Below are 139,488 nucleotides of genomic sequence, written 5' to 3'. Positions count from 1 at the left end.
AGACCCGGTCGGTTTGGGTGGTTCCTAGTTCAGTTGGTCCTAAATGCTCACCCCTAATAAATAGCTGCACAATGATAGTCTTGGTGCCGGTTTGGGCGGTTTCTAGTTTGATTGGTCCGATATGCTCACCCCTAATATATAGTCGCACAATGATAGTCTTGTGGGTTCCTATAGGAGAGGACAAGGAGCCGCCGGTGGGTTTCTTTCGTGCGTGAGAGCGTGAGGGTTCCTCAAGAGTTGCGCTGCACGATGGCTCTCCTTCCTTTGGTTCCAAACACGTGGATTTTATGCCATGAGTTTTAAGTTATCAAAATGGATTGTTTATTTGTAAACACTTGGGATTTTGATTTAATTTAGGTATAAAAAATACTCGAGCGTATGAATAATTGTAACTTGAATTTTCTGATTATTAGTAAATTATTTGCTACCAACTTTCTCCATAGATGTAGATATTAATATTGGATTGAATCATGTAAATTTTGGCATCCCTTATTATTCGTCGTTTGTTTTGTCTAGTAATTTTCATGTTGACATAAATTACAATAGTTACCACCAAAGTGATTGGCCTATGGGGAAAGGGTTATCTGTCTTCCAATAGATCCTAAGTTTGATTAGGTCATAAACAAATCTCGAAATAACTTGTACTATGTTGTCTAGCTGTTGCATGATTCATGTGGAGAGACTTCTAGCTATTATTATCTTGGTAGGACTATAGTAACGAGCTCACTTACCTCAAATCTTTATATCACAAGTAATGTAAAGTAGTTATGGCTTAAACCGAATTTTCTATAATGAAAGAGAGACGATTATGGTAATACCCAAAGGGGTGCAAACTCAAAGGGGAAAGTTTGTAACGGCCCCAAAATTCCTAAAAGCCCAGCGACAAAGGGCATCTCAACAGAGGTACAAGCTCCAAGGGACCCAACAAAAGAGCAGTAAAGATGGCAATATAACTGCTTGATGGGCTGGGTGAAACGATCTTGATTGAGGGAGGGAGGCAGGCAGGCAGGAGGAGAGGGAGGAGCGTTGGCTGAAGCAGAGAAGAGGCAGAGAGCATAACATCGAAGAGGAGAAGAGGCAGTCTAGCTTTCATGGTGAAACTTCATCGGAATTAGCTGAAATTTTAGTGTGTTGTTTGTGAAATCAAAATCTACAAATTGATCGGTTTCGTTAGTAAACTCCATCTCTAAATTGTCTCTCATCTTATTTGGCGGTGATTAGAGTCTTTCTTGCTTCTTTGTGTTAATCTACTTTTGTGGTGTGATGATGATATATAATTATTTTGCTGATGTGAACAGCCCTAGTTGTGTGAATATTTGCGCATATTTGCTAGCATGTAAAGATTTTATCCCTTTTTTTTTTTTAATAAATTCTTTTATTGTGAGAAAATACGAGTGATATTTTAAATAATGGACAATTATTTTGAATTTATGTTTAGAAGGTAAGACATGGGAACAGATCCAGTTTCAAGTTCCAATGGAAATCTTATTTCCTGATTCCATTTTTTTTTAGAACTTGTACTCTAGAGTTCAATTTTCGATTCCCGGTTTCTAGGTGGGAACCAAACTGGGCCGAGAACCGAGAATCAAGAATCGGAGAACCAGGCCGGGAAGCAGACATGAAAAAGGCTTGGTGTATGAATGTTTGCTCTAATTCCAATACCCTTAATGCATGTATCTCTTTCTAGACGCAAGGAGGTGAAAGTAAAATGCTCACCCCGTGGCTCATCTCACTTTGGGTCCAACTTGTAATCTAAAAGAATAAAAACAGTTACGATCAAGTTCAGCTTTTCATGACTGAAAACAAAGATTTTAAATATTTTGACTTTCGATTCATATCCGGATGCAATATTCCAATTGAACAACTTCAGCTTGTGTGAAATCTTCATCGTCGTCTATAGATTACAACACTTTGTCTCCTCTTCCTAGATTCTCCAACATCATTGAAAGAAGGTACATGGGGAGAAGATGATTAGACAGGAGAGCCTATGCAAGGTCTTACATTATCTTCAGGGAAGATTACTGCAAAAAGCACGCAACATAACCTCCAAAGAAAGATGAATAATTTTGGTCTCAACTCACTCGTATGTTCCACCCGTTTCTCTGCTCCCACGTTAACCCAATATGCCCTGCTCCGTGACTACTGTCCACCAACCGAGTTTCAGCGCTTTACCCAAGTGGTCTTCTTCGTCAAAGATCAAACCTTTGAGGCGGAATCCCACTTTGGCGTTCGATTTCCGCCGCTTGAGATCGATCGGCCATGGTGGGTCTGGCGCGAGCGTCCTCGCTCGTGGGAAAGGTGGAGTCTTGAGTCGGGGGCACATGGCCGAGACCGTGAGCTGCTTCTTTTGGGAGCGGCAGCGGCAGCAGCGAAGATATTAGGATTCTTGAACAGGAAGGTTTTATTGATGGGTCAGCTGGTTTCGCGGCTGGCAGTTTGGAATCCACTCTTAATCGTCTGGTTGGTGCCCTTCTCCGTTTGGTCGTTCTTGTTTCGAAAGTATGCTGATTTCGTTGCCTTTTCTTGCAAAAATTACAGTTTGCGATAGCGTGTCCTGTGTGTTAGGTATATAGGAACGAGGCTTTTGATCATTACAGTTTCTGGGTTCTTCTTTTAAGCCAAGCTAATTGCACTAGTTATGCCTCAAGTTCCACAAACTTGAAAGGTAGTTCACCAATAATAAATGTCGCTGCTAAATCTTTTCGACTAGCATCTTGATCAAATTTCCAAGGACCAGTTGAAATAGTGCGAGGGCAAGGTGGCGGTGGCGGTAAATGGGACGGAGGTGACGGCGGTGAACGTGGTGGAGGTTTTCGCCTAGGTGGTTAATCTTGTGCTTCCCTGTTTCGTGTCTCTGTTTGCTTGAAATTTTCTGGTGATTGTACTGCCTTATTGGAGTTGAATTGTCAGGGAAAGCTCTCATCAATCAAAGCCCGATTAAAGTTGGAAATGAAAATACAGTGTAGAAGAGCAAAGCTCTCCACATGCTTTGCAATGCGTTGGACGGCTATTTTCTTTTTCGTAAAAGAACAGCTTCTTATAGCATGATTGGCTCATCTACTCAGAAAAGCTCAGAATGCCATAGGCAGTTGTATACCTATCGCCCGTGTGTTAACTTCCAAGAAAATCTTTGCTGATGATTGCAGAGCAAGTGTCGTTGCTGGCGTTTTTTGTGCCATCATTTTATTGAGGCATGATGCTGAATCTCGGTGGGCTCCCATGGGTTCGGATGTAAATAGCATGCTTTCAGTCGTACTCAAACGAATATTGAATCAAGAAAGGCCAGTGTCCACTGTTCTTTATTTTAGCCCACGTCGCCTGTATAGCTCCCACATGGCATTGGAACATAAGACTCCACGAAAACGGTGAACCCAGTAACGGAATGAACTGTACGCTAATTTGGTTCGGGCATATTAACGGTCACATGGGGAGCAACGAGTTGGGGAGCAAATATTGACCTGTTCCAAGCTCGACCGCACACCCAAACTCAAAAGTACTCAACAAGCGACATTCGGATTCAACAAAACCAACTCATTCAGGTCAAGAACAACAGAAATGGAGTCGACTCTCACGTCGCTCAAAACAGGAAAGATCAAGCAGGGCAAAGAGGTTCATGGAATTAGCCTCCACCATGGGGGTCCCTACCCGGCCCGGAGCCTATGGCTAGAGGGCGAGCCCTAGACGAATCAGGCTACAGTCGGCCGCCTAAGTGCCTCCGAGCCAAGATCCTCGGGGTAAGGGCGAGCTCTCTCTCTCTCTCTCTCTTACTCTTGGCTCCCTCTCCAGCCTATCTTCTTCTCTCTTTCACTCCTTCAGCAAACGTCCAGCCATCTCAAACGCTTCATCTAATTTAAGTATGCAGCTGTAGAGCTCCCAGACATCACTTTGACTCTCTGATTAATGCATCTCCTGGCCTCATAATCGAATGGATATATTTCCTTTGACCCGCAGAACAATGATGGGACCCCTCCTCCCAGATTGGTGACCCATCTGCGCTCCTTTGCAAACTTCGCTTGGAGGGAGGAACATCGAAGTAGAGCTTGCCGCACAGAATTCAACGCGTCCGGACACCATCGGCATTGCTCACCGGCGGAGAGGATGACGAAGCCGCGGGATTAGCTGAAGGCAGCGTTGACATTTCTGCGCAAGCAAGAGAGAGAAAAAGTTTGGGTCTCCAAATGAGTACTCCCCTTTCCCACGTTCTTCTTCTCTCCTCTTTCACTCCTTTCTTCTCTCCAGCGAAACACCCCCAGCCAACCTCCCTCTTTAGCTCCTCCAGCTGGCTAAGGAATTGCTAGGATAAGCAATTCCTAGTTCCATACAAATTTCACTTAAAACTTGAAACATTAGTTCCTCATTTTTTGACAAAACTTACTCTACATATCTTGAAAACTAAAACCTACCACCTTACATATTTCAAGATTTATCTAAATTCCACTCATATAATTAATTGAATGATTTTAGTGAATTATAAGTAGTATTTGCTCACTGATCATAACTTATTTATATACACAAAAAATATGAAATATTAATAAAATAAAAGTTTCAGTTATAAAATGAAAGTTTAGACTAACGGTTCCAGATTATATACTCATTATCGAACGCTATAAAATACCGTAAAATCGCGCAAAGAAATAAATAAATTAATAAAACACAAAAACTTATTATAAATTTCATTAACCTAAAACTTGAAACTTATCCATCAAAAAATTAAATTTTCTAATTTTTGGAGCCTAAAATCTATGCTGCATACTTTTCCAACGATTCAGTTTTTTATTCTTTCCGTGGGCCTTGCTTTCTTTTCCATAAGCCAACTCACCTACTCCAGAAGGTCTGGGTACGCTCGCGTCACTTGCTGGTGCCTCCTCACCCTCGCTCACGGGCGGACGCCTCTTTTGCTCGGTCGCCCACGTTCACTGTTGTCGCTCCCCTCTTTTAGAGACGCGAGTCTGTGCTAGGGGAAGAGAAGAGAACGAGGGTTGGCCCTGTTTTCTTTTCTTTCTTGGGCCTAAACATGGGTTTTGAAAAAAAAAAAGTAAAAAGAAAAATAGAGATTAGGCCTAAAGAGGATGTTAGGAGCTGGGCCAATAGAGGAGGGGCTAGAGGGCCGAAAATTTTGTTAAAAGAATGGGCTAGAAAAACTGGTCCACTCAATTTTTGTTACTACTTTTTTTGCTTTTTATCTTTTTATAATTTTTTATATTTTTACAAAATAAACGGATATTTAAATATCGAAAAAAATTCGGGTATCAACGATTACTGTCCATTTTTCTTAATTTATGGCAACATTAACACATCAAGAGGAACCCACCCCTCTGTGGACACATTGGTTTGGGTGTTCCCTCCTCTACCGGTTGGGGGGAGGTTCAAGTCACCGCTGTCGCATTTGCGCGACTTAAGTGCGGTGCCGTGAGAAGTGGGTCCCAACACTAGCGTCGCTCTAGGTTTACGTCGCCGGCTGTCGGCTATACGGCGGTTCCCGAGTCATTAAAAAAAAAAAAACATCAAGAGTATATTGTCGTACTACCAAATTGAAGGAATGGCTTCCAATGGAGAGGATGCCTAGATTATATATCTCCAATGTTGAATTAACAAGTTGGATGATGTTTGCACCCAAATATGTCCAATTTTTAGTTATTATCTATATGTGATGACCGTTCAGAAACAACAAAAGTGGATTTGACAATCTCATATGCTCAAAAGTAGCAATGAAAAGGGAAAAGCGTAGAGAATATACTATCAGGGCATGTTTGGTCATCCATGGAAGAAGCCAATTAAATGAATTGAAGATTGATCGATATTATATGTTGTCGATGACTCTCGTGTGCGTGTTGGCACATATTGACAAGTGACAAATGATCGTGAATTATTTTAACAAAGTTGTCAGTGAGCATGTTAACTAAGGAGCATGGTGATTGATTAAAAGGATTGCGTCAAAGCTCTGGCACGTACACCTGCTAGTGGAGATAGGTTGCAAGAGCACATGTAAACCTAGAGAATAGTCCGACCATTGGAGAAGTGGATGACTATTTCAAAGGAGCTTCGAATGGAGATAGGTTACAAGAGCACGTGTAAACCTAGAGAACAATAGTCCGACCATTGGAGAAGTGAATAACTATTTCAAAGGAGCTTCGAAGAAGACTTGCCGACGTGTATTGAGTACTACTTCAAAGGAGCTCCAAAGAAAACTTGCTAACATGGGAACATAAGAGTAAAATTTTGGAAGAAACCGCTCCCAAATAGTTATAATAGAATGCCCATAAATTCCAAATTCTCAAACAGACACCCTTGACAATCAAAATGTATTATTTGATTATTTTTACTTTCCTGCACTTTATTTTTTCTTAGTTATAGCTTTCCAATTCTCATCTCGCTTAAATTTCGATGCATATCTTTATCCCAATGCTTCATCGTCGATTCAATTCCAACATGCATCTCTATCATGAGTGTCACACCATCAACTAAATTCCAGCACTATATCTTTGCATATTATCAAGCTTCATCGTCGATTAAATTCCAACATAGCTCGTACGCATGTATTGCTATGGAAGTGATTGTATTTTCAAGCCTTGTTGTTAATTAAATTCCAACACAGTTTGTATGTACATTTTGGTTCGAAGTTCAAAGTAAAGGTTTATAGTTCTTTCTTATTTGCCTACATATTTCGTGTCCGGAGTTGCCACATAACCCATTTCCTCTCATTTAAAGCTAAAGAACAACTTTCGTAAAAGATATTTCATCATAAATTAAATTCCAGCCAAACAAATGGCGTGCCTGGTGGGACCATTGTGGTTGATATGAGGAGATATGATTGTGAGAACAATAAATCAACTTGATCACGACAACGCTCGCAGTGACAACTCATCATCACAACATGATAATAATAAGGCAAGAAAGTCATCGATTGCACTATGGATGGCAGAGCAAGAACAAAGTGGAGATGTCGGTATCTCAAGACAACTCATTGATGAGCAGAGAAGACAGTTAGAGCCAAGTCTATAATGTTGGCTACCATGCAATGGTTATTGAAGAAGCACAAGAATGAATTAATTAACCGCATGATAAAATATCTCATTAACGTGATCAAGTCAATTATCGTCAATACCTTCCATGAAGTGATGAACAGGACAGGAACATCAAGTCATTTAATTCGAGTGCAGGCAAGTCCTAATAATCTTGCATTTTTTAAGGTTATGCCTATTCAATTCGCTTAATTTTGGCCATCCGTAGAGGAAGCCACTTGAATGGATTAAAGATTGGTCGATATTACATATTGTTGATGATTCGGGTGTAAATGCTGACACACCGTAGAGGAAGCCACTTGAATGGATTAAAGATTGGTCGATATTACATATTATTGATGATTCGGGTGTAAATGCTGACACATATGAACAAGTGGCAAATGATTGCGAATTATTTTAACAAAGTTGTCGATGAGCATGTTAACTAAGGAGCAAGGTGATTGATTAAAAGGATTGCATCAAGGCTCTGGCGTGTACACCTACTAGTGGAGATCATGGAGAACCGTTACGATGGGAAGTGAACGTGGAAAATTGAGGCTAGTGTACTGCATCAAGGCTTAACCTGAAGAACGGTTACAAGAGCACGTGTAAACTTGGAGAATAGTCAAACCATTGGAGAAGTGGAGGACTATTTCAAAAGAGCTTCGAAGAAGACTCGCCGATGTGGGTTGAGGACTATTTCAAAGGAGTTTTGACGAAGACTTGCCGACATGGGACATGAGACCAAAATTTCAAAAGAAATTGCTCCCAAAAAGCTATGATAGAATGCTCATATACCAAGTTTCATCAACTAAAAGGGGACATAATCAACAATCAAAATGTAATATTTTATTATATTTACTTTCCTGCACTTTATTTTTCCTTAGTTGTAACTTTTCAATTCTTGTCATCGATTAAATTTCAATGTGTATCTTTATCCCGATACTTGATTATTGATTCAATTTTTGCGTGCATCTCTATTATGGGTGTCGCGCCGTTGATTAAATTCCGATGTTATATCTATGTACATTTTCAAGCTTTGTCGTCGATTAAATTCAGACATAATTCGTGCACATGTGTTGCTGTCGAGGCTTGTTGTTGATTAAGTTCCAGCACAATTTGTATATACAATTTGATTTGAAGTTCAAAGTAAATATTTATACTTATTTCTTGTTTTCCTGAATATTTCCTATATAAAGTTGTCATAAAACCCGTTTCCTCTCGTCAAAAGCTGAATAATGACTTTTAAAAAAGAGTTTTGGTGGTAGATTAAATTCCGGATAAACAGGTGGTATGTTATTTTGCCGTCAAATCGCTTGTACCAATTCGCCATGACTCAACTTCCTCCTCCTCCAAGGCCAGGGGTGATGATTCAATGTAGCCCATCAATGTCCACTCAGAGGGCGAGGCCGAGAAAGCAAGCCACGTCTTTAAGTCCCGGATTCAATGAATTTGAACACTTCGCACACGAACTTCACGGTACCCGTCCTTAAATCAATTTGAATACTTCGCACGTGAACTTCGTGGTGTTCAAACGGGACAGACCAAATAGACCCGTCATCCCAGCACAACGACTAGCCCCCAACAGAGCAAATCACAATTTTCATGGGCTCCCCCAACTATTTATGAGCAAAGACAAGGAGGGCAGCCGGTCACTGATCAAACATTTATGAGGATGATAGAAAAGGACGTGGCATTATATGCCGTCTCTGCTCCCCCAGCTATTACTATTCAATCTCTCCCCTCTCTCTCAACCCCCTCATCAAAGCAATCGTACATATACTAGGATATTTGTCCAATAGCAGTGGATGAAAAGACGCGGAGCACTTCCCTAATCAATCGTACATGTACTTGGGTGTCTGTTCAATAGCAGTGGATGAAAGGACGTGGAGATAGACATGGGGGTCGGTGACCGGTAGGGTAGAGCATAAGTTCAAGGCAAAATCAAAAACCGAATCGAAGCTGTAGGAATCAGTCCAATTTCAGGTTCTCGTAGTTATCGACCTGATTGCTGATTTTAAAATAAAGTTAAATTGATATGTGCAATTCTTCCTATCCATGACGCTTATTTCCCAATATGCCTTAATAGATCATTTCCTTTCAAACTCATCTTAAGATATGCATACAACATATCTTATTTTACACTTGGTAATATGACAATATTAATTTCCATCTAGGGTTAGATGCGTTCCATATATTTATATTAGCAAAGATTTTCAAATCATTGAACAACTTGCAAAAAAATATCATACACAATTTTTAGCTCATGTCATTATTTGATTCTTAAAATAAGTGCAGGATACTCATGAACTCATAGGCTCTAGGTTAAAGCAATTAAGGTGAAATTTCGTGTTAACAAAGAAAGGAGAATACGTATCATGCGTAATTTGTCAGTGAAAGTGTAAAAACAAGCCAATCAAGGCTCACATTTAGGCCATAATTAGTAACTGCCAATTATTGACTATTTCTACTATTTCTTTCTCACAAACAAAAAAGAATATAAATTCATTTGGTGATATCAGCTAATTTTTCTATTTTTGAGAACAGATTGATGGTTAGACAATTTATATGGAATAGAAATAAAAAATATAAAAAGTTACTTTTTTGGTTTCCAAAAACAATTTCTAAAACCAAGAAATTTTCTTTTCTTTCTTTTTTTTTTCTTCTTCCATCACTGGTTGGTCATTAACCAAAAATTTGAAGATCATATCAAATGCATTCCTTCTCTTTTTCTATTTTGAGAATAGAAATTTTGTCAAATTACCAAATGCATTCAAATGCTCAAAAACTTTCTGGAAATAAAATAATTACTAAATGCATCCTTAGTGATTTTCCTTCATCCTTGTAAGGTGATTATAACTTTATTTTCTTTTATTTGATTATAAAAAGAATGGGAACATGTCACTAATGCTAGTGACCCCCTTTGGGTATTACCGTAATCGTCTCTCTTTCATTATAGAAAATTTGGTTTAAGTCATAACTACTTTACATCACCTGTGATATAAAGATTTTAGGTAATTGAGCTCGTTACTATAGTCCTACCAAGATAATAATAGCTAGAAGTCTCTCCACATGAATCATGCGACAGCTTGACAACATAGTACAAGTTATTTCGAGATTTGTTTATGACCTAATCAAACTTAGGATCTCTTGGAAGACAGATAACCCTTTCCCCATTAAGCCAATCACTTTGGTGGTAACTATTGTAATTTATGTCAACGTGAAAATTACTAGACAAAACAAACAACGAATAATAAGGGATGCCAAAATTTACATGATTCAATTCAATATTAATATCTACATCTATGGAGAGAGTTGGCAGCAAATAATTTACTAATAATCAGAAAATTCAAGTTACAATCATTCATACGCTCGAGTATTTCTTATACCTAAATTAAATCCAAATCCCAAGTGTTTACAAATAAACAATCCATTTTGATAACTTAAAACTCATGGAATAAAATCCACGTGTTTGGAACCAAAGGAAGGAGAGCCATTGTGCAGCGCAACTCTTGAGGAACCCTCACGCTCTCACGCACGAAAGAAATCCATCGGCGGCTCCTTGTCCTCTTCTATAGGAACCTACAAGACTATCATTGCGCGACTATATATTAGGGGTGAGCATATCAGACCAATCAAACTAGAAACCGCCCAAACCGGCGACAAGACTATCGTTGTGCAACTATATATTAGGGGTGAGCATTTAGGACCGACCGAACTAGGAACCGCCCAAACCAACCGGGTCTGGGCGGTTTATGAGAGTGTCGGTACAGTTCTGAATTCCATAAAAATAAAACAAGTGATTTTTGGTCCGATTCTCGATGTTTGGGGGAACTCGACCAGTTATATTGTTTTTTTTTTTCTCAAAAATAGCGACAAGTTTAGTAATTATTTGGGGGAAAGATTTACCTTGTCAATTATGTGCCATTTTCAAGAGAAAGATTTACCTTCAAAATGTTGAAATTTGGAGGCAAAATTGCAAGTGATCGATTGCATCCGATCCGGTCCCCTATCCCAGAAATTGGGAACTAATTCTCCCAGTTTGATCGACCCCAAGTCCAATTCCCGATTCCTAGGTGGGATCGAACCAAACTGGAAATTAGTCATCCCTTCTACATATAGAGAGAGTAAACCTAAGGTTCTCCTTCTTTGTTTTCTTTTTTTTCCTCTTCACTCGGTGCTCCCTTGAGCCCATTCTTTGTCTTGTAATGGCTTTCTCTTAATTAAGAGAAGTAACCCGTGCATATCTTGTGCTGAAACTTGAACATTTATCCAGTGGGTTGAGTTCCGTAAATGGTTCAAATGCAAGAGATACTTTAGTAGTAACTTTGTTTATATAGACCAATCATAGATACACAATCCTTCTATTATTTATTAAACCCTTTAGTTTTTTCATAGGATGCACGTTTTGAATTTTGAAAGTGCCTCAACAATTTTTTTTTTGTATTTTTTTTTAACCTAATTTTAAGAGCATTGATTTATAAAACTCATGAAAAATAGAAACATCTTTTAAGTTCAACCTCGCGCATGGCAATATGGCATGTATCTAGGCTTGTACTGTGTATGGAGAAGCACAACCTTACCCAAGTATCACATGTATTTTGTCTTTGTCTATCCTTTATTTGAAAGTAATAAGAATTCCTGTCCAGGTGATTGAGAGATCCCCACCAAGTGGACATGTTCGTGCAAACTCATGCCCATGCATGTTGAGAAAATATTGAGTGTAACTAAAGTAGCCACCTCAACAATGCATAAGTCCATTCTACGTGTCGCTCACGGGCCCACTTTTCAAGAAACCTGAATCCCCTCTCTCTCCCTTTCATTTCTCTCTCTCTTCTTCACCGTTTCTTTGTCCTTTGTTTTTCTTTTTTTTTCTTTCTCGCTCATTGGCCTGTGGCCAGCGACCAGCCACAAATGAGGGCCGGCAAGGGTGTCGTGGCCCTCGCCTGTACCAACCCTCACCTATGGCCGGCGAGGGTCGGTTTCATCAAATTTGGCGAGGGCTCAACCCTCGTGACCAAGGCAAGGGTTGCACTCCAAATTAGACGAAAGCAATGACGGCCACGAATGAGGGTTAGCATGCTCAGGATTATTTTGTCCATGGCTGGTCACTACAATCGAGCGGCATCCATGGCCTTAGAAGGCAAAAAAACACACAAAAAAGAAAAGAAAAGAAAGCAACGATGAAGAAGAGAGAGACAAGGTGTCTGAAAACAGAGAAGTGAAAGCAGAGAGAGAGAGAGAATGGGCCCACAAGAATTTTAAATGTTTCTGACTTGTGGGCCCAGGTACTATATGTGTCGCAAGATAAATGGACTAATATTTTGCTGAGTTGGTTACAATTTAGATATTCAATATTTTCTCCATGCATGTTTCACACTCGAATTGGGCTCAAGTTATAGTGAATGCGACGCATCGAAACAAAGCACTTCAAAACTCTCTATAAATAGAAGAGCCTCAAACCCATTCAAATGCAAGCCAAATAGACTCTAAGAGAGAGAGAGAGAGAGAGAGAGAGAGATAGATGGAATTCACACGACAATTCCCCATGAAAGGAGGAATGGGAGAAACAAGTTATGCTAACAACTCATTACTTCAGGTAAACCTCTCATTGTTCTATTGTGGGCACATATTTGTCTTAATGAAAATGGAATGACACCAAAAAATACTTTCAAGAATTTATTTTTCAGGAGAATGACACTACTTTTCCTCATTCTTAAAAATTGATTAAACCATTAAGGTTTGCTCTAGTGGCTACCTTTAGGGGAGATGGGAAGTTTGAATCATCACTTTCTCAGAGGAATTAAGTAAGGATGATTAGTTTCAAAGTATGAATTTCAACTCCCACGTCCTACAAAGGGACAAGACAAAGTCCAAATGAGTTGAAAATTAGAGTAGGACTAACAAAAAAAAAAAAAAGATTTATGACTATACACCCTTTTGTGATAATACAATACAATATGATTGTTCATTTTGTAACAAACTAGGTTCTTTTTGTTTACCAAGATTTGAAATTCTATATGGGAAAGACACCATTTTACCATGCCCTATTAGACCATATCACTTATCGATCAAAAATTTAAATGATGTCCCTAATTTGTAGACAAATTTTTTAATTAACAAAGTATCTCTTGAAGAATGTACACTTGAGAGTATATAAAGAATTAGATCTTGTAAAACCATCGCAACATGGGACAAATGATGTTTGATTTGGATAGAATGCACGAGAAAAAAATACCAAAATATTCAAAACCTATTACATTTAATCATTTCAAACATAAACTTTCAATTTGACCAATTTAGTCATAAAACTTTTGATGATTTGCCAATTTAATCATTCAAACCAAATTTAATTGAGACATGAACACCAACTGTCCTATGTGGTACAACTAACCCTTATGTTGATAGCTTTTTATAAAAAAATTCTTCTCTTTTTTTCTTTTTTCTTTTCTTTTTTTTTGGTAAAATTCTTCTCTTTTTTCTTTTTCATTTCTAAGCCTGGCAAATGCCACAACCACTTTCAAGGTCGATGAGAGCTTCACGGCTCACGCTAGGTCTAGGTGAGGACCGCAACCTTGACCCACGCCTAGTGGCCAATGAAGGTCATCAACCCTTACCTAGGGTCGGTGAGGGATGACCGGTTAACTAACTTCATATAAAAAAAAAATAAAAACTACAAAAAAAAAATTTAGAAATTTTTATAAAAATTATAAAAATTGCCCACGTAAATGTGGACTGTTTTATGACACTATCGATGCCTACCTCAGTAATTTTCTGACCAAAATGGGTTGAAATGAGTAAATTGGCAAATCATCTAAAGTTTTGGACTAAATGAGTTAAATTAAATGGTTTTTAACTAAATTGGCACAAATTCAATTAATTTAGGATTTTTTGGCAATTTTCCTGAATGCACAGAGTTTGCAATCTTCAATCGTTCTATATTAACTACTCATTTATTTTAATCGAGAAGATATGTTCAAACAGTGTAGGGTAAACATGACAATTGTGATTTATTTCTCCGCAGATGAAAAACTAAGATATAAACCTTTTCTCTTTGTATTGAGTCAATGCTCTCTTTTCCTTTTCATAGAGAAAGGTGATATCGATGACAAAGCCTATAACAGAGGCAGCCATCACAGCTTTCTTCTCCACTATCGCTGCTACCATCCCGGCAAGCCTCACCATCGCAGACTTGGGCTGTTCCTGCGGCGCCAACAGTCTCTTCGCTGTGTCTGAGATCATAAGCATCATGATTGATCTCTGCAATGCGAAGAAGCACGAGCTACCGGAGTTCAAGTGTTCTTGAATGATCTCCCGGGAATGACTTCAACACCCTCTTCAGCAGCTTCTTGCCGAGATTCCAAGAGAAGCTAAGTGAGCAAATGAAGAGCAAGTATGGAGCATCAGCGGCGTTGGCATGCTTCTTCAATGGCGTTCCTGGTTCGTTCTACGGGAGATTGTTCGCTCAGGAGAGTCTGCACTTCATTCATTCTTCGTACAGCCTTCATTGGCTGTCTCAGGTAAATTTTTTTGGCCCATAGTTTCATTTGCTAATAAACTCATTCATACTCTCTCTCTCTCTCTCTCTCTCTCTCTCTCTCTCTCTCTCTCTCTCTCTCTCTCTCTCTCTCTCTCTCTCTCTCTCTCTCTCTCTCTCAGGTTCTCTAGGTTCCAAGAGGGCTAGAGGAAAACAAAGGCAACATATCCATGTCAAGATCAAGCCCTCCGAGTGTGCTCAGGGCATATTATGAGCAATTCCAAAGGGACTTCTCAACTTTCTTGGGTGTCGTGGGCAAGAGTTGGTAATGGGAGGGCGTATGGTTTTGACCCTCCACGGTCGAAGAAGCGACGATCCTTCAAGCGAAGAGTATCGGGGACTTTGGGAGCTCTTAGCTATTGATCTCAATGAGATGGTCACCGAAGTAAGCAAATTAAAAAGATCAAAGCAGTACTTGAATAGTTGCCGACACTTTAGTATTGAGTTGTTTTTCTTATTACCTGTAGTAAAAATTGTATCATACTTCCGTTGACCCTGGTGAATTTTCTTAGTCCTCTAGGAGTATCTTTTGATTTCGCACTCCGAGACCAATCATAACCATAATTAGATAACAAAAAACAATGAGAGTAATGGTGGTTACGGTTAATGATTATTCCTGATTTTACTGTAGCTAAAGCACCTGTTAAATGAGCTCTAGCAATAGTTTTCGCATGAATTCTTTGAAAGAAAGCAATAGTGCAGTTTGGATACCCTACATATTTAATCCGATTTCTCTTCCTTATGAATGTATTCGACAAAATCAGAGTACGCAAGTAAAAATTATTAGGTATTTCAATTAAGTGCACACTCGTTCCCTATTAGGCATGGTGTAAAAAATGGAATGCACATTTACATACTAGGAAACAACAAATATCAGCAATATGCAATAGTTGCACAGCCAATTACATAAACATGTACCTACGGCTTTTCTTATTTTGGGTCAAAGTAACTATCACTTTTATTAGGATATTAGACTGACAACTTATTGCAATTGTTTCTTATTTTCGGTAGAAAGATCCAACATACTAAGTTTGTGCTGACGTAGGGACTCATAGAAGAAGAGAAACTCCACTCCTTCAACGTCCCTTATTACACACCCTCACCAAAAGAAGTACGCCAGGAGGTGAAAAGCAAGGGTCATTCTCAATCGATTGCTTGGAGGTGTTTGAAGTGAATCATGATGTAATTGAGACCGATTTCGACCCTAATGTTGTCTTAAAGGAAGCGGTAGACAAAATAGTTGGGTGCCTAAGAGCTATAGCCGAGCCCTTGCTCATTCATCACTTTGGTGAAGAGATCATTAATGAGGTTTTCAAGAGGTTTAGGGCTAAACTTGGCAACCGTTTTTCCAAGGAAAAGATTCCACTGGTCAGCATCATCATTTTGCTGAAGAAAATTACCTAAATATATCACAAAATCTCACAAATAAATTCATTACAGATGTATGTACTTCTGTAGTGAAGTTGAAATAAGAGTGTCATAAGTGTGTTTAATATAGCTTTGAAAGTGTGGCCGTTTATGTATTACTTCTAATGTCGTATCTCGATTAAAGAAAATGCAAGAGACTTGCGCGTTTGCTTTTTTGGGGGGTCAAAAGAGACTTGCAAGTCGAAGGGCTTGACATTTGGGATTTTCTTTCAAGGATTTTTCTTTCGTATATTCCCTATAATGCGTCGGTCCAATTGAGCGAATTTGGTGTTTTGTTGATTTATTTATGTCAGGAAAATAAGACAGAAAAGCTAAATGAAGTAAAATATTCATCCAGAGATGTCTGAATGAATAAACACGAATTCCTCAAAACCGAAATTAGAAACTCAACTGGAAGAGCTTCACAATAACGTCAACGAAACATAGGAAAGGTTTTAGTCCAATATAATATAGAGTGGTTATACCATCAAATTAGTTTAAAAAGAAAACTAATTTAAAGGGACATACATTGTTAATCATTGTGATTTGAAATTACAATTCGCATTCACAAAATCAATTGAAAGGAAAAGGACTTAAAAGAATATCTGTTACACAAGTGAGAAATCTAAACATGCCAAAATAATGAAGCCATCTACATTCTAAGAAATTGGAGGTATGAATAAATTGAAAGAAGGAAGTTGCTATGACAATACAAAACACCATGCAGAGGGCTATTCAACAATCGCACCCAGAATCTAACATTTCATAACGCAGAGGTGGAACTTACGTATATCCAAAGTCTCTCAAGGAACGGTCAAATCTAGTCTTTTCTTCTTCCTGCTCTTTTACTTTACCCCAAATATATGAAAACAATGGAAACATAGACATCAATTTTTTAATAAGAAACAATTAATACAAAAATCTCTTGCTATTGAAGTTCTTAATAATTTGAGAATAAAATTTAACAAAAATTAACATAGGGTAAAGCACACATGTCAAATGTAACCAGTCGCTATTGGTCATTTAACCAAAGCACACATGAGTCTCGAGGTCTTTAAGAGTCTCTCAAAAAACCAATTTCCTTATTATAAATTGTCCTGAATATATGTAGTTTGTTATATATAATTTCGGCAAGATATCGTGACGTACATATAAAATTTAAGTAAAGAGATTCCTTTTTGTCATAAATGAGTACAAAAACGTCATAAAACAAACAAAAAAAAAGAACTTAGTCACCTAAAGCGAGTATAATTTACAATCTTTGTTGAGTTAGAACATGAAAACACTTTGCATATTTTTCCCTTTGAGCTTCCATTACCCCCAAATTTGCAACCTTCTCTTTACATGTGTTGTCATGGTCTCCAACATGCCTTTTCATTCCAACATATAGAAACATTTTAGGATGGCTTCTGGACTATCCATGCCACATACAGGGTCACATCGTGATTCAGTTTAGTCATGGCCAAATAACTGTGACAATAACTATTGTGCGATGGTAGTTTCCTCACATTTATTTGAATTCATATAACCATTATTGCACATGATTTATATTTAAATAGCATTTCTTTCTTTGGCTGAAACAAAAATCTCGTTCAAAGTAAGCAACAAGAGTTGGATTGCAAGGGGCATCAATCGAAGAGGCGTGGGTGATATCAACTTGACATAAACTCCTAATTATCAAAGGCAAACTCAAAGGGGAAAGTTTGTAACGGTCCCAAAATTTCTAAAAGCCCAGCGACAAAGGGCATCTCAACAGAGGTACAAGCTCCAAGGGACCCAAAAAAAGAGCAGTAAAGATGGCAATATAACTGCTTGATGGGCTGGGTGAAACGATCTTGATTGAGGGAGGGAGGCAGGCAGGCAGGGGAGAGGGAGGAGCGTTGGCTGAAGCAGAGAAGAGGCAGAGAGCATAACATCGAAGAGGAGAAGAGGCAGTCTAGCTTTCATGGTGAAACTTCATCGGAATTAGCTGAAATTTTAGTGTGTTGTTTGTGAAATCAAAATCTACAAATTGATCAGTTTCGTTAGTAAACTCCATCTCTAAATTGTCTCTCATCTTATTTGGCGGTGATTAGAGTCTTTCTTGCTTCTTTGTGTTAATCTACTTTTGTGGTGTGATGATGATATATAATTATTTTGCTGATGTGAACAGCCCTAGTTGTGTGAATATATGCGCATATTTGCTAGCATGTAAAGATTTTATCCTTTTTTTTAATAAATTCTTTTATTGTGAGAAAATACGAGTGATATTTTAAATATTAGACAATTATTTTGAATATACATTTAGAAGGTAAGATATGGGAACAAGTTTAGTTTCAAGTTCTTATGGAAATCTTATTTCCCGATTCCATATATTTTGGAACCTATACTATAGAGTTCAATTCTTGATTCCCGATTCCCGATTCCCGATTCCCGATTCCTAGGTGGGAACCAAACTGGATCGAGAACCGAGAATCGAGAATTGGAGAACCAGACTAGGAAGCAAACATGAAAAAGGCTTGGTCTATGAATGTTTGCTCTAATTCAAATACCTTTAATGCATGTATCTCTTTCCAAACGAAAGGAGGTGAAAGTAAAATGCTCGGCTCATCACACTTTGGGTCTAACTTGCAAGTTAAAAGAGTAAAAACAGTTACGATCAAATTCTGCTTTACATGACTGAAAACAAAGATTTTAAATATTTCAACTTTCGATTCATATCCATATGCAATATTCCAATCGAACAACTTGTGTGAAATCTTCATCGTCGTCTATAGATTACAACACTTTGTCTCCCTCTTCCTAGATTCTCCAACATCATTGAAAGAAGGTACATGGGGAGAAGATGATCAGACAGGAGAGCCTATGCAAGGTCTTCCATTATCTTCAGGGAAGATTATTGCAAAAAGCATGCGACATAATCTCCAAAGAAAGATGAATATATATGGAGAGGTCTTTTAATAACTATTAGTATTATGTAGTTAACTATGTTTGTTGTTTCTTTTGATTTTAGTTGATTAGAATTTGGAGGGATTCTTTGTGAATAATTGAAGATTGAAGTTCTATAATTTAGATTTTATGCTACGTGTTTTGAACTTTTTATCCTTTATATCATTTTACGTGTCCATTTTTTATGAATTGTTACTATTGACAAATGGGGATCTTTATTATTGCGTTCACTTTCATTCAGCTTAACTAAAAATGGAACAAAAAAGGAAAGGAAAGGAAGAAAAAATTGAAACAAGAAAAGAAGAAGAAATTGACCAATTTCCACCCTCGAACCGATTGACAGGTTTGAGGCATTGCATGGTAAGTTTTAAAGCATGTAAGATAAGTTTCAAAAACTGGGAAATTGATTCTGACAGTGTAGGTTCTGAATCAACCGTTCATTTCGTAATATTTTATTACGTGATAAAATAGGGATGGTATTGAACCATAGGCAATTTGGAGCCGAATTGATGAATGACTTTCATTTTCTTCTTCACCCCACGACAAAAACACAAAAGAACCAAAAAGGACACCTCGATCCCTCTTTGAAAACGGCGTTTAGGTTTTGCATCGCATTCAAGATTCTTCACTTGGAATTTCCCTCTCGGAAGCCAATCGCCGAAAGGCATTAATCCGCTCTCTTCAAGAAGGATATATATATATATATAAAAAAAAATAGAGAAAATTCCGCCACAAAGAAAGAAATATTCGGATTCCGACGTGTTGATTAATTTTGGCCTCAATTCTCATACTCGTATGTTCCCCACGTTTCTCTGCTCCCACGTTGACCCAAGATGCCCTGTTCCGTGACTACTGTCCGCCACCCGAGTTTCAGCGCTTTACCCAAGTGGTCTTCTTCGTCAAAGATCAAACCTTTGAGGCGGAATCCCACTTTGGCGTTCGATTTCCGCCGCTTGAGATCGATCGGCCATGGTGGGTCTGGCGCGAGCGTGCTCGCTCGTGGGAAAGGTGGAGTCTTGAGTCGGGGGCCCATGGCCGAGACCGTGAGAGCTGCTTCTTTTGGGAGCGGCAGCGGCAGCGGCGGCGGCAGCGGCGAAGATATTAGGATTCTTGAACAGGAAGGTTTTATTGATGGGTCGGCCGGTTTCGCGGCTGGCGGTTTGGAATCGACTCTTAATCGTCTGGTTGGTGCCCTTCTCCGTTTGGTCGTTCTTGTTTCGAAAGTATAATGATTTCGTTGCCTTTTCTTGCAAAAATTACAGTTTGCGATAGCGTGTCCTGTGTGTTAGGTATATAGGAACGAGGCTTTTGATCGTTGCAGTTTCTGGGTTCTTCTTTTAAGCCAAGCTGGTCGCACTAGTTAGGTGGTTAATCTTGTGCTTCCCTGTTTCGTGTCTCTGTTTGCCTGAAATTCTCTGGTGATTGTACTGCCTTCTTGGAGTTGAATTGTTAGGCCAAGCACTCACCAATCGAAGCCTGATTAAAATTGGAAAAGAAAATATAGCACTATTGACTCATCTACTCAAAGAAGCTCAGAATGCCATGGGCAGTTGTATACTTATTGCCCCTGTGTGTTAACTTCCAAGAAAATCTCTACTGTTGATTGCAGAGCAAGTGGCTCGTTGCTGGTGTTTTTGGTGCCATCATTTTATTGAGGCATGATGGTGAGTCTCTGTGGGCTGCGTTGGGTTCGGTTGTTAATAGCATGCTCTCGGTCGTACTCAAACAAATATTGAATCAAGAAAGGCCAGTGTCCACCCTGAGATCTGACCCTGGGATGCCATCTTCACATGCTATGTCTATCTTCTTCACAGTTGTGTTTGCCATTATATCAGGTTAAGTCTCACTCTTTTACTTTTGGCATCAGTTTTTAAGAGAAATAGTCTATGATTCGCTTGGATCCATCATTGCACTATCTTAGAGTGAGAAACTTAGGATAACTTTTGCTTCTTCATGGAAGTCTTGTGCTTTAATCAGCTACCATTGTGATGGAGGGTTGTGAAACTTGATGATTGTAGAAACATGTTCTCTGTTGGATGCAGCATCGGCTTATGCAAATTCAACTATTTGTTTTTCCTAGAATAGAATCTGTCAACTGGGTCTGAATAGCAGGTCAATGATTGGAACTTTGTTTTCTGCAGGATGATTAGATTAAGACTTTTGCTGACAAATGTCGTTCATTTGTTACACTGACGACTACTCTACTCTTTCCTGTAATGGTCCTTGTTTCACCCGTCTACATTTTCACAATGGCTTTCAATGGCCTATTTACAGTTTCTTATTCATAAATCTTTGCAGTTTGGACTGATAACTTTTGAAATTCTGTCTTAGAGTTTAACCGTATCTCTTCTCTGGGTGGGTGGGTGGGTGTGTATGTGTGTGTGAGAGCGAGAGAGAGTCAAAATTAGTCATAGCCTCAGAACCTCAGTTCTGCGAACTTCTAGCTTTCTAACATTTATCACTGGCTGCCGTAATTTTGAGATTCTGATGCTGCCTTTCCTGTATTCTCATGCAGTATGCGAATGGTTTGGAGTTAACGAGATTACTCTGATTATCAGTGGGCTTATTTTGGCATTTGGTTTATATCTGGTAAGTATTCCTGTGTTTTTGCTTTTGTCCGGTGTAGTCATATCTGCAGGCTCAAGAGGTTAAAATGGAAATTTGGTGAAATCTATATATGCCGAAACTCTGAGAATTTGTATTCTTGCACATGCATATGATAGTGTCCATTTTTTTTAATCTATTCACCCAAATATTTATTATTATAGCGTTTGAAAGTTCTGGTCCATTTCGAATGGAGTTTCTCATGCAGAAGGATGGAAACAAATTGCTAGTGTTATGCTGATGTGTGAAGTAGTTCCAAGTTCTTATGTAGTCGATGTATATTAGGATTATCCTCAACTAGCCCGTGGCTTTATTTGGTACACTTCAGTTAGAAGTGTGCCGTAATTAGTAGTAAATCTCATGCATCTAGTACTGTTACAAAATTTTGCAACACTGCAAGTCTGATTGAGTTTCCTGGAATTGCATGATAACGCTAGAGTTTCAAAGAAATGTACCCGTCAGCTGTATAACTAGTTCATTTTTATCTGTGAAATCACAAAGAAGCAGATTTTTCAGTTTTGGAATCTTTCTCTTGCATCAGATTCATATCCAGTGGAATAGAAGTCTAACACTGACTCGTGAACTGAAGAGTCTAAGGATTCTTAACCACAAACCGTGCCTGCTATCTTTTACCTAATTGAAACAATTCTGCCTTGAAGGGCTTTCTTTTCTACTAAATTTAAAATGAAAATGTTGCGGGTTTCTGATATTTGGACTGTAACTTGTTTTGGCAGTCATGGTTACGGGTCTCGCAGCAATTGCATACAATCAGTCAGGTGGTCGTGGGCGCCTTCTTGGGGTTGGCTTTTTCCGCATTGTGGTTTTGGTCTTGGAGTGCTTTCATGCTGAGAGCTTTTGAATCGTTTTTGTGGGTTAGAATCGTGGTTATTCTGTGCGCATCTTGCTTCTGCCTCGGGTTCCTTTTGTACGTAATTCGGTACTGGCTTCGTGATGAAAGATGAACTTCAAACTATGGTTCTAACGAGATGATGACATCGATTCATTCCATAGCTGCCACTCTCCCGACGGAGTCCGCACAATGTCAGGAAAATTCGTTGGAAACATTCATTCTTTTGGCCTTAATGGTTGAATGCACCAAATGCAACTTTTACCGACTACGTTTTGACTTGTGATCAATCTATAACTTTCGTAGACTCCTATGAGTAGTGTTATTCTGTGCTATGCTCGTGGCGAAGTACATGCGCCTCCACCTAGCTAAATAGTAGTGTCGAGACATGTTCAACACTGGGTAGAACGGCACTTAGGTTCGGCAAGGACGAGCTTAAATCAGTCTTTGAAAAGGGCAAAGGCACGTAATGCCAATCCTACACTTCCTAACTACTTTAGCTTATTAGATTCTCATTAGAAACACTTATAAGTACCCGTTTGATTAAAATATTATAGAGCAAATGAGGGCTACCGGGTCAATCTGATCAGAAAGGGGGGAAATTGGAGCAATTCTAGTTGGCCAAACAATAGAACATACTTTTGGAATAACCATTCCATCCTGCGAACCAACCAAAGGAATGTGTATTCTGTTGATTATTTCTGCTCTGTTTGATTTCGTGAAATAGCTATTCTATTTCTTCCTTATTACGTTCCCTGAGCCAAAAGCCATGTGAGAACTCAATACGATTTCAACAGTTCATAGGACGTAAGAGCTTCTTGAAACAATCGCCGGAACACCTTGATCAAGCCACTCTAGCACATGATCCTTCCACAAGTTTCTCTAGAATCGCAGCAATAAGTGGTAAGAATCCATACTATTGTCCTGTGCTGAAACTTCCCTTCAAAAGCCACATTTGGAACACAACGGTCACCTGTCCCGGGCATCACAGAAAGCACATTAACTGCGTGTGATCTCTTAAAAACACCACACCCTTCATCAGCCTCCTCCAGATGGTGCATTGCAATGGCTTTCCTGTATTATTTGTTGGACGATGCATCAATAAAGTTCAAAAAATCATATTCACGGAGTAGAGCACCCTTCCCTTTTGCAACTTTGTTAAGTTTGTAAGAAGGGGTTCACTATTTGGCTTCATTACTTTGCCCAGTAGCCAGAGAATGGCTAGTAGTGGAGGATCTTTGTCCTGTTGGGAGGTACGACCACACCAACACTGCAGTACCGAGTGAAATAACACCTGCTATAGAACGCCAAATCCATCTCTGCCTTCCTTTCCTTCTTTGCTTGAGTCGCCGAGCCATCTCTACAAAACGCACAAGGGAACAAGACATATCAGCTCAATTGCCTTATCTGACTTGCTTCTCACCAGTATTCACCAACTGCTTTCCAGCATTTAGCGACTGTTTGCCAACATTGACGTGTTGCGTCCATTACACAAATAAAAGAACAATCTCCTGCTGTTTTGCCTTATCATTGAATCATAATGAAAACATTTGATAGTTCCGTGTAATAGTCAATCTGGTGCTGCAAGTCATGGCGGTATCAAAGAAAAACATGATGTTCATCTCGACCATCGTTAGAAAGTTGATTCTCCGAAAGATTCAAGATGATCGAGGCAGTGGAAGTAACATGAACAGCAAAATCAAGGAACATGATGTGCCTATTCGCCAATCATGTATTCCCATTTCAGTGAGTTACATTGAAGCAATATTAGGGATTTTGCAATTGACGACATGTAAGTTTCTTCCTATAGGTTGATGGTCTCCGCAAAGTGAACAACATAGAATGGCCAACCCATCATGTTCACTCACCATTCGTATCACCCATGTGTCTTTGCTTACGTGTCCAACATCACCTAGTAAATGCCTTGATATTGGAAGTTCGGACGTTCTAGTAATAACCTCAACACACAAGCAGAAGAGTTGGAAACATTTTATCAAGGCAGGATGCAGTATGTACAGATGCTAATTAATTCAAAAACAGAAGGAACATCTAAAAGTTAAGCAAAGTTATTGCATGATAGCAAAATGCATCCGTAAGCATATCATTAACATCACATGTAACAGATGAAAACCAGATCCCTGATTCTTCTAAAGATACGGATCACAAATAATAAATGAATAAAGGCATAAAAGTGGAAGGAATCTCACCAAAAGCTTCCTGGTTCCTCTGGGACATCTCATGATTCACAGTCTCGTAATAATTGAGCCGCTCCAACAATCGGACAATCTCAAAGTTCTTTTCCTTGACCTGAGCTTCCACCTCCAACTCCACTTCTGCCTTTGCAATGCCCCTCCCAATAGCATTTGATACAAAACGAGCAAGAAAAACTCGTTGCGACAACTCTTCAAAAGAATCGACGTCCAACTGTTCACATGCCATGTCTGGACATGCATGCAGTGTCAGTCCCATGGACGATAGCACATGCTTGATCCTTTGCCACTGGCTTTGCAAATTGGCCAAAGCTCCCTCTGTTTGCTTGCGCTTGTCTATTTCCATCAATAAACTCAACCTAATCCCACGTAATTCCTCCTCAAGATCACGACGAGAACACAGCATTCCACCCTCAGATGACAACTCTAAAGAAGAAAGAGAAAATGGGCTAATTTACCGTGCGATCAAATAACAGCAAATTTTGAGGATAAACATGTTTCTAATCATATGCACTGGTTTCTTGCCACACGCACAATATACAATTCTAATAGAGAAAAGAACATTTTTTCATGTTATCATAAATCAAAATGGACACATCTTACGCAAAAATTCTCGAACAATATACACAAAAGAAGCGAGAACTTAAAACCTGAAAGAAATCATAAAAAGACGAACGAGAGCTAAAGTACCTTCCCAAGCATCAAAAAACTCCACCGCAGGAGTTTCAGACTTCAAAGAATATTCTGTTGTGCCATTTTCCTCTGCATCAGTGTTACCTGTAGGACAAAAGGAATCCCAAGGATGGCAAAGATTGTCACTGTTCCCCTCAATTTCAGTAGCCAGTGCAACAGGCTTAGCGGAAACATTTTCCTCCACAATTTGGCAGCCCAAACTACCAGTTCCAGCGTCCAAAACCCTGTTCTTGAAGTCCTTGCAGCTTGCGACTTCACTTTCATCAACCCCAGTCACATGCCTATCTGCAATTTGTTTATAAAATTTTGATGCGACAGCCGCATCATCTTCACTAGCAAGACAAGTAGTTCCTTCATCTTTCATGTTGCCATTGGACTTCTCTTCGTCCCGGACCTTGTGGTGAGATGAAGCACTGTCCAGTGAGAAACTCTTCTGGAGTCTTGGCCCCCGCCGCTTGTGATTGATGATGTAAGGGGAAGAAGAAGGAAGCGAGGAAGGCGAGTCAGGAAGAGGAGTCACCTCAGGAGTGGCATACAGCGACGGCACCAGCCGAGGCAGCTGAATGTTCCTTTCGATGGCCGGTGCACTGTTACATCTCGCTAGCTTCGACTCCAAAACTATGTTGGGCTTTGGTGGCTTGGCATTAGGAGCAGGCCTCGAAGTGTCGGCTGCCTCATCGATCGGTTTAAAAGCCCCAGGTTCCAATAGTCTGTCCAAAGCTATTGATGTGAACGTCGGCATGCCTCTGCATAACCGAGCCGTCAAAAGAAAAGGGTCAACATCAATACACATGTCAAGAACATTAACACACCAAATTTAATGGAATCTTGCTTTAAGGACGCCGAGAAAGCTGAGGAAAATGCAGGAACACATTGCCTTCCGTTTCAGCCTTCTTTACAGTTCGAAAAATTAAAAAGTCTCAACTTGCTCGCTCGCTTCTACTCTCAGCTCGTCTAAAATTCGAAACTCTAAAGCGATAACGAACGAAAAAGGTCAATCCGGAGGGCTCAACCCAGCAACGGCGCCTTCAATTATATTCACCAAGCGGCTGGCTTTCAAACCAAGAACGAGAACATGACCTCCTATCTAATGCCATTGATTCTGAGTACAGAACTACGACAGTAGCAGTGCTTTTCGCCGCTCATTCCAATTCCGTCTACGCCTAAGACAAGGTGGCGAGCTTGAAAACCAAGGAGCAACCGAACCCTCCGCCCAAAATCGGCGGCACCGACGACGAAAAAAAAAAAAAAAAAAGAGCAAAAGAAATGGCACAGAACAACTCGCCGCAACAGACATATAACCACCCGCGTCTCATCTCACTTCGCCGCCGCCGCCGCCGCCGCGCACTACCGGCGGCGGTCTCGCCGCGGCGCGCAGCTCGAATGCAATAAAGAAAGAAAGAAAGACGTTCAAGACTAACGAGAAATCGGCACGGCTCGTTCTTACCCCGAAGCTCGCCTCCCCCGAAGAACCACCCTAGGCGAAGAGGCGAGAGGTCCGGACCGGCGAGATCTCAAACCAGCCCCGACGACGGCGACGGCGGCGGCGGCGTCACCCTCGTCGATGGGAACCGAACCCGACGCGCGACCTTCTCTCTCTCTCTCTCTCTACGCCATTGCTGTTGCTGTCCGCGCGAATATTTTTCGAAATGCGCGATTTCTCAGCCACCGCTCTTTGTTAGCATTCCCTCCTAATCCTCTCTGCGGCCGCGGCAATGACGATGCTGCCCTCGGCTGGCTGGGCCCGGCGCGGGAGAGAGGGAGGAGAGAGTGGACATTTCGGTGCGGCGGGACGGGCGGCGAAACGACGTCGGGGTGTTAAAGAAGCTGACTTGAAGAAGACTGTATCTGTGGCAATGCATGTGAAACGAAGAGGCATTTGAAGATAATTCAAGACTGACTTGAAGAGAGAGTCTGCTCATCACACGTGTTTGCAGAGCTGGAAGACTTAAAACAAAAGTAAATACACGTGTCATAATTCATTAGAGCAGTTAGTCTGTTTTTTATGTAAAACCGAAGTTGTTAAACCGGTGTTGAGTCGGTTCATTCGTTTTCATATCTTCCTCTTCATTATAAAAACTATAGAAGAGAGAATAGAAGGAAGGTGTGGAGAAAAAAAAAGCGAAGCTCTCAGTTGAATGTATGAGTTTTGGTTCTCGTTGATTCAAGAAGAAAAGAAATCCTTCCTCTTCATCTTGTGTTCTCTGTTCTTTGTTCTTCGTCCTCTGTTCTCTGTTCTTTGTTTTCTCTGTTCTTCGTTTCTTCACATGGTATCAGAGCTTTCCTGAGAGCTCCGGATTTCTCTGCTATACTGTTCGAAATCCTGTAAAAGTTCGTGTGATCCAGGAAGATAGTAAGAAGATCAAGAACAGAATCTGATTTTGTTTGAAGAGTAGTCGAGAAATCGTATTTTCAAGAGTTTCGGAAATACGGAATGGCAGCAAGGATACGAAGTATCCATTTCCAATTCATGTCAATATAGCAAACTTTGTTACAATAAAACTAGCTGAAGATAATTTTCTGCTTTGGCAAGCGCAATTTCATAGGTTTTCTGCGCAGTCGGGATCTTTTTGGATTCATCAATGGCGAAACGCCACCACCAGCTCAAATGATGCAGATTGAGATTGAAGGAAGTGAAACAGAAGTGGTGAATCCTGATCATACAGATTGGATGAAGACCGATCAGCTAATTTCATCTTGGATAAGTGGAGCAAGATTCGAGAACATCTTAAGCTTGATCATTGGGCTAGAGACATCATATGAGGTATGGCGAGACTCTTCTTAATCGGTTTACAAGAGTCGGTAGCAAAAGAATTCGAACTTAGGGAAAATTGCAAGCATGTCGAAAAGAGATAGATCGTTGAATGTGTATCTTCGAGAGTTTAAGTCTATTTGTGATCAACTTAATGCCATTGGGAAACTGTTGATGAGATAACCAAGATGTTTGGTGTTCTCGAGGGATTAGGTTCGAATATGAAAGCTTCAGAACAACAATGTATTGCTTAAAACCTCAACCAGATTATGATGAGGTTATATCTCAGCTCGAAAGGTTTGAAACCAGGCTACAGACATATTCTGTGAATCAATATAATCCTAATCTAGCCTACTATGGCCAAAGAAAGTCACTGGAATTGTGCAAAACTCTAACTTCAGAAATCAAAGAGGAAATAGTCGAGGTGGATATGGTTATGGCGGGGACGTGCGGTGAGTATTAGAAATCATGGTAATGACTATGTTGAAACAGGAAGAAATCAACACTACGGGATGAATAACCCGAATCTAAATCAAGAAGATCAGGTTAACAAGTTGTCACACAACTGGTCTAACTATGGACAAGGGTTCAGACCATATGTAAATTCTTCCCAAAAGTATCAAGCCACTAAGTCTTATCCACCACAAAGTGTAGCATCTGGTCAGAATATGCAGAATGTGAAAACAGCAAGTAATAGTCCATTAGAATGCCAAATCTGTAAAAGGCCAGGTCATACAAAGACGATCTTTGGTATCGCTTTGATAATTCATATCAAGCGGATGAAATACCAACTGCACTAGCAGCAATGCATATTGAAGACTCACATGGCACCGAATGGTATCCGGATACAGAGCCTCAGCTCATATCACTGCAGACCCTGGTATGCTTCAATACTGTTCTTTATATAATGGTACTGATACTGTTATGATAGGAGACGGTTCCTGTTTATCAATCTCCTGTGTTGGTGATGGCTTATTGCATACTACAACTAGCTCATTACCACTAAATGATGTTTTGCTAGTACCAGAAATAAAGAAAAATCTACTGTCTGTTTCAAAGTTAACAGATGATTATCCCTGTGCTTTTATTTTTGACAAACATGGGGTATATCTGAAGGACAACTGCAACAATACAACAGTGAGGCTAGGAAGCAAAGTCAAGGGACTATATCAAGTTGATCCTAAAGTCAAAGAAGTTTTCTTCACTCAAATTCAAAAAGAAGTAGGAGAAGACTTATGGCATCAAAGGCTGGCACATACCAGTTTAAAAACAGTGAAGTATCTGCACAGTCAGCACCTAATTCAGTGTAGTTCAAGAACTCAAGGCCTATGTAGTAGTTGCCAGATTGCTAAGAGTTCAGCCTTACCCTTTCCTATGTCGACTATACATCTAATACTCCTCTAGAAAAGATACATTGTGATGTTTGGGGACCCTCACCAATTCAATCCTTTCAAAAATTTCGATATTATGTCATTTTTGTGGATGATTTCTCTCGATACGATTGGCTGTATCCAATGAAACAGTCGAATTCTATGACATCTTTATCTGTTTCAAAAGCAAGTCGAGAATCGTTTGATCATAAGATAAAAATCTTTCGGTGTGATGGAGGAGGTGAGTTCACCAGCAACAAAGTTCAAAATTATCTACAACAATGTGGAATTAAACAACACATTTCTGTCCCTATACACCAGAACAGAATGGTCTATCTGAAAGAAAACATCGACATGTGGTGGAGCTAGGACTAGCAATGCTATATCATGCCAAAGTACCCTTAAAATTCTGGGTAGATGCTTTCATTACAGCAAATTATATCATTAATCTGCTTCCTGCTTCAAAGCTCCATATGGATTCACCCTACAGAAAATTGTATCAACAAAAACCAAGCTATACACATTTAAGGGTCTTTGGATGTGCTTGTTATCCCCTGTCTCGAGACCATATGCACAGCATAAGCTTGATCCAAGGTCTCTTATATGTATTTTTTTGGGATATAGTGAAAAACATAAAGGGTATCGATGTCTTCTACCCACTAATGGACATATCTATGTAAGTCGTCATGTGGTGTTTGATGAATCAGTTTTTCCCTTCACCAGTCGACTACCAACTGAGTATCATCAAGGTACAAACTTGTACAAACAAAGTGGATAAATGGAGTAACATTTCTAGACTCTATAACTACAAAGCACAAGTTCGAGTCTATGTCCAATGAACGGATGGGGTATTTGCAAGATACTGGATTAATACAGAACTCTCACATTCATGCATCACAAATGCATATTGAGGAACCAATAGGTTCTATGCCAACATTGCCAGAGGTTGATACTGATCAAGTACAAAGTAGTTCTCCAGAAAATATACACTCTACTGAATTACTACAAGTGCATACTGAGGAACAAATGTGTTCTATGCCAACATTGACAGAGATTAATACTGATCAACCACAAAGCAGTTCTTCAGACAATACACAAGGTATTATGTCTATTCATCCTATGCAAACCAGATTAAAATCCGGAATAGTCAAACCTAATCCTAAATATGCATGCTTGGCCGAGTATAAAGTTCCTCTTGAACCAAAAACAGTCAAATCTGCACTTTGGCAGACAGAGGATGGTATCAAGCAATGCAAGATGAAATGGATGCCTTATACACAAACCAGACATGGGAATTAGTACCTCAAACTGATCACATGAATGTTATCGGGTGCAAGTGGGTGTTTAAGACTAAACTTACTGCAGATGGTAAGCTTGATAGACTTAAAGCAAGATTAGTAGCTAAGGGGTTTCATCAAGAAGAAGGTATTGATTTTACGAGACCTTCAGCCCCTGTCATTAAACATGCTACTATTCGAATTATTCTTTACGTAGCGTGACAAAGCATTGGTCAATCCATCAGCTTGATGTTAAGAATGCCTTCTGCATGGCACTTTAAATGAAACTGTGTATATGCAGCAGCCACCGGGCTTTATACACCCTCAGAAGCCTCATCATGTATGTCTGCTTAAGAAATCCTTGTATGGTCTTCGTCAAGCACCTCGAGCATGGTTTGATAAATTCAGTATCTTTCTTCTTGAAAATGGGTTTTCTTGCAGCACCACGGATCCTTCATTATTTGTTTTTCACCATGGCTCAGACACCATACTTGTTATTGCTCTATGTAGATGATATTGTGCTCACCGGAAGTTCACCTCACTTACTTTCCAACTTAATTCATCTACTAAGCCTTCAATTTCATATGAAGGATCTTGGTCTTCTGCATTATTTTTTGGGAATTGAGGTTAAACAAACCACACAAGATTTATTTCTTTCTCAGACCAAATATGCTCTTGATTTACTTACTCGAGCTAATATGAAAGATTGCAGACCTGTTTCTACTCCTCTTTCATTACGGCCTGCAGCCATCATAACTGATGATATCTTATTACAACATCCCCTTGAGTATCGAAGTCTTGTGGGTGGACTTCAGTATCTCACTATAACTCGTCCAGATATTGCTTATGCCACTAATCTTCTCTGTCAAAAGATGCAGCAGCCTACATTAGGTGATTTTCACAAGCTCAAAAGAGTTCTTCGATACGTGAAAGGCACTTCATTACTCTTGGACTAACCATTCATTCCAATAGCTTCATGCATCCGTATGGTTTTGCTGATGCGGATTGGGCGGGATGTAGTACTACCAGGCGATCTACTACTGGTTTTTGTACATATCTTGGCTCTAATCTAATTTCTTGGTCAGCAAAACGGCAATCTACTGTCTCTCGTTCATCGACAGAAGCTGAATATCGTGCCTTAGCCTCAGCAACAGCTGATCTTACATGGGTTAGTTTTGTTCTTCGAGACATCGGCATTGGCTTATCCGCTCCAACATCTCTCTTACGTGACAACAAGTCAGCTATTGCTCTCTCACTTAACCCTGTTCTACATGCTCGCACAAAGCATATTGAAGTAGATTTTCATTTTGTCCGTGAAAAGGTTGCTTCTGGATCCTTGATTGTTTCTTATATTCCCAGTGCTCGTCAACTTGCAGATATTTTTACAAAATCATTACCTCGCTACCTACATTTTAGTCTTCGAACCAAATTGGGCTTGGGATATTTACCCCTCCCAATTTGCGGGGGATGTTAAAGAAGCTGACTTGAAGAAGACTGTATCTCGTGGCAATGCATGTGAAACGAAGAGGCATTTGAAGATAATTCAAGACTCGACTTGAAGAGAGAGTCTGCTCATCACACGTGTTTGCGAGAGCTGGAAGACTTAAAACAAAAGTAAATACACGTGTCATAATTCATTAGAGCAGTTAGTCTGTTTTATGTAAAACCGAAGTTGTTAAACCAGTGTTGAGTCGGTTGATTCGTTTCTTCATATCTTCCTCTTCATTATAAAACTACAGAAGAGAGAATAGAAAGAAGGTGTGGAGAAAAGCGAAGCTCTCAGTTGAATGTATGAGTTTTGGTTCTCGTTGATTCAAGAAGAAAAGAAATCCTTCCTCTTCATCTTGTGTTCTCTGTTCTTTGTTCTTCGTCCTCTGTTCTCTGTTCTTTGTTTTCTCTGTTCTTCGTTTCTTCACAGGGGGAGGAGTAGGGGAGATTCCTGGTACGAAGCGGTTTCCAAAACGGCACGGCGTCGCGCGGAGATTCTGCTGGGCTTCGACACTTTCGGTCAAAAAAGGAGGAGAGAGATTCTCGCATCGAGAATCGGCAGATTCGGCACGGGCGGAGGTGGTGACGTGGCGTCTCCAAAATCTCCTTTTGCACGGGAGTTGATACCTCGAATAACCTTACATTATATAACTGTAATAAATTTATTTCAAATGAATTCTTTTACCACGAAAAATTCTGAACTTATACATTTATGACAAATTTATCATCTTTTGTTTCTATTATTTTTTTTTCTTCACATTATTAAGTTAGGTGATATGTGCAATTGACGGGTGTATAAGTTTGGAATTTTACCCTCCATTTGTCGTAAATATACTAGCTTGTTATTTTTCTTAGTATTAATTAAATTTAGAGTTTTTGGTTTTTTGTATTTCTCACAAGTGTATTAGTTTTTTGTTTTTTATGATCAAAAAATTAAGTTGAGGTAAATTTATCACAAGTTATATAAATTTAAAGTATTTTGTGGTATTTTCACAATCTTTTGTTGACCAAAGCTTTAATGCATGTAATACAAGCAATGCAATTTATGACATAATCAACCGCTTCATTCTCTTAAAAAAAAAAACCAACCTTAGATTCAATCTTAAAATGTCTAGAACTTTTTTCAATCCAAAAAAATATTCACAAATTTTCACTATAATTCCAAATTTGCGACTACATCCAAAAATCGTCACTAGTTTCTTCAAAATTATCAAAGTCATTAACAAATAGTAGGGGTGTGCAATCGGACCAGGTATACACGATTCCGGACCGGCCCACCCGAAAAATAAGGTCGGGAACCAGTTCTCGTTGAAATCGGTCCGGGAACCGATTCCCAAAATTCGGAACTAGTTCCGTTCCGAGAACAGGTTCCAAGTGATTACTTACCCAGAAACCCGTTCTTGGATTAGTTTTGGAGCCGGTTCCCGAATCGATTTTGTAAGTAGAGGTCCAAAACCATTTTTTCCCCCAATTTCTATTTTTACTCATGCAATTACACGACGTTTTTCCTCTTAGCTCTCTCAAACACGCACAACATTCTTCCTATGTCATTCCTCTTCCTCACTTGCTTCCCTCTCTCACCAGCATTGGCTCGCCTAATTTCTCTTTTGTAGGAGGAGTTATGTTTGCATAAATAAGTAGCTTCATGTAGTAGTTGTAGGAATAAAACTAATATTAGACCCATGTTTGCTGCTAATTCTTTACCTTATGATTTTATTTATTATAATTAACCTTGTGAATCCTTAATTCATGTATTTATTTATTTATTACAAGTGCTTAATGTTTCAAAACAAATTAGAATGATTATGTTATTTTCTTGTGTATTAATATAAAATTCGAAATTATATAGGATATCGGGAGATTGCAAAACAGGTTCCAGTGGAAACAAAATTGACCCTAAAACCGAATTGGAAAAACAAGGTGAGTTTGGTACAGGATCCAATACAAACAGGGTCGGATATAAGATCCAGAAAAGAGGAACCCGACGTTATACCCGACCCTGTTATAACCCTGTACCCAACCCATCCGACCCGATCACCCCTAACAAATAGAGGTTCATTATCAGAATCTACATCTTCGTATAAATTAATGACAATCTTTTGCTCTTGATAATTTAAAAAAAAAAATTATGGCGATTCTTTTTTGAACTTTGTATTACCATAAACTATATCCACTGACACAAATACCTTTTTTTTTTATTACCAAAAACTCTAAACTTGTTTATTGTGACAAAAATGCCACAACTTTTTATATATTGTCTATTTCAATTTCATCCAAAGTGTATTTGTCACATTGATATAAATTCGGAATTTTTTTATAACAAAAAAAAAGTTTCAGGTATTTATATCACATTTAACAAGTTTTAGAGTTTTTGTGATTCAGAATATCCGTGATTCCATGTCATAATGGACATAGTTTGAGTTTTTATTTTTATTTTTCCTTTTTGTGTATTAACCCTTGATTTGAACCACCAAGATTATGCACAAGTACAGAATCAGTACTAGTTGAAACTGATGTCGTCAACCTAAAACACCACCCTTCATCCTACTTTGAAATTCCACTGTGGAATCCAGTAGTAGTGAACCAGGGAAAAGGAGCGTTAAAACATGAAATGAAATTCTCAGCACAGGAGCGCTATCCGGTGTAAATAGGTTCATTTCCTGAATCCCAAATGCAAAAGTAGAAAGGAGAAGCAAACGTCAAGTTCCTGCGAATTTCACTGACGAACAGTATAGCCCGAATCAATTAGCTTCGACCCACAAGTGTTTGAATTGAAGGTTCATCCTCATACCGCATCCGGATAAGATTCCTTCAACCGGTGAACAAAGGAATTAGCAAGCACATGTGCACGCGTGCGATCGGAGCACTGCACATACATCAGTGACGCAGTTCAGCACAGAAATGAACTCGGAATCATTGCCTTCCTCATGGTGGTTTAGCAGTGACCCAGCTACTTCCCGATCCTTTGACAAGCCCTTTCTTCTTCATTTCATTCCTCATAGCATCTACATAGTCCCACATACCGAAATCGGCATAAAAGTTTGAAACCAGGACGTAATTACCCGGTTTAATGGGCTCCAATTCCAGCAGTTGCTTCGCAGCACGCTCCCCCCTGGAGAAATCTCGATTGAGACTACAAGCATTCAGCAATGCTGCCCAGACAGCAGCATTAGGTCTGCACTTACCCTCAACCGTTTCGTGAAACACACGCCAAGCATCTTCTATTCGACCTGCCCGGCCCAAACCATCGATGAAACAAGCATAATGCTCTGGACCGGCGTTTAAACCATACTTATCCCTAGCCAGGTCGATGCTTGCCCTACCTTGATCCACCAGTCCTGAGTGACCACATGCTGATAAAACAGCAAGAAGGGTCACGTTATTTGGTGAGACTTCACTTCGGAGCTCACCCATCTTGTTGAAAAGCAAGAAAGCATCAAGCCCATTGCCATTTATTCCATATGCATCGATCATGGTTGTCCAAGAAACCACATCCTTTCTCAGAATGCTACCGAACAACATCTTGGCATGACCAACTTTCCCGCACTTGGCATACATGTCCAACAAGACATTGCACAGCTGAGTGTCGGAGGTGAACCCAAAACGTATTGCCACGCAATGTATCTGCTTCCCAATCCCCAAATCTGAGTTCTCAGAGCAAGCTGCAAGAGCACTTGTAAGGGCAATAACATTCGGTTTCATCGAAGACATTATTGAGAAGGCCTCTTTATACTTCAGATTCCTAACACAAGCGGAAATCATTGCATTCCGCATCACACTCTCACTGCAATCGACACGATCATAAAGTTTCAAGGCTTCCTCAATGCGCCCAACACTGGAGTAAAAATCTATCAAGGCTGTGGACAAGACCACCAAGTCCCGCCCCATAACTACCACCATACCATGAACCTGCTTCCCCTGAGAATACGCCTCGAGCAGCGCACAAGCTTTAAGCATCGAACACAAGGTAAACTCGCTGATCTCCACATTTTCCTTCCTCATATCTTCGAAAACATGGAGTGCATCCTTCGCGAGGCCGTGACGCAGAAAACTCGAAAGCAGAGCATTCCAACTGACAACATCCTTAAATTCCATTTCTCCAAACACCTTTACTGACTCGCTCAAGCAACCATACTTGGAATAGACGTCCACGAGGGCGGTTTTGCTTATGGTTCCGGAATCTGTACCCGTCTTGATCATCAAGCCATGAACTAGCCGGCCACGTTGCGGGTGCGGAAGCGCCGAGCAGGCGCTCAAGACAGGCGTGAAAGTATACACGTCGAGGTCGGTCCGAGACGAACGCAACCGAAGAAACAGGTCCCATGCGCCAGCAGCGTCGCCGCAGCGAACCCGCGAAGCGAGGAGGGAATTAACCGACCGGAGGTCCCTGTGGGGAATTTCGTCGAACGGGTGACGGGCGTGGAGCTCGCGCGTCGGGACGGCCCGAGCAGGCGAGGCTTTGAGAATGCCGAGGATGGGTTTGGCGGGTAGGCGGGTAAGGCAACGGCCGATGGGTCGGGACATCAACGACGGGAGCGGTCTTAAAGATCAGCGAGCGGGACTTCTCATGTTCTTTCACTGAGGTTTCAAAGACGGGCTGTTTCAAATGAAGCTTTGTCAAGAAATGAAAAGGGCTCTTCCCAAAGGAATGGAGGAATGTAAGCTTATGTACGTTATTTAATAAACCCGTTTTTCAATATGTTCCGGATAAAAAAAAAATTATAGATATTAATATTTTGTTCCCGTTATTTTATAAATGTTTGTCATTATCTTACAGTAATTTACGTGATTAAACTAATTTGGTTGGTATTAAAAAGAGGGAACAGGTCACCTTAAAAATCTTCTACACCTGTTATTATCTTCCGATTTCAAGAATTGTCTCCATTGATCGAATGGCCGAGTAAGCATCTTTCTGCATCATGCATTTTCCTTATTCGTAAGATGCTTTTTTTAAAGTAAAAGATTAGGGTTAACACGACCGGAAGTCTTATGACAAAATTGGGGCGAAATATAAATTTTACAGCGCAACGAATCTACCTAGATTTTAGTGCAAAATGGGGGTAAAATTATGGATTTTAACGGATTTTCCAATCTTAGTTCGTTTTCTTTGATTTCCCAAAACAATGTTATATAGGAGACCCTTTTGTTCCGAATTTTCACGTCGAAATCCTATCACATGCGAATCATGGAAATTGTGTTGCCATGTGTGTCACATCAATAACTTAACAAGATTTGGGATAGAAGCTAAAGGGCTTTTTTCTTTCTTTTTTATGTCAATAATAGACCCTAAAGGGTTTTTTTGAAGTAAAAGTCACAAAAAAACCCCAAACTATTTCTACTGTGACATATTTACTCAAAAAAAAAAAAAAATTTGTGACACAAAAAATCCAAAACTCATATCCGTATGGTACATTTATCCCAAACTTACACAATGTGACACATTTACCCCCAAACCTATTTTTTATAACACCAAAAATCCCAAACTTTTTTTCATGGTATCAAAAAAGCCCTAGATTTATATTTGTGTGACACATTTAAATTTAGAGTAAATGTGTAATACAGGTAAAAGTTTAGAGTTTTTAGTGTTGTTGAAAAAAGTTTGGAGTAAATATATCACAATAAACAAAGTTTGGGATTTTTCGTATTACAAAAATAATTCAAGGTAGATATGTCACTTTGGGATTTTTGTAGCTTTTTTCCTTATTTTTTTGGACCTAAATATTCTAAAGGGTTGACTCATCAAGAATGTGTCAATTTGGGATTTAGTTTAGGGTAAACATGACGTGTGTATCAATTTTGGATATTTTGTGACATGAAATTAATTTGATGTAAATGTGGAAAAAGTGTACCAATCTAAGATTTTTTTGAAACATGGAAATTAGATCGGAATAAATATAGCATAGATATATCAATTCAAGATTTTCTTGGTGATATTAATCCTAAAAAATTACAAGAATAAGGGAAAAATCCATTAAAAAAACCAAAGTATAATTAGCATAACACATTTATCCAAAAAAAATTGTGACATCAAAAATCCTAAATTTATACTTGTGTGATACATTTATCCTTTACCAGAAATTTTGTCAATAAGCACTGTTAAATATCAACTTATATAGACATAAGAAAGCAAACGGAGTTGACAAGGAGCACAAAAAAAAAAATCACATTTTTATTGAAAAATCATCTGATAAAATATTGATGAAGGATAAATATATAACGTAGATACAAGTTTGGGGATTTTTATGTCATAAGAAAAAGTTTAAAATAAACATATTGTAGAATGTTAAAAAAAGTTCAAGATAAATAGAAATAGTGGGCACCTTTGAAATTTTTGGTTGTTTTTTTAATCTAAAACTAAAAATTACGCAAAAAGAACAAAAACATAATAATTAAGAGTGGGGCACATCGTCGCGTGACCTCGTCCAAATTATTAATTGTGATGGACCATTCTTCGAGGAGTAGAGACGATCGCCTTTCATTTTCATTTCGATCTTGAATGGATTGATGTCGCCTTTTGCCCTCAAAATGTGAGTACTTCTAGTAGACAAAGCGAAAACGACACGATCCAAAGGTCTTCGAATGAAGAATCGTGACTATTCTAAGTACACAAATGATAACCATTTTATTATATAAATTAAATTTTGGTTATAAATTATTATTTTTTATTCCCTAGACGAGTTTCTAAATAAAAATATGCACTTAATAACTATACAAAATTTCTATTCTTGAAATAGAAATTTGTTTGATAACAATACAAAATTTCTCTCTTTCAAGTGACAACCGGTGTCTGATGTTCGGGGGCTAGCGTCCCGCAGCTAACGTCCGACATCCAACAACAGGTAATGAGCGATGAAGAGAATGAACGGTGAAAGAATTTTAATTTCTTATTTTTGTTCCAAAAATAGAAAAATTTTAAATTTTAACTTATGATTTATGTTCCAAACTTAATTCTGATAAAAGATTATTTCGAAAATAGAAAAATGAAATTGCGTCACTAAATGAATTTCTATTTCAAATATGTTCCCGAGAACTAAAAAATAAATAAACAGAATAATTATCATGCACACTCTAAAATACTCCTAAGACGAGCGATATTATAAATGTACACTCTTGTAATAAATGCGATTAATTGGGTAGATAAGAAAATGCAATCTATATTATTAAATTGAGGAGAAATCTGTGACTTCGAGCCTGTACTTGTATAAATATGAGCTATAAGTAAGGTGACTAGGGAAGAGACTACAAGGTGACTTGGCAAGATATTGAGGTGACTTGGCAAGAAATTCCTAAAGCCTCCTAAACCCACATGGGCAAGAGAATTAACCCAAGGTAAAAGAACACTAGATCAACCTATGACACGAGTCGGACAAAAAACATACCTCACTTTGCTGCTGAACATAAAATTCAGGGCACGTCCCATTTCCACCTCCAACATGTCATAATTGTCAAAAGGAAAAGATCGATCACCTTTTTAACTTTTCGGGTTCAAAGATCACCAGCCGTGATCGGTATGGGCTTGATACTGAAAAGCCATCAAAAAAGTACATCGACTTCGACGGAAAATTGACTTGAAATAAATTCCTAGCGTGTCTAAGAAAAGCACTCATAACATTTCCTCTCGTTCAGCATGCTTAGCAAGTTGGAAAATCCTCTGCCAACTAATCATACCACTTACCAAATTTCTACTTCATTCACATCCCAGCACACAACACAGGGGAGAAGGAAAGAGAATAAAGGAGCGCCATTTGACATATACATGCTCTGATGCTCATGAAAGGATGAGCTGCGCATTGCTCCAAAAATGAGGGAAGATGGGATGATACTAATTTCCCGGTCTCTCCGACAATGGATATCGGACTATCCGAAATTGTTTCTGCAGCACAAAGAGAGCGACCAACCTTTCTTCCATCTGTACAAGTGTTAAACCTAGCTTGAAGACTTGGAAAAAAGACTACTTGAAGACTACTCTTACATCCGAGTATCGCTAAGTATAGGCCGTTCTTTTCCGCAGCGCCCACGAGCTACGGGGATGGATATAATTACATCGAGATAGCGGACTGTGAAATCATGGGCTATCGCTCCTCTGAGTTGAATTTGTTCCATGCCTCCTGAAGATTGATGGACAAGGGAAGAAACACATGAGAAAAAGTGAATAAGACCACTGAATCAGGTACTCTGAAAGTACAAAAGCACACCAGAATGACTCATTGTTTAGGAGTGGCTATGCGCGCGGGCAAGTTGAAAGCCAAAGGCACAGGTCAGAATATTGGAGCACACACCTTGAGAAGATCAAAGACCTTTTCGCAGATGTACTTCTGCTGAATATTTGCACCTCGTTGTTGTAATTTGTCGGGATGAATGCAGAGGGTGGCCTTCCTGTAAGCTCTCTTGACAGCAGCAGAGGTTATCACTTCCGTCAGTGGAACAGGTTGCCATCCACTATCAGGCCCTAGGATCTGGCAACCAAGGAAGTCCACTTTAAGAAATACTCGTGAACCAGTAATTTATCAGGAACACACGATGTCCAAGGCACAGATTCAAGTTACTTCGCAAAGACATCTCTATTAAAAGAAGACCTAGAAATTCTAAAGTGGCTTCATTAGTTTAATTTTGCTGTTGGGTGAATAAACTTAGAAGATTACAATTTCAATCTTCTTCCAACACTACAGGAAAACCAGGCTAGGTTTCTTGTATAAAACAGATAAAGTGCAAAAGCATACATATTGCAACGTCGAGAGCAATGCACGTAGGTTCCCTTCTTTACCACTTGACCACCTTTTGACATCCGCATCAAGAGTTTCAGCCAATCTCTGCCATTGTAACATAAACAAGAGAATGAATGAACCAAAATCTATAAGGCAGCTGAAAGATCCACAATATCACTGTTATCGAGGAAACACTCACATTTCTCTCTGCTTGCTCTCTTTGAGCAAGTAGATCGCGCATATTCTTTTCTGCAAGAGCCTTAGCCTGAGGGCACCACAAAGGTAGATCAGTCACCAGAATGTTTCAAAAACCATTTTAAAGCAATGGAAGAGGAGAAATCATACCGCTCGTTCGGCTGTCCGTCGATGTCTCTCTAACCTTGCTCTACACCTTTGAGCCGATTCACCTTCCACTCCTTCAGATCTCTCAGCATTATGAGAACCTTAGGTACAGGCAAAAACGAAACATTAAAATCGAGAATGATTAGGAGATCGTAACAGAATAAAGACATGCAGTTTGGGTTCCAGCAAACACGCAGTGTAAAAAAACTAATCTAGCAACCATGCTGCTCACCACTATATCCAGAGGAGTATGCATATCTTGAATTGCTGGAAGAGCCTGCAGTTTGGTTTTGTGTGTCCCTCAGATCCTGCAAGAAAATATCATTCAAGCAACTATCAGACAAAATGCAAGCCAATGTAGACACAAATCCACTAAATCAAAATATGTTCATACTAAGAGAGAAGTAGGAAACATTTCCACCCACCAATGATTGTGAACTTTCTTTCATTCCATTATATCTTGAAGTGGAGAATCTATCAGAAGTGGCCTTCTCAGCCATCGCCCTTTCAGCAGCACGCTCTCGAGCCTCTGCTGTGGCTCTCTCCACAGCAGCTCGTTCCGCCCGAAGCCTCGCCTCTGAAGATGACTTCTCCCGGGCCTCAGCACACGCCTTCTCCAATCTTTCACGTGCCTCCATTATTGCTCTTTGCCTAGCTTCAGAAGTTGCTCTCTCCAAAGCAGCCCTTCCTGCCCTCTGAGTTTCAGATAATACCCTTTCGCGGGCTTCAAGGGTTGCTCTATCCACTGCCATCCTATCCTTTTCTCGTTCCCTTTCTCTTTCCCTCTCCTCTTCCAGCTTTCTAAGGCGCTCCTTCTCGATTTCTTGTTCTTTACTCAACCCATCAGCATCTTTCGATTCTGCTATCGTCGCTCTATTTACAATCTTCTCTATTCCAACCCCACTCTGGAGAGCATTGTGCTGCTTTCCTGTTTTCTGAGGGTTTAATAGATCTGGCTGACATGTCTGTGTCTTCTTTCCAATATCAAATCCCTCTTTCATGACTTGAGTTGATGTAAACTTATCCTTCTTTTCATTTTGATGCAACGGTATCCGGTTTTGCTTGATATTATCTTTCCCGTCTCCCTTTTCATGGCCAGATTTTCCCTCGTTATATGAAGTACTGCAACTGGCGTGGGAGACTCTTCCACTAGCCTCAACATCCATCTGCCCAACCCCAGCAAGAGCAGCACTAATCTTCTTATCTCTGTTGTCCAAAGGCCGCGACTCTCTGATGTTGTCCATTTTACATACATCCTCTCTATTTTTCAACTTGGCTTGGGCCACACCAGAAAACCTACCACCCTCATCAGTCATCCTTGTAATTTCAACTGCTGATGCTTTCTTTTCACTTCCAGATTCATTCCTAGGTAATTTATTGCCCTGAGTAGAGACCTCTGTAGTTGTTGATGTTTCCAAGTTTTCATCACATTCCCCAGGCACACTATCTGACTGGATATTCTCATTACTATTTTGCCGGCACGCCTGATCCTTCTGAGCTGGCTTATAATCTTCTGTCAGGCTACTAAATTCTCCTATATCACTTACTTCGTGGAGCCTGTCATTTATCACTTCAAACTCAATATTATCTTTGAATGCATTATCCATTTCCTCCAGTTCGGATCCCTTATCAAATGCCACCTTGATCTCTTCGTTCTTCTGGACATCCATCAAAACTTCGTGATTTTCTGCAAACCAAGAAACCTCTTCAACACATTTCTCGTTGCCTTCATTTGCTTGAGATTTATCAACCACTTTTTCAGCTGCTTCTCTTCCACAAGCCGGCTTTAGCATCTTCCCACTGTCTTCCTGTTGCCAACCTTCTGCCAGTTTTTTCTTGTCTCCATCACTTTCATGAGCTTCTTTTAGTTTCTTCTCTCTTTCTTCCACTTCCAGAGCTTCTCCATGCATCTTCTCCTTCTCTTCCTTCTCAAGAGCCTCCCTGAACTTCCTCTCAATTTCTTCCTGCTCACGAGCCTCTCTTAGTCTCCTGTCCTTCTCTTCCTTCTCAAGAATTTCCTTTTGCCTCCTCTCCTTTTCATTCTCTTCAAGTTCACGAGCCTCTTTTAGTCTCCTCTCCTTCTCTTCCTTCTCAAGAATTTCCTTTCGCCTCCTCTCGTTCTCTTCCCGTTCATGAGCCTCTCTTAGTCTCCTCTCCTTCTCTTCCTTCTTGAGAATTTCTTTTCGCCTCCTCTCATTCTCTTCCCATTCATGAGCCTCTCTTTGTCTCCTCTCCTTCTCTTCCTTCTCAAGAAGTTCCTTTTGCCGCCTCTCATTCTCTTCCCGTTCATGAGCCTCCCTTAGTCTCCTCTCCTTCTCTTCCTTCTCAAGAATTTCCTTCTGCCTTCTCTCATTCTCTTCCTGTTCATGAGCCTCTCTTAGTCTCCTGTTCTTCTCTTCCTGTTTGTCAGCCTCCCTCAGTCGTCTCTCGCTCTCTTCTTTTTCTCGAGCTTCTTTTAGCTTTTCTTTGTCTTTCAGCTCCTGGAGCTTTTTCAATTTCTTTTCCTCCTCTTCTTGCTTAGACACTTCTCGTAGTCTCCTTGTCTTTTCTTTGTCTTCAGCAGTCTCTTCCTTCTTTTGACTGCTTTCTTTCCACTTGAGATCTCCCTCCAGATTCTTCTCCACATTTTCATTCCCCAATGTCATCCTTCTGCCATGCTGTATTTTCTCTTGCCCGATAACTATTCCAGGTCTTCTCTCCTCCCAGTCAGAAAGCTGCTCTCTTATCTTGTAGCTCTCCTTTAATTCTTCCTCAGATTCAAAGCTTGGGCTCACCTTTTTCAGATTCTTCCCATCTTGCCCATGCTGCACAACCTTTCTAATGTCAAAGTCATTCACTTCACCCAGAACTTTGCCCATGCTCTCATGTTTCTTCATATATTGAGCATTCTCACGCCTACTACAAGTTTCAATCTGATGCGAAGCCATGTTATGCTTTTTTTCAATCCCTTCACTCTGAACAAATCCTTCAACGACTTTATCTTTCCTTTCAGGGTCTTCTTGCCTATGGACCTGCTTAGATGCTGAGGGATTTTCCTTGTTTCCTATCCTTCGGCCACTGTCATCGAACTCCTTTCCCCTATGTGCTTCTCTGACCAATTTCATCTTCCGACTGCTTTCCTGGGTCTCAAAAGCTTCAACACCCGCCTTTTTCCCAATTTGTCCATTGCCATGATCATTAGCATACTCAAGAACTCTTACCCTGTATGTATGTTCATGAGCCTCTCCAGATCTATCAATTCCCATCATTTCTGAAAGCAGTGTTGCGTCTTTCCATTCAGCAGCTTCGTCAGAGTAGCCAAACGTCTGAGAGGAAGATAATTCTTTCCCTCGTCTTTTGGAAATATTTTCATCTGCATTACCCTGTTTTGGCTCCATCACGTTCCGTGCTACGAAGTTTTTCATTTCGCTGCTATCTCTCTGATTGGTGGCTTGCATTCTCTCAACCTTCCGACCGTCCACTTCATCAGCCACCTTACCTCTTACTTTACCCACTATATCTTTAGAGTCTTTATGAGAACCCAGTTTTGTACGGTGCACACCCTCCTTCTTCCTTTCCATCGAGTCTCTGGCGCTTCTCAGTTTGGTTTGAGCTTTGTCCATCGCTTCTTTCATCGCAGCAGCAGAAGCTACTGCTGCAGATGAACTGGCATCTATCTCTACATCAAAGAAACGAGGAGAACCATCACCTTCACTCCCTTCAGGAGACATCTCCTTCCAGCTTGAAGCCAATCCACTGGCATCTCCAGCCATGAAATCAAATGCCGGCGGCGGTCTCGAGGGTGGTGGCAGATGGGAAGGTTCAGTCCTGAGGCTGATCTCCGAAAGCGTCACAAATGTCTTATTGGGGCAAGAATTCATTCTTCCATATTCCCTTTGAGGTCTCATATCATTTTGATATGTTTCTTGGAATTTGGCAGAGTTAGAGGGGTGTGATACAGTCTTTCTAAGATGTTTGCCTTTTCCCTTCATCCTTTCCCTGCACAAATTAACATCTGGGTTGTCGTCACAAGTTTGCCACGAGGATGGATCTGAATACTCTTGACGTGGAATAGCAGATCTTTGATCCACTAAATATGAGAAACCGGGAACAGCATGCATCTGATTTGCATGTCTAATCCCATTTGAAGTTTCTGAAATGCTTCTGATGTTGGCTTTATGGTACGACATGTTGTACTCTATATCGGCATCAACTGAATTATAAGAATCCCCATTTGAGAAGTATTGATTACTTCCAGAATGGTCTGACTCATCAGACAGATAATCTGATGCCGATGAGGTCCTGTGAACAAAGATGCTCTACAGTTAAAAGAAGCCCCGCTTCGCTTCAATCGGTGAATAATGCAGTTAGCCAAGATATATACAGCAAATAGCTTAATTCACAGTCTGCATGAAGAGCAGCACTCTAGAATTCAGAGTTTTTGCACACGATGATAAGGAAAAATGAGAGAACCAGCTATAAAAATAAGTCACCGCACTTAGACAACAAACAGAAGGTTTCCCGAACTGAAAACACACAAATTTCGCCAAAAATGAAATCTTTGCCTTGACAGAAAAGTTCACTGTAATGCAGCTAAACCTGCGAAATTACCTTGGACAAATCAAATTCATGTGACTTGCACTCGCAAGAATGATTTGTCTCATCCACCAAACCCCACAAAACTAACCCCCAAAAAATCCCCTTAAAGAGAAAAAATGCTCTGCTTCGACATCTACACTTCACCTGGAAGCCCCATGTACCGTACCCACAAAGCAAAATCTCACCATCCCCAAGTAACTAAACTAGAAAATGACCAAGCGGCTCTCATAATACTCATTCAGCAAGCTGAAAAAACAAAAACAACCGATAAGGAAAAGAATAAAGAAGTTGATACATTTTTCAGCAAGCAACAACCCAAGAACTCATAACTAAATTAACTCACCAACTACAAAAAAGGCCATTTAAATAGAGCAGAATAACCAGACAGCTAAAGACAATCACAGTCAGCATTCCCCACTCTCAAAGCTAAGATAAACTAACCCAAGAAAAGAAGAAACTCAAAAGAAGAAAAGAAAGGAAAACCCAGAAACCATTTAGAACCGAAGAATACAGAAATGCAACAACAGCCACTACACGTACCAAGCTTCGTCACTGGAACCGCAGCCCCCGCCATTGGCCCGCCCGGCCAAGACCTCCCACCCGTCGGCGAACTCCAGCCCCCCCGCCCCGCCGAACACTTCGGCGTAGTCGAACCCGGGGCTCCGCACGTCGACGAAGCCCGCGTCGGCGGCGCCGGCGCCGGGGGCGAGATCCAGCACCGGGATCGCCGAGGCCCGCGGCGCGTGAAACCCGCCGAATATCTCGCCGTAGTCCTCCGCGCGCGGGGAGAGGGCGGGGACGCCGCCGTACCGGGGCGGCCCGCCGAAGACGTCGTCGTAGATGGTGCGGGGCGCCGCCTTCTTGGGGAGCTTCCCCGGGTGGAGGGAATGCGGGAGGTTCTCCATTGGAGGCTCCTGCTCTAGGGTTCGCGGGAGCGCTCCTCGGCGAGGATGGTGGGCGCTTTCGAGCGCTCGATTGTCGCAAAGACGGAAGCTTTTTCTTGCTCAGTTGCAGAGACCACAGAGCAGAGGAAGAGAGAGAAAGAGGGAGAGAGGATGGAAAAGAAAATATGGAGAAAAAAGGGGGGGAGAAAGCGAATTATTTTGTGAATTGGGAGGGTGAAATGACGCAAGTGGGTCTGGGGGAGCTTTTTGTACTGCCTGGGCGAGGGTGACTATGATTGTGGGGTCGGATTTTTACTATTTTATGAATAATAATGCATGATTTTGTTTGTTCGGTTCTTGGAGCAGAAATTCAAGTGCCAATTTACTTACTGGTTTGCCCTTTTCCTTGGGTTGTATTTACGGAAGTTTTGTTGATTGGTGGGCAAGAAAATTCCCGGTCGATATCACTATATCGCATTCAAGTTCGATGATATCGCTCAATCGCATTCAAATTCGACGCATGCGACTTTTAAGAAAGTCGATCGACCACGGAACTCATCGATAGATACTGTTAGAATATTTAAATTATAAATTACACTTTAATTCAACAGCTTAAGTTTTTGAAATAGAAGACATTGATTTCATAAAATCTCATAAAGTATCAGAGCTGGATGTTCAATTCTGACCAAACTCCATTTACCTCTCCGATTAAATTTCCACACTTAGTATTAGACAAAAGACTAGATTAAGTATGAAGGAAAGTGTTAGAATATCTAAATATTTATAAAGTTGATAATGATCTCACAAAATCTCATGATAAATGTTTGGGGATTGAAATCACAAAAGATAAGAGATAAAGATTGTTGGCATACATATAAATAATAATTCGGTACAATGAAATGGTATCTCTCTTTCCGTCCATGTCATAATTTTTATTTATTTATTTTTCTTGAGTTCTTCTTCATGACAAAGGAGTATTGGGGACGGGATAAGATGCCAATTTGTGCACAAAACGAGAAACTTAAGATCGAGAACATTATAGCGAAGATACCGGAGCACGAGAGAAGTCAAGATTGAGATTGAATATTGTTGAGAAAAGGTAGGTATTACCCCAATCAAAAATGAATTGGACATAAAAGAAAGTCGCGTGAGAGATGATCCGGTCATATTAATCACGGACCGCCGAAGCTCAAGTGAGGAGATGTGAGCCCAAAAAAAAACAAACCCGTTAGTCTAAAGGGATGATGAAAGGCTCCGAGTCAAAAATGCATAAGAAAACAATCGGGAAAGATGCAAAACATTCAGAGTCTACCGATGCTTCCCTTAAGGACCGGGGGCAACGATGTCATGGGATTCATACATCCGGCTATACATTACTTAGAATAAGCCCAATTTGGCTATCCCCGCGGCCGCTGCCGTCGTAGTCTCCTTTCTTTATTTGTATATTTTAGGACAACCAGCTTTTCAAATAGTCTCAATTATTTCGACAACTCCCTTTCAGTCCAATGCTGGGTTTCCAAGAGCAACCTCATACAAAAAACACTTGTAGCAGAAGCTGCGTGGACGCGAATCATTGATGCCTGTAGAGGTAGCTTGCAACTTAACCAAACTAGCCCTTTAATTTAATGCCAAAAAAACAAAAAACAAAAAACCAGCAATACATAACCATTCTCCAACGCGAATTATGATGATTTTGTTCCTCTTGCTATTCAAAGACAGATATACTTCACCATCAAAATAAGACCTTGGACATTTACATGTGGCGAATCTAATTGTTTTGTTTGCTTTTTCCTTGTCCTTTCCGAAATTGCGATTGACAAGAAAATAGAATCGGGCCATGCATTTTGGAAACTTAGGTGCCATCCACGTTGGGCAAAATTAGCTGCCAAACCGGCCTAATAATCGATGATAAGGACTTCTGTTTTTGCGCAAAGAGAAATAATGCAAAGTCCTTGTCGCTATTTGGCGACTTTTTTTTGGATGTATTAAGGGGACTAACACGATGGAAATTCGGCCTTTATTCTGTTATCCAATTACATAATCATGCTAGATGAAATAATTATTATCTAAGATCCTCGTGATAATTTATTGCAAACCAATTCTTGTCTCATAAAACACCTCAAATCCATGCCCTTAGACACTTTTATCTCGAACTAACTTTTGTCTTACGAAAGATCCCAAACCAATACTCCTAAAGCCAAATCGAGTCTCTATTAGTAGAGCTGGCGGTTTGAGAATTTTCACAAGACGAAATGAGTTTGAGATATATGCGTCACGAGAGTACTATCTGGGATTTTAAGTGAAATGAAAATTTGGATTCGAGAAAATGTGTCATGAAAGTATCAATTTGAGATTTTTATACTATTATCCTTTTTCTCTAAGAGAAATTTAATTAACTCAAACTTTTTTTTCTTTTGTTTATTTGTGCATGCTATTTAGTTGTAGCTTAGACTGCATTTGTCTAATACTTTTTTGACAATCTAAAAGCAAGGTTATATTCAGATTCAAGTTGAATTTGAAACAATCTTGTGATGTACTTTTAGTTGTCTCTAGACAAAGGGGTGTGGACATACTATTTAAATCATCCTAATCTTTATAGCCAATCATTATACTACTTTAGTTTTTAAATTAAAGTTGCATTTCACATGATTAATTCAACATAAAGAAATTAAGGTAGTGCTAGCGTGTGCTATTGAGCACTCTTTTTTTTCTGAACAAATCTTTAATAAACCCATATCTCCCATCAATAATTCTATAGGTGTTTATTCTATTCATTCATTTAAAATCGATCAGTATAATAAAAAAACTTTATATAGGAGCCTATTGAAATCCATGATGGTGTGCCAGTAAGATCTCTTATCCAACTCACGAGAAAAAAAAAGAAAAGAAAATAAATAAATAATAGCTAAGACAGAAGAGACTAGTATTGAGTAGTAGGACCATGCTAAACGTGAATATTTATACAAAAGGAAGCTTCCACACATTCAGAAGATTTATGTTGCAACTGCTAACATAGAAACAAAATTCATGTGTGGTCCTAATTCATTATTAGCCCTGTAAGTCTCTGTCTATGTATTGTCAATTACAAGTTTTCGGGCTATGAGTCTACATCCATGTAATAGTTTTCCATTCTTAGCTCTCTTTTTGATGAGTTTCATTACATAAGTCATTGATCTTTTCCAATATAAATAATTAATCTGATGATCAATTCAATATTTCCCCGTGGAAATAAGGGGATAGCACGCGAGATCGGTTAAAAAAATTCCTTTTCATCCCTGTACTTTCAGCCTTTTCTAATCAATTTTATATATTTTTAATTTATGTAATCAAGTCTTTATAATCATACAAATTCTATAATAAAGTTTCTTCGATACCAAATGCAACAAAATTCAGCTAATGTGGACATTGGACGATGTAAAAGTATGATTCAAACAAAATTGGCATTTCATGAATAAAATTTAACCAATGTGAATAAAGTCGGAGTGTGATGTCGATAAAAATTAGCTAATTCAAACACTCATATCGGGAAAATTTTATCCATGTCTCACTATGATGTCGGCGTATGATCATGTTGGCATGATTTGTTCAGGTTTGGTATAAGAGGGATTTAATGAGGAAAGCTTATGAAAATTGAAGGATTTCATTAGACAAATAAAAAGAGCAATGACTTGATTAAATGTAAAATATATATTTATTGGGATGAAAAGTAAAATCTTAAAATAAAAAAAAAAAGAACAAAAAGCCTAAACATAGTTCACCGCCAAACATTCATCATGAGAAGAAGCCATGCTTTGTCCACAACTTGGAAACTTCGTTAAAAAGGAAAGCGAGAGAGCTTGTGTTTCCATCCTATCATGGCAAGAGCCTTGTTAAAAAGTGCTCTAAGGACACTTATTAAACAATCAATCAAGGAAAATCCATAATTCTCATTACACCGATTACTCTCGTATTACGTACGATCAAATCTTTGAAGATCGAAATAAACAAGCTTAATCAGCGTCTCGTGACAGACTTTAACGGTACTCTTTATTCTATTTCCGCACTCTATCCTTCTTCATTTTTCTTTGATCTTGGAAGCTTTGTGTGTCCCATCATTACCTTCTCTCTCTCTTTCTCATCCATGGAGAACAAGAGCCTCGTTTTAAGCTTATTCATTTGCTTGTGTCCGATAGAGAGAGAGAGAGAGAGAGAGAGAATTTGCGTCTTCTTTTTCACTCACTTGGACGTCCGTCTCTACGTAAAAAGCAATCGTTCCTGCCCTTTATGACCTTACCAGTTTCGGTTCTTTCCTCTCCGTATGTTATTCCGAGATCCAAAAAGCAAGAAATCGCAAGGAAAAAGACAAAGTCCAATTTCCGACACATTTTCTCGCGTGTTTTTTTTTTTTTTTTTTTGTTCTTTTGCTAAAGTTCGGAACAACTGCGAATTCGCATAATGGAAAAAGCAAAGGAAAAATGCTGCTTGGTCCTGCAAATTTGTCCGAAACTCATGAGAAGAAAAGGAAAAAGGCAGGAGGGGGTGGGGGATGGGGGGTGAAATAATTGAATAATCCAGGCGGGCCCCGCGATTGCAATACAAAGAGGTGGGCTCCTGTGGGCTCCTGTGGGGCCCCCCTACCCCCGTGCTGGTCACTTTTTGTGTTTTGGGTCACATCTCTGCTGGGCTCAAGCTGTCATCAATTTCTGGAATTATAAGTCTTTTATTTCCTGATTTTCATGCTCTCCATGTCGTGCACCCACATTTTGAAATAATAATAATAATAATAACATTTTTTTATTATTGTTATTAAAAAATTGTACCCGATCGTCAGCTGTTTGGACTGGTTTTCATTGGATATGTCTAACCAATCCGGTTCTTAATGTCCTTTTCCAATTGATTTTGGCGGGTTCAACTCGTTTGACCAAATACCGAATAGTAAATCCCATTAAATCTTCGAATACCATTTTAAAGTATTACGTGTTAGAAAAATGAGTGATTGCTTTTTAATGATGTGACTACGAGTCGTAAGATGGAAACCGACGCTGTAAAATCACATTTTGAAATGTTTCAACCCCATTCTGTGGATGCAAGTTGAGTTCAACATCAACTATTTATTGAGTTTATTCGAGGGGTTTTAGGGAAAGATTTCTTTTAGTGAGCTTTGTGCAATTTCAGTTTCGACTTATTAGTTGACACAACCATCAATCAAAACCTTTGATTTTCTCGACGGGAATTCGATCTTTTCCGGAGTCGATATTTTTCACTGGCTTTGTAAGTATCTAGTCATTTTAGTACAATGTATGGAAAATTATGCCATCAAATTTTCAATATCTCATTTTGCAAATAATTTACCTAAAAATTAACTTTCAGACTTTTGTCATACCTTCATATAAGGCGTGGAAGTCGAAACCCACACTTGAAATTAAATCATCCACACCCAACTCCCCCATGAAAATGTGGGGATTCAAACTCTTCACCTCTCCCATTCAATGTTGGAAGGGTGGCTACCGGGGCAAACTTCAGTAGTTATTAAAGTCATGAATTTATTAAATTTATGTCAGTTTAGTAATGAATCTTTCAATTGCGCTAACTATTTCTAAACATTTTTCATATTTTGTTAATTGAATCAATTCAATTAATTTTGATAGAAAATCAATAATGTGAATATTAATCGTTCCTTCATGGTCTCATTAACGTTCACGTTAATAATTTCTGGTTAAATTGGTCAAACTGATTTGATTTGGCAAAATGTGAAAAGTTTTAAGACTAAATCGACACAATTAAAATGTTTAACACTAAATGGGTATGTAAAATAAGTTTAGTATTTTTTTTTTTTTTTTGGTAATATTTTTGAAATTCCTCGGAACGACTTGTTGAAGTTAGTGGTGCACACCAATCGCGAAATGGTACGAAGAAGGGATCTTTCTTGTTGTCAATGATGAACCCTAATTTCTGCATTGACATTTCTTGGCCGGCATACATAGTGGGGAGCACATCATGTGTGAGCAGACTTTCTCATCTATTTTTGCTCTCCGTTTGAAGGTGGGACTGCATTAAAACTATACAGATTCGGACAGCACATGCAAATTACGTACTTAAGGCGACCATGATTCCTGTTAATGCCGAGTCCTTTCTCTTCTTAAGTGATGCTTCCACCTATGATGAAAAATATATGTAAAAAAAAAGCAAAATTGAAAGATAACATTAAAAAAACTTCAAAATTGGGCTGACATAATGGAATTATTATATATATTTATGGATATATATACATATATTTCTTTTGGGCCAGAGGTCAAATATTCATGATGAAATTCCAGATTGGTTCTGGCCGGGAGAGCATTTTTTTTTCCCTTATATTATGGCGGGGTTTCTTTTGAATTTTATTTTATCTCATTTGGCATTCAGTTTCGGCATGGATAGCGCTGAATGGACAGAAGTTCCCGTTTTACTTTGAAACTGACAAACGTGCAAAGGCCTTCCGTGTACGTAGGAAATTGAAGTTCCAAAGACTAGAAAAATGACCCTTTCATGAAATATTGAAAAAAAAAAATTCATAAGTTTTATTGAAGTTGTGTCCATTTCTCAAAGTTCCTCTTCAAATTTGACTTTGTTTTAATTTGTCCCATGAACTGGATTGTTGTAATTCAATAACTTTTGAAGTGGCGTCTGTTCTCGAAATTTCTCATTGGCTTGACTTTATTGTAAAATACATTGCCAACTTGATCACTTCGGCCCAATAACTCCTTAACTCATAGCCGTTAAAAAATAATAGCCCATCAATAAACATTGCTCATTATGTCCATGTTTTACCAAAAACACATTTCGCCAATCCTACACACGCTCACATAAACCGTTAAAAGCCCCATATGTGCCCCAAGTCCAAAGATTCAAAAGAAACGATTAGGAGATTGAAAATTTAAGGAAAAAAGCAAATTATTAGTCATTAAATTTTGGCCTAATATGCAATGTCATCTTTGAATATTTAGTTTGTTCAATGTGGTCCACAAAATAATTTTAAATGTTCAATTTAATCCTTAAATTTTCAATTTGTTCATTCCAAACCTCACAAAGTCAAGTCAGTCTATCAATATTATTCATAAGTTTTCATATTAATCTCTTGCTCAATTTTAGAATATTTTTCATTTGAATCCATTTCCTAAATCAACAAATAATATATTATCTTTTTATTACCATTCTTTTTTGTTGTTCCATTTAATATATCTTAAGTTATGATCTCTATAAAAATAAAGTAGAACCTCCTTTAGAGTTCTACGGGATCGATATTCCCGCTATTTAAGAATAAGTGTTTTGATAAGTACATCTAGAAACGCTAGTGATTTATCCATAAATTATCATATTAATATAAATCTAAATTTTCTAGATAGATAAACATTATAAGCTCTTGTCTTTTGTGTTTTCTTAATTAAATTTAGTTAAATCTATAAAGTAGGAAACCAATATAGCAAAATTATCGCCCTGATACAACTTCAAATGTGGTTCTATTTTTTTTTTCAATTATAGAGATCATAAGCTATAATATACGTCAATAGAACTATCGTCATATTTATAAAGACAAAAATTTAAAATGTAATAAAAAGATATAATGTATTTTGTTCATTTAGGAAATGCTTTGAAAAAAAATATTATGGATAATGACGTAATTATAGGCCTGATTTGACTTTATTATGAAAATTTGAGAGATTAGATTGAACAAATGAAAGTTGAGGAATGAGATTGAACTTTTATGAATAGTTACCGGATCATATTAAACGTATTAAAAATTTATAAATAACATTGTATATTTGGTCAAAATTCGAGAATTATTAGTGTTATTTTCCCAAAAATTGAATATGCAAAATAACAATGCATATGAAAAGAGAGCTCTAGTGAGAACATCGTGGACTCAGCGCCCTCTTGCATGCTAGATGTATGGGGTAAGGTCCATTGAGAGTTTTTTAAATTTCAAGCTAGGTTCTTAGGCTACGACGATTTTTGGACCGAAATGCCTTTAGGAAAGGCGTAAAATGTGCATGGAACGAGCACATGTTCATCGACCGACCATTATTTACAACGGCAACGGGCTCAAGGTGTCATTGGATCAAAAGCTAGTCACGGACTTAAAGATAGAAGCAACACTTCGAGGGTTTTATTGTCAGGACAAAACAAGAAAGGGGTTCATTGAATCGAAGTGATCAAGTTCACAGGGTTTCCGAACCAAAATTTAGTCTGGGAGAACTTTGATAAATTAGACCCCATTTCAAAGGCCTTTTTTCAAATTTTCCTTGAAATATTTGAATTTTCGAATAATGAAAAGCGTTTAATCATAAAAATATACAAACCAAAAGAACTGTATGTGTGAAAAGATGAAATATTTCAAAATTTGAATTTGTTTTAGAAAGGACGATGTAGATTAGGATACTTAGGGCTCTGTTTGTTTGTGTTCTTTTTTTATTCTATAGAACACAATTTCTATTCTTTTGTTCCGTAGAATAAAAAAAGAATAAAACGCATTTGTTTACACTTTTGTTCCCGGGAACAGAAATAAGAAAAACTTGTTTCTTGTTCCCGAGAACACTTCCAAGAAACAATTTTTCTCTAACCTATTTTTTCCTTCTCTTTCTTTTCTTCTTCTTTTTTTCTTTGCCAATCGCTGGCCTCGAAAAAGGAAAAAGGAAAACGAAAAAAGAAATAAAAGAGAAATAAAATAAAAATATTAAAGAATTAAAAGAAACAAAAAAATTATACAAATTTATCAAACGTATTTTTGTTTCTTTTCTATTTTAGGAATATAAATTATACAAGTTTACCAAACGCGTTCTTCTGTTCAAAAAATTTTCATCGAAACAAAAATAGTTTTTTTTTATTTATGTTCCCTGGAACAATTTTTGAACAAAAACGTTACCAAACACACTCTTAGACTATAAATTCGAAATGTGTTAGAAACATCTAGAACTAATAACCTTTGTGCTTGCCCATGGATACAATACTTGTGCAATACGTAATTGAGGATGTTTGCGGTGGAAAAGAAAGATCAAGATCCCTCGAAAGTAGTGACTGATGATTTCTTTTGGCTATATATAATGTTGTTAGAGATAGATTTCTTGTATTTGCCCTTGGATATAAAAGCGAAAAGATCGAGGTCCCCTTAATAGTAGGGATTTGTCTTTGCTTTATATGACAATTAACTTATATTATTGTTGTGCATATTCGCGTATTTGTTCTTAAGTATGGACTGCTTCGAAATCAAATCGTGACTGTGCCATTATTTACAGCACGGTGTCCTAGAAATGTCTGTGCTTTTCCGACCAAGATTCAAACCTGCATTACATTGATAATTTCTCACGCGATTATCCAATCTTATTGCTCCATGGTCCTCCTTTTCCCTTTGGTTTGGTTTCGATTTGAAGAACCCGTTGAGTAAGATCACTTCAGATTCTATATGAGCATCAGGAATCATGGCCTGAATTTTAAGACTTGTTTGGTAATGTGCCAAATAATATAAGATTCTATTTTCTTATTCTCGAAACATAAAAAGAACAAAATCCATTTAGTAATTTTTTTTTATTTTTGGAATAAATTTTGAATGAAATCAAGAAGTAGAAAAATGTTATTTCTTTGTCCAGTGAATAACTCCTAAATTAAGGCAAACCATTTTCTTTTCTTTCCTTTTCTCCTCTTTATCCTCATTGCCGACCACCTAGTGAGACTCACCTCACCAGATTTGGGCGAGAGCCTCACCTAACCATTGATGAGACTCTAGTGAGCTCGTTAGACCTCGCCTTGGCTTGGTGAGACTCCAATGAGGTCACTAGACTTCACCCAGCCGGTCATCGGTGGCTAGAGGAGAAGAAGAGGGAAAGAAAAAGAAAAAGAGAAAAATATAATAAAATCATTAAAAAAAATTAAAAAAATAATTCACAAAAGAGTTTGGAGTCTTATCAAATACATTTTTATATTAAAAATAGAAATTTGTTCATGGAACATAATAAAGAAAAATAATTTCTAAGTAAAAATTGTTTTCGGGAACAAAATAGTTACTAAAGACGTGTTTGGTAACGTTTTTGTTCAAAAAATTATTCAAGGAACAGAAATAAAAAAAAAAAAAATGTTTACGTTCCGGGAACAATTTTTTGACTAGAAACACGCGTTTGGTAAACTTGTTCCTAGAACAATTCTTTTTTATTTCTTTTAATTTTTTAATATTTTTATTTTATTTTCTTTTTTTCCTTTCTTTTTCTTTTTTTTTTTTTTTTTCTTCTTTTGGCGGGTCGCCGGCCTCCGGTGACCAGCCAACGGGGCCAACAGCCTCGCCCGGCCATGGCGAGGCTCGCCGGCCCCTAACGAGGCCGAGCCTAGCCGTGGTTGGGCGAGGCTCGGCCTCAACTTGGCCGGGCGAGCTCGGGCTCACCTAGATCCGGCGACGCTCGGCCTCGCCGGCGGGTGAGGCCTCGCCTCGCCTTGGCTAGGCGAGCTTGGCCTCGCCCGGATCTGCGAGGCCGGCGTTGCCCGGCCCCGGCAAGGCTCGGCCTCGCCAGGGGCCGCGACACTCCAACGAGGTCGCCCCTCGGCAGGCGTCACCGACCCTCGGCAATGGGTCGCCGGCCATGGCCGAGGCCGGCGGCCGGCAAAAGAAAAAAAAAGAAAAAGAAAAGAAAAAGAAAAAGAGAAAAATGTTAAAAAATTTTGTTTTGAAATAACAATTTTTTTTTTTTTGTTGTTTGTTTTTGTTAGGAAAAAAGAAAAAATAATTTTGGAGTAAAAATTGTTCTATTTTTTGGGAAAAACAAATTTTAGTTTACTAAACAAAAGCCCTAAACAAGCCCTTAGGTGGGATTTAGCTTGACCCGTCAAGATTGGTCCTTGGAACCGATTCAAAGACAATTTTGTACATATACCGTATCTCCAGAAACTTTACAAAACTGTACCGATCTTGTTCCAGATATAAACTTTCATACCGGCGTCAAGAGATGAAATGGAGCAGCATAGAGCCCGTTCCTAAAAGCCCAAACTCATCACTGGCGAGTATAAGTTCCAATGCCATCAAAGTACATGCAGTTTCTTGCTTCTGTTAATAGTAAAGAAAGCCACCCGAGGTCACGGAACTAAGGTAGAACAACAGGGAAGCACACGATTTCATTGGTTTTCTCATTATTTCAGAGAAGTATAATCATCTGTCATGCGAACTTAGCTCCTTCCAAACTAAACCTTACACGAACGTATGCATGAGTCTAGATGTGCAAGGCAGGGACAAGTGCCTAAATGCACCATATTGAAGTTCCAGAGCTAACTCTACAGCATGTAGTTTCAGCAGAAGGTCTCGGAGAAAGGGGAAGGAAATAGAAAGCTCCTTGAAGAGTTGAACCCGGACCACCGCGATCATGCATGCTGACATCTGCTGGAACTTTTCCTGTATATGCTCATGAACTTGGCCACGAATTCTGCGTGATGTCGCAAGTGATACCAGTAAGCAACAAAATGCATATTGGGACCGCAGCTTATAGCAAATATTCTAAGGGATCCCTAAGACTTTCAACTTAGAAAGAACATAAATTAAATATGTATAAGGCAGCACTGCTACTAGGGATGCAAGCAGGGCAAGTATAATAGGGTACCCGACTGGCCCAAACCCTAATGCTATGCAGATTGAGAGAGGGTTTGGAAAGCGGGACGGGTTTGGACCACCTTGTTAAAACTCTCTAGATTACGTAGTTATAAATTTTTTGAGAACTAAAAACCAAATTTAGTATACGATCAGATATTTTAACAACCACCATCAGTTCAATCCCAGCTTCTAATTATTGTTAGACCATAGATTTTTAATGATAGTTAATTTTAAATGCTTAATCTTATATTTTGCACTTTGTAGAATTCTGATTGGAGATTTACAATTCATGGGTTTCGAATAAATAGTTTCATATGCCAAACATGAGTTTGTTTATAATTAATATAAGATTATTGTTTTTACGAAAAACTGCAGCGGATTGCACTGACCCGACAAAAACCCTATTACTGTAGTGAGGCAGGTTTGGGATATCATATCAAAACCTGTAACGGATTTGGGGGAATGATAAAAGTTAACGGGAAGGGTTTGGGCCACATTAGCCTTTTCAAACCCGTCCCTGTTCAATCCCTAATACCTTACTTGTGGCGAAGGTGCAAAATGAAAGCTTAGTTGGCTTGAGAAATGGATTTTGGCTTTATCTAAAGCATTTTGGTCTGCCAAAATCTCACAGGTGAATAGGGTTAAAGCAGAGAACAGTGCAACAATGCTTTGAAGAGAGTCAATATCGAGTAGCAGATCACTAGGCACAGTAGCAACAGTGCTCGGCGCCGTATGGCTCAAGAAAATCAGGATCAAACTCAATCGTTGGAGTCCTTGGAACTCCGCAGTAACGTTCAGAACAAGCTAAGCATATTCCAAGAGAATAGACAGACTCAGTGTTTAAGTGCATTTTGATGTCACGTTCTTCTTATGCATTCCATTTACTCAGTGGCATAGGAAATCGTTTCTTTCTATTACCTTCTAACTTCAGTAAAGCAGTCGTCCCAGTTGGCAGTCTTTTATCCTGTAGAACAATAGGCAAAGGCGTCTCTTCAATGCTAACAAATAGCAAACGACAAAACTTGATGGAAATAACTTACGTAATAAGCATGCCAATAGTAGAGGTCCCTCTTAAAACCAGTCTCTACCGCCTTCAAAAACTGCTCTGCAAGCTTCTGCACAATCAAAATAAACACTGAATTAGGACCTCCGACTATAAATATGCCATTGCATCAAAGGTATCGAATGCATTACCAGGAGTATCAGTTTGGGATGCACGAAATCCACCAGAAGTTTCTGAATCGTTCCCCTTACAAAGAATAATCTGCTTAAACCATGATGAACAAGATCATTTGGTTTTTTTAATCCACTATACGCAGAAATATCACAAAGTCCATTACAATTTCATCGGCCAAGAAAATTGGAAGACTTCCAAGAAATGTTGAGAGCGCCTCATGTCGTTCTCTATGAGGCTGACATGAATTACATCATCCTAGGCTTACTTCCATTAGAGCTTTGTCAGATGCAGACTGCTTAACTAACGACCACACTGCTTGCGGCATGCTATCTATCTGATCTTCAGATCTTTTCCAGTCTCATTTATGTCCAAAAAAGTCATAAAGCGTAAATTTTATGGGAAGTTATCTTTCATGGAAAAGCATAATTTTGAGATCTACAAACAAACAAGAAGCAAGGGAGCGGAAAGAAACATCATATTCTAAAATAGTCCCTTCAAAGCAGAAGCATGATCGATTCTTCTAAAATCAACCAACCACAATTGCTTCCTCCTAACAATATCAATTAGAGAAGTCCCATGGACATTCAACTTATCATATTAATCCATATTTCTAGTCCCTATCTATGTTTTAGAGAACTGATTTATTCCTAAAATGTCAATTCCAACTGAAATTCAAACAAACATATGAGGCTGTGTCACATTTGAATTTCTGTGTATTATATTTTGATTCGTGTCACTGCCAGGTTGAGTTTTGCGAGCCCTGGAGTCTCATGACTTACGCAAGAAATACATACCTCTTTTGAGTTGGGTCAGCCAGAATTTCAGCAGCAAGTTCCACTAGTACCTCTTCCCATCCCCATGGAATTGGTTGGTTCTCTACGAATGGGTAGCTGTACAGGAAAATTTCCATGTGAGAGATTGTAAGTATTCAGTAAGACCAAGCAAGTGCTTTTGATGGTATGGTGTTCACTTGTGATCTTTGCAGGCTTCAAGAGCCATAATAGCTTTTCTGAGGTTCTGTTTCGATTTGGTGGCTATCTTGGCAGCAAAGTTCATTGGTAATTCAAAGTCTTCCTTCCTTGCTATTTGGATGAGAATTTCCATAATCTGGGAAAAGAGAGATGGCATGAGCAGAGACGAAAAAAGTGACGAGCTCTGGTTATAAAATTTGGAGTCCACTGAATATAATTTGGCTACCTAATGATGATAAACCTCATCGTACTATTAACGCAGAGGAAGGGAAAAGCAGAAACACTAGACTAGCCCAGCATATAGTAATAATCACCTTTAGGATCACTGTACATGCTGTCCAACAGTATTTAAAAATATACATACTTTCCCTTTGGCCAAACCAAGAAAATAATATAAAATGATGACCTGGCTAATTCTGACATTGTTCCTACATAAGTTAAACTTGTGCCTGGTTATCAAATGGAAACCAAAGATGTCTCCACAAACTATAAACTTGCGTGTATCTATTAAATCTGTGTAATTTGTATCTGTTAGTCCAAGGGCTGGCTAGGCCTAACTGTGAAGTAACGTAAGAGATGATAAATGAATCTGGATGTATAAACAGGCCTATGGATACATGCCGAAAAAAATAAAGATATGCCATTTTAATGTTATGCACAAGCTGTGCAGATCCACACATTCCAGTTTAAATCATAAGTAGCAGCGACAACAAAAGCAACAAATAAGCTAATTTTCAATTGAATCGATCATCTATATTGTTTTTAGGTATGCATGTCAAATAAGCAACCGATGTATAATTACCTCATGAGTGGTTGGAGCATCAACCGTGATGACTTTGCAGCGGTTTTTCACCGATTGAAGAATAGTTCCATCATCCTCACAGCAAAGTATAAGTTTACAAGAATCCGAATAGCAGTCAATTATCCACTTGATCAAGTGCTGGACATTTTCTGCTGCCTTGTCAATCTCATAGAGTACTATTACTGAAGTTAACAAGATAAAAACTCATAAAAATATACACAAGGATTATAATGCAGAGAGAATTTATTCGTTCTAAGAGATGATGAACCTTTATAATCTGCCTTGAAACCTGCACGACTGACTTCAGGGATGACTGCATGATCGCCACTAATTTCCTTAACTAAAGCCATTAATGCAAATCTGGAATTGGCTTCTTTATGTACATTCAGCTCCACATGATGAGGGCTGGATGCCAGCGGAATAATTACTTGCGTTGGCCTTTTCTCCTATGTATGGAAAGCAAAGCAATATGCATGAACCAAGAATGTCACGATTAGTTCAAAAAGAACAGGAGAATCAATCAGCCACAAGAATGATCTGCTTTGGAGTATCAGCGTCATTTTTGGGAAAAATGATTGTCCAAAGCACCAGTTGAAACATCATAAATTAGGAGAAACCAAAACAAAAGGAAAAAGAAAGGAGGAATGTCGCTTGAATTTTGGAAAAGCACAAGAGACACCATCATTGTGAGAATTTTTCACATCTGGAAATACGTAGCTCTAATTCCATAGGATCTTTATATACCTGGACATGGAAGGATCGTAACTCATGAGTTACCTACAGGGAGGGAAAATAAGGCACCAGTCAGCTACGGATCCGTTAACATATAAAATTGCAAAACAGATACAAATTATTAGCAAAGACGTACATTCCAAGATTGGTCACCATAGATTTCACTTAAAAGGGCCATTGTTAATGCCCTTTTCCCAGATCCAGAAGGACCCTTCAACAAAATATGGGGGCAAACATCATTTGACACCTGCAGATCCCACAGAATTTGAATTCAGATATAGTCTCAATAGATCATGCATCCAGGTAATATTGAGAGAACAATGCTAAGAGCGCCTAAATATAATGTTATTACTACTATTTATAGAAAAGGAATAAACATAGATCAATCCAAATGTGAAAATCTAGTGCATAGGGTACTCTCTACTTGTAACACAATGAAAGTAATTGATCAACTAGCACACAGATAAACAGTGGAAAGGAAGGTCATAAGATTCAATTAAGCAGCGACACTTACTAATTTCTTAAGAAGTTGTGCTTCCTGTTTGTGGCAACTGAATCCATCAAGAGAACGAGGTTGATACTTATCAGCCCAAAACTGCCTCAGGTTTTCAACCACAAATGCCTTCTCAATGAAGGAGGCTTCATCAAAGGCTCTAGTAGCTTCGGGTGATTTGGAGGATCTACAAGACCCTTTCCTCATACAGGCAAACCATGCTTCTGTTTGGCCCTTCCTGCGGTTGGCTGTAAATTTCTTGATACTATCAGTCGTTCCAGCACTAAAGTCACTTATCTTTCTACTCACAATGCTATTTCTGTTGATGCTTTGTCTACTTATGTTGGAATTTGAATTTGGGATCGACCTTGATGCACTCAAACTAGATGCATTCCCTTGTGTATTATGGTCAGAGCCACCATTTGATCTCATCCGTTGATCAGAAATGTCCCTCTGTGGAGCAGTTTTGGGTATTGGAACAAAACGTGTTTCCTGCCCATCATTTCTCGGGAAGACATTCTTCTGAAATGCCAAAGCTGTGTGGTCGTGAGAAAAGAAAATATCGCCAGGTGATATGGAATCTGTGCTTTCAAAATTAGTAGCAGTGTTCACGGGACCTCTATAGAGCTTTAAATTTGCTACCATTTCATTTATCTCGCCAACAGAAGGTTTTCTCAAGGGAGACACTTCCCGCTGTTTCTGAGTTACATTTCTTTCCAGTGGTGACAGGGTCCGCTCTCCCTTTGGGTTGTTATGCTGTTCCCTGTCCCTTGCTCTCTGCCTCGGTGCAGTAACAGATCGATGACTGTAGTTTGATTTCAAACTTACTCTACTCAGTTCAAGGAACTGCTGATGGCTTTCCCTATCGTCCCTTGACCGTGTCCTACGATTTAGCTTCCTGTTTGAGCTTGTAATCTCATTTTCATCAGTCGCATTTTCTTCTCTTCCCAGCTTATAAGGTGAAATATGCCTCAGGTGCTCAGGTTTTGATAAAGGACCGACATTTCTGCATGCATCCGATCCATCTAACGGAGAAAGAGCATTTCCATTATCTCTTCTCGGCTTGTACAGTGACTTGCTGCTGTGCCTCCGCCGAACCGAAGCGGCTTCAGTTTCTTTTTTAGGAGAAGACCCACCAAAGGAAGGTTGCCTCCTGCTCAGTTTCAGGGGGGTAACGTTCCTGGGCCGGCTCAAATCGACTTTCGGACCTCCAAACTCCAAATCGTCGTCATCCTGTCTCTGCTCCCGCTGCGGATTTTCGTGCCACTCCGTCTCTGTATCGGACGGCTCATAACCGCTCTTCAGCAGATAAGGCCTGCTATATTTGGGAGGATTCTCCATTCTCAGGAGAAAAAAAGATCAGGAATTCGTGAACCCACCCGAGGCATTAACAGAAAGGTTTAACAGGCATAAGAGAAAGACCCAGAATCCCAATGAGAATGATCTTGTTGTATATAGCAAGACTGAGAATCTAGAACAGTACGATCGTGGACTATATAGCCGATCTTTGGAAAGAACGGCGCGATCGGCATAAGCAACAAGCGGCATAGGAGCATATATCCGGTGGGGAAATGGTTAAAGGGGAGAATCCGATGGTTCCAAAGACGAACGCATCGGTGAAGACGAAGCGAGCAGGCTGGAGACGTGGAAGGCCGCATAACAGCTCGTTAACAGCCATAAAGCTCGAATCTTTTTTCCTGCAATTTCTATGTCCTGCGTTGCGGATCTCTCTGTCCGGTGTCGAGGAGCGTGTCTTTTACTGCTTCTTGCCACTTTGTTGTGCGCGGGACTTGCCGATGCAACGACATTAACCGACGTTTGCAATTTCAACTTCTGCGCATCTACGAAAGATTCCCTTCTGCACACGTGCATCTGCTGTGTCTTGACGGGACATTCTACTTTTGCACTAGTGTTTGCGACATTCCCACGCTTGAATTTCTGCTGCTCATTAATGACGTCATAAGAAGTGGAAAAACTTACTTTGTTCAAAATGCAATTTGAAAAAATGTGTACAAATGGCTTGATAGTGATCAAGAAGGTATATCCATTTAAAATCCTTTTTTTTTGGGCCGTTGAATACAAGACTGTATGAATCTCGACTAAGCGAATTGGTTCATCGTTTGCTCAATGATTGAGTAAGCAGTCACATCATGGTTCGGAATAAAATATTCATGTCACGAAGTCCTGAATCTTGACATGTTACAGAAGCTGAAATCGTCGAAATTTTTTGATGAATTCTTTGGTCCTCTCTTCTCCCCCGATTTTGTGAATAGTTAACATCTAAATCTTTATCCATATTTCATTGGAGCAAAATTAATCTAAGCTTAATATTCATTTTTCAGTCTTTGCTCATAGGAAATCCCAACACCCTCTTTTAAAAAATATGACACTAACTACAAAACACCTGCTTTGAATGCGTTTATATTTCTTTTACAGAAAACTAACGTTTGAAAAATCTTTTTTCATTAATGATTGCTTGTATCACTCACAAAGTTGAACTATCATGAAATATTTTCATTATAAATTGTTGTTGATTATGAAAGTATTTTTCATTTACTACTTTTCTTCTTCTTAAAAATACGGATAGTCATTTTTCAGAATACTTAGCAATCGGCGAATGCCGTTTTGCAGCTTAAAAGGCAACTTCAGGGTAAATGAGAACAAGAGCAAAGAGCAAAGGGACCATCAACAGAATCAAGACAAGTATCTGTCACAAAAGACCAACACAACACACACACACACACACACAGAGCACCATATCACATCAAATCAGAAGCAACAAAGTTGATATTTTCCTTTATCACAGAGGCCTTATCCACATTGGCAGGAATTAGAGCCACAGAAACTGTCATCCCAAATTTCATCAATTGACTCCTTCACTGGCTTGTCTTCTTCGAAGCAAAAATATTCAGAGCCCAGCCATGGCTATTCCTTTGCAACCACTGTCTCTTCTTGAGGTCTGTTCAAACATGGACGAACTAAAGCAGATTCATGCAAGTATGCTCAAAACAGGCCTTGTTTCAGAACCCATCCCTTTAAGCAGACTTATTGCTTTCTGCAGCTCACCGAGTTCTGGTGATATCAAATATGCACGAATGTTGTTTAACAAGACTAGCAGTCGAAATACCTTCATGTGGAATGCAATGATCAGAGGATACTCCAAAAGCACAGAACCAGGGCAAGCGCTTCTTCTGTACACCGAGATGATTAGTAATTCAGTCCCCCACAATACTCACACCTTACCTTTCCTACTCAAAGCCTGTTCTAAGTTGCCATCCTCAAAAGGGACAATGCAAATCCATGCGCGAGTTGTGAAAATGGGATTTGGCTTGGATGTCTTCGTCATCAACACCCTGCTCCATGCATATGCTGTGTTTGGCAGAATGGAAATTGCACGCCTCCTCTTTGACCAGGCTCCTAGACGAGACAAAGTGTCATGGAATACAATGATCGATGGATATGCTAAGTGTGGTGAAGTAGAGGTAGCTTTCAAACTGTTCAAAGAAATGCCGGAGAGAAATGTAATCTCGTGGACGACGATGATATCTAGCTTCGTGAAAGTGGGAATGAACAAGGAGGCCTTAAACCTGTTTCAGGATATGCTGATTGCAGGTGTTAAACCAGACAATGTAGCTCTGGTAAGTTCACTTTCAGCATGTGCACATCTTGGAGCAGTGGATCAGGGCAGATGGATTCACACATATATAGACAGAAACCATATACAAATAGACCCAGAACTAGATTGTGCACTGATCGACATGTACGGCAAGTGCGGTCACATGGAAGAAGCTATACGAGTTTTCACTAAATCAAAGAAGAAATGTGTCTCCACATGGACAGCAGCAATTTCTGGTTTTGCAATTCATGGACAGGCAAGAGAAGCACTGGATTTCTATATGCAAATGCAGAAAGAAAGGATCAAGCCAAATTCGATCACTCTCACTGCAATTTTGACTGCATGTAGCCACTCAGGACTAGTTGATGAAGGAAAATCAATCTTCAAGAGCATAACGTCAGTTCACAACTTGAACCCAACAATTGAGCATTATGGTTGCTTGGTTGACCTTCTTGGCCGAGCAGGGTTGCTGAAGGAAGCCAAAGAGGTGATTGAGACAATGCCTATCGAGCCAAATGCTGCCATTTGGGGAGCACTGCTCAATGTCTGCAAAAAGCACGCGAATGTCAAGTTATGCAAAGTAATTGGGAAGAAACTGATGGAAGTAGACCCTGGACATGGTGGCCGATATATTCATGCGGCGAGTATTTTTGCAGCATCAGGAGAATGGGATGAAGCAGTGAGAATAAGAAGAATGATGAAAGAAAAAGGAATTAAAAAATTTCCAGGGTGCAGCAGCATTACCATAAATGGGTCCGTTCACGACTTTTTTGCTGGCGACTGTAAACACCCGCAACTTAAGGAGATTCATCAAATGTGGCATCAGATAGTGGAGAGACTCGAACTAGAAGGATATAGACCTGAAGTTGGGAATTCGCTCCTTGATCTTGATGATGAGGAAAAAGAGGTGGCCATTCATCAGCACAGTGAGAGGCTGGCAATTGCATTCGGGTTAATCAGCACCAAACCAGGGACGACCATTCGAGTCTTTAAAAACCTTCGTATTTGTGAGGACTGCCATGTAGTAACAAAGATGATCTCCAAGATTTACTCTAGGGAGATAGTCATGCGGGATAGAACTCGTTTTCATCTGTTCAGAGATGGAATATGTACCTGTGGGGACTTCTGGTGAATAAATGCAGATGCATATAAGCACAAGAAATTAAAAATCGCAGCATAGTCTCCTTGCAGAGGAAATTAAGGAGTACATTATTACAACACAAAAATACAATTGGCTAGAATAGCGAAACCAAAAATACAAAAACGAGATTTCCACTAGCTCAATAGACTTTCGTGTGTTCAAGGTTTCTTTTGCTGATTACTCAAAGGGAAATTTAAAAAAAAAAAAAAAAAAAAAAAAATTAAGTACGAGGACAGTTTCTTCATAGCTCTTCAGGCAACGCTAAGTATCTGCTTGGCCACCCAAGACTGCTTAGGCTCTAGCTGGACATTTCCAATCTGCCGCAAAATCAAGAGGAAAATAGTCAGTAGGTAAAATGGCTGACCCACCCCATAAAGTGTTTCTTAAAATTTCTGAACACGATTCAGTCAACACTTGCCTGCATATTTATTGTTGAAATTAACGGACCCTTTACCAGTATGATAAATAGACAACCTGAATTTAACAAGTCACAATAAACTATTTAAGCATCTTCTGTACCTTGGCATTTTCAACGCAAACAAAGTCTCTGTAGCATGCTTCCATCTGTAGATATGGGTTCCACAAGACTGCATCCGACCAACTATAGAGACAAGGACCAAAAGTAAACTATAAGGAAGAAGGAAATTTTCCAAATCCCAACAAATCATCTTAGGCTGTTTTCCACACACACTTACTTCGTATTCTGGATGGATATAGTATCTCCCAAGCCATTATCCAGAATCACCTCACTGGGAGCATTGAGATAAATGCAATCTACAAACCCAGGGAATGTGACAATGTCCCTGATATTATATGGCATTATTAGAAACAGTATAATTTCTAGCAAGAGATCCAATGCATAAGCAATGAGCTTGATGGACATGCTGATGTATCTGGAGAACGTAACATCACTGTGATGCATTTTGATAGAGTGAGGGAAACATGAGAGTGGCCAAGGCAACATGTGAGCCACAGTCACTTCGAAGAAAAATGGATATTTCTAGGCAGAATTCAACACTGGTGATGCAGAAAATAAATTACAGCATAGTCATAGTCAAACTGACTTTACATATGCATGCTAGATATACGGTTTAGTTCTTCTCCTTCCGTCTAATTATCTGATGTCATAAGTGCTGTGTAGATACACAAAAAACAGAGAAATTGCCAAGTTTACCATCAGGGCTTCAATTTCTTTCTTTCACTTTCAGCTTTACAGAGAATAAAATTATGTCACAGGAACAATGATGCGAGAGAGAGAGAGAGAGAGAGATTACCTTTCTTCCTTCCCCTCTAGTGGGTTTTTTGGATCAGGATCTTTGTTCAATGTCTTACAACCCTTCAAACCTTTCACAGAGGCAGCTGTTACAGAAGCCTAATTGATAGGATAACAAGATCAGATATGTTGAATTTCACAATTCTTGCAAGTAACAACTATCAAATGACACTTTAATAATGATCATCTGCTCAACAGTCTGAAATGTACTCAAGTATTAGGCTCATCTGAGGCAGAATCACATCAAAGTTTGCTGCTAGAATCCAGTGCTCAATATTTGTGCTCATCCTATAGAAATCCACAAATAGATACATTGTCTTTACATTTCATACATCCACCTCGATCCCAACCCTCCCATGGTCTGCTGATCCGTAAGTTTTAAATTACAGCCTGATTTAAGTACATTTTCCTGGGTATATATGTCCTAAGATCATCTACTGAGCACTATGTCGCACAACTTACACGGAAGTATGTATGCAGGGCGGTATTGAATGAAAATGGTTTTGTGTCTGTATTTGTGATGATTAACTCGGTGGAAAGGCTCTTCTCTCTTAAGATGATCTGCAAAAGAGAGAATTTAGTTCCAACAGCTAACATGTGCAACAAAACTTTTAATCACACAAGAACAATGAAATTTTGATTTGGGGTTGAGGGAAATTTAAAACTTGAAACCCAAAAATGAGTCAATGAGCTTTATTTAACCAGAGGTTCCTGCATCATGTGAGTAAGGGTAGCATGACAGAAGCTCAGAATCCTGCGCTTGGGGAATAAGTCACACCTTGTACAAAGCTTGAAAGCTGAAATCCCACATGGAACGGCTGTAAGGGCCATCCTTCAATTCTAGGGTTACAATTGGATTTCCATCCTCACTTTGGGATTCAGCAACGGACCAATCCATATTCCTTGCAAATCCATGCTACAACATGCGCAGCCAACAAAGAATGGATTAAAAATCATAAGTAATTAACCAATTGCTAGCTTCAGAAAGATTTCTCCATCACTGCCATAACAGAGATAGGAGCAATCATGATCCAGTATTAACTGGATAAAAATGTGCAACATTACTAGTCATGGTCAAGCTCAAGTTTTAATCAATAGTGACAAAAGCTTGGTAAACTGTGGGTGGATGGCTCTTGCTCAAAAGTTGAGTTCATTACTACAAGCACATGGTAGTTGTGAAGTATCATGAATCTAAATGGAAAACCTCATAAAGACGCTCAGAAAAATGGCAAGGCATACCTGCTGCATTGGACCCGGTCCAAACTGTGGGAAACAATGTGGGGCGCCTCCACTGTCCCAGAAAATATAAGTCAGTGCAGGCGAAACTGCGAGTTTTCAAGGTAAAGACACGAGCAAAATTATGCCACTAGGCAGTGATCACACGAAGCACACTTTGGAGCTATGCAAATCAACCTAGATAGAATTTATGATCCTTGGACTCTGTAAAGTTGGGCTATTAAATGAAATTTCTGTGATTTCTTTACTTTTGTTTGAGATGTCATCTTTCATAAAGTTTTGACATCAGTGCCACAGCATGCTGTCTTTTGCTGGTGCATGGATTAGACGCATGAGTTGCCCATTTCATCATTGGATGACTATTGGTTTACCGAACATGAGTGGCCTCAAGTTATGGAACCAAATGGGAAGTGTGATACCTTGGGATAGTTAAAAAGATGGGCACAAATTAAGGTCGATGGATTTACTTTCTCATACCAGCATCACGTTCTGTGCTGTAAAATTGTTCTTACATGCTTCAAAGTACTGCAAAATTTAGTCAAACCAACTGCCGAAACTCAAATTCAGTAAGCAACATGCAAACATTTTTGTCAAATTATAAGAATGCATTCAAGGAGAACAAGATGGAGAAGTTCACCTTATTGGTTTCTTCTTGTTAAATACAGCATCTGGTCGAACAAATAGGAGATCCTTGTCTTTGGCAACTTTCCAGGATGTGATGCAACCTCCATAGAGATATATCTCTGCCTCACTGAGAAGGTAGAACTAAGTGAATGAAGAAGCTCAAACATGCTCATCATAAGTTTGACCATGATAAAATCTAGAGTATAAGAGTCAACTTAATAGTGAAATCCTCTCAAAAGTGCACATCCACATATTGCATTCAGTGTTAATCCTGTTGCCAACCCACAATTCTGACTCTTGAAGCAGAGGTGCCATACAACAGCATAAGGGGCTGCACTTGAGACCCCAACTCGAGTCTGAGTAAAACAAATTGATTGAAGACCAACATAGAGCTGTGATATAACTGCGGCTTAAAACCACTTGGAAATCATTTGCAATTTGCACCAATTAAAAACTTGTACTCTGGCTGACCAACTAAAGGATACTTCAACAGTTAAACAAGAGGCATTTTGCTCCGAACGTATAAAAGCCTGAGGAACGTGAAGCGAAAATACTGAATTCACACTGCGCCATTCAAACCAGGTTGAAATAGAAGATCGGGCAAGGAAAGCGCCCAGCCAGTATACATTGCACAGTTGCTTTCTTTGCGCTCACCAGAAATTCTCACTTCCCCATTTCTCCACGGGGTCAACTTCCCAGATTCGCGTGATCCAAAGATACAACGCGAAGCCAACTCAAACTTCCACGGAATCAATCACAATTCACAACAAGACATTTCAAAGTGGGGAATGCACTACGTCACGAGACCGCAATCCAAATTTCTCCGACATGCACATCGCAAAAGATCTCCTTTTTCGGATGATCTGCACTCTGCGACGCGAAACTCCTAGACGCCCATAACAAGCACGCCGTTGCGCAAGCTCAAGACGACCATGAGCCATCGAACGCGGCACAAAACAACGTCGCCATCGCCGAAGAACACGACATGAAGTCCGCCAGCGCAGGGACCTCAAAAACCTCCACAGCCTCAACCGCACAGTTTCAGATCCATTTCGCAATATTGCCGCCAAAAAAAAAAAAAAAAAACCGAAGAGCACGACAAAATGCAGCGACGATAGAAGGCGACAACTCACCTGCCGTGAGCGGAGGTGAGCACCAGCTTCGGCAGCTTCCCTCGCCTTCCGTCACGCTCACTCCCGCCGCCGCCGCCGCCGCCGCAGCCCCTTCTCCGCGCTCGCGAACGCCATCCCGACGCGACACCGCCGTCCGTACCTGCACCGCCTCCGCGACAGCCGTCGATCTCAGCCACACAACAACAAAACCGGAAATTCGCGACGCGATTCCAATGCCGATTGCGGACAACGAATCGCAGAGAGAGAGAGAGAGAGAGACCGACCGGGGGAATCGGCGAGAGCTGGGGAAGGTAGCAGTGGCGAGCGAAGAGGTCGTGGAAGAAACGGTCGCCATGAGCGAGTGGCCTTGGAATTAGAGTTGGGGAGAGTCAAAATTCGTTCATATAACGGAAGGCCAGTGGACTGATCGGACGGACGGCGCCCGGTCCCCGCATCGATAGAAAAGAATCTCCGCCGTCGATTCCTTGTGGCTCTGTGCGCGGCATATTTCGCATATTCCTTCTCTCTTTCCGGAACTTGAACAGTTCCTTGAAAGGCTCGAGGCAGAAAATACAGGGTAGGATTTTCTAATGTTCTTTTTTTGGTGAAAGGATTTTCTAATGTTCTTTTTTTTTTTTTGGTCAGAAGTAATAATGGATTTTCTAATGTTACTTCCCGTATAAGGAAGAAAAAGTCTAGCCAGGGATTGGGAAACGTATAAGGAAGAAAAAATCTTGCCAGGGATTGGGAAAAGGGCATGCAGATACCAGCACAGTAAAATAAGAAGCACATCTAGGCTCCAACATTGGTCAAACTACCGCTGGAGGCACTATAAAGTCTGTTGAGGCACGTATGACAAAAATTTTATTTCTTTATTTTTCTATTTTCGAGAATAAATTTGAAATGAAAATTTATTTAGTAATGCAATTTTATTTTTCTATTTTTGAAATGGAATTTATTTAAAAAATAAATTTGGTATAAAAATTTGAAACCAAAATTTTTAGCTTCCTATTTCTAAAATAAAAGTGAGAAATGAAAACTATTTTCATCATTTGCTCTCGTTAGCGCCCATCGCTCAGCCGCCACTTGTGAAACGCCGGACGTTAGCCACTAGTTGTCGGACACTTGTCGCCGGACGCCCGCCACCCACCGGACACCCATCACCCGCCGGATGTTAACAACCGCTCTTTCTTGAAATAGAAATTTTATTCTGTCATAAAAGAATTTCTGTTTTAAAAATAAAAATTTTAGTCATTATCGAATGAGTTTGAATCAAATGCGTTTTTTTTTTTTATCATAAACTTGTTCAAAAATAAAAATTAAGAAATCAATTTCTGAGCTTATGTCCCTGCTAGATTGATCTATGCCATGTACAGTGTCTATCAACTGACCTGTCGACCTGGTACCCTGTTTAATAGACAACGTGCGAAGTGGAATGATCAGACGAACGATGTCCGATCCGCGCATCGGTAGGAAACTCTCCGCCGTAGTTTTCTTGCGGCTTTGTGCCCAGAATATTTCTCATATTCCGCATATTCCCTTTTCGCTCTCACTCTCTTGTATCAGTATATGTACTGGAGTCACGTGTAAAAATATTAAACAATTGCTGGGGGAGCTTTTTATTCAATTTCGATATCAAACAATTTCGGTTTTACAAGTTCTGGTCTGCCACCATTTCTTCCTCAGAACGAATAAACAATTCCCGCAGCTTCTTGGCAGGGAAGTAACGAAAACGAAAGCACGAGAACCACGATTCAGAATGAATGGAAAAAAAAAAGAACAGTAAAAAAAAGAGGTTTCTTTCTTTGCTTTTTAGCATGGCGGGAGATCGGCGGGTGGCGGCAGAACGGTCTGATCGGGTCCTGGCCCGTCCTCCACTAAGAACGCAGTCTTCAGTCCCCATCCGGTGTGGAGCTCCAGATGACAGTGCATGAACCAGACCCCTGGAAAGAAAAGGGAAGATGCAGATGAACGAACGTGTTGCGTGAGGATTTTCCAAGCCGAGATGTGAGATTTCCGTGTTCCGGAAGTTGGGTGTGAGGAGCTTACCTGGGTTGTTTGCTTGGAAGCGGATGGCGGTCCAGCCGCCGGTCGGGACGCCCACCGTGTTCCGCTCCATCGGGTCGACCAGGTTGTAGTTGGCGGGGTCCTTGGTCGGGTCGAAGTTCCCGACGCCGGTCCCGACCACGAAGAAGTTGTAGCCGTGGAGGTGGAAGGGGTGGGACTCGACGGTCAGGAGGTTGGTGTCCTGGATGACGAGCTCGACGGTGGAGTTGAAGGCGATCTTGCTGACCCGGGTGCCCTGCGAGGTCTTGAGGTTGGCCGTGAGCGGGGCGCCGGTGTAGTTGAACGGGGTCGGGGGCTTGTCGGGGAAGTCGGCGGTGAACACGCCCTTCGTGTTGAAGTAGTGGGCTTGGAGCAGCCCGACCTGGGGCATCGTGAAGGAGATGTTGTTCAGGGAGGCGAGGAAGCGCGTCCCGTTAAGGCAGGTCGCGCACGGGTTCTTGCCTAGCCCGACCGTGTAGAACAGGTTGCGGCTGACATTCAGAGGGACGTTGGCCGGGAACTGCGGCGAGTTCAGGCTCCTGAGCTTCTGACTGTAGCTCAGGGCGAAGGCGGTGTCGTTCGGGGCGGGCAATTCGGCGAGGGCGGGCATGACCGTGTTCGGAATACCTTTGTATTGCAGTATCGCGGTGGCGGTCTTGTTGTCCACCGGGACTGGCGCATCTATGAACGACCTTGCCGCCATGAAGTACCTGCCCGGCACTCTGTTGGCTTGGACCAGCACGTTGGTGGTCTGGCCAGGGGCGATGAGGATGGAGTCCGTGCTGAACGGCTTCGCGTAGACCGCGTCCACCTCGACCACCGTCATGTTGTGGCCCGCAATTGCGAAGAAGAGCTCGTCATTGAGGGCAGCATTGATGATCCTCAGGAGATAGGTCTTCCCTGGCTCGACCTCCATCGCAAATGTATCTAACAACAGGAATTCCTAAGTGAGCTATTACCCGAAACCCGGCTCTAACAGCTCGAGAAATCGACTTTTTCGAGATTTGAAATTAGAGGAATTGCTTACGCTTCTCGGAACATGGGAAGAGGGGCCCTGGTTTTCCGTTGATCGTGTGAGCATCCGACATGTTTGGCGGCAAGCCCATTTGGTTTCCTTGCTTCTCAATGGCTTCAACATCTGCGTTCCACCATTCTCCTGCAACATATGAGAATCGAATTGAGAAAACTACCGAGGTCTCATTAACTAGGACACTTTCAAGTTCTCAAAAATCTCGGATGCACGGCGTGTGTATCTCTAAACCCACCGAGCAGAATGATTTGCTCGCTGTGTGGCTGTGGGAACGGGAACGGCGTGCCTTGCGGTGGCATAATCACGATCGCGCCATGCACGGTGGCCCTCAACCATAGAATATGCGCGTGCCACCACAGCGTCCCCCTCTGTCCCGTCACGTTGAAGTCGTAGGTGTAGCTGTTCCCAGTTTGAATAGGGCACTGCGTTATGTAGGCCGGTCCGTCGGCCCAGCCGTTGCGATACTGCTTTAATCCGTGCCTACAGAATTCACCGAGAGTGAGAACTAATGAATATATAGCAGCTTTGGATATTGCCAATTTGTACTGATATGGTGTCTTCTGGATTGGAATTTACCAGTGAATTGACATGTTGTATTGTGCATGATTAGTGACATTAATAAGGACTCGGTCCCCTTCCCTGGCATATATGGTCGGGCCTGGATACATGCCATTCACTGTCACGATTGGCTTGGCGTGGCACAATCTGCTCACGTTCTTCACTTGAATCTGCAACATTTTAGCCAAAAAATGACAGCATCATGCACCATGTGCAGATCCGAAATATACCATAAACGTGAACTAAGATGATGGAAGACTCACGTCAAATTGGTACTTCTTTATGGCAGCTTCGGACGAAGTGAAACACACAAAGAACCCGAACAGCAGGAGGGTTATTCTCAAAAACGAGTTCTCGCCACGGACCGACATCGTTTCCGTTGATCCGGATGCAGTCTTTTTTTTTTTTTTTTTTTGTCTTGTTCTTCCCTTGTGGAATGTGTCTGTTGAATGAGAATGAGACAAGAGAGCCGGAGCTTCCCAAGTATAAATATACACGGACGATGTGAGGTCAAAGCTTAGAAGCTATGTGTATGTTAATAAAAAGAAAAGACGAGAGGTGTTAAGTTAGCATGATTAGGTAGGAGCTGAACAGTGAAGATAAGGAGACGCCAAAGCTTGGAAGCAAAACATTGATGGCGATTTCTTTTAATCCATTTCGAACTGACGTAGAGGCGGAGCTTTCTGGACCGGGATCGAAGATTTGCTGAAACACAAGGCTTCCTTGGTTTAACGTTGTATCTTGGCCAACACAGTATGTGAATGTGTCTGATGAGGAAAACCTTTGTTTATGTTCTGTGAGAGTTACACCATGCCAACCATACCCCAGAAATCCACAGGAGCTAAAGCTTTACCTTAAAGGAAAGGCCATGGCCATTAGATAGTCTCAGTCTCAAGGATTCTTATTCGGCATTCCAGCATTGATCAAGCAAAATGCTTTATGCGGATGCTGATGCTGATGGTTTAGTGCATGATTGGTCGGATGTCTCTCTCGATGGAGTGCTTTTTCTTCCCTCTCTCTTCCTCTCCGGTGGATACCGAAGTGAATCCGCAGCAGCATCAGGATCTACCCATTGGTTTCGGTAAGAAGTAAGGAGAAAACAAGAGATGGCTGAGAAGCACAAGAAGCAATTACTTCTAAGGGTATTGTTTATTTTTTTTTTTTTAGTGGATGTCCTGAATTTCTGGCCATTTTTTGCTTGATTGGCAAGGGCCTCCATCTTCCCCGTTTCTTTCTCCACAATATTATGTGGAAAAATATTGGCATTGCTTCCGGGCAAACATTTGAAGTATGTAAAATGAATCTTCAACTACGGTTGGAGTACACTACCAACATTAGATTGGGAGCTTGAAAAGGGAGTAAGGTATCTACAACATTTCCAGAAAAAAAGACAAGAAGACAAGAATCAATATTCAATATACCATGTGTCTATTGTGAAAAGCAACCGATTATGTAATAACTTCTCGCTTTTAAAAAAAAAAAAAATGAAAATAACTTGATAAATCATTGTGACAATATAAGAGAGACTAATTTCAGGGGAAATCATGTAAGAAATTTGTACCCCATCAAGGTAAGGAACCATGGCATATATATCCCCTGAACTTTGTGGATAGTGCATCATTTATTACTTTTTTTCCATTAGCATGTCCAATAAACATGATATTCAAGGGGTAAAAGTATATTTTGTCTAAGGATATGTCTCTTTTACCCTCAATTGCCATAAAAATGAAAAAAGAAGAAGAAGAAGGGAGTAGACTAAATTAATTATAATAATACTGACAGAAAAATAAATATTAATAATAAAATTAACCAACAAAAATTTGTTAAAATGTAATAAATATAACTACTTTAATATGACTAAATAAGGTACTCTAAGAAGAAGAGAAAACACAAATTAAATTTAAAAAAAAAAAAGGAAAAAGTCTCAATAAAAAATGATAAAATTACAAAAATCATTTAAGGATTACTTAAGGTAAAAAAATGATTGATTCATAAATATATTTAAAAGTTATAAAAGAAAATAATGTTGTCAATTGATAAAAAGGAAAGATTAACCAAAGCCTAAGGTGATATTTATAAATCCTTTGTTGATCAATAATATTTTTGCATCAATTAAGCCATTAAATATGCGTAATGAGTATCCAATTTTTTCAATTTAACCTTTTTCATTATGGGGGACTTTGTTTTTCCTTTATAATTAGTTTTTTTTTTTAACCTTTTCTAGAAATATATTATATGTTCTGTTAATATATTCATCAAATTTCGATAAGTTCATAGTTCTAGTATCATTACTGACCTTTATTTCTCTTGTAGTATTTTATTTAGTTTATTTTTCTCCATTTTTGTTTTTTTTACACAAATCAATGATAAAATAGAGATTTTATTTTTAAAGAAGATGAAAGTATACTTTTATTTCTTGAAAGTCACGTGCATTATACATGCTAACAATAGATATAACATAGAGTTACGAATTGTAATAAAATGAAAACTGAGAGAGTTTTGTGTAATTTTCTTTTTAATTGAATCTTGGTTTAACAAAAAATAAGCAAAACGCTAGAAGGAGGGCTTGAACCTCCGACCTTGTGGTTAACAGCCACACGCTCTAGCCAACTGAGCTATTCCAGCTTCTTATGGCTCCCACAGGTAAATTAAATATTTTCTTATCTAAATTTTCAATTGTAACAAAATGAAAGTTGAGAGGGTTTTGCATAATTTTCTTTTTAATTAAATCTTGGTTTTAACAAAAAAAAATAAGGAAAACGCTAGAAGGAGGGCTTGAACCTCCGACCTTGTGGTTAACAGCCACACGCTCTAACCAACTGAGCTATTCCAGCTTCTTGACGCTTGTACTATCAGATTTTCTTTATTCGTGTAAAGGTGAGTCAGGGCCCAAAATATCCGCAAACCTTCATCCGGATCTTGCAAAAGATTTACAATCGTAGGCTAAATTCCACAGCTCTGACACGTGGCATTCATAGATCTTGGATACATCAAACTACTATGACTCCATCCATAGAGAAGTATGCAAGACATATAATCATCCAATAAAAACAAGTTTTTGGGCATTCATGACGTTGACACTTAAAAGTTGATGCGATTAGGCTTGCAATTCGACCTTATACTTAAATTGTACCAACTTTTAGGGAAATCTGGAAATTCCTTAGATAAGATCCTAGTACAATAAACAAAACCCAAAAAGCTAGGTGAAATGAAATCAAATTCCTTGACATAAAATTAGACTTGAATGCGTCCATTGAGCAAAAACTCACTACCTCCATGATTCTATCGCTGCTTCTTTTAAAACTTCATGGAGTTGTGGTACGTTAATGGCACATAGAAAATGTGCTTGGCCATTGATTAAGTAGTAATTATGGAAGTGAGTTTACATGAACGGAGCATTTTAATCCCACCTTTAATGAAAATGGGTTTTTGGTACAATGATTAACGGAGTTAATCCTATATCAAATTGAGCTTGAAAAACTGAAATTGTCAACAAAATTGTTGGAGAAACTACCAAAAAAAAATCCCTAACTTATTATATCGATATCATTTCAATTTTAAACATTTTAATTAGACTGATTTAGCCCTAAACGTTTTGACAATTTGTTAATGTAGTCATTCCAACTAATTTTGGTTAGCAATCGCCAACATGGACACTAACCATTCAATGTGACATGGCTCTTTTGCAATTTTTAAAAAATTTCTGGAATTTTTTATTGGTGTTTTCCTTTTCTTTTCCCTCCCTAGTATTCTCAAAACCCTGTTTCCCTGTATTTTCCCTAGACACATTGAATTTCTCCTCCAGCTTCTTCGCCGGAGCCACCAATCCACAACGCTATTTGAAAAAAATGTCAGCCCTAAATCTCTAAACCGATCTTTGAATCATTCAATGATCCAACGTCCAAAACTGCCGTCTCAATTGCAAGACGCAAGATTGAAATTACCTCTTCAACTACTCAACAACGACCCGAGAAAACACGAAAACGAAGGGGCGCATCTAGTCGTAGGATTCTCGAAAGGACATTTTCTACGTTCTCGAAGATACTTCCAGGACGATGGGGACAAAAAGTAGCAGAAATATACAAACGCGCCATCGATTTTCCAGAAGAGAATCTTCGTCCGATGTTTCCAGCATGAATTGAAAAAATGCTGAAAGCGCTTTAATTTTGGCTAAAGTTGATAGCATTTTCCACCACCTTGGGCTTCGCAGAAATTTCCCATGCGTTCCCGTGCTAAGATGGGAGTCAAAAAGAGCGAGCGCCCGCAGCCAGGAGCAAAAGCAGTATGAAAGAGAGAAGAAGGATGGAAGAGAAGGAATCCCTGGTCAAAACGAGCGTTCTTGCACGACATCATCCCCCCATGGAAACCCAACCACCGTGTCCTTTTTTGACTCCTCTATCGACTGCCAACCGATCCATCTTGACATCTCAACCCACAACACAAGATGGTCTATGAATTTGAAGGCCATCAAGAGAATGATATCACAACTCCTTCGCTGCTACAGTGCTCCATAAATTCCGACGGTCTCGGAGGATGGAAAGACGCCGGGCGAGACGGCGGAAATGATGTGATAGCTAGGATTTGTACATGTAAAACATCAGCAGATCCCGTTATCCGTCAACTTGAATCGTTACTCTCAATTAAGAGGACCGCCGAGTTGGCGAGCAGGGAGTCCATTCAAGCTACAGACAAGGAGCCCCTCCCAATTGATAATGAACATGGAAAAAAGAAACTGCACATTTCTACCCATCATACAGCCCTACACAGTACCCGTCAAAGATTTGATCTAGCCTAAGCTGCCTAACAAAAATTTCCCAGCTGAGCGGATCCAAGTCTAGCAATGAGACAATTTACAGAAGTTGCTCTATTCTAGTTTTAAGGAAGAAGAACCTTATTTCGCCGAGAATACGTAACGTTCTTCACCACTGTCAGATAAGTAAGCCGTTGTGAGGTCACGGAATAACCTAATTACGAATTGCATTTCTTCTTCCGTTGCGTGGCAGAGACGGGCTTTTTAGAAAATATCGCGAGCTTCCGTCCAAAGAATCCAGACTTCCTGGAAGATGGTTTCGTCTCCGGGCAGTGATAACCGGGGTCTTCGTGTGTAGGAGGATCCGGATCTGAGAAATCACAACTATCAATGTCATTCACATCCCGTAAGAGCCGGAGTAATTCTATAGCACATATTTTCGATCTCTCGGTGCCATTGATGGATAAGCTCACAACGGCTGGGATGACCGCATAACCCTCATCCAGTACCAACTGACAATACTGTACGCGTTGAGAGCACAACGAAAGGAGGATAGCCACAGCATGCTCTTGCTCTTCGTTGCTCCCATTCTCGAGTAGTTCGGCGATAGAGGTGATGCAATCGTGGGTCTCGATGATGGAGATCCTTGCATCCTCAATGTCGCACAAGTTCCTGATGATAGCAAGAGCGTATTTCGCCAATTCACTATCCTTCAGAAAATGGACCAACTTTGGGATGCAGGGTGCAACATATGGACGGAGATCAGTACTCAAGCAGAGGTTGTAAAGGATTTTAAGGGCGGACACGTGGAGGTCTCTGATCTCGCAGTCGAGGGTCTCCAAAATATAAGGAATAGCTCCGGAATTCGCAACTTTCAGTCTACACTCCTGCTGAGTAGACAGAATCTCCACAATGGCGATGGCTTGTTCAGCTACTTCCGAATCGAGAAAGGTAGCCAACATGGAAAATCCGTCTTGATGGACATGCAATACTTCGTATCTGCATGAAGCAACACCCTCGTTAATTTCAGTACATTTAGTTGAAAGAAGGGTGAAAGTAACAACCATGGAAAGTATCTTCTATAAGAAAACCAGCCATAACTAGTAACCGCACTACAAACCTGCTCTTTTTCAAATACGTAAGTAATAACTGCAACGCGGTCTTCTGAGCTTTTACATCACCTAGATCACGTGATTCCCCCAGAAATCTTAAGAGCGGTTCGAGGAAATTCTCAGTTGATCCCGAATGAAGAGACCGGTGATTGGATTCCAAATTGCTTTTGAAATCTTCAACCACCTTGCACTGAGACTGCCATGGGAGTTCGGTCAGTTTAGAAAAGATATCAAAATATTCTTCATCCTCGTCAAAACTTCCGTACGAATGGTCTTGCTTCAAGTCTTTGGTATGCAGGGTCCCAGGATTAAATGCATTTGCAAATCTCTGAAGTGGAGATTCAGAGTTATTGCTGCTCTCCAGGGACCCAAGCGAGACATTACTGAAGTCCACTTGAAGACGTAGGTCATTCAGTGAACTGCCTAGGCTAGCAATCGATGTACTAGAATTTTCCCACGGATGCACCGTTTTTTGCTGTATGATAGGGTCAGGTATTTCTAGTCCGTGTCTTGTACACCACTGTGATATCAGTTCCTTTAAGACAGTATTTGGGGTCCAGAACTGGTTGGATAGTTTCTTCTTTGTTTTCGGACAGTAAGTATTACCCTCATCAAACCACTTCTGGATCCACATTCTTTCAAATGTCTGTCCAGAAGCAATCACGACTGGTTCATACATCAATCTCGAAGAGAGGGGGCACTTGAATTCTTCAGGGACTATTGTGTCAACAGAAACATCAACTTGAGCCTCATGGTGCCCTGGTAAAGGAGCCTCAGCCACTTCAGCAGTTTCTGTATATACTGAATTATGCGGGGAATTAGCTGTCAAATATGTTCCTTCATTCTCCAGGTAGACACTCTGCGTTTGCCCGCTTGCAATAGAATTCCCATACTTCTTCAGAATAGATGAAAGATAAAGTAGAATCTTCTTCTTTGTATCACTTTCACCAACCTTGTCAAGTAACTTCTTGATTGATCTTCTTTCCACCAATATCGACTTTCGAGAAGTAATAAAAAGCTTTGATGCTGCAAATTGAAGAGCTTTTAGTTCCGAATTTTCGGTTGAACCCGATTCTGAAGAACCCTGCCGAATCAAGTCATGCACCGCCTTTCCTGCGTCCTCTTCAGATGGTTCCAGGATAAATGTCGCACTTCTCAGGTCATCTAGTAACTTGGTTATCTGAACAAAGATCAGTTGCTTACTACCACTAAATTATTATGATCTGCAACATTTGTTCACCAGAGAGCAACCGTAGCATATACTAAGTTTATTAAGCTTATAGCTATGGTGTGACAACTAACCTCTATAGCCAACACTACCGGAACCATATTTTGAAGTTGGCCTAAACTCTGCTCCAACATGTTCCTTGACCTTTCACATCTTGCGACTATTGCATCCCCAGTTAATGCCTGAAACGATTAAAGTTGGATCATTATGGAAGGAGGAAAAGCATGATCAGCAGAAGATAACCAGCTTGAGAAAACCTTATTTTGTTCTGTTGATTTACATTATAAATACTTTTAACCTCCTTTCTTTCTCAGTACATTGTAATTTAAAACAACAGAGTGCACAAAATTAACTACTGACAAGGAAGTACCAAAATCAAACAAATGAATCATTGGAGATTGCAACATGATCAGAGTATCCAAACTAATTCCTTCAAGTTGCACACTTACTCGACTAACTTAACACACCAGAATCATGATACTACACATAACATATAATGCACCATTGCAGAAAAATGAGGATTGAGGTAGTAGCAAGAAGTGATCCTTTGCCCGGTGGCTCTTATAATTCTAAGCAAAATGGCGATATCTAGCTTCTTCATTAGATACCTACCAGGTAGAGCTTACTAGACTCGCTGCAATGCTGGAGAATTAGGCGGGCTTTCTCAATTGCACGGTGTAACAAGCATAGTGCCTGTATTCCAGCCGAGCATCGAGGTCGAGCTGCCTCGATCGCTGGCAGTATACTTGAAACTTTGTCAACTAATTTCATGAACTCTGCACACAATGCATGGTGAACCTGCATTTATAGGTTGCAGTAAATTGATATGTTTCAATCCCAGCTATAAGTACTTGATATTTATTCGTTGCCTTCATCCAGATAAATCTACCACATACTTGCCTATTACCATTGATGAAATTAATCCAAAAGAGAGACCGTGTAATTCTGAAAGCAATCTCTACCTTAAAAGATGAAGGATATGATGTCTCCACAACTTCACCAACATCACTTCCCATCCGGCACAAAGTCTGTCCTGAATCTGCCATTCCAGAGGCACAAAAAGAACCACATACTATCAGTTCTTGCACTAACTTAAATTCACAAACTTCGATTACAGCAACTAGAAAGTCTCCTTAAACTGATAATCATAGGAATAGTAAAAAACATATACTTAGATTTCTCCTAAAGAAAATGAGATGGTAGCTAGTCTGCCTCCTATGAACAGCATGAGGAACGATCATAAATTTACCCAGAACCAGAGACAAATTCTGCAACTAAACTTTCAGCATGAATAACCCTATTTGAAAATGGAAACTATTAAGTCCGGAAAATATTAGGTCCTCAAAATCAATTCACCGCACGATATGAAATAGACTCCAGCTTGACCTTGTGAGCACCTTGTGAGCAACAAATTAATCAGTTCCAATAGAAGCTACAATCCTACAAGAAGATACTCCAAGGTAACGCTGAATTTGATCTGAGAACACCAGAAAATCTTGGAGAACCGAAAAACAAGTTGAAATTAGAGCAGAACTCACCAGGTGAGTATAGCAACAGAAGTGACCAAGAAGACTCTTCTCCCTGCTTAAGCAATAGAGCCCCCTCAAATTCTCTCTGCTGCTTTTCCAGAATATCAGAAAAACTATTGAGGCACCACTTAAACCCAGCAACCAATTTTTCCACTTAAAATTCCCAACCACTACCTACACACACAAATTAGGCAGACCCAAGGAAATTTAGCTCCACCTCCCTTGGAAAAACCCAACTTCCCGATAGAATTCAAACCCCCTCAAAACTATCTTTCTCTTGGTCCTTACACCGAATAGGAAAGTGGACAGCCAACAACAGCACAAGAGAAACCTCTTAAAGAACCCATAATCAGAGCACCGCGATCTTCTAGCCCATAAAAACACTTCCAATTATACCCACTTCTTCAGTGATGAATCAAAACCTCAGGGAAGTTCGGCTGATGATGGACAGAAAACGCCCAGAAATGCCCAGAATCTTGAAAAGCAAAAACAAAAAAAAAAAATCTCCTCTCGAGAACCACACAACAAGAGAGCACAGATACACCTGTCAACTTGACTCTTAAACAGCACAAGCTTTTCGGCCTTCTTTTGCGGTATCTTTATCCCCAAGGGAACATAATTCGCTACGTGATGCCGTATGTCTACAAAAGATAAGCAAGCAGCTCGTGCCCTGTACGACAACCAAGTTATTGCAACTTGCAGGCACAGAGGGAGAGAGAGAGAGAGAGAAGCAAAATGATATTATTCGCTTTCATATAAACAACAAGAGAGAGACGCAAAATGATATTATTCGCGTTTATATAAAAAACGAGAGAGAGACCCACCAAAAAACGAAGGCTTTGTCTTTATAAAAAAAAAGAAAGATTTCGTAAAAGTAAATGAAATCCAACCGTCACTGCAATTGGGTTTTCTTGCTCGTCCACAAGAGAAAATAAATTCAGAGAGAGAGAGATGATGGTGATGATGATGGGGTCCCGCCATCATTTCGCTTTCAAGCGATGGCACAGGCGGGGGCAAAGGTCAGGCTAGCGTCACAGACAGGTGATGGCCGCGATTCCTGTGGACGTCTCGATCGGAAGGAGGGAAGGGAAAGCACGCATTTTTCGCCATTTCGTACAGTGGGTTTTGCCCCGCTGACTACGAGGGTTGACCTTTCAACGCGCAGGCTCTGTTGATCGCCATTGCAGACAAAGGGTATGCCTGGAAGATTCTCCTTCTTCACCTTCTTCCCTCCTTCTGGCAAAGAAGATGAGAGGGAGGGAGGCAACTGAGAGACAGCAGTACAGGCAGAGCCCGCTAAAGTCCAAGTCCGAATTTTTACTACAAAAAGAGACGCAATTATTTCATAGCTTCCAATCCAGAATGACACAAAAGTTACAACATAATCAGTCGCGTCCTCTCAAGTCTTAATCACGATTCCAGTGATGTCAAAAGGCGTCCGGTCCTACGAGGAAAAACCAATGAATCCGAGTCCCACGTAGAAAACAGTCTGGTCGGGCTAAAGAAACTCGGTTTCAGACCTCTAGAACGCGGTCGCTAGATGATAACTTTAAAATCGACCATCTGTCTCGAGAGAAAAACTCGGTTTCAGGCCAAGTAATAAATTCAAATAAGAATTCCACGCGGGTCGCAACTCGTAGTATGTCGAAATCCTTCTCGCGACAGCTTCCTAAGTGCCCTTTCCCAAGATGTGCAAATGTACAATCCGGGGTGGTGCCGTGGAGTTGACCAGAAATTGGAACGCCATGCTTTTCCGCTAATATTTTCTCTAGACTAATAAGGGTTTTTTGTTTTGACGTTCTTGGATGTGATTGGAGAGTATCCAAATGTAATCAAATGTAAAAGTCTCATCGCTTCTCTTGGTTGGTGTGGAATTCTTCAAAACGTAAAGAGAGAGACTCAGTAAGATCATGATGAACCATCATGGTGGTCTTTGATTATTTATGCAGTCGGTCCTTATTTCTTACTCTACCTAGCTTTATGATGAAGAGATATTTTAAGTCTACCTGAACCTATTCATATACCTAATTTGGGGGAAACAACAAATTTAGTCATGAACTTATTGTTCGGACGTCAATTCAGTTATAGGTTTTTCAATCTTGTCGATACATCATTAAACCATTTGCGCGAAATTTAAATGCAACCCTTTCTATCAATTGCTATTAGAAATTGTTGATGTGGCAACTCACAAGTTATCTACGTCAGTGTATCACTAAGGACATCCGACTATGACTAAATGCCACGTTAGCTATTTATGGGCAGCATTGGGTAGAAAGAATTACATTGAAATTTCACACAAACGGTTTATGAGTATATACAATATTAAAAAATTTAAGATTGAATTGATATTTATACAATGGATTCGAGATTGATTTGATAACTATCCCCTCACTTGACTACAAAACTGTGCTATCAAGTTGCGTGTGAAAATCTACATAGGAATTAACTTCTCATAACTTGAGAGGTATAATTATTGCAACACATAACCCAAACAAATTAAGATTCATTCAAGTCTGTAGATATCATTGTGCATAACACAATGGCTATAAAATGCGGCGATGTAAACGGATGAGATAAGTATTGACCCAAAAAAAAAAAAAAAACGGATGAGATAAGTGCTTACACTTTCCATCTCCTAATCTAACTTTCTAAAGTTAGGAGGCCAAAAGTGCACATCCCTCTCACTCCTTTTCAAAAGAGTTTAGAGTCCATTACTTCTTATGCCGTGCAAAAGCAATTGATGATCACCAAGACTTTCTGACAAAACATGAAAAAGTTTAAAATTCAATTGGTCAAATTGAAATATTTGTCACTGAATTAGACAAAATGCAATAGGATTAAGACATCAAGCTACGTGTGAAAATCATCATAAGGATTAACTTCTCATAACTCGAGGCATATAATTCTCACAACACGTAGCCCAAATAAATTTAGATTCATTCAAATTGGTTACCAAGACTTTTTGGCAAAATATGAAAATGTTGATTACTCAATTGATCAAATTGAAATGTTTATCATTGAATTGGACAAAATGCAATAGGATAAAGACTTTTGAATAATTTTCGCTAATCACAAACCATTCACACGAAATTCCAATGTAGTCATTTTCGCTAATTGTTGCTGGAAATTGTTGATACAATGACTCACAAGTTGTTCATGTCAGCATGTTACATAGGATGGTTGGCGATGACTAGAGGTCACGTCAGCTTTTTCTGGGTGGTAGTTGGTGGGACATACTATATTGAAACTTCACACAAATGATTTAAGACTACACTAGCAAAATCGAAAAGTTTAAAACCGAATTGACATTTTAACGATAAGTTTAGGATTTGGTAACTATTCCCCAATTTGACTCAACAACCGTGAAAATCATCATAGGGATTAACTTCTCATAACTTGAGGCGTATAATTCTCACAATGCGTAAACCAAATACATTAAGATTCATTCAAAGCGGTAGATATCATTGTGCATAACACAAGAGCTATTAGACCCGACTAAGTAAACCGACAAGATAAGCGATTGCACTTCCCCATCTCCTAATCTAATTTCTTCTTCTTTGACTAGGAGGTCAAGAGCGCACATCACTTTCACTCCTTTTCAAAGACAAGTAAGGCAATCGATGATCACCAAGAAGAGAAGAAAGACGCAAAGTCCCATGTTTCGGCCAAGCGAAAGGCCCGTGCCTTTGAACTATATCCAACTTCGGCAAAAAACTTCCTGGAATCGACAAGAACCTACGAGCTCTCAAGTGGATCAGGTCAACCGATCCATACGTGTATCGGTTAGGGTTTTGTTTATTTCGAGAGAGAGAGAGAGAGAGAGAACGGTCATCTCTCGTACAGAAACGGTCATCTCTCGTATCGTTCGATCGACACCGATCGAAGATTTGGATGACTTCTCCGAGTGAAGACATGCGTCAAGGAAGACTTCTTATGGCAACTCGCCCATGCACGTCGTTTTCCCCCCCAAGGAAACGCCATTTTTCATTTACTTACATGCGGAAGCATTTGACATATCGCAATGCATGGGGTCGCCATCATGGTGCGTAGAATATGATCAGATGTATGGATTTCCTTGCTCTGCCTACCATTAGCCACCCCCTCTCCATTTTTCAACTTAGATGGCAATTTTTTAGTACTTGAGTGAGTGCAACTGCCATCGATTCCGACCCGGAACTCTCGTCTTCGTGTACCGATTCAACCTCGAATTTTCCATAGTAAAATATATATTTTAGAAAGCAGAATATTATATTGTTAAGAGTATTTGGAAAATTATCCAAAATGTCCTAAATTTATTATACGGTGGCCGATTCACAATACAATCCTAAACTTTGTACATATTTAGCGTGGTGGATGTGTAGGACAAAGTGACATTTCGGGCAACTCAAAGCTTGAATATGTTATCAAGTTTGCGAGACCAGGCTCAAATAAAATGAAACTCGAGATAATAGAAAACAAAGGGAAAATTTTGAGCTTCCCAATTCAAGCCAAAGACGAAACCAATCGCCATTTTTTGGATCCTATATGCTCCATGAAATATGATATTTAGCTTTCCTTGACATGGAAATCTTGTGCCAAGACCAAGACCTAGATGCCCTTATTATGAAAGAAGTGTCGATTTCGTAGTTAGTTCACGAAATCGACATGTATGTGACATGTGTGACTTAAGCGCACGATATAGGTTTGACACTTTCTATCATCGAGTGCAAATAATAAGAGGCATGTCACAATATTTTGCCTTCCAAGGCACCACATCAAACTCTGATGTTGCATCTTTTATTTTTGGCATGGTTTCACTTGAATCTACTCCAATTTAGTGAAAAGATCAAAGTTGCAGTATCAACAAGTTATTTAATTTGGTTAGTCTCTACTGTATATATCCTATATAAAGCAAACTTTCAAATTTGATGTTTAAACCCAAATTTACCATTATATCCTCGCATCTGTAATTGACTCAATCTTTGTGAAGTAGTTGAGGTGTATGCAAAAATCGCTTCACCTACTTCGTTAATCTTACTTGATAATTTACCCACTCCTTCTACTCCAAATTAGTGTGCAGTATTAACAAGTTATTTAATTTTGTTAGTCTCTACTGTATATGTCCTATATAAAGCAAACTTTCAAATTTGATGTTTACCCCAAATTTTACCATTATATCCTCGCATCTGTAATTGACACAATCTTAGTGAAGTACTTGAGGAGTATGCAAAAATCGCTTCACCTGCTTCGTTAATCTTATTTGATAATGTACCCATTCCTTTTACTTCGTCTTGCGTTGTCTCTAGTACATAGAAAGCAAACTCGGTAAGGATTTAAACTTCGAACATTTGTAAAAATAATATCCATTTGGTACCCATGTCTTTTGTTAACATGTATAGTAGTAACGTGTTATCATTGTATTAACAAAAATCTCATGTTATGATGTACGTGTTATAAATATAAATTATGGCGCGCGTGTTCTTTTTATAATTTGCATTGTCTACTTCACATATCAGATGCACTTAAATCTACAGAAATATTTATGATGCTACATACTCTCTTTATTTTCTCATTATATTATATACATATAAATTAAATAGTACACAAAAAAGAAAAAAAAAATTATCAGGTAAATCTCTTAGTGGATCTGTTAGTTGCACAAGAAGAGTCGAACGCAATGGCACGCGTGCGAACAGGATAGATTTACAAGCACGTTTTGATGGATTTCGAATTAGCAATCATTTCCGATGGTCAAATTTAGAAATTAAGAATACACATTATAAGACGTCAAATTGTAATATATTTTAAGATTTCTTAATTTTCAATATCTTGTCTCTTTTATTTTTAACCTTATCTCTAATAATCTCTTGCTTATTATATCACATCTCACCAAATATAAATATCTCGTCTTGACCTTCTTTTACTTAAAAAAATACAAAGATAACAATATAACTCTCGTTATTCTAATCTTATATGGAAATTCTGAACACATCACATGTATACACAAGTTAAGCAATGAATCTTTGATGCAATGACCATCTTTTTATTATCCCATTCAATCAATGAAAAAAATATTTTACATGATGATCGCATTACTAACATGGCATCACCGGCACCGTCATCGTCACACGATTGAACTAATGCACTGAACCTCCTCTCCAATCACACAATAAAAGCATGAGGCTCTATTGAGGATTGAATTCTTGAATGTAATCATTAAACAATACCACTTGAATTCATGTGCTGGCTAACACGAAAGCAATGTACAAATCCATTGCTCGTAATGTTGGACTTGTGGGAGGGCTCCACCATTGATGGGCTTCTCAATTTGACCCGGAAATGATTAGTGGAAGAGTCTAGGAAGGCCTCCCACTACATGAAATGTATGTAAGTGTCTTGGGATAAGGGAATGAATCGAATCGAATTTCTCTTTGACCAACGACACTAAGATCGTATGAGTGCCTCCATGCATATAGTGGGTCGTGACATGGACCAATTAGAGAAAGTTGACAAGCGTGTAAAATGTGATCAACATGAGCAGCCAAAGCATGATAGTGCAATCCATGGCTTTCAAAACCAATTTGTATATCGATTGAGCATCGAAGTCAGTCACCTGCAACATCTTGGAACTTCATTTTTTCCCTATTTACTCTTCTAGCGTCACTTGTGACCGCTAGTATGAAAAGTTTACGCGATGCATATCGAGCATATTTCTGATTAAGCAACTGCTTTCCTATGATTGCTTTTTGCCATCGTAGTATGTATTGATAGACCGCACTGTAGAGAAGAGAATAACACATCCAAAGCCCAAACAATACAAGAAGGTTTTCCAAATGAACCGAAGGAATTGGGGGCCTAGAGGCTTCAAAAGTTGGTGGATTTTGACTTTTCGAGGTCCGCTTGAAAAATATACTCTTTTGATGACTAACTAAAAGCCATATATTCAAGCAAGAGCGTCAATATTGGAGTGCGTGAATTATTATTAAGTCACAGTGGCAAGACGTCTTTCTTGATTCTTTTTTTTTGTATTCTTTGTATTTTGAACATTCTTGTTCAACTTATTCATCGCAAAAAGTTTAACGTTTCTGTAGTTTTTTTTTCCTGTGGAGATCTTAGTTTGAGGGCCATCATTGATGAAGAGAAACGTCGGAGGACCAGAAATAAGGAAAGCCCGACCTTATTTCTACGTGTCCTTTTCCAGAACACAAACCCTAGACGACAAACAGAATCTCTGATCTCTCTCTCTCTCTCTCTCCCTTTCACACCTTTTCTAGGTTCGTCGGTTTCTCCCTGAACATATCTGCGGCAGATTCTGTTGGGTTGTAGGCTTATGTATTCAGAGTATAGCAGGTCTTTAAGAACAGGATATTTCTCCAATTTCTTAGATATTTTCTAGCCAAATAGAAATGAAAAACTTCATTGCGCTGTAATTTCCGGTTCATTTTCTAGTCTTTGAAGGTGAGATGTGAAAATGCATGTGATATGTTCTCGTAAATGCCCCTAATAGATTAAGTCTTCTCTTTGTTTTGCGATGTATGGTGATTAAGAAAAGATGGATGTAGTTAGGTACTCGTGTCTAATTGGTAAATGTCAGTTAGCACATCAAATGAGAATTAGTAAATCAAAACAAGTTGGTAACTTATTGAAAGAAAAGACGGTAAGTCACACAAATAAACATTGATAAATTCATAAAAATAAAAATAAAAATTGATGTATTTAAGGCATTTCTAAGAAAACAAAAGTTGATGAACAATGACAAAGGTTGATAACTTTTAAAAAATAAAGTTAACATTGATAAGTCACTCTGATGAGTAACTCAAGAAGAGTTGGTAGTTTAATCTGGGGAAAAATGGTAATCATTTAAATAAAGAATGGTAAATTCATATAAGAGTTTTAAAATTAAAGGTATTGGCAAAAAAAAGACAAATAAAAATTGGTAAAAAGAAAAAAAAGAAAAATTGATAATCTGCAAAGTATAAAAAAGAGTTGGTAATTACATAAAAGTGTTAGTGAGTTACCAACAAATTTACTGAGAAATTAGAAAATCAGTAATTTTCTATCAACAATTATTTGCTACTTTCCGGCTCATTCAAAAATTTAGCAGTCCGACAAGAAAAATCTGTCTTTTGAAAAACGGAAAGGCAGAATCGTCCTTAGTTTTTATTATCCTGTGTTTTGTAGCTCATTATGTTTGCAAAGCTTATTTAGATGAGTTGCAATATCAGGCAAAGTGAGTATTTGGTTTATGATTCTAGGAGTGCTTTTAGAGTGGGCGGAAACATAAAAAAAAATACGCTACCTACTTCCCAATAATCATTGTCGTATCTTTTTTTTTTCCTAAAGAAGAAGGAATAGAATGCTACAAACCAGAAGAGGTATCATTCATCACCTACTCTAAGCGAAATATAGACATACATTCTACTCGAGACGAGACAATCGAAAAAAAAAAAAAAAAAAAAAAGCATTGTGGAGATATACGTGTGCGGCGATAGATAATCTAGTCTACTCTTCTTTAAATTAATTTTTATCCAAATGGATAGTATAAATATTTCGATCTTACTATAGGACACTGCTAAAAAAGAAGATGAAAGATGATTTGATGTTCCGAGATTAGATTGAAACATATTTTCTTAGAAGAGCATGGATGTAAATTTCGAGCTCTCCCTCTTTATTTGCAAGAAAAGAGAAAGGGGAATCTAATAGTCAATCATAACATTGAAATTATGGATTTATTTGGTCGGAAGAGGACAAAACCCAATCTACCGGATAAACTCTGATCCAAGGGGGGTTAAATGCTTGAGTAAATTTGTAGCAAGAGCTACTAGCGTGGTGGGATCTTAGGAAGGCCTAACTCAAGAAAATTACAAATGGGCTTTGGATCTAGAAACCCACTAGCGACGGGACCGAGCAGGAGCGATTAGCGCCGTAACTGGCCGTCCTAGAAAGTCGCCGCCAGTCACGCTCCGGCGCAAAAATAAAGACCAAAAAAAATCGAAAAAGGACAAATGGTCGCATCCATGCATGGCCCATGCAGGTCTCGAACCTGCGACCTTCGCGTTATTAGCACGACGCTCTAACCAACTGAGCTAATAGGCCTTGACGACGGCGTTTGCGTGTGAAATTAAATACGAATCTTGAAAATCTTGATCGAAAACAGTTCATACAGTAATGAGCGAGAGGGTCGGAAGGGAAAGGAAACATTGGTTCTAAGCCGGACGCGATCGGATCTGCTGAGCGACGTACGAGGCGACGCTCGCGAACGTCTCCAGCGCGATGAGCATGTCCCTCGTGATCTCGCCGAGGGCCAGCGTGAAGTTCACCCCGTTGAAGCAGTCGTAGGCCGGCGAGGACCCGGGGCCGGCCTTGATCACCTCCTCGTACTGCTTCGCCTCCGACAGCTCGTGCGCCCGCCTCAGGTCGGCCTCCACCTTCCCGTACAGCGACGTGCAGTTCGCGTACCCCTTCTGGGCCTGGGAGTCGCCGGTCGTGTTGTCGCGGAAGCGGGCAAAGGTCTCGAGGTTCCGCTCGGCTTGCTTCCGGGCGAGCTCGATGGAGACGAGCGAGAAGAGAGGGAGGTCGGCCGAGGCGGTCCGGGGGTCGCCGTTCAGGAGGGACGCGCAGAGCTCGTCGCTCTGGGTTTGCGAGCAGACGGTGGAGATCGCCTGCTGAGAGACTCCATTGCAGGGGGAGATGAAGAAGGACGCGGAGAAGAAGAAGAAGAGGGAGAGAGCGGTCAGAGTGGAGGACATTGTCGTATGCTGGGTGGTCTGATTTTAATCGTGTATTATGTGTTATCTATATATATATATATAATATAAATATATGATACTGGACTGGATTTTGTATGCTTTTTCTTTCATTGATTGTGCTTGTGTGATATCGAATCTTGTGCTGGTGCTATATCTCTTTCCGGAAATAAAGTATATGGAATCATTGTATAATAAAAAAATAAGTAAAAAATAATTGTCCAAAAAGTATATTGCACGGTAACCAATTCAATATTAAATTCTTCAATCATACCAATATAATTCTTTCCACTGAGTTGATTAGATATCGCTGAAATAGATTCTCCTGATCTTTGGGTGAGGCAGCTCACCTACCGAAAGGATCAAATTTGCAAAATTTATAGCAGCCACCGGTTATGTGATCTCCTTTTATAAGGTGGTAAAAGCTAATTGTCTTCTTCAAGATTTTTATTTTCATTTTGATAATTAGAATATGTTTATGTCTGATGAACAATAATGCTTTTGTTTTGAAGTAAGAAATATGAGTAATTTATTGTCCAAAAAATTATTTAAAAAATGGGTGTTTGTTTTTTGTCCTATTGTGCGTAGCTATTAGTTTTGTCAATTACTTTAATAGAACAAAACAAGTACAAGTAACGGCCAGATGTGACAAATGCTCGTTGACGAAAATGACGTTGAATAAGCACTTATTGCTTTTTTTTTTGGTAAAGTTGAATAAGCACTTATTGTTTTTTTTTTTTTGGTAAGAAGAATAAGCACTTATTGTTAGGCGTTGCCAAACGGACAAACACCGCTTTCAATTAAGAAACATTTAAATAAAATCGAAATGCGTTAAATGATTATATTATCTATAAATAAACCAAAAAAATAATGATAAACGTAACCAAATGATCTCTTAATTTCTCACTTAATTATCATTTTTTGAACATGATTACTGTAAAATTAATTCCTCTAGCAAGTGCCAAATTGGGCAGTTTTGATCGATAACATTGTATTGTCTGTTACTAGAATGAGAATTATACCATCTACAAAAGGTATGAAAGTTAAAGAAATAAATATGTTTTAATTGTAAGGTTCCGCTTAATTCGCAGAAAATGAATGATATGAAACTTATATTAGGTTGATTCGTCGTGTCAAAGAAATATTTCGATATTCGCAAATCGGACTAAACTCAATTAGCATTGTCCTTAAAGAAATTATATCAGGTTGATCCATTAATGACAGGCTTAATAAAAGAGGTTAAAGGGGTAATACAATTACAATGTAGATCGGCTAAGTATAAGTCGGACGAGGCTAAAACGTAATGCAATTACAAAATTTGAGAAAGATTATTATTTTTTTTCCATCTAACAAGTGAAATCGAATATATGACTCCATTTGTTTCGCAAAAAAAATTGACATTTCTAAAAGTATTTTCCAAGAATTCATTTTTTAGTAAAATAATGATATTTTTCCGGTGTTGGCTAAAACCTAAAAATAAACTAAAAATTATTTTTTGTTGTTTGGTAAGGCAAATGTCATTTGATTTTCTTAAATAGACACACTACCCGAGTGCTAGTAATTTTTGTGCATGGGTAACCAAGAAACTTGGCACGGGCATTCAGGTCTAAAGCCGGATCCTCGACTCTTGGGCATTAGCATGGGAATTGGTCTTGGGTGCACCAAATCAAGCCCGAGAACTTGGCGCTCATGTGCAGCTCCCTAGCATCTCAGCTTGGGTCTATAAAGGTCGAGCCCAAGTCCCCCTAGATTCGTTGTGGCCAAGCTTTGGACCCTAGCACCTGGGACTGGGATCCGGATCATAGTGCTTGGGCTTGGGTCAATTGAGGTCGAGCCCAGCACTTCGGTATTGTACCTGCATTTGAGTCCATTGAGGCCGGACCTTGAACCTAATGCCTGAGACTCGGTCCCCCACACTCGAGACCTAAGTCCATCAAGGGGAGGGGGCTCAAACCTTGGTGCCTATGCTCGAGTCCATCAAGGCTAGACCCTCGGTCCTCGGCGCCTAGCCTTAGGCCCAACATTGATGGACCAGTGCACAAGCGCAAGGGACTTGAGCGAGGGCACAAGAGTCTTAGGCCCAACCTTGATGGACTCAAGCTTGGAAGTCAAGGACCTAGGCCTCGATGGACTCGGGCATGAGCACCATGGACACATGATTGGTCTCGATGGACGTGGGCATGGCCTAGATGGATTTGGGTTGGGGCGCTAAAGTCCTAGGCCCTGCTTCGATAACTCGGCCCAAGCTTTGGCGGAAAGGAGGGGGAGGGGGTGGGGGGGAGGGGCACATCTCCTTTGCCAAGGGCTCGAGAACAAGCATCAAGATTCCTACATTCAAGTGTAGAGTTTCGGTCCAAATGTTAATATGTAATTATATTTGAAAAATGATTTTCAATTTCTTAAAGAAAAATTCATTTTCCTAAATTTAAGTTTTAATAGGAAAACATTTTCCATTGGCTCATTTTTGAGTTATTTTCCTAAGTGATCCAAATGTAAGAATATAAATATATATATATATATATATTTTTTTTTCTCTGAAAATTTTTCTATGAAACAAATGGTACCTATGTTTATTTATTTATTTTGGGTCAAGTCCTATCTTACATTCGTATGCAGATAAGAAACCGTACCCCCTCACTAACATGTCCTCACCCCAGCTCTTGAGGATGTGAGAAATCCCCACACTTCTTCCAAAGTGGGAATGGTGGCTACTAATATATAAAGCAAAGATGATCTCCTACTGGATCAAAATCCTCTTTTTCTTCCCGAGATATGCTCAGTAATTATTTTATGAAGATTCCATCTAGGGGCAGATGCATAGATTAACAAATCTGTTTTATCTCTCACATATTGTTTCCTTAAAATTTGAATCTTACCTATTTTACAAACAAACTTACCAAAAAAATTTCAAATCTAGAAATATTTTCATTTTCCGTGTATATATGCATGCGATTTCCCTTATTGCGCCAATAATGTCTTTTCGTTGGGTACTAATTTGCATATTGGTAGTAAGGCGATCATGGAAAATCTTTTCTGTGTCAATTCTTGTATACACGCAAAGTTTGTGCATCTAATCTTGAAAAAAGAATAATTTTATCATCCACAGAAATAGTTAAATATAACTTATTGTCGATAATGAATTTAAGCAATACAAGCAACCTTTTAAAGAAAATAATTTTCAAATCATCTACTCTCCGCATGGAGGAAGAAGATGAGAAGAAAAGAAAAAGAAAAAAGAAAAGAATAAAAATAAAAATAAAAAGAGAAAATAAAAAACAAATAAAACCTTAAATACGCCACAATTGGTCCAATTCTACTTGTGTAATTTTGTTTCCCTTTTTCCTATTTTGATCACTCACAATGAATGGAACCAGGATCGGTATTAATTTTTTGTAGCATGTAAAGAAGCAGTGTAGCTAAGCCGAGGAATTATCTTATGGTAAAAGATGCTCAAGATCCAGACATTTCTTTGCAAAGTTTACTCTATTTTTCATTAAAGAAGGAATATTTCATAGAAGGAAATAAAATGGAAAATCAGACCGATCAATTCAAGAAAAACCACCGGTATTGGACCTTTTCCACCATTTAAACATTTAATTGAACTTCTGTATTTAGGACAAAATATACACAATTTAGTTGTTCCCCAGCTAGACAGATATTAGGGTTTGACCCAATTTAATTTGCACTAATGTGATGCAACAACATTTACGTGTATAAATTTTATATATGACGTCAGCATCTAGTGAAGCATACACAGTCCAAACAAAGCTCTCCATCTAGTGGGAACATTTCCAAAATCAACCAAAGTAAAGAACTATAATATTGTCCAGCCCAAGCTCCTCGTGCCTTACAAAACACAGGCCTTGCTTGTCCAAAGAGAAAATTAATTAAACATAAGCACAATCAACCATCTTTCACTCGCGCACGAACTTGGGAAACACCCGTGGCGACCTTCATTAGGCAGCGGACGGAGCGGAGAAATGATCGAGGGTCCCGGCCTCCGACAGCGCCGCCAGGAAGGGCTGCAAGTCCACGGGCGGGGCGCGATCCTGCCCTACGTAGTTCTTGTAGTCCAGCGACTCGTCGTCGAAGATGTCCCGCCATTTCTTGACCAGCGCCTTGATGTCTTCCCTGTCCATGTTGGCCTCCTCCCCCATGAACCGCCACGGCTTGGACCCGGCCGCGCAGTAGTGAGCCACCTTCACCTTGTCGAGGTCGAAGTTCTCGGGGTGACGCCACAGCATGGCCGTGACGAGGTTGTAGACCGGCGGGATTGGCTTGTACACCTCCCTGAAGTACATGTTCAAGAAGTCCTGCGACGAATTTGGGGACACCAGAATCAAACATCTAGCAATCAAAGTCACTACATAGTCCAATTTCGAAACGATTAATGTCATAAGATCACTCGGATCGAATCAAGATTTATCCTACCTGCTCAGCAAAAGGGGTTGGAGGGGTGATCTTGACTGTTTCGAGCAGGTCGTGGCAAGTGTTGAGATTCGGCTCGAACACGAACATGCCCGCGTTGAAATAGAGAGGCGGCTTCGGGCCGAGGTCTTCGGGCCACCGGACCTTGTTCAGGTTCTGTTGGCAGTACCCAATCTTGTTCTGAGGCGTATGGCTCCATGTCTTCTCGCAGAAACAGTCCATCACGGCGTAGAAGTTGCCGTCCGGGAGGTCGAAGAGATGGTCTATGTTGTCGAACACTTGGATGTCTCCGTCGAGGTATATCATCTTGCTATACTCGACAAACTGTCAATTTCGATCAAAATCATAGGAAAAAAACATGCCTAAATCAGTAATTTAAATAATGACCAGTTGTAACGCTAGTGAATCATAGTGATTATAGGATAAACCGAAAGATTACATAAGAGTTGTATTTATGGAGTTAGAAAACTAGCAACATCTAATTAATTACCTAACTTGACGCTGATTTCACTAGCTAATGCCTAAAATCGATAAAAACATGGTGGAGAATAACTTGGAAATCGATCTTATGTGGCAAGCACAAAAAAATAAAAATAAATAAATAACGAAATTAAAGGAGATTTATTCTTCTTCGTTTTTATCCGTTCCTTTTCGGAATTTAATGGAAAGTTCACACACAGCAGAAGTATAACAACGCCGAACCTGTTTATAAATTTACCAAATAACCCCCATCGATAGCCAAGGACCATATTCAGATACCTTACAAACGTAGACCCGAATATGTCAAAGCGACGAAACAAAAAGTAATACGTGTAGCGCATGCAGAGCGCTTTACCTCCCAAATGCGAAGCTTAGAGTAGTTGATGACGTAGTGGGGCATGGCGTACTCAGTCCGGTGGTTCTCCGGCGGGTGCACCGGCTCGATCTCCCTCACCACGCACCCTTGCTCCGCCAGCATGCGGCGGTGCTCAGCCGGCACGTCGGGCAGCATCGCCACCACGAGCGGGTTCTCGCTCCGGGCCTTCCTCAGCCCTTTGGCCAGCCCAATCACCCCCTTCACATAGTCCCCGTTCCCCGCCAGGAACGTCACGTACGCGCAGCTCCGTGCGCCGGCGGGCCTTTCATCCTCGCTGGTCTTGGCGGTGGCGGCAGCGGCCCTGGTGACGTCGGGCGCCATTAGACGTGGGTTACGGTATGATGGTGCAAAGACAGGTTTGGTTTTTCCGGAAAAAAAGCTCGAGAATATGGTTTTGCTTGAGGGGACTGAGAAGGTGGGAGGAATAGGTGTTTATATAGAAACTTTGGGTCAATTTATTTAAGATAAGGAAAATAATATCTAGAAAAATTCTAATTAAATGAAGGGATATAATATTATTTTCGGAAAATCCCATAAGGTGGAGTGAATCTAGGATGTTCAGACCGCCCTAAAATTTTGGCGATTTTAGTGCACGCCCCCACGTGGACGAAAAACTCCGTCGTGTCATGACCGTTTTGGTTTGACTTGACGAAGTCGTTTTCGCTTCGATCTCTTCATTCATATCCACCATGTGTCCGAATAAAACCTTATGCCAAGCGTTATTCAGAAAATTCATTAAAATTCCTTGAGAAACGATAACGTACACGTTGTCCTTGATTAGAGACATTACGAGAACACAAGGCGAAATAGTGAAGCGGGAGATAGATTTTTCCAGGTCGTGCTGAGTTATGGTTGTTGGAAGATTTGAATGTAAGGGACCATAACATCAACTTTGTGGAAATTTAGCTCGATCGAACTTCCTAAAAGCATGAGTTTTCAACTCTGTGGGAGTTGAATTAGGCATCGTTATTTCCATTGTCACCGCCTCCTTGTAAGGCACCACCATCCCGACCCGACTTGACCTGAAAGCATCCTTGCCGAAGGCAGTCGTGTAGAAACTCAACGCAAAATGGCAAAGGGGTGGAGCGGAAGGTAGATTTTTTCAGGTCATGCTGAGTTATAGTTGTCGGAAGATTTGGATGTAAGGGATTATAATGTCGAATTTATGGATATTGAGCTCGGTTGAACTTCCTAAAAGCATGAGTTTTCGACTCTATGGGAGTTAAATTGGGCATCATTACTGCCGCCGCCGTCGCCGCCTTGGAAGGCACCACCATCCCGACCTGTCCCGACCTGAAAGCATCCTCGCCAAAGGCGGTCTTGTAGAAACTCGACGCAACGTCGCTTGGGCTCAATGGCCTGCCGTACCACGCTTTGGCAACCGGATACGTTATGGACATGCAGAGATTTCGGGAGCGCTGCGTGAAACACGAGATGAGCTGCCAGAACCGCCATCGTTTAAGCACGGCCAGCCGAAACCATCCCAGAACGAGTCCATAACCTTTTCTGCTCTCTTTTCCTTTTCTTTCTGTCGTTTCCTTCTTTCTTTTGGCGATCTTGACTGGACAAAAGTCCTTCTGCGTGCATGCAACGTAGCAGGCGACACTTGGCTTTAGGTTTTTAGCGGTGCCGGCTCGTCCGGGTCTCGTTCCGGTACGCTGTTCCCATCCATAGTTCCAACTTCTTCTAGTCTCCTCCCACGGAAAGCGACGTGTCACGTCAAGTTTTGCATAAAGACGTGTGGTGGGACCGAAGTTGCATCACGAGGAGGAGGAGCAAAACGAAAAAGATAGTTTAAAGTATAAATGAAACCTCGGACTTTTAAGCATGATTCGTGACGTGACTTAGATTGGCAATTGGTCCTAAAGGAGGACTTCCCGTCAACTGAAAAAACCATATATTTTGCCGAGGATTGAATCCTCTGCACTTGCTCAGGAAAAGCCGACCTGATCAAGGGTGATGATGATGTTTCAAAGTTTTCCAAGCTTGGGACCGAAAGTGAGTCGAGTGATTAGCGCGGTTTGATAATTGACTGAACAACTACTAATCCCTTTTCTCTTTTGACTCCCCGCTAATCATCTAGACTTTGGAAAGTCGCGTAATGTTTTATTCTCTTTAAGGTTTTTTCCCGATGAATTATTGGGACACTTGCATCGACGGTGTCAAGGAAATGGTATATGAACGACTCCATACACCGTTCGTCTGAAAGAGTAGATGGGTGTATTATCGAATCAAGGACGGATGATGCCGCTCATGTGAAATATAAATTACATTTGACAGTAGTTGTGTGACTTGTGTTTTCTGTTTTTCTTCTTTCCGTCATGATATTGTTCCTTTTTCTGTTACGTGGACATTGTTGAATGATGTTTGAAGAGTCAAAGATTACGAGGATTTCAGGGGACTTTTTTCCTTTTATCTTGGTGTGCTTTTCCCCTTGGTTTTCGCCCACTAAATTTAAGTTCCTTCATATCGGCGGACAGTATGATTACCGACCAACTTTATCACAATTAGGATTTGACAATGTTTCAATCTCTCCAGTAATTTGGGAGCAGATCAAGGGGGCCTTTCGGTTGAATTCTCTCCCCCCTCCAATTTCTTTGTTGACACATCAGCCCTCAATCCCAAAAAAAAAGGACCAAGAATAAGTGGAGAGGGCTGATATTTTGTGAGGATGGCTTAGGCACTCGACTTTTCTTCTTAGGCCTGATGGAGAAAATGAGATCGGGCCTAAGCTTTGTGCATTTGGCGTTTCCTGTCTGATGCCAAGTTTGATGTCCCTAGCAACAGTGATTTGAGATTTCAGGGGCAAGATTCGAAAAGCACGGAAAAGCAGAGAAAAAAAGATCAAGTATGTTAAGGTATGATGTGCTTAACTTGTGTCGACACGGATAAGTGAGTTTGGCAAGAAGATTGGAAAGGCTCGAGCAGAGGTCTAATCTAATCTCGAAGAGTTCCTACCAAGCAATAGCGCATCGAAGTATAGATAAAACGCAGATTTCAAATTCACATACATGACTAAGACATGCTAACATGAATTTGCAATCCGTTGCTTTGAGCTAAGCTACAGTAAGAACTGCTAGTTCATTGGTCATGAATTGACTTGTGCTGTACATTTGGATTCAGATCACAGCCTTCTCATTGTTTGGCACTCGTGTTTTCCTCTCTGTAATACCAACTAGTAGACCTCCGCAACTGGTGTATGCATATGGGTTTACAGTTTAGTCGATCCCGAAAGACTTCTATGTTGCTCCTTCTCATCTTCAGCTGATATAATGCTGAATGTTCAACTGGGTCCAAGTAATGAACCTTCTAATTGCAAAAATCAGCAACGTAGTCTCACTCTAGCAGAGAGCATTTCTGGATATGTTTCTTTCTAGTTCGATTTAAAGCTACAAAATGCAACAATTGCATCTCCCCAATGACTTTGCCTAAAGGAAAACTTTTTGATTTCAATTAAGATCATGAAGTCATGGAGGCCTTGTGAGAGGGAAAAGAATAGCATAGAGCAGAAAGAAAGAGAAATCTGTAAGATGACGACAGAGAGTTTGAATCTGTCTAGCTCTGAAGAACAAGACTCTTTCCGAGGATCATGTCATCGGTGGTGAAATCGGCAGCTTTTCTGAATGTCCCTCGCCCAAAGTCCAGGTTGTAGGAGTCCGCAAGGCCTTCCACCAGGTCAAATTCCGGTTTCCACCCGAGCACACTCTTTGCTTTGTCGACTGACGCAAAGAAATGCTGCATGCATTTTCAAATGTGAGCCACATATTAATGCCCATAGTGTTGTATCTTGAAGGGTTTCTAGAGGAAATGCACTATCTATTGCAACCTAAAAAGTTGGCAGGAATTTTATATGTTCTGCAGGTCTATGACATCTAAAGAGGGGGGGAAAAACCGCCCTCATTGGAAGTGATTTTCAAGTTTTCCGCCTTCCTGCTGATGTGATGTATGAATGACCAAATGCATGTAGAACTGTCCAGGTAGGCGTTTGAGTTTTAGCTTCAGAACATGTATGAAAAGGGGTAGTTCATCGGAGATCATGCAGGATGACAGGTCTGTGGCAGTGAAGGCACTTCAGGTGAAGTGCTATTTTCGTTAACAAGATATTTTGTTCCATTTTGACGTTGGTCATAAATCACTCTGTATAGATACTTGAGGAATGTATTAATTTCATTTTCTGCATCAAAAAAAAAAAAAAAAACACACTCTCTTATGTATACCTGGTCACGGAATGGGAATGCCTTCTTTTTCCCAAAATCAAACTCCTTGGGATTGTAGTGGATGATTTCAGGCTCTGGAAAACCAGCAGCCTAAAAAGACATGTTACAGAAGGTTAATGTTGCTGGGTAATTCAAGCCGAACACTAGTTAATTCCTTATCCTTTAGACTTTGAGTGGTAGCCAGAAGTACCTTTGCGCATGCTTTTGCCAGCCCCTCGAACGTCACATACTTCTCTCCTGAAATGTTGAACACTTGCTTGCTGGCTTTCTCATTGCCAAGAACCTGAATAAATGCTGTTGCCAGGTCCTGTTTTCACAACCCAATCACATCATATCTCCATCCATAAACACAAGTCTAGTCTATACAGTATTGGATATAGGAGAATTGACTTGTGCACATTTTCTTTTTATTTCATAGAAGCAAGATATTCTCATTATCTATCCTAAATCTACTTCAGCTTTAACTAGCTCAAAGAATGAGAAGATAATGAGGATCATACAGAGGGAACTCGAAGATAGTTGGTCAGTCACAAATTTGTTGGAGACTGACAAAAGAGAAAAGTAGCAACTACCAACCTTAACATGGCCAAGCTGAGTTATTTGCGTTCCAGAGTTGGGAATCGGAATCGGGCGGCCTGCTTTCAGGCGGTGGAAGAACCACTCTTCTACCGGGTTGTAGTTCAAGGGCCCGTAGATATACACTGGCCTCACTGAAGTCCAGTTGACATCCCTTGAGGCCAACAAACTCTCGGTTTCAAGTTTACCCTTGTGCCTACTCTTTGGGTCAACCGCATCTGTCTACCATTGTGCAAAAGGAAATTTGACGAGGAGCATAAAATAAAAGGAGAAAAGAAATGAAATCTGAGAATTTCTGTCAGACCTCTACTATTTACGCATGCCGTGAGAGTATTTGAAGCTACAGTATCTTAAGGAACATACCTCACAGTGAGGCAAATAATCAGACTTGAGATAGACACCAGCTGAAGAGCAGTAGATGAACCTGAAGATAAGTAAAAGCTTCATAGGTCACTAAATTCTGCATTTGTCAGAAAGCATTATTTGGAAACTTTCAGAGCATGCAATCATTCATAAGGGGTCTGATTGCATGAAATAAAGGGCAGGTGGAAAGGCAGTTGAATAGCATTTCTGTCCTATGACTTGAGCCCAGCAACCTATAGCTATACGCTGAATTTCATAAGCATTGAGATCACAAGATTTTCACAGTTTGTATGATGCTCTGTGGCTAAAATTGGATTGCTGAGAAACAGTAGTCTGAGCCTAAGAGCAAGAAATTTGCTCAAAGAATCAGATAAGTTCCAGGAACTTTTAGAGTAACTTGATAGAGATGAAAAAAATCCGATCACGCCAGAGAGAGAGAGAGAGAGATAGTACTGTTCTAGGTTTGGCAGCGCATCCAATATTGGTGCGACTTCATCCGCCTCTCGTCCTGTAAATGTGAAAGAAATCTTATTTATTATTTGGAGGAGATGGTGATTTATTTATGATACCTAAAAGCACAGGATCTTGAGCATCCTAGCTGGATCAAATCATGTGAATATCAAATGCATTGAGAGAGAACTGAACAAGAAATCACTGCATACCGTTAATGTCATAAACAACGTCAAAGCCTTCTGCAGCAAGACTAGATTTAACAAAATCAAAATCCTTTCTGTCTCCTTTCAAATGCAGGATCTGACAGAGAAAATTAACATCACATAAAAGAAGCTCAGCACAAATCATTTTGAAGCAGAATTTTGTTGAATAAATCATCCGCACCACTTGACTACGCCCAATGCAGTTACCTTGGATGAAAAATCAGCGAAGTCCTTGTCCGACTCACCAGGCAATTGTTGAGTGATGGGTGCTTTTCCTCTGGTAAACAAAGTGACCTACCAAAATAGCTAGATAAGCAATAAAGGCAATGAAAGGTGTTTATCGACATGAGAAACAATGAGGAAAGGATGGCACACAACTTGCCGATACCTGATGACCTTCTTTGACAAGTAGTCTCGACAAAAACACACCGATGAAACGGGTGCCTCCCATGATGAGGATCTTCTTATTGCTTGATGCAGTGACCCGCAGTGCCCCTTTAGGCTGCCCCACCTTCCTCTTATACTATAACAACATACAATCAGCTTTACTTTCGAGCTGAACAAAACTATATTTCCCAATTTTCCATTTCAGAGTTCTCCAAAACAATGTTCAAATGCAAGAAGATCGTCAATGTATTGTATAACAGGTTGAAGCCCAAATTTGAGCCCTCGGTGTCAACTTCCATTGGACATATAAAGCTATATGACTGTTCTTGCAGAGTCACTTTGCATAGGAAATGATCATGAATTGTGGGAAAGGATACAATCATAACAGCTCAATCATACTATGCTTGATGGAGAGAATGAAATGACATGCTCGTCTTTTCCTTAGTAACAGAATGTGTGTTAGTCAATTCATTACAGAACACAAAACCCAAAACCAAGATGATCAATGTTACCTTGAGCAAACACCCGGTAAAGAAAAATGCCAACCTTTAATGAAATTTCATGATTGAACTACTCTGAGAGAGAGAGAGAGAGAGAGAGAGAGAGAGAGAGAGAGAGAGAGAGAGAGAGAGGGGACCTGAACGCAAGCATGGAGTCGGCTGCCATTGAAGTCAGAGAAAGAAGAAGGGAGGAGAGAGATGGAGGAAGGTGGGTGGTGTTGAGGCTGCACTGCCATTAACTTTGCCATGGCTCACTTTCACACTATGCCCCTCCCTCTGCTTCTTCTTGCAAGTTTATAATGAGACTCAGAAAACTTCTCGGTGAGGGGAATTCTTGCTGTATTTGATTGTGTGTCCATGCTTTGGTCTTGCAATGGTTCTCTCATTTCTGTCCAGTTGGGATAAGACAATGACCCACCCCAGCCAGCTTCGGTTATATCCACACACAACCCAGCCTCTAACATTCTGCTTCTCCTCTTCACTTTTTTTCTTGTTTTTTTATTATATTTTAACAATTTATTTTGTGCCGTGCTCTTGAAAGCCTGCTCTAGCCACAAATCACGGTGATACTTTGCATTCATCCAAGCGACTCTGAATTCTCACATCTTTGACAAAACCATGAAAGCCACGGCACTCGTTTCCCTTTTTCCTAACCCTCTTTTTCATTCTCAAAGTTCTGTACCAAAGAAGCATGCCATTAGTAAACCCCAAACAATGTACCATCTCCATAGTAAAAGGTCTCATTGTTCTTTATTCTCCATCAAGATTATTAGCTTGATTGGACAACATATCCATTGAAGACCTAAAATCGTCTTGCATGACATTATGTCAATACATAAATGAGTGTCAATCTAGAATTGTGATAAATGACAGGTTTGCCTTTATTGTCCTTCTATGAATATCCTATATCGTATTCCTAAAATTTTGAAAACTAATAGGTTTTATGTATCAACTAGACTATTGATAAATGACAGATTTGCTTTTGTTGTCCTTCTATGAATATGATATGTCATATTCTAAAATTTTGAAAACTAATAGATTTTATGTATCAACTCGACTATTGAGCTTTTTCACTTGATTTTCAAGATTAGTCATAAGAACCTATTGGCCCATCAATATGGAATAAGCTAAAATATTTCCTAATTCAAGCTCGCACATCTAATTGTTGGTGGAGTTTTATGTTGTTTGATCTCTACTTTGATCTTTATAATCGACGGGGACTTAAGCTTGAGCTTAGAGCCTGATTTGTAATTTATCACTAGTAAAAGAACATACAGTTCACCTATAAATTAGAAAAGCAAAAAAAGAAAAAAGGATATGCTAATAATAAAAAAATCAAACGTTTGGAGATCCATCTATATGAAAAAAAATGTAACTCTGCAATAAAAACAATAAACAAAACGTTCACTGCTAAGCTAGCTTTTCTTCGATCAGTGAAAGGTCCGAGCTTTTTCGACATCGCTGCTCGTTCATCCTGGCCGAGCGCTCGACGGAGGTACAGCGAGATGTTGCAGTGCATATTTCTTCTGTCGGATTCCGGGTATGAAACATCAACCGATCCTGCGCCGAGACGTTTCTCGCGATGAAAAATTCTTGCTTTCTTCTTCTCCTTTTTTTTTTTTATAATGGATTTGATGCTGGATTCTTGAAACCGAGAGATGAAATGGGGGGATCTTCAAACGGAATGTAAATTTTGGGGGATTTTGAACATGGGTTTGTCGCAGGGAAGTGATGCTGGAGAAACAGCTCACTGGGCATCGCGTAGATCGGTCCATATGCGCTTGGTATTGGGATCACGCCATCTCTCAAGGAGACCAGGTTCTTCGCATGTTATATATACGAGTTCATTTTCGTTCGTGTGTCTGTGATGGTGCAGATTCGCTAGGCTTTTCTTCTTCTTCTGGGTAAATTACTTGATCCCATTTCATGGCGATAGTTCTTTGCTCATATGGGTTTTACATTTCTTTTCCTGGGATTGGATGGTTGTTGCCCAATACAGCTACAGCCCGTGATTGCTTCTCCAACGCATTACCTTTTCCAAATTGTTCGCGAGGGCATCACGTTTTTGGCTTGTAGCCAAGTCGAAATGCCGCCTTTGATGGGCATTGAGGTACAATACATTTTAGGCTGGTATCAATGAGCTGCTGGATAGAGTGATATTGGGTGTCGAACAAGACGGGGGGACTTTTTTGAGTTTTGATTGCTTGGTTTCAGTTTCTATGCAGAGTAGCTGATGTCCTGGCGGATTACCTCGGAGGGCTAAATGAGGATGTGATAAAGGATAATTTTGTTATTGTTTATGAGGTAATGTGTTTTGCTCATCGTTTGCTATTTCTCCCTTCCAATTTTATGACTCGCTGTTTTTGGCAGTTCGAGTTTATCAGCACGTCTTGGTGAGAGGCTTATATTCAAAATATACGTCAGTGTATGATTTTGTTCTAGAAACATGGAAAATTAGATATGCAGGGGCTGCTTTATGTTTTTCCAAGTGCATTTAGTCCTTCTGTCACTGGAATGGAGTAATGTGGATATTGAGTAAAGTTCGACATTGTTGATAAACTGTCTTGCTGTAAATGGCTTCTTCATTTTATCTGTGACAAAATGACCTTAAGACTCGGTATTAACTAGGATGGAACACAGGGCCTTACATTCAGTTGCTTCAGTATATTATAGCCGCTTGTAGCCAGATTTTTTGCATTATTGAAGCTATAGTTATCATATATACTGAAACTCATTGCTTGACTGTCCATCTAGTTGCTGTATCATTCTTATAAAACATTAGTGAGCATAGCAAATGACTGTAAAATTGGATAAGGTGAGTGGCTGCTTTACAATGTTGCAAGAGAGAACTGTAGCCTAGCATTTTTTCGTTCTTCTTTTGGATAAAATTGTAGCCTACTTTCAGCTCACTAATCTGCATAACCTGAAAACTCCAATTTATTCATCGGTTAAAAGGATCTGAATAATGCCCTGTTTGTGGCTCCAGAGGTAGTCTTCTTTGTAACTTATGTGTGCATGGTATCTTGGAAACTGTTCTCTAAATGCTGTCCAAATACCTAGTTTGATATTCAAAGTGGCCAATTTAACTACTTGTAGGATGATTACGGTTTTCTTCTTGAAATGTTTCTTTAAATTCTGTTCTGTCCTATGTTCGTTTGCATTGTGTAATTATGAACTACATCCCTTATTGTAATTTTGAGCTTGCGACATCATTTTTCTTTATTTTCTAATGCTTTTGGCAAGTCATCCACTCGTTTTGCCTTGTCATGTTCATTGAGTTAGAAGTAAAAAGTTCTGTGGTGGAACATGCAGCTTATGGACGAGATGATAGATAATGGTTTCCCACTCACTACAGAACCCAACATTCTCAGAGAAATGATAGCTGCACCTAATATTGTTAGCAAAATGCTGAGTGTTGTGACTGGCAATAGTTCGAATGTGAATGAGACACTTCCTGCTGCAACAGCATTGTGTGTTCCATGGAGAACATCAGACCCAAAGTATGCCAACAATGAAGTTTACGTTGATCTTGTGGAAGAAATGGATGCGGTTATTAATAGGTATTTAGCTGAAAACCTCGATGAGCTTTGTTAAAGATTCATATCTTTCTCCTTAAAGCTGACTTTACCACTTTCTGTCTCTTTCCAGTTTTAATGACTCACATCTAGCTGTATATTTCCTGTCTTGACCCAGTTGACACTAATGAATACTCTCTTATGCATTTCCTAGGGATGGTACACTTGTTAAATGCGAGATTTATGGTGAAGTTCAAGTAAACTCTCATCTCTCTGGCCTTCCTGATTTGACTCTTTCATTTGCAAATCCCTCTATTCTGGACGATATGAGATTTCATCCATGTGTACGGTATCGACCATGGGAATCTCATCAGATTCTTTCATTCGTCCCTCCTGATGGACAATTTCGGCTCATGAGTTACAGGTGTGAAAATATGTTGTCCGTATCCAGAAATATTGCGAATGGTCAAAACATCATGAGTTTTGTTTAATTGAAGTGGCATCCTAGCTTGAATGTGAATGGCCTTTGCTTGATTTAAGCGGTATCCTAGATTGTAGGTAAATTCTTTCAAATATATAACTGCCACACTGAATATGTATCCATTTAGATAGATTGTATTTAGAAACAACCCCATGCTTTAGGTGAAAACTTAGAAAAATCTGGAGCTCTGTCCTTTGTTTGTCAATGTGTGTGTTTCAAGTTCACGGCTTTTTGCTGTACAGAGTTCGAAAATTGAAGAGCATCCCTTTGTACTTAAAGCCACAGCTGACTTCAGATGCTGGGACCTGCCGACTAAGCCTGTTAGTTGGAATGCGGAACGATCCAGGAAAGACAGTTGACTCAATCGATGTGCAATTTCAATTGCCTCCTTGCATTTCAACTGCTGATTTGAGCTCAAATTGTGGAACAGTTAACATTCTTTCAAATAAGGTACTTGCTAGTGTAATTTAACAGTAATCACTCATTTGATTGTTCATGGTGTTTGTCTCGCGCTCTTTTATTGAAGACTGTATTCCTTTTGATTCATCCATTTCTGCAGACATGCTCTTGGTCAATTGGACGGATCCCAAAAGATAAAACCCCTTCATTGTCGGGAACATTAGTCCTTGAGCCGGGACTGCAACGTCTTCATGTCTTCCCTACATTCCGACTGGGTTTCAGGATAATGGGCATTGCTCTGTCTGGCTTGCAGATAGATAAGCTAGATCTAAAGAACTTACCTCATCGTCCATACAAAGGTTTCAGAGCTCTCACTCGAGCAGGGCACTACGAAGTGAGGGCATGATGTGCTTTAATTTACATTGAGGTTCTAACTTGAGGCTTTTTCACTCACAGAAACTGGAGATTGCGTGGAGGAACATTATTTTGTTTTTGTAAATGATCTGGGCACAGTTTCTTTCCAAGTGTTCTCTGTGACGTTATTCCTTATTAATGATGTAATTCTTGACTGCAGAGTGCTTCAGGTTCAGGAGAGTTTATTTTTTTCTTTCTTTTTGCCCTTTCAGTATGTAATTTTACACAATCATGAAATTGAATTACACAGTTAATCAAAATAGCTGATTCGCCTCCATGTGTGTTTCTTTATTTGTAACTCTTCTTTAGAACCATGCACATCAATTGAAAGAAGCAAAACTGAGCATCAAAGACCAACTTCCAGACAAAACTTTGGCGATACTACTGCAAATTGATGCAGGGAAGAAGAAAACAGAGCCTCAACCCATAATAATAATAGGACGTTATTTCAGCATACGATCCGGGGGCATAATGATTTTATGTTCAACTGAAAACAAGAGGAGATTCTTTCAACTACTTATTTTGGAACCAGTAGTCAGGGAGGCATGAAAAACTGTCATATCGCGTAGTAGATGGTTTCCTATTTTCAAATGAAGGCAATTGAAATAACAACAGAATAGACTCGACTCAGCAGTACATTTTCCAATCATGTGCAATCCTTGACGAGGCTGAAATGATATTGGACTCGCGCCTAACGCCAAGTCTAGTTGACATGAATCCTTTCAAGTACTGGTTGAGTACTTTCTTTCCAGCTTCTTCTGGTGAACCCTAGTCTTCAACACTCTCTCGTACCTGGATTATGAAGGAGCACAATTCACTGAGATTAGCCACTGAAGGTATATTGATGTAATCTCTGAACCGAACAGACGGCTGTACAGATGCAATGTCCAGCAAACCAACGTGTGGAAAGATTTAACTTGATAAGATCAAGGCAATCACATTCCTCCTCCAAACTGCAAAAGCTGAAGTCTGGCCATAAATCAGTAGATTTGAAATAGAAGTAAATGGTTCGAGCTTAACAATCGTGCAGCCAACCAACAGTGCATATGTGCCCTTGCGGCTTATATGCAAGCTGGGATGTGAAATAAACCTCATCCGTCAGTCATGAATGAAAACTTGAATAGCAGTTTTATCATCAGTAAGGAGATCGGCACTCAAATGTTTACTCAACGACTAATTTTGAGTTCCTATTTCAGCTTCTGATGATGAGGTTGGCACTGAATCCTCATGCTTTTAAGGCATAAGGATCTCGTGAACATTACCTAATTATTCATGCATGGTGATCAATAACACGATGTATTTCAAATTCTAGAGTATGTCAAATTGAAAGTGTAAATAATCTGTCATGGACTACATGTAATCATGAATATTAATTTGATAGTAAGCTAAGAGAACCAAACTGACATTGACAAACAGAATCGAGATGAAATGCTAAAGCAAAATGAAGGCATGTGATATGATCAAAACTTCCTCGAGCACCATAAAGAACCTTGAGATAAATCACATCTCACACGAGTCACATGCTTGTTGTACAGTATTTGCAACATCGATCAAATTCATCGAGTAAAAGGTGATTATTGCTCATCAAGATGTATCCCTGCGATAAACTACTCTATCATGCCGCGTGTGATCTTCTGCAGTAAGCAGGAAATACACAGGATTTGCAACATGTTAGTGATTGCATCAAGCACTTTGGATTCAGCAGAAGAGCTTAAACACCCTTAAGAATTCTTTAACACACTCTTGCTTAAATCAGATACATGATTGCATGGAGGGTCGAGCAGTACCGACACGAAGTGGAAAATGCACGAAAATTCAAGAGCAACTTGCGGTACCCCGACGGCCACCCTCGACAAGTCGTCTTGACAGAGACACAATGCAGAAACATGCGATGTTCCTCTGCGCTGCCTCACCCTTCTTCTACTCAGTAGCATGCGAGAAACCGAAACTTCATAAGATTCTACAAGCGTTCGTCATTTTCGAAGATTCTCAGAAACAATTTGACAAATGAATGACGCCCCTTCTTTTTCAAGATCACAAAACTTTCCCCACAAAGTAACAAGCCACAGAAATTGTGAACGTCAGCAGAAGCTCACGGTATCCCTCTTCCCCCACTCGCCATGCCGAATATACGTGCGTAACATCAACTCCTTCGCGAATGCGGCAAAGGCTAGGCATCTTCACATCAGACCCGGCAACTCGTCGAGAATTCACATCTTAAAAACGATGCATGTCGAACTCGCCACGTCGCTCAAGTCGAGCTCGACGAATTTCAGGACTCCCACGAGCTTAAAAAATTTCAGCTTTCTTCGGGTTCCACAAGGCAGTTCGGAATCTTCGGACTCTCCATGGCTGAGAAAGAACGATATCCGCTGGGATTCCGACCGACTTCCACGTGGCGCGCTGGCCAGGCCGCTTGTGGCCACGTGGCCGGCATCGCTTTGGAGCCGTCCACGGCACTTTTCCGACGTGGCGTCCTCTTCTCGCCAATGACAAAGTCGAGTTGAGGACAATGACGTGGAAAATCCAACGACCGGTGGGATTACGAGACGGGCCGCTATCGAGGCGCAACGTGGCGGCACGCCAGTGGTCGGGAGTTCTCCACCACGAGCTACAGGCAGGCAGGCAGGAGCCCGACAACGGTGGATGCCTCGTCATCAAGCCTTATCCCCTCTTTTGTTAATTAATCACGTTAACTAAATGCTTCCGAAATGGGAAATTGTCCGAATTTAATTTCTTTTACTGATGAAACCCCTTTATTTAGTCTTATGCCAGTCTTTCATTATTTCATGTAATATATAAGTTCCGCTCATTTGGACAAGTGATAGAAAACTGTGTCATTTAGCAAAAAGGCTTAATATACCCAACAATATTTGTGTCTTTTTTGTTGGTTTTCAACCATAGTACTCAAAATGGAGAAAAAAATATGCTATTTTTATTCTCAACGTGAATTATTAGAAGCTGAAATATATTATTTTTAATTTGATTTTAAATATCGCCACTAATTTTTATTGCTTTTGAGCGAAAAGTCATCCATCATCTGAAAGTCAAAACTCAAGAATTTTTCTTCTTTTTTTTTGGTTCTTATTTTTATTTAGGAGGGAGAGCGAGGTAAATCCGGTTTTCCACCGTTGGCCTTGGCCATTCGTCGTCTCCAAGGCAGAGAAAAAAGCCTTCGTTCTCTCCTCGCCGCTTGTATAAAAACGGGACCTTTCCATTTCCGCAAACCCACTTCCGCCCTCGGTTTCCTTGCGCCACCACCGACGTCAAATTCGAACTTCTCTTTCTCCTGCATCCGCAGAATCTCTCCTCTCTTCCCTCCCGCGATTATCTCCCTTCGCAAGCGAAACCCACATCTCAAAATCCCATCTTTCTTCGGCGTCCGGTGGCGCCCGCAAATGTGCCGTATTGGCGAGTGCGCGTAGGTTCAGTGGATTGTTGAGCACGTCTTCGTGTTTATACGACTTTGATTGGCTATTCGTGTCGACCCGGATCGGTATTGCTCGTGATGAACACGGTTTTTCATCTGGGTAGCTCGGCCATGACGCCTGCTTGTAGAATTCTGTTTGCCGCCAGATGCCCTGCGCCGTTTAGATTCGTTTCTGCTGAGTGTAGACACGCCGGATCAATGGGTGCTTTGTCGAGCTTTCGCTTCGACTTCGGTCGACGCCTTTTGCACGCCAATCGATGTCGGGCTGTGAATGTGGGTCGCGCGGTTGAGGAGGTCCGGACCGGTTTTTGCTTTGCCGGGTCGGGTTTTGGGCGGTCCGGGGATTTATTGAAATCGCATGGACTTCGTGGTAATGTTAGTCATAGAGGGGCTGTCGTTGTTGCTAATGCTGTTAGGAGTTTGTCGACTTCGGTGGAAACCCGCGTGAATGATAACAATTTCGAGAGGATTTATGTTCAGGGTGGAATGAATGCGAAGCCGTTGGTGGTTGAAAGGATTGATAAGGATGAGAATATTGTAGGAGGGGAGGATTCTAGTATAGAAGTTGTTGATGATAACATAGATTTGGAGAAATCTCAGGCTAGTCTGAATGAATTCAATGATGTTGGTGCTAAGAGAGAGGAAAGTCAGGTCGAAAAGGAGGCGTGGAGGTTATTGGAGGAAGCTATTGTTATGTACTGTGGGAGCCCGGTGGGGACCATGGCGGCGAATGATCCAGGGGATAAGCAGCCACTGAATTATGATCAGGTGTTTATTCGTGACTTTGTGCCGTCTGCCCTAGCCTTCTTGCTCAAGGGAGAAGGAGAGATTGTGAGGAACTTTCTCCTTCACACATTGCAATTGCAGGTCCGTCTTCATATTGTTTGTGCTTCACCAATTAATCCTTGTGCCCATGTGTATATATCCCTGAATTTCATAGGCACGTGTCTTGCTGCTAGTTTCTCTCAAGTTATTAATTGAACGCAATTTAAAACTTTCCCTTTACATTGTTGCTTGGTATAACTAAAATGTTTTTCTGATATCGAGCGACACTTGCCTGCACGAGTCCCCTCTACTCTTAAGATTTTGCTGCTTTTGGTGTGAACTTATTTGGGCTATTGAAAGCTCTGTTATGTAATATCTGGTGTTTTCACTTATTATGGGTGTGCAATGCTCCATGAGTTTGTGGCTTTGTACTCTGTGAGCTAGTTTCTGAGTTCTGGTTTATATAAGGTGATCACATGATAGTTTGATTCTCCAGGATGCATGCATTTCGATTTCCTAGACTCCAAGAGCAATTCCTTTTTATATGGTCTGAAACTTTGTTCTGCTCGATTTGATAATTCATTGTTTTGACCTGCTGTCTTCGTCCGAAAGGAAAATCTTAATTAGCTCAAGGGCTGATTTCAAGAGATGCACCTTCTTTGTAGTTGAGTTTTGAAGTAATGAAGATCGTCTATGATTTGGATTCCAGTATGTGGAACAATTTTGAATTGGGCCAAATTCTGATTATGGCATTTTTTCTCAGAGTTGGGAGAAGACAGTGGATTGTTACAGTCCTGGACAGGGTTTGATGCCTGCAAGCTTTAAAGTTAGGACTGTGCCTCTTGATGAAAATAAAGTTGAAGAGGTTTTAGATCCTGATTTTGGCGAGTCAGCTATTGGGCGTGTTGCCCCTGTAGATTCTGGTTAGTCCGCTATGAAAGATATAGACAATGCTCTATAATTTAGATCCTGATCCTGATCATGATCTAACTATAGGGAAATGTCAAACTTTGACTTTTCTGCTGTGTATCCCATTGGCAAACAATTGGTTTTTCAACATTTCCATTCTGTTGTAGCTATTTAGGACCTGACATTGTTGCTTGCTACTCCTTTTCTTTGTAGGGCTGTGGTGGATTATCCTGCTAAGGGCCTATGGGAAGATCACTGGTGATTATGCATTACAGGAGAGAGTGGATGTCCAGACTGGCATCAAATTGATTATGAACCTGTGTTTAACTGATGGTTTTGATATGTTCCCTTCTCTGCTTGTTACTGATGGCTCCTGTATGATAGACCGGAGGATGGGTATCCATGGTCACCCTCTGGAAATTCAAGTAAGTGCACTAGGAGTTAAGCTATTTGAAATTCCAATCTTCTGTCCGTGCTTGTAAAAGTAAACATTATCAGTACCCCATTTAGTTTTAAGGAATTAGATATTGGCCGTCTCATGTCACTGCTTATTAATCGGTAAAGTGGAAATTCCTCATTTAGACTTTACTCAAGGTCTTGTTTTTTGAACATTAAAGAAATTCTGCAAAAAGAATCTTGTACCTTGTATGGGCCTAACTTTTTTACGGTGGTAAATTCAAATTGTTACCAAAATGTACTGTTTGTTTTTGTATTCTGCTGTGATTTGTAGGTACCTAGGTTGGGAAATATTTTTTCCCTGTGAACATAATGACGTATTGAAAATATCAACTCCTTAAAGCAGAAGTTAGAATATCCTCTGTATTTTGGCTTCTGATTTTCTGTTTCTTGTTGACCTCTGATCATGTCTGACTTCTCTTGAAACTCTGAGGAATTTGCTTTGATTTGTTCACTGAAGAGTCAGTTTGTCTCAATCATGAAGCGCTTTGATTTTACAGGCTTTATTCTATAATGCACTGCGATGCTCTCGGGAGATGCTTAGTGTAAATGATGGCTCCAAGAATTTGGTGAGGGCAATCAACAATAGGCTGAGTGCTCTTTCTTTCCACATTAGAGAATATTATTGGGTAGATATGAGGAAGATAAACGAGATTTACCGTTATAAAACAGAGGAATACTCAACAGATGCCACCAATAAGTTCAATATCTATCCGGACCAAATTCCGTTGTGGTTAATGGATTGGATTCCTGAGAATGGTGGTTATCTGATTGGCAACCTGCAGCCAGCTCACATGGATTTTAGATTGTTCACCCTCGGGAATCTTTGGTCAATTGTTTCCTCACTAGGTACACCAAAGCAAAATGAAGCTATTTTGAATTTGATTGAAGCCAAATGGGATGATCTTATCGGGCATATGCCTCTAAAGATCTGTTATCCTGCTTTGGAGAATGAAGATTGGCGTATAATTACTGGAAGTGATCCAAAGAACACGTAAGTCTCTGCTTTGTTGCAATCCTGCTTTTGCACTTGATTTCTTATCCTAATCAATTGTGGCGCATTATGTGAACTATTGCCATCCACTAACAAGGAATTCCATCTTTTAATGTTCAGTCCTTGGTCATATCATAATGGAGGCTCCTGGCCAACCCTCCTGTGGCAGGTGAGCTTGATCTACCTACCATTTCTAGTATTTCTCAACTTAAATGGTTTTCTCAAACTTGCCATGCATGATTTTTGCATTAATGCAAATTTAAATTACTCATCCATATATCGTTCTGTTTATGTTTAGTTCACGTTGGCATGCATCAAGATGGGAAGACCAGAATTAGCTGAGAAGGCAGTAGCCTTGGCTGAGAAGAGACTTTCAGAGGACCGTTGGCCAGAATACTACGATACTAGAACTGGGAGGTTCATTGGAAAGCAATCACGACTCTTCCAAACATGGACTATTGCTGGTTTCTTGACTTCGAAAATGCTTCTGGAGAACCCAGAGACAGCATCTAATCTGTTCTGGGAGGAGGACTACGAGCTACTTGAAATCTGCGTCTGTGCACTGAGCAAGTCAGGAAGGAGGAAATGCTCTCGAGGTGCTGCGAGGTCTCAGATACTGGTGTGAGAGACTGAGTTCATCGCCAGACACAGGGCTCACTTGATCTCCACATAATTCTGAATTACAGATTCTTGTCTAACAAGGCTACATTCATTTGAAGGCGGAATTATGCCTCACGTATTTGTACAGTTTGCTGAGTTTGGGATAGACTAGTAGAGCTTGGAGCATCAAATTCTTGCTTGACAGCGAGAGCATACAGGTTACAGGTCATTTGTACATAGACATGTTAACTTGTTAGCCAATCAATTACTACGTTGATTGGAATAAATTGTGTCCAAGTGAAATGTGGTGATAGAGACAGGAAATTAGCAAAGAATGTGATTCTTGATAGGTAACTTATACACACCACAGAGATTGTTTTGGCATTTTAGTACTAGTTATCTGAGATATTGTCATTCGTGACCTACTATGTAATGTGACACCCATTTTTTATACTTTGTACTAGTAAACTCTCGTTATCAGCAACTTCTTCTGCCATATCTACTTGATTCCTCGGGCTTGTAGATTTGAGTTCCATATTCGCCCCATATTTGCGGACAACAGAGATGATATGTTGCCAATCCGCATTTGACATGGCGCCGTACGTTCCAATGGATTCCATAGTTTCATTTCTCCGTGCTGTTCGGTTTCAAAAACGCTTCTGGGAAGAAATTACTTGCCCACAAATCTGGTCCAGAAGATGTTCCTCGTGACAAAGTACAGATTTCATTATCTAGAAAATGACTGTTTGACCACAGCGACAGGACACAGGCCAAGCTCATCCGATGCCGTCGACATGATAAAAGCAAAATTTTCTTAAAATGAGTCTAATCTGCATAGACATCTTAAATCAGCATTGACCCTTTTTAACTGAGCTCATCGACCGGGTTATTTGGTTATAAACCGTAGCGAGCCCGTTTGGTTCCACCTTGGCGTTTGAGAGAACAGTAACTAGCCAAACACATTTTCATCCGTTTTTTGCTTCTTCTGGACCGTTCAGAGCCGTTTTCATTTGGCGCAAAGCTTCGTCTCGACCGTACCTGCGTGATCCGAGACGGTTTTGGCGGTCCAACCGATGACGCTTTGGTCGTGCTTGGGGAGGCTATGAGCGGCACGGCACTCTCCATGAGCGCCAAGAAACTGCTATCCACAACCCATTACCGGCCAATACCAAATGTTGTGCTGAACTCGCTTAGGCGGGTCCGAAACTGCATCACCCAACCGAACCCACCGTTCTTGCGGAAGGACCCATCGGTCTTGTCCACAGATCTGGTCAAAACGTACTTCGAGAGTGGGCTGGTGAAGGAAGCTCGCGTCCTGTTCGACGAAATGCCTCACAGAGATGTTGTTGCTTGGACGACCATGATTGCTGGCTACTCTTCTAATAACTACTACGACGAATCGTGGGCTGTGTTCTGTGAGATGGTTCGGGGCGGGAAGGAGCCAAATGAGTTTACTTTATCCAGTGTCGTGAAGGCTTGCAAAGGCATGAGAAGCCTTTCGCATGGAGTGTCAGTCCACGGCTGGGCAATCAAACTTGGCTTGGATGCGTCCATGTATGTTGAAAATGCACTTCTGGACTTGTATGCTACGTGCTGCTCTAGCATGGATGATGCCTGCGTGGTTTTTCGCCATATTCAGGCAAAGAATGAGGTCTCTTGGACTACATTGATCACCGGGTTTACCCACCGAGGAGATGGCTACAGCGGGCTTAACGTGTTTCGCCAAATGTTATTGGTACGTGTGTCTCATGTCTTGAACAACCACCTTTCATTAGTTTGCTTTGGACTAAGTTAACTTGATAAAGCAGAATGTGGTCATTTATGATGTTTGCATTCATTTTCCTCTCAAGTGGTCTCAGCCTAAACTAGTTTTTCACATTATTTATGCGCTTTATGTCAAATCAGGAAGGAGCTGAACTGAACCCATTTAGCTTCTCGATTGCAGTTAGAGCTTGCGCCTCAATTGGGTCTCAAGTCTTTGGCCTGCAACTCCATGCATCAGCTGTCAAGCACGGGTTTCTCTTCAATCTACCTGTCATGAATTCTATTTTAGACATGTACTGCAGGTGCTGTTGCTTATCTGAGGCGAGTCAATGTTTCCATGAAATGCACGAGAAAGATGTAATCACGTGGAACACCTTGATAGCTGGATATGAAAGACCAGATTCTAGTGAGGCCCTTATTATATACTCTAAAATGGAGTCCCAAGGGTTTCAACCGAACTGCTTCACATTCACAAGTGTTACAGCTGCATGTGGTAATTTGGCACTAACGAAATGTGGACAACAAATTCATGGGGTAATTATTCGAAGAGGACTTGAGAGAAGCATGGGGCTTGCGAATGCACTTATTGACATGTATGCCAAGTGTGGAAGCATAAATGATTCACATAGAATATTCATTTCTATGTCTCACAGGAACTTGCTCTCTTGGACATCTATGATGATTGGATTTGGTGCTCATGGACAAGGAAGAGAGGCCATTAAGTTGTTCGATGACATGGTCAGGTCAGGTATAAGACCTGATCAAATTGTATTTATGGCCGTTCTGAGTGCTTGCAGCCATGCTGGTCTTGTGGATGAAGGGTTGAGGTACTTTGAACTGATGAGTGAATATAATGTTACCCCAAGCCAGGAGGTCTACGGGTGTGTGGTGGATTTGCTTGGCCGTGCAGGGAGAGTGGAGGAGGCTTATCAATTGATAGAGAGTATGCCCTTTAGACCTGATGAGTCTGTCTGGGGTGCTCTTCTTGGAGCTTGTAGAGCACACAGACTTAAGAAGCTGGGAAAATTGGTAGCACAGAGGGTACTGGAATTGAGACCAAGGTTGGTTGGAACCTACGTGACCCTGTCAAACATTTATGCAGCTGAAGGTAAGTGGGGGGAGTTTGCACGAGTTAGGAAATTAATGAGGGGCATGGGTAGCAAGAAAGAGACTGGGAGGAGTTGGATTGATGTTGGAAACCAGATTTTTAGCCTCGTTGCTGGAGATAAAATGGTTCCGAGGGTGCATGAAATTCTTGGATTACTAATTTGGGACATGAAAAACGCAGGATATGTGCCTGCCCTAGATAATACGGACAGGCCTAGTAAAAGAAAGAAAAAAAGAAGATAGTATAAAAAGAAAAACAGAAGTAACATAGAACAGCCTGAGAATCACGGAGACTTCAGACTGACCCTATGTGTCCGCATGATTTGCAAATTTGCCTAGCGCAGGCGAGGCAATTATTGATAATGCAGTTTTGAAATTCACAAACAGCTCAAGATGGAAAAAAATATTGGGCATTATACTGTTGAGGTGATTTCAGTTGAGAAACATATATCCTACTTCAGTTCACAGTCAGAAGCAGAAAGGGCGAAGGAACATTGTACGCAAATTGATAAATAATTTGATTGAAGCTTTAATTTGTTTGATCACTCCTGTTACCCATTTTTTTATCTCCTTGGGCTAATTTTTTTTTTGGTGAATGCAACTTGTAATTTGAGGTTGAATTAATTTGTAGAAGCTGTACAGTTCAAGCCCCATTTTTCCCAGAATAGTGAGATGAATAAGAGCAGTCATTTCATCATGCATACTCCGGCACTTAAGACTTCGCGATACGTCAAATGCGAGTAGTCTCTAGGGTATGTTTGTTTGTTTCACATGAAGTTTGCTAGTTCATACCTTCTAGTATGTAATGTTCATCTGGATGAAGCTAACAGATGGAGCAGCAAAAATTGATTGTATTGACACTACTTCTCAGCTAGTGTGATTCTCCTCAATAAAATCTTCACTTGAGTTTATATGGTCCAGTGTCTCTGTATTCTGATTTAAAATTCAAGTGTCAGAGAAGTTCAAACATAGGATTATGGGTATGGAAGATCCTGATATGCTTAGAGGAACAGGATCAGATGCTATTGAGATAGCCAGCCTTCTGCAGATGTCAACCAATGAACTCAGTGATTTAAATTTGTCATCCCTCAGGGTTGGTATTCGTTTGCATCTCACCAATTGCATACAAATTATTTTGGGTGGGGGCCATCCGTATAGATAAAAATGCCTAAACTTATTAATAGGGCTTAAAGGTTATTCTATTGACCTCTACCTCTAGGTAGTTAAGTCTCTAAGTTCGCAGGATTTTTCCACAAAAAAAAAAAATGAATGAATGAATCATCTATTAATAATTCTTCTAGTGAATCTTTTATGTATTATAAAAAGCATCATAAAATCTTGAAATTATTCTCTCTTTTCAAATTGCATGAATAACTTCTTTCAATTAATTAATAATCGAAATATCTCTCGCAATAAGAAAATCTCATACACGCCTCGTTTGGTTTAGCTTTAGGAATGGGCTTTGGGACTCTAAAGTCTCTTGGCCAAATGCAAATGTGTTTAGTTCGGTTTTTTGGGCGACTTTAGTAAGATACAATTGCATCTCCAAAGAACTCTAAGGGCCTTTAGTCCAAAGCAGGTTTGGAAATCCTTTAGGAACTTACATTTTCGGAATGCAAGTTCCGATTACTGTTCATCTTCGAGGAAAACCACCGCACAAAGGCCAACAACTAGCGGCCAAGGGGTCGCATGCGTCGGCGATGTGCCGGCAACTGTCGCCTGAGGTCACCCAACCTCGGCGATCGTTGCCGGACTTCAAGTGATGCCTGGGTCACGCGACCCAAGCAATTGATGGCTTGAATCGCAAGACCCTAGGTGACGGCCGCCGAGGTCACTAGATCGGGCGGTCTAATGGCCGAGACTTCAAAAAATATATATAAATATTTTTTGTTTTTTTAATTTAGTAAAAGTCATTTACAAATGTAAATTTTATTAAATAGTATTTTGGCAAAAGTTGTATCTCAGTGAAAATTTTACTAAATGATATTTGTATTTGAAAACTCCATTTATCCAAAGGTATTTACATTTTTGCAAATGCATTCCCAAAAGCCAAACTAAACGGGCTCACAATCCTCTAAATGTCAATTTTTTGCAAACACGCAACGTTTTGTAATCAGATAATTTAAACATCCTCACGTTAATAAAAACGAAGGTAATATTAGGCGCTAGTCATAACTTACCTGTTTGGACAAAACGTTTGACTCAAAATATTTAAATATAAATTACAATTGTTAAAGAAAGTATTTGCAATAAATATTTCAAATGATAAATGATTTTTTTAGAAAATATTTTTAAATTTTTATTTTTCATGAAACAAACGATGTCTAATTTTCGCACAACTTGACCGGATTGGCCCATTTATCCACCATCGCCCCTTTCGTCGTAGTTTTGCCGGTCGAACGATCAGCCCATCTCCGCCGCCAGCGTGATCCCATCATTCCCTGCTCCCTTTCATCGCTCATACTTGACCCACTTTCCGACTTCCCATCCCTTTTTCGATCCAACACTTTCGATTCTTTCTTAAATTTGTTAATATGCCACATTTACATTACCCTTAACATGAAAAAAAAAAAATTGCAATCATTCATTTCTCCAATTTAAAATAATCAAAATTTAAAAAAAGCTTAAATTGTTCACACCAAAGCACTTTTTTAAATATATTTTCACCAAACAGCATTCTTCTTAAATTGCTTTCTAATGCATTTTCCAGTTACAGTTTATCAAATTATTTTTACTTTTTCCTGAAAACTCTTTTTTGACTTTACTCTAATGCTAATCCAAAGGAGGCCTAAGGATCTCTTTATTCTTAATGAATTTTTAGGGTTTAGCACTCGCTTGGTGCTCTATCAATAGATTTTTCTTTACCTATTAAAATGGACTAGATATTAAAATCATGAATTAGGTGACATTATAACGAGACTGCAACCATATGAAGAATGCACAGAGGACTATAGAATGGGGATTCACATGGAACCAACTTAAAACGGGGTATGAAGGATGCGGGAAATTTCTCTAATACTATGTTAAGAAGTCCGATCTAAAAACTTAAGCCATTCGGTTAAGAAAGACACATATATGTAAGCCTATTGAAACCCCATTGGCCACTAGAAAATGACACTTTGACGGGCTTATTTTACCTAATTAGTTAATCATGACCATATCTTGGTTCGAATATAATTATATGAGTTCTTGCTCACTTCCATTCATACCATGGTGGAATAGTTGTGGGCTTCTGTCAAATTGCATCGAAGACTCACATAATGGCGAAAGTCAAAATTGGTGGACTTCGATTGTTCTTGTAAATGTTTTCATTTGATGATTTCCAACCCAAACAAGCTAATGTACAGTGATTCTAGCAAATTTGATATTGGCACGAGTCGAGCTGTCATTGGTTATTGGATTGTAAAATCGTAAGCTTTAGAATCACGATTTCAGCATTATGGTTGGCAAAATACAATCTTCTGCAACTTCCTTGTACCGGTGTACATAAATGCTTCATTGATGCATAGCTCTCCTGTCTGTTTCAAGAATCTGACGTAAAAAGGTAAAATATCCTCCACTACTTGGCTCACTGCTTAAGTTGCTGCATGGCGAGTTAGTATTGTCTGCCAGGCGAGAAATACTGAAGGTAGCTACATATGAAATTGACCTACTGGTGCATTTTTTGGCTAATTACATCACCGTGTTTGATAAGTATCCATCTGATTACTTTGTAAATGCACTTTTACCAGACTCTTGGAATAATGGGTCCCTTTGGATCCTCTTACGCATAAGCCAAATCAACTAATTTCGTCTGGTTCTCATGGAGAGAAGTGGCTGCTGCAGATGGTGATTCAAGCCAGCATATCCACCGTGTGGATGAAGTAAAGATGGATACTTGTCATCTTCTGTTACATGTGAGAATGCTCCACGGTAGGATAATGACCTGAGAAAGGTCATGTTTTCATTATGTGGAGTATCGAAATTTTTTGTTTATGCAGCTTAGTAATGCTGCTGATGTTTAATCCTGATGCAAGTCATGTACCCACCATGTGCATTTTTGTTTATGCAGCTTAGTAATGCTGCTGATGTTTAATCCTGGTGCAAGTCATGTACCCACCATATGCATTTTATTGTTTTTAAAAAGGACTGGGACCAACTGTTTCGATGGATGGCGGTCATTCATCTAGTTCAGTGCAGCATCATGTGCAAGCCAGCTTTGCCCTTGTTCAACGAGGTGCAAATTGTGAACCAGTTTGACCAGTTCTTGGCCTGAGGATTGGCATGTGAGGAAGTTAACCTATTCCCTCCTGGACATGATGCTTATGCTGTACTAGCCGGCCAAGCTTCAACTTGATTCACTTTGAAAGTTTGCCTTTTGGCATCAAAGTAAGTTGGCGAGCTCAAGATGAACATAAGATTGTATGTACTCAGCAATAAACCGGACAGGTGTGAAGCCCATAATCTACATCCACACATTCATTTCTTAATTAATAAGCCAAACCTTTATGGAATTATAAGAATAAGATTAAATTTATGGCAAAAATCAAGAACCACTTCCTGCAGACTCTCATAAGAAAACATTATCTCTTCTGCGTTTAGACGACAAATAGAATGATTTCAGCTATATGCACAACCAGAAGGACTAAAACTTAACAGCCTCAAAGAAAAATTAAAGATCATAACAATTTCTAGTTGTGTATGTCCTCAGGCAAATAGTCTCAGACTTCTTCTCTGCAGAGATTGTGGCCCACTCATCAGAAGAAAGAGCTTCTTCATCCCTGCGACATATACCAGCCCTTCAAACATGCACTGCACAGGCATCCTATGCAACTTTCACTTAAGACTAATAACAAGTCCTTGTCTTCAGCAACATGTAGGCATAAAATCCAATCAGCTAAATAGGACACAGGAATCTGCTCTGAGGATTGCTCCTGCCAGCAAAATGAAGTATTGTCTCTTTTCCACAACTTTCCACCGTTAGTATAGTCAAATCTATTTTTACTAGCAATTCTCAACATGATATAAAAGAGATTTTGTAACCAAGGGAAAAAGTCAAATACCATTTACAGAAGATGTTCCATCACTTGCTCAGGCAGCATTCATGAAACTGCATCCAATTCAAGGTTGTGTGGACAACCGATGCAGCAATTTGTTGATTTGAATCTGATTTCAGAAACTTTTACTTGGAAGACTGATCTCATACTTGGAAAGCAACATCGTTGCCCAAAGCTGATTTCAGAAAATTTAACTTTCTTCAGAAGTCCTAAATCTTTTGAAGCTCCAGCAAGGAATAAATGAGAAATAAATGTCATGCCCAGATACCAATCTGTCCTCCCATTCCTAACAGTTTCACAAGATTGTTGTGTTTGATCTCTCATTCAGGATCTTTCTCCTAAATAAGCAAAATCATATGGAATTCAGAAACCAGAAGATTTTACCTCAAATAATCATAGGCCTTTCCTTCATCCACACTGGATTTTGCGTTTCTGGGCATGCTGGGGCATTCAGCAGAAGGAGGTGCTCCTCAAGAGCTTAAAGGATCAAAAGTTCAAACGTGAGGATCTCTCCAGCAAGGAAACTCTGGTTTCAGATTATTTGCTACCAAAAGTCCATGCAAGAACAATTTCCTTGCTTGAAATGGTGGAATCGATGTCTATCTCTCACGATAATGTCACGGTTGTAAGCTTTAGAGGTGAACTTAGCAACTGTGTGACAGTCATTACATATTCGTAAGTTCTTTATTATTCTAATTGGCATTGCTGGAGGGATATTGAGAAGCCCAAATGCAAGAGCAAGCTTCTCACTGTGTCTCAACAAAGTCGTTTCCTTTTCCTCCTCGTCGATTTCAAGAGAAACCTCATTCATGTCTGGCACATAACCTTCGCTCTTTAACTTCTTAGTCATTTCATCTAACTTGTTCTCAATGTCTTCTAGTTGAGGATGCGTCTTATCACCAGCCAGGAATTCATGAATCACTCCATTTGCTTCGATCATGCTACAACCTGGTGTTTTCATCACTCCATGCTGCTCCATAATTCCTCTAATCTCAAGCACATTCTGCCAATTCCCTTGGGAAGCATACAGGTTTGATAATAACACATGGAAACCATCATGGTCTGGCTGAAGCTCAACAAGCTTTCTTCCTACCCTCTCCCCCCTTTCTATGTCACCATGCTTTCTACAGGCTCCGAGGAGGGCTCCCCAAGTAGAAACATCTGGTGCCATAGGCATGCTCTCAATAAGCTCCTCTGCTTCTTTAAGCTTACCAGCACGTCCCAAAAGGTCCACCATGCACCCATAATGCTTGACATTAGGTTCTATCTTGTATTCTTGTACCATGGAATCAAAGTGAAAGCATCCCTCGTCTACTAAGCCCATATGTCTACACGCTCCAAGAACTCCAATAAAGGTTATGTCATTAGGTGTTATACCACAATTCTTCATCTCTAGAAAGGTGCTTAGTGACCTCCCTACCAAGCCATTCATGGCAAACCCAAGAATCATAGCGTTCCACGTGGAGACACCTTTGTCCTCCATTAATTGGAAAACATCCAATGCATTTTCAACGCAACCACACTTCATGTACATGTCTATCAAGGTCGTTCCTAGAATAACATTAACCTTGAGGCAATTCTTCCTAATGTACGCATGAACCCATTTTCCTTGATCAAGGGCAGCCAAGTGAGTACAAGCTGAGATGACGCTTACCAAAATGGTTTCATCGGGCTGCATTCCTGTAAGCTGCATCTTTTGAAACAGCTCCAAAGTATCTGAGAAATGGTCATGTTGAGCATATCCAGATATCATTGCGCTCCAAGATACTATGTCCTTCTGTGGCATCGAATCAAATAATGCCTTTGCATTTTCGATCAATCCATTTCTCAAATACCCTGATATCATGGAGTTCCAGGATATTAAGTCCAGATGAGGGTGTCCAGTTCTGAATAGCGTTTCTGCGACCAGTATCTCATCACATATTGAATACATGTGAATCAATGCATTTTGAAGGTTAACATAAGATTCAATCCCTAGTTTCACCGACAGTCCATGGATTAATTTCCCCATCTCGCCAGCAGACAAATGTGCACACACTGAAAGAACGCTAATTACAACAACCTCGTCCACTCTAACACCTCTACCAGCCATTTCTTTAAACATAACCAAAGCCTCGTCATACATCCCATTTTGTTCATAACAAGAAATTAATGCACTCCATGACACCATATCCTTCTCCTCCATTTGATTGAATAGCTCATACGCATCCACCACACGTCCTGTCTTTCCAAATAAAGCAATCATCGAATTTGAAGCAATCACACTTCTTTTAGGCATCTGATCAAAAATCAGTTTTGCTTCATCTACATTCCCCACCTGAACATAACCCGCCAGAATCGAATTCCATGAGACGGTGTCCAGAACGATACTTTCATCAAACAGCTTCCGTGCATCTTTCATCTTCCCATGCACCGAGTACAGGTTGATCAACGTGTTCTGGACATAAACATCCGAATCAAAACCCAGTTTCAGAACATGATCATGCACTTGTTTCCCCTCCAATTCCGAGAACCGCAAACTACAAGCCTGAACTAAAATGGGATACGTGTAATTATCAGGACCCACATTCTGATTCAACATCAACTTGTAAAGGAAAACGGCACTTTGAGGGCTATCGTTCTGCACAAACGCCCTCATCATCGTGGTCCACGAGAACCCATTTGGGTTCTCAACATGACTAAAGAGACGAAAGGAGTAAGTAACGTGGACGAAGCTAGAGTCGGTGGAGAACTTGAGGAGCCTGCTCGCTGCGTAAGCGTCTCCGATGTACCCGGTGAGGATCATCTGAGACAGGATTTGGTTGAATTGCTTGAGGCTGTGGCATCGTCCCAAGTGGGTTTCTAGGATAGAGAGGGTAATGGTGGGAGCAAAAGAGGGACGGCAATGCAGACCTGGCTTGACGAGCGTCGTAAAGTTGCGAACTTTGGCGAAATTCATGGAACGCCGGCGGAGTGCTGATGACCGACCGCTTAAGGCCGTGTCATTGTAGCGTGGCGCAAATCATCTGGTGAAGCTCGGACAAGTTCCTGGTCATCGGTCGGGAACCTTGGCGGGGACTGAGAAATTGCTCAAACTCAGTTTGACTGGCGAAAAATCGGATCTTGCTCGAACCCAGTCAATTTAGACGTGTGCTCTTGTTCTTTTGGTTGTTGGACATCAACCACGTTGAGTTGTTCGAATACTAAATACCATAGTCAATTCAAATTTCAACAAAAAAAACTACCCGAAATAAATAAATAAATAAATGAAGGTCGCTCATTTTTTAACTTTAGGGTGCTTTTGATCTCCGAATATAAAAGGAAAATACATTCCGTAAAAGAAACGCACCTTTATTTTAAAGGCATTTTTCAATTTCAACTTAATCGAAACGTCATCATGTTTGACAAGCTGAATTTGCAAGATTAGGGAGTAGCCCAGATTTCATAAACAATTCCTAAAAGGAGGCAGCTCAATTGTCAAGCTTTAGTATTGCCAACAGGTGATCAAAGGCACCTTTCAATCATGCATAGAATCTTACACCATACTTTAAGAACGAGAAAAGTGCATTCCTTTCTTACTTTTTAACTCTACTTTATGTTCCGGAGCAAAAGAATTCAGCGACACACGAACTGCATGAGATATTTTAATGGCAAGTTGTAGCATAGCCACAGGTTCCATATGGCCTTCTGATTTTCCCTCTAGCTTCCTCTAAGAGGAAGACCAGAGGAAAAACGAGAGTGCCCCACACGAAAACTGTGATGGATCTTGCTGCAGCGGCCAAGTTGCTATGACCGAGCCTTTCCCATGCCGCATGTGAGTTTTTCCTCCTTCAAACAAGAGATCACCCGTTTTGCGTGTTGTGGACATGCGAACAGGAAGAACAAAGGGTGCAAACATTGGATGTCTGAATTCGGTGCTTCAATGCTCCACGCAATCTCATTTGTCACGCTTGCCCAAAGTCGTAAAATTGGTCGGCAATTGCTGATGAGTGAATGAGTAGTTCATCCAGAGGAAATCCCCCTGAAGAATTGTGCATACTCATTGGGCCCGGTAGTGATTTTGACCGAAGGAGCCAAAGTCTTTTAAGTCACTTGAGAGGAGATTATGGGGTTTTCTTCCTTATCAGGATATATGTGTGGAAGTCGCACGTCCTCAATCTCAGCATTTTCTTCCTTACAGTCGCAACACCATTTTAACAGCAACTTGCTATATACGTTGTGCGCTGTACAAATGTTCGAACTTGACCACTCACCGTAACTGGTAATGGACCGTTAGTTGTGCTAATGGCCTCGGGCCCAACTCAGGACTCGCTCTGTGGTCTAAACAAAGCAAAATTATCGCCAAAGTCAGACACATCTACTATTTTGCCTCCCTATATTAGTGTGCTAATCTAACAATGGGAGAAGCATTCGGCATTTACAGAATTTCCATCACTAGACAATTAGTCAACGCCCCCAGGTTATCTTACATCTGAAGCGAAACAAAATCGCCGGTACTAGTCATAATACATTTATAATAACAGGTCATGGCTTAATCTGGTGGTGAAAGCGAAATGCCACTAAAAATGGGAAATCAGTTGCTTGAGGACTAAGCAAGCATCTGCCCACTGCCATTCACGCTAAAAGCATATCCAAGAGAAAATTGCCATTTTTCAATTGTTGTCCATTTCCTAGATACAGCTATCGAGATGCTGCCAGAGTGAACTGGACAAAGACATATACCCAGGAGAAATGCTAGTGTTTGCGCAGTAATTTCGTGAGTGATGGAAATGGTGTGCAACTGCACCATGAAACTAGGGTCAATTAGCTAATGAGATTTGTCTGTTCTTACATCTCTTAATGGAGAAATGCAGATCATTTGTCCAAAAAGAAAAGCCACCTTTATTTTAGATATTGAATCTGGAAAAGCATACAAGCTTGCTAGCATATAACCCTAGCGCCTGTTCCTAACTCTGTCTAGTCTGAACTGGATGCTGTGTTGGGTTTTGCTCAGAAGCATCCTCGCTTAAAACGAAAAAGATAATAAAAAGGCACTGGAAAGAACATGAGAACTTGCAAAGATTTTAGTGCGCAGACCCACAGTAATTTGAGTATCCCCTTCCCTAGCTCTATTCCTGATTTAAGCTGCATTTGTTTCCAGCAAGGACTTTTAACAGCGTAATCCCTACAGTCTGGTCTGCGACATGAGTTCTCAGAAACCATGGATTGACGGCAAAGTGGGGCTAATTACTTCGCCTTCAAGGGCGTTCTAACATAAACGAAAGCGCAAAGACATATACTGAAGCAAAGACAATTTTCAAAGATGAGATTCAGCAAGCAATAAGCGTTATTCCACGTTCGCAGGGCCGTCTATCATCACGAGCGTCCCACGGTAGACATGCCTAGCAACAAAGGCATTTTGACCAAGACTAGTAAAAACCCAAAGACTGAAAACTGGTAAAGACGAGAACTACAAGATCCGGAGGAGTCTTCCTAAACCTCCTTAACCTCCACGGCTGCACTCGCTCCCTCCACTCCCTTGGCCTTACCCCCGTCCTTGGCCGGCTCCTCGATCTCGAACGCGGACACGGGGAAGGACCTGTACAGCCCGGACGGAGTCTTGAAGGTGATCTTCCCGGTGGGCGGGTCGTCGAGGTAGATGTCGCACAGGGTGACCCACACCAGGAGCTCCTTGGTCTTCACGCCCGTCAGCTTCTTGATCTTGCCGTGCTCGACCTGGGCGGTGATCTCGGGCGCGTAGGTCACCGGCTTCCCGATCTTCTCGAACTTGTGGTCGACCTTCTTCTTCTGCTTGAGCCACACGAAGCCGGTCTCCTTCACGTACCCGCATTCCTCGATGTCCTTGAGCGGGAGCAGACCGTTGGGGAGCCCCATCTCGGTGAGCAAGAACCGGGACTTCTCCTGGCATATCTCGTCCCCACGGTAGAACTCGGCCTGGGCTCTGATCTCGTCCGTGATCAACGCCATCTTCCCGAGCTTCTCTTCCTTCCCCTCCTCCTGGTTTTCGCTCCGGTTGCTTCCCTCTCTGAAGCTCTCTCTCTCTCTCTCTCCTTTTCGCAGCAAGAATTCTCGGGGAAGAAAGGCAAAGCGAAAACGAAGTGAGCTGAAAGCGGTGCATAAAGTTCGCGTCTTTATAGTGGAGAGCGCGTAGGACTTTGCCTTATCAGATTACGGGACAAATATCCCCAAGATGCCCTTTTTGGGCCCCTCGATTTGCGTAAATATCATCCCGGTCGGGTCTCTTGACCAGTCCAAGAATCCGGATCGATTCAATCTCACCTAGGAATCGGGAATTGAACCGGTAGGACACGGATTCTCAACTTTTAGGATAGGAGACCCGATTGGACAGCTCTTGAACCAAACGGGACCAATCAATCTGCTCCCATTTCATAAAATTGATCACTTGGCAAAAAATTTAATTTAAAAAAAAAACTAGAATTATTACTATTTTAAGGTTTGTCGTTATTTTTAAGATATTAAAAAGGAGTCGGTTTGGTCCATTAGTCGGGTTCTTCTCAAAATCAAGAATCAGACTGGATCAACTAGTTTGGTCCGATTAATGCGCTTCTCAATTTAAGCTTGTCCCATATGGTCATCCCTTTCTTATGAGCCAAAAAGCTTCGGTTCCTGGCCACGACGAGAGGGGTGGCAGATGTGTAATATTGCTGACGAGGAGGGGCTTTCTTCCTTAGGGGGCGATGCGATCCCGAGACAGAGCGAAGGTTGTGCGGTTGAACATTAATTGGCGGAATTAAGGCGGAAGGGCTGGGGTTGATGGAGGTTGCCAACGAGGGGACCCCACGTGGCGCGTAGTTGGGAACCGTAACCAGTCTCCATTTATTGGGGGGCTGACGTGGCGCGCTCGCGCATCGCCGGCCCTCGCAGGTCTGCACCGTTTGAGATTGTTTCATTGAGAATTTCTCATATTTTGGTGGAAATCTCATCTAGGTCGACCTAATTCCAGAGGGAAGAAAAGACTTATCAATCTTCAGTTTCGTTTATTTCGAAAATAATAAATGATTTGAAAAATAAATTCTCTAAAAATAATCGTTTTTATTGTTAATATAGTTGACGACTTAACAAAGATGACGCCATAGAATCAATTTATTTGAAGAGGTTGAGATAGGCCTTTATCATAATTGGAAACTGAATTCATGCCAATTCTTAAAAGAGGATCAAAGATAGATAACAATAAAAAGTGCACTCTCCTATGTTGGCAATTTTTTTTTTTTTTTTTTTTTTACGATGTTGGTATTTTACTTGCAATAATGGCAAAATTTCAGGGGAAGTATTATGGTTCGAGAGTAGAATCGAGAATCGAAGAACCGACTTAGAGGAACCGATTCAATTCCAAGTTCCAAATTATGCATAGTAGGTTCCAAGTTCAAAAAATTGGCGAATCAATTCCAATGGGCAAGTTCTAGATTGGAGGTGGACCAATCCTATATTTCTCTTATTTCATGTCTTTGCATAATCCTACAGTATTTTATAGCATTCGATGATGAATGTGTAATCTATAATCATTAATCTGACTTTCATTTTTGGTAATATCCATGATCGGGACTTTTGCCTTGTTAATATTTTATATTTTTCATGTGTTTAAATGAGTTATGGTCAGAGAATTATAGTAATAAATAATAGTCATTAAAAATGATTATATGCTATAATCATTCAATTAAGAATGCAAATGAAACCTAAGTAGACTTAGAACTGACTTTAACCTGTGATATGATAGATTACAGATTTTAAGTTTCAAAATTTTGGAAAATTGGTTTTGATGGGCAAGTTTAAGGTGAAATGTGAAACTACTCACTCCTACTAGAAATGCATTAGACCTATTACATTACTATCAATTTAATTATAAATATTTCAATTAGACAATTCTGTCTTTATGCTAATTAAGTCCATTCGATCAATTTTTACTTGAAATTGCTAAAATAAAGGTTGACTGTCTTACATTGACAAATTTTACATCTTTTTCATATTCTTTTGAATTTTTGAATTTTTTATTTTATTTTTTATCGATGTTGGTGACCCTCACCAAGCCATCATTGCCCATTGATGAGAGCCACCCTTGCCCACCACCAATGAGGGCCTAGGTGAGGGCTACGACCCTCGACAACGATTGGCTAGCAAGGGCTCACAGGCCTTCATTTGGCCACTATAAAAACAAATCATAAAAAAATTATAAAATTATAAAATTATTCACATTAACACTAGTTGTACATCATAAAATGGTCAATATCATGTCAATGATTTCCAGTAAAAATTAGTCGGATAGACTCAATTAACATAAATACTAAAAGTTCAAGACTAAATTAATTTAACTGAAATGTTTATGACTGAATTGATATCAATATAATAGGTTTATAATTTTTTTAGTATTTTCTCCCAAAATTTAAGAGGAGTTTGATTATTGACCACGTCAAATGCGCTTCCCCCACATCTTTCCACAAGCTGTTTCTGTTTCCACAAGCTGTTTCTGGTTCACAATTACACACGTAACAGCTTTAAGCTATGGTGAGAGAGAGTAAGCTGGGTTGGCCTAGACCCTCGAAGACGTACGATTGCCATGGGAAAGACCAACACAAAAAATTCTGAATCTGCTGCTTACTAAATGCAGAAGTTAATCCGATCGAACCAACACAACCGCTCTCGACCCCTCCTCGTTCGCGAACTCAATGCGCGCTCTTGACCATGCTCGTGTTGCCAGATGAAGACATTTCGCGAGAGAACTCGTGTCGATTGGATATACGAATTTCGCGTACGTTCGATGCAAGGAACTGGCGTGAAAAATTTGAGGCAACGATGTTGCTTCATGCGCATTTATTAGACGAGAGAGTGCTAAGGATTTTGGTGGACCTGGTGTAGGGGCACGAGTGAATGGCTGAACTTACCTTACGAGAGCCTTTCTCTGTGATGTCTTTATTGCAGAGGTACACTTGCCGCTAATCCCTTTCAATTGAGGCGGTTGGGCAGCCTGTAATGAAAACGGTCATCGTCCCAACCCCCCTCCTCCCCCCCCCCCTCCCCACCTGGCCTGGCCAAGATAGCACCACTGATGGTCCTATGCTATACGTGCTGACCAGGACTGTCAAATCGATGGGTTGGGCCGGGACAGAATTGAATTAGTGATGTTTGCAAATATGGTACTGGCTTCTGCTGATCTTTCTTGGGTTTTAACTTCAAACGGGAGATAGTAGATGATGACAGGTCAAGCTGGCTTTCTTCACCGAAAGGACAAGGCACTTTGCAACCTTAACACAGTAACCTCATACGCCACCGAGAAACGCCCTGTCGCCAGCGTAACAGTGAAGTAGCATTAATAACCATACAGGAGACGATTTCATAGATGAGCCGAGGAAGAGAAATAAGTAGATAAATTTGATTCAAAAGAACACACGTCTGTTTGAAAAAACTATGAGAATAGATTTAGTTCGATTCATACGAATAGGAGTGATTGGATTCAGGGCGGGCGGTTCTCACGCTAAAACCGAAAACCACCTGATAAGGACCAATTTCACAAAATGAGAACCGGAAACTATTCGATCCCGATCTGATCCAATTCCTTAGTGGATCCACAGGATCGATTTCCGATCACTATAATCCCGCATCGATCTCCTCTCATCTCCTTAGAAGCTCTATGGTAGAACCCCAAGGCATGTTTATCGGTGTGGTGGTTTCCGGTTTGGGATTATTGCCCGGCTTGCTGTTCTGAACAAGCTACTTGACTTTGACAGGATGAATAAATGGTACTATGTAAATGACACATGTTTGTTATGTAGCTTGCCCACGAATCTAGGGCTCATCTCTCCATTGAGCGTCCATCTTTCTAAAGCTGTTTGGCAATCTTTGCTGAGTACGAGTGTAATTCGTAGAAGCTCTCGTGACTAAGAGGGTGTTTGGCAAATTTTTGTTTCTCTTCCTCGGAATCCAATTTTTGTTCTTTTGTTCAGAAAATAAAAAAGAACAGAAAAGTGTTTGTTTACACTTTTATTCCTGGAAACAGATTTGAAACAAAAACAAGAAGTAAAAAAAAAACTTGTTTCTAGTTCCCGAAAACAATTTCAAAAAACACTTCTTCTTTTTTCTTTGGCTGGTCGCCAGCCTCGGCTATGGCCGGCAATAACCCCAATGAGGCTCGGCCGCCCAACCAAGGCAAGGTCGAGCTTGTCCAGCCACCAGCGAGCCTCGGCGTGGCTAGGTGAGCCTGTCGGCCAAAAGAAAGAAAGAAAAATAAAATAAAAATATTAAAAAATTATACAAATTTACCGAACATATTTCTGTTCCTTTTCTATTCTAGGAATATAAATTTTGTGCAGTTACCAAACGTATTCTTCTATTCAAAAATTGTTTCCCAGAACAGAAATAATTTTTTTTATTTCTATTCCCAAGAACAAATTTTTAACAAAAACGTTACCAAACGTAGCCTAAGATACCAAATTTGTTTGGGTTTTATAGGCTTTCAAGAGGAGTTCCTCGTGTTGTAGACCATCTTAGTATGTGTGTGTATGTGTGTGTATCTATTCGGGTGGACGATTCCACATCTAGAATCAGAAACTTGATTGATACTCGCCTCACTGGTTCTAATAATTTAGACCCAAAAATCGGATCGATACTCACTAGGTCCAATAATTTAGACCCAAGAATCGGACCAGTCGCCATAAAAATTGCCAATTTTAAGTCGGTTCAGTTCGATTTAAGGCAGTTCTCGATTATTTTGCACACCCCTACTACAAACACACATCTCCTAAAAATTATGAGGATAATGGTAACCAATTGCCAACCTTCCAAACTTTCTAGCGGCATTTTTAGCAAATTTAAGATTCCTATGCTCTGGTTTCGAAGGACATAACAGATAATACCCTACATACTAATAAGGGGTTTATGCCCTCCTTTTAACACTTATATTAAATCTGCTAACATTACTAAGTTACTAGTGTCATAGAATTTGCAGGTGTGCGTATTGTGTTTGGCCGTCCAAGCACTTCATCTAGTTGGTATTTTGTCCCATAAAACTGTATAAATTTTGTTTATCTTGCATTTGCAAGATATTACTGTTAGTGCAGCACAATCATAAAGAAAAATAGAGATTGAGAGTGAGGAAGAAAATTTGCGACACAAGATTTTATCATGATTCACTTTTAACCGTTCAACTCCTCTCCCCCCTTTTTGGTCAAAAACTCATTTTTATATGTATAGTCACTTCTGCAAAATAAATTCCACCGATAAAGGTTTTCTAGCTTTGTCTAGAGATCTTTCGTTGTCTTCTCAGAAGTCACATTTATTAGGACATTATCATCAAGGCATAGTCAGATTAGGCATTGCACCCTCCGATCGCTAATATTCCACTCATTCAATTTAGTAGACGTGGATTTCTTTGCTTCATCCTCCTTCAACTTCCCTTTGGATCTTTCCTCATGTTTATCTTTTTCAATCACGTGCCACAGATGTCTATCTATGAGCAGAGCCTCCATCTTTAATTTCCATAACTCAAAAACATTTTTCCTGAACTTCTCTACTTCAATCTGTGATTGACCAATTGACGACACCTTCCAAAGATTAGATTTTTTTTTATAATCTCTTTTTCACCAAGAAACCCTAACTTCAAACCAAACTCTGATATGATGTATTAGGATTCGCCACACAATCATAAAGAAAAATGAAGAGTGAGAGCGAAAAAGAAAGTTTGAGACGTAAGGCTTTAAATTGGTTCACCCTTAAACTATGGCTATATTAAGCTGAGGATTCCACTATAAGAGAGAAAAAGAGTCTACATATATTAAGTAGTTACTCATAAGCTCAAGCCCAAATTACTAATAAAATGATAGGGAAAAAAAAATTATATATATATAAGTAGCAGATGGATCTATTCTTTTAGCCCTTGTCTATAGAATTCATTATAAAGCCATGTCCTCCGCTTTTGGAGAAAATGCTTTCAAACATAGTCCTCGAGGAGAAACACTTCTCCTTCAAACTGACATTTCTAGAGCAAATACAACAATTCCTAGGTCTATTAATTAGAACCAAGTTACTTTACTTAACAATGGGAATTAGAAAACCAAATTCCCCAACAAGTTGTTCAAAATACAGATCCTACTAATGTCATTCAACATCCAGAAGGAAGAGTGAACATTAGATTTCCTAGAAGATCATTCGATTCACGATCTAGTCCTTCTTTTCATAATTCCTATACAAGGTCCGTAGATCTTAATCCCAACCTTCCTCCTATAATTACCATTCCTCCTAGTATGCATAGAGACACTCCCACACACGATACAACACCTTTACCCCCTTCCACTAGTAGAAGTAATCATGAGACACCTCCTAAACCAGAAATTAGTGGTTTAGATAATAGATCAGGGATTTCCAGGCCTGTTTATCAACAAAATCAGCCTGAACCAGTCCTAGAAAATACAGATTCTCCTCATCATTCTCTCACTTATTCGCAAATGATAGATGCCGAGCTTAATGTTTTAGAAAAACAATTTGAACCAAACAAGGTTTTCCTTAATAAAGAATTTAATTCTGAAAGCAACAGACAAATCAGAGAATGGTTCTTCAAAACCTTTGCTGACAAAGCAAAAGACATCAAACAAAAATATTACGACTACATATATGAATATGAAGTCCATATATTTTTCTTTGATTGGCTAGAAGAACAATTTCTTGAGCCAAAAGAAATAATTGTTTTAGATCATCATTATAAGTGGAAACTTGATAATTGTGAAACCATAGAATCCAATCATCCCCCTCTTAGACGTATAAAAATACAACATGGAGAAAGCGAGGTTACAGCTACCCCTTTTAGGCTTCCAAATCAAGGAGACTCTCTTTATACTCACAAAGTCATTGAACAAAATAATTTCACTAATCAACATTTAGCGACCATAGGAAAACAGCTAAATAGGATAGAATCCACCATACATAATCCTACCTAACTCACCACACCACAAGTAGACACTTTCAAAAAACCCATTTTTAAAGCTTTTGAATTTCCAAAAAATCTTAGCCCGGAGTTTGCAAAAGCCATAGAACAAAAAAAGAAACTCCTAGGGAAATCAAAGCTAGAGCCTGCCCCTATTATAGACACTCCTAAATTTCAGAATCTTATCATTAGAGACACTCGACCAACCCACTATCGGTACTTTAACCAAACAATCTGGTGACTCGATTATGAATCGTCGCTGAAATTAATAGACTCAATTGGAGACAACCTCAGAAGCTTTACTATAGTAGAGCTACTCCACCTGACATTGCCCAAGAAGAATCATCACAGAAAATACATAATAAATACTCTCCTGATGCCATTTATGAATGGAATATAGATGGTGTTGCCGAAAGCAATATCATGAATATTCTTAACAACATGGTAATGCTTGCCAATGCCTACAAAACTCAGCAAGACGTTTATGATCATGTTGTTGCTAATCTTTTAGTTGTCGGATTTACTGGACAACTAAAAGGTTGGTGGGATAATTATTTGACTGATGAACATAAAATACAAATTTTAACCGCTTATAAAATTGATGATTTTGGCCAACGCATGGATGATGATCAAGGACATCTCATCCAAGATGCGGTGAATACTCTTATCTATTCTATTTCACAACATTTCGTAGGAGACCCTTCACATATTAGAGATAGGAATCAAGATCTCTTATCCAATATGCGCTGTAAATCCTTAGGAAGGTTTAGAGAATACAAAGAATTCTTCCTTCAAAGGGTTCTTATCAGACCTGATTGCAATCAACCATTTTGGAAAGAAAAATTCTTAGCTGGTTTACCCCAAATTATAGGTGATCAAGTTAGAGATAAAATTAGAGAAGAATACAATGGCCAAATATCTTATGATCTTCTTTCTTATGGAGAAATAGTCTCTTATGTTTACAGACAAGGAACACAAATGTGTAATACTATCAAATTACAAAAACAGCTCAAGGAAGAACAATCACTCACCAATAGAAGTTTAGGAGATTTCTGTGCTCAATACGACCCTTCTTATAATGAAAAAATAAAACCAAAATGTAAGGGAACTTGTCCTTCTGAGAAAGAAACAAAGAGATATCACAACAAACCTCGTAGGAATAAACAAAGACACCGGAATAACCAAAATAGACCTCAAACTGATAGGAAAATTTTTAAAGACATCAAATGTTATTCTTGTGGTAGAAAATGTCATATTTCAAAATACTGTAGGATTAATAAAAAATTAAATGAACTTTCCCTTGTCGACAATACTCTTAACCAGTTAAACAACATCTTCATAGAAAATGGTGATACTTCCTCGATGAACT

General features: G+C 40.0%; 18 protein-coding genes and 3 non-coding genes across 23 annotated transcripts; 6 read left to right on the top strand and 15 right to left on the bottom strand.

Annotated features, from left to right (window-relative positions):
* The first annotated feature begins 12,530 nt into the window (after positions 1-12,530).
* On the top strand, positions 12,531-15,942 carry LOC104417309 (salicylate carboxymethyltransferase). The gene is given in 7 exon segments (XM_039300239.1): positions 12,531-12,600; positions 14,092-14,297; positions 14,299-14,521; positions 14,670-14,781; positions 14,784-14,923; positions 15,584-15,659; positions 15,662-15,942. Coding segments are annotated over 7 exon segments (1,089 nt in total). The 5' UTR covers positions 12,531-12,549.
* A 3,674-nt stretch (positions 15,943-19,616) lies between these two features.
* LOC104414698 (lipid phosphate phosphatase epsilon 1, chloroplastic) lies at positions 19,617-22,593 on the top strand. Its single transcript, XM_010025862.3, has 4 exons — positions 19,617-20,057; positions 20,483-20,708; positions 21,389-21,462; positions 22,212-22,593. The coding sequence occupies exons 1-4, from the start codon at positions 19,707-19,709 to the stop codon at positions 22,437-22,439; spliced, it is 879 nt and encodes a 292-aa protein (XP_010024164.2). The 5' UTR covers positions 19,617-19,706; the 3' UTR covers positions 22,440-22,593.
* Positions 22,594-22,941: 348 nt separating this feature from the next.
* LOC104414697 lies at positions 22,942-26,849 on the bottom strand. Its single transcript, XM_010025861.3, has 4 exons — positions 26,675-26,849; positions 25,225-25,973; positions 24,532-24,960; positions 22,942-23,684 (listed from the first exon to the last, which is right to left on the bottom strand). The coding sequence occupies exons 2-4, from the start codon at positions 25,967-25,969 to the stop codon at positions 23,506-23,508; spliced, it is 1,353 nt and encodes a 450-aa protein (XP_010024163.2). The 5' UTR covers positions 25,970-25,973; positions 26,675-26,849; the 3' UTR covers positions 22,942-23,505.
* A 7,872-nt stretch (positions 26,850-34,721) lies between these two features.
* Positions 34,722-36,749, bottom strand: LOC104414696 (pentatricopeptide repeat-containing protein At5g66500, mitochondrial). The gene has a single exon (XM_010025860.3). The coding sequence runs from the start codon at positions 36,636-36,638 to the stop codon at positions 35,040-35,042; it is 1,599 nt and encodes a 532-aa protein (XP_010024162.2). The 5' UTR covers positions 36,639-36,749; the 3' UTR covers positions 34,722-35,039.
* Positions 36,750-39,779: 3,030 nt separating this feature from the next.
* Positions 39,780-46,830, bottom strand: LOC104414695 (trichohyalin). Its single transcript, XM_010025859.3, has 8 exons — positions 46,280-46,830; positions 41,587-45,442; positions 41,394-41,469; positions 41,165-41,262; positions 41,019-41,084; positions 40,835-40,924; positions 40,394-40,570; positions 39,780-40,222 (listed from the first exon to the last, which is right to left on the bottom strand). The coding sequence occupies exons 1-8, from the start codon at positions 46,642-46,644 to the stop codon at positions 40,187-40,189; spliced, it is 4,764 nt and encodes a 1,587-aa protein (XP_010024161.2). The 5' UTR covers positions 46,645-46,830; the 3' UTR covers positions 39,780-40,186.
* A 10,770-nt stretch (positions 46,831-57,600) lies between these two features.
* On the bottom strand, positions 57,601-64,138 carry LOC104417305. The gene is made up of 11 exons (XM_018860872.2): positions 62,401-64,138; positions 62,023-62,133; positions 61,899-61,931; positions 61,423-61,600; positions 61,155-61,336; positions 60,352-60,488; positions 60,176-60,271; positions 59,399-59,468; positions 59,245-59,319; positions 59,123-59,168; positions 57,601-58,040 (listed from the first exon to the last, which is right to left on the bottom strand). Exons 1-11 carry the CDS (start codon positions 63,718-63,720, stop codon positions 57,979-57,981), a joined length of 2,310 nt encoding a protein of 769 aa, XP_018716417.2. The 5' UTR covers positions 63,721-64,138; the 3' UTR covers positions 57,601-57,978.
* A 976-nt stretch (positions 64,139-65,114) lies between these two features.
* On the top strand, positions 65,115-67,163 carry LOC104414693 (pentatricopeptide repeat-containing protein At5g66520). The gene has a single exon (XM_010025857.3). The coding sequence runs from the start codon at positions 65,301-65,303 to the stop codon at positions 67,125-67,127; it is 1,827 nt and encodes a 608-aa protein (XP_010024159.2). The 5' UTR covers positions 65,115-65,300; the 3' UTR covers positions 67,128-67,163.
* On the bottom strand, positions 67,160-71,736 carry LOC104414694 (putative glucose-6-phosphate 1-epimerase). Its single transcript, XM_039300238.1, is given in 10 exon segments — positions 67,160-67,453; positions 67,656-67,737; positions 67,832-67,939; positions 68,411-68,508; positions 68,872-68,970; positions 69,188-69,325; positions 69,649-69,700; positions 70,283-70,396; positions 71,403-71,439; positions 71,442-71,736. Coding segments are annotated over 10 exon segments (1,089 nt in total). The 3' UTR covers positions 67,160-67,387.
* A 1,232-nt stretch (positions 71,737-72,968) lies between these two features.
* Positions 72,969-75,498, bottom strand: LOC104414692 (laccase-11). The gene is made up of 6 exons (XM_010025855.3): positions 75,279-75,498; positions 75,034-75,185; positions 74,693-74,937; positions 74,455-74,583; positions 73,431-74,354; positions 72,969-73,324 (listed from the first exon to the last, which is right to left on the bottom strand). The coding sequence occupies exons 1-6, from the start codon at positions 75,384-75,386 to the stop codon at positions 73,194-73,196; spliced, it is 1,689 nt and encodes a 562-aa protein (XP_010024157.1). The 5' UTR covers positions 75,387-75,498; the 3' UTR covers positions 72,969-73,193.
* Positions 75,499-77,566: 2,068 nt separating this feature from the next.
* Positions 77,567-77,640, bottom strand: TRNAN-GUU. The gene has a single exon. It is a non-coding gene; the product is annotated as a tRNA-Asn (tRNA).
* A 135-nt stretch (positions 77,641-77,775) lies between these two features.
* TRNAN-GUU lies at positions 77,776-77,849 on the bottom strand. The gene has a single exon. It is a non-coding gene; the product is annotated as a tRNA-Asn (tRNA).
* A 1,776-nt stretch (positions 77,850-79,625) lies between these two features.
* On the bottom strand, positions 79,626-84,462 carry LOC104414690 (U-box domain-containing protein 5). Its single transcript, XM_010025851.3, has 6 exons — positions 83,644-84,462; positions 83,068-83,144; positions 82,718-82,903; positions 82,180-82,287; positions 80,886-82,057; positions 79,626-80,764 (listed from the first exon to the last, which is right to left on the bottom strand). The coding sequence occupies exons 2-6, from the start codon at positions 83,119-83,121 to the stop codon at positions 79,984-79,986; spliced, it is 2,301 nt and encodes a 766-aa protein (XP_010024153.2). The 5' UTR covers positions 83,122-83,144; positions 83,644-84,462; the 3' UTR covers positions 79,626-79,983.
* An 8,173-nt stretch (positions 84,463-92,635) lies between these two features.
* Positions 92,636-92,709, bottom strand: TRNAI-AAU. The gene has a single exon. It is a non-coding gene; the product is annotated as a tRNA-Ile (tRNA).
* Positions 92,710-92,819: 110 nt separating this feature from the next.
* LOC120287437 lies at positions 92,820-93,362 on the bottom strand. Its single transcript, XM_039300237.1, has one exon. The coding sequence runs from the start codon at positions 93,360-93,362 to the stop codon at positions 92,820-92,822; it is 543 nt and encodes a 180-aa protein (XP_039156171.1).
* Positions 93,363-97,156: 3,794 nt separating this feature from the next.
* LOC104414689 (galactinol synthase 2) lies at positions 97,157-99,030 on the bottom strand. Its single transcript, XM_010025850.3, has 3 exons — positions 98,623-99,030; positions 97,791-98,111; positions 97,157-97,672 (listed from the first exon to the last, which is right to left on the bottom strand). Exons 1-3 carry the CDS (start codon positions 98,962-98,964, stop codon positions 97,316-97,318), a joined length of 1,020 nt encoding a protein of 339 aa, XP_010024152.2. The 5' UTR covers positions 98,965-99,030; the 3' UTR covers positions 97,157-97,315.
* A 2,835-nt stretch (positions 99,031-101,865) lies between these two features.
* Positions 101,866-105,703, bottom strand: LOC104414688 (chloroplast stem-loop binding protein of 41 kDa b, chloroplastic). The gene is made up of 10 exons (XM_010025849.3): positions 105,480-105,703; positions 104,844-104,978; positions 104,663-104,749; positions 104,462-104,552; positions 104,253-104,307; positions 103,800-103,860; positions 103,437-103,658; positions 103,051-103,167; positions 102,861-102,950; positions 101,866-102,378 (listed from the first exon to the last, which is right to left on the bottom strand). Exons 1-10 carry the CDS (start codon positions 105,588-105,590, stop codon positions 102,199-102,201), a joined length of 1,149 nt encoding a protein of 382 aa, XP_010024151.1. The 5' UTR covers positions 105,591-105,703; the 3' UTR covers positions 101,866-102,198.
* Positions 105,704-106,720: 1,017 nt separating this feature from the next.
* Positions 106,721-110,426, top strand: LOC104414687 (AP-3 complex subunit mu). The gene is made up of 8 exons (XM_010025848.3): positions 106,721-106,882; positions 107,067-107,160; positions 107,342-107,452; positions 107,557-107,646; positions 108,655-108,902; positions 109,072-109,281; positions 109,581-109,788; positions 109,898-110,426. Exons 1-8 carry the CDS (start codon positions 106,848-106,850, stop codon positions 110,141-110,143), a joined length of 1,242 nt encoding a protein of 413 aa, XP_010024150.2. The 5' UTR covers positions 106,721-106,847; the 3' UTR covers positions 110,144-110,426.
* Positions 110,427-113,299: 2,873 nt separating this feature from the next.
* LOC104414686 (alkaline/neutral invertase A, mitochondrial) lies at positions 113,300-117,789 on the top strand. Its single transcript, XM_010025847.3, has 6 exons — positions 113,300-114,448; positions 115,110-115,269; positions 115,469-115,680; positions 116,212-116,705; positions 116,826-116,874; positions 117,004-117,789. The coding sequence occupies exons 1-6, from the start codon at positions 113,660-113,662 to the stop codon at positions 117,328-117,330; spliced, it is 2,031 nt and encodes a 676-aa protein (XP_010024149.1). The 5' UTR covers positions 113,300-113,659; the 3' UTR covers positions 117,331-117,789.
* Positions 117,790-118,101: 312 nt separating this feature from the next.
* On the top strand, positions 118,102-120,875 carry LOC104414685 (putative pentatricopeptide repeat-containing protein At1g56570). Its single transcript, XM_010025846.3, has 2 exons — positions 118,102-119,040; positions 119,211-120,875. Exons 1-2 carry the CDS (start codon positions 118,408-118,410, stop codon positions 120,417-120,419), a joined length of 1,842 nt encoding a protein of 613 aa, XP_010024148.2. The 5' UTR covers positions 118,102-118,407; the 3' UTR covers positions 120,420-120,875.
* Positions 120,876-124,660: 3,785 nt separating this feature from the next.
* Positions 124,661-128,362, bottom strand: LOC104414684 (pentatricopeptide repeat-containing protein At3g62890). Of its 3 annotated transcripts, none has more exons than XM_010025845.3 (2): positions 125,219-128,362; positions 124,661-124,936 (listed from the first exon to the last, which is right to left on the bottom strand). In XM_010025845.3, the coding sequence occupies exon 1, from the start codon at positions 128,148-128,150 to the stop codon at positions 125,757-125,759; it is 2,394 nt and encodes a 797-aa protein (XP_010024147.2). In that variant the 5' UTR covers positions 128,151-128,362; the 3' UTR covers positions 124,661-124,936; positions 125,219-125,756. The 3 variants fall into 3 exon arrangements, with proteins under 3 accessions (XP_010024147.2, XP_010024144.2, XP_010024145.2); XM_010025842.3 differs by having other exon boundaries at positions 124,661-125,498; positions 125,597-128,362; XM_010025843.3 differs by having other exon boundaries at positions 124,661-125,387; positions 125,597-128,362.
* A 2,034-nt stretch (positions 128,363-130,396) lies between these two features.
* LOC104414683 lies at positions 130,397-131,308 on the bottom strand. The gene has a single exon (XM_010025841.3). It carries the CDS (start codon positions 131,156-131,158, stop codon positions 130,664-130,666), a length of 495 nt encoding a protein of 164 aa, XP_010024143.2. The 5' UTR covers positions 131,159-131,308; the 3' UTR covers positions 130,397-130,663.
* Between the last annotated feature and the right edge of the window lie 8,180 nt (positions 131,309-139,488).

This window comes from Eucalyptus grandis, chromosome 8 (assembly GCF_016545825.1).
Source record: "Eucalyptus grandis isolate ANBG69807.140 chromosome 8, ASM1654582v1, whole genome shotgun sequence".
NCBI lineage: Eukaryota > Viridiplantae > Streptophyta > Magnoliopsida > Myrtales > Myrtaceae > Eucalyptus > Eucalyptus grandis.
This window is presented reverse-complemented; position numbering and strand designations above follow the sequence as displayed.

Coding starts and splice junctions, on each gene's coding strand:
- LOC104414698 (XM_010025862.3), top strand. CDS start 19,707: ATGCCCTGTTCCGTGACTACTGTCCGCCACCCGAGTTTCAGCGCTTTA. Junction 20,058..20,482: donor AATCGACTCTTAATCGTCTG/GTTGGTGCCCTT, acceptor TGTTGATTGCAG/AGCAAGTGGCTCGTTGCTGG. Junction 21,463..22,211: donor TGGCATTTGGTTTATATCTG/GTAAGTATTCCT, acceptor TTGTTTTGGCAG/TCATGGTTACGGGTCTCGCA.
- LOC104414697 (XM_010025861.3), bottom strand. CDS start 25,969: ATGCCGACGTTCACATCAATAGCTTTGGACAGACTATTGGAACCTGGG. Junction 24,961..25,224: donor GTTTTTTGATGCTTGGGAAG/GTACTTTAGCTC, acceptor TTTCTTCTTTAG/AGTTGTCATCTGAGGGTGGA. Junction 23,685..24,531: donor GAGGAACCAGGAAGCTTTTG/GTGAGATTCCTT, acceptor TGCGTTTTGTAG/AGATGGCTCGGCGACTCAAG.
- LOC104414696 (XM_010025860.3), bottom strand. CDS start 36,638: ATGTCCCGACCCATCGGCCGTTGCCTTACCCGCCTACCCGCCAAACCC.
- LOC104414695 (XM_010025859.3), bottom strand. CDS start 46,644: ATGGAGAACCTCCCGCATTCCCTCCACCCGGGGAAGCTCCCCAAGAAG. Junction 45,443..46,279: donor GGTTCCAGTGACGAAGCTTG/GTACGTGTAGTG, acceptor CTTTGTTCACAG/GACCTCATCGGCATCAGATT. Junction 41,085..41,164: donor GACGGACAGCCGAACGAGCG/GTATGATTTCTC, acceptor TGGTGCCCTCAG/GCTAAGGCTCTTGCAGAAAA.
- LOC104417305 (XM_018860872.2), bottom strand. CDS start 63,720: ATGGAGAATCCTCCCAAATATAGCAGGCCTTATCTGCTGAAGAGCGGT. Junction 60,489..61,154: donor ATGCTCCAACCACTCATGAG/GTAATTATACAT, acceptor CTCTTTTCCCAG/ATTATGGAAATTCTCATCCA. Junction 59,169..59,244: donor ACTATTGGCATGCTTATTAC/GTAAGTTATTTC, acceptor ATTGTTCTACAG/GATAAAAGACTGCCAACTGG.
- LOC104414693 (XM_010025857.3), top strand. CDS start 65,301: ATGGCTATTCCTTTGCAACCACTGTCTCTTCTTGAGGTCTGTTCAAAC.
- LOC104414692 (XM_010025855.3), bottom strand. CDS start 75,386: ATGTCGGTCCGTGGCGAGAACTCGTTTTTGAGAATAACCCTCCTGCTG. Junction 74,355..74,454: donor CTTCCCATGTTCCGAGAAGC/GTAAGCAATTCC, acceptor TCCTGTTGTTAG/ATACATTTGCGATGGAGGTC. Junction 73,325..73,430: donor CTTCCAAGCAAACAACCCAG/GTAAGCTCCTCA, acceptor TTTTCTTTCCAG/GGGTCTGGTTCATGCACTGT.
- LOC104414690 (XM_010025851.3), bottom strand. CDS start 83,121: ATGGGAAGTGATGTTGGTGAAGTTGTGGAGACATCATATCCTTCATCT. Junction 82,288..82,717: donor AGTCTAGTAAGCTCTACCTG/GTAGGTATCTAA, acceptor TAATCGTTTCAG/GCATTAACTGGGGATGCAAT. Junction 80,765..80,885: donor ACGTATTTGAAAAAGAGCAG/GTTTGTAGTGCG, acceptor TGCTTCATGCAG/ATACGAAGTATTGCATGTCC.
- LOC120287437 (XM_039300237.1), bottom strand. CDS start 93,362: ATGTCCTCCACTCTGACCGCTCTCTCCCTCTTCTTCTTCTTCTCCGCG.
- LOC104414689 (XM_010025850.3), bottom strand. CDS start 98,964: ATGGCGCCCGACGTCACCAGGGCCGCTGCCGCCACCGCCAAGACCAGC. Junction 98,112..98,622: donor CTAAGCTTCGCATTTGGGAG/GTAAAGCGCTCT, acceptor CGAAATTGACAG/TTTGTCGAGTATAGCAAGAT. Junction 97,673..97,790: donor CAACCCCTTTTGCTGAGCAG/GTAGGATAAATC, acceptor AATTCGTCGCAG/GACTTCTTGAACATGTACTT.
- LOC104414688 (XM_010025849.3), bottom strand. CDS start 105,590: ATGGCAAAGTTAATGGCAGTGCAGCCTCAACACCACCCACCTTCCTCC. Junction 104,308..104,461: donor CGTTGTTTATGACATTAACG/GTATGCAGTGAT, acceptor TCACATTTACAG/GACGAGAGGCGGATGAAGTC. Junction 102,951..103,050: donor TGGCAAAAGCATGCGCAAAG/GTACTTCTGGCT, acceptor ATGTCTTTTTAG/GCTGCTGGTTTTCCAGAGCC.
- LOC104414687 (XM_010025848.3), top strand. CDS start 106,848: ATGTTGCAGTGCATATTTCTTCTGTCGGATTCCGG. Junction 106,883..107,066: donor TTTCTTCTGTCGGATTCCGG/GTATGAAACATC, acceptor GGTTTGTCGCAG/GGAAGTGATGCTGGAGAAAC. Junction 108,903..109,071: donor ATGGATGCGGTTATTAATAG/GTATTTAGCTGA, acceptor TGCATTTCCTAG/GGATGGTACACTTGTTAAAT.
- LOC104414686 (XM_010025847.3), top strand. CDS start 113,660: ATGAACACGGTTTTTCATCTGGGTAGCTCGGCCATGACGCCTGCTTGT. Junction 114,449..115,109: donor TTCACACATTGCAATTGCAG/GTCCGTCTTCAT, acceptor ATTTTTTCTCAG/AGTTGGGAGAAGACAGTGGA. Junction 115,681..116,211: donor GTCACCCTCTGGAAATTCAA/GTAAGTGCACTA, acceptor TTGATTTTACAG/GCTTTATTCTATAATGCACT.
- LOC104414685 (XM_010025846.3), top strand. CDS start 118,408: ATGAGCGGCACGGCACTCTCCATGAGCGCCAAGAAACTGCTATCCACA. Junction 119,041..119,210: donor TGTTTCGCCAAATGTTATTG/GTACGTGTGTCT, acceptor ATGTCAAATCAG/GAAGGAGCTGAACTGAACCC.
- LOC104414684 (XM_010025845.3), bottom strand. CDS start 128,150: ATGAATTTCGCCAAAGTTCGCAACTTTACGACGCTCGTCAAGCCAGGT.
- LOC104414683 (XM_010025841.3), bottom strand. CDS start 131,158: ATGGCGTTGATCACGGACGAGATCAGAGCCCAGGCCGAGTTCTACCGT.